This window comes from Equus quagga, chromosome 7, assembly GCF_021613505.1.
Source record: "Equus quagga isolate Etosha38 chromosome 7, UCLA_HA_Equagga_1.0, whole genome shotgun sequence".
In the NCBI taxonomy this organism is placed as follows: Eukaryota; Metazoa; Chordata; class Mammalia; order Perissodactyla; family Equidae; genus Equus; species Equus quagga.
Genome location: NC_060273.1, coordinates 123,510,204 through 123,654,382, shown reverse-complemented (window position 1 = coordinate 123,654,382; position 144,179 = coordinate 123,510,204).

The following is a 144,179-nucleotide window of genomic DNA, read 5'->3' as shown; positions in this document are numbered from 1 at the left end:
ACCTCTATCTCCCTCACTGAGTTATTTGATAGATTCTTTGTTGTGGCAGGACTCATATGTTTTAAATTATAGAAACGTCTTTGGAGTTGGGATGCGGAAGCTTGGATTACAAACAAGTGCTCAGAATCGCCAGGGAAAGCCATGGTCTGATTAGCGCTGCTGGTAATGTTTATTGTACAACCCCGTCTAGACTTTGCTTTCTGGCATAAATTAACTTCCAATCTCCCTCATTAGTGCCTGAACAAAGCGATATTATGTCCATTTGTTTAATTGTGAGGTAATATTATTTTCATAGAAATATGAAAAAATAGTATATTTCAGTTTCAAAAACAGAAGTAGAGATACTATGGAAGCTAATATAATATAGAGAAACAATCAATCTTCAATTCAAAGTAGGGTAAGGAATTTCACATTCCTTTGGAAAACTCCATGTTACAATAATTCTTAGGCTCTAGCTCATTTTCCTGGTACCTTTGAAAGTTTATACCTGTAGGAGTGTTAGAGCTGCTTGACAAGCCCAAGGCTCCTAGACAGAGCTCAGCCATGTCTGTTCAACTTGGTATAAGTCTGGTTCATGAAGGTTAGGAGACTTCTGTCCTTTCAAAAACACCCAGGAACGAGCATTCTAAAGTGAAAGATGAGGACTGAATTACTTCAATATTCTATTTGTAAATAGTGCTCTCCCAGAATGCCTTTGATGCACATGGAGATAGATATACTGTACTATTATATTATAATATATATAAGATAGATCATGTAGAAGTCTATGCTTCATATTAAATTATACTTTGTTGAGTTGCATACTGTGTTCTAAGTCTCAACTGAAAGAGTGCAAGTGATGAGCATGAGAATGATTGGCTTCCTAATAGAATCTACCAGTCCTAGAGCACCTTTCAATCTTACTTTAATATATAAAATATGGATTTTAAGATGAGCTCAAATAGTATTTTGCCCAGAGTCCTCCATGCCTTAGTCCCATTGACTGTCTCGAATGAGAATGTTAGATGCAAAGGCATATCTTTGGAGGGTAGGGGAGAAAGCTATGTTTTTGGTGCCTATTCTGCTTACATGGAGACAGGAATTTCAAAATCTTTTCCTAAAGAGTAAGTAGCTGTTTTATATTCTTCCAAGGTCAATGTAGTATGGTCACAAGGGAAGTCACTGAAGTAGAAATTGGAAAGATGATGAGCACAGAGAAAGGCTGACTTTTTAACCAGTTGAGAGTTCCACTGTATAAACCTAATGGCCACACTGATTAATTGATCAGTGTCTAGAAAAATCAACTTGCCAGTAGTGATTGCAGAAAATTGGTGACTAGAAAGAGGATGCACATATATTTCAAATCACAGTTCACTTTTCTTGGCAAAAATGTGAGATTTAGGGCCCCTAACTGAATTATCTTTCCAGGACTATGAAAATCTCTCATGGGTAACATCAGTTTTAAATTTTTGTTCCTATGTCAAACTATTATGCATTTGAATGCACATGCATTTTTAAAGATTAAAAACATCCATTGAAAAGGCAGATTGTTGGAAAGATTATCAAGATTACCTTGACCTATGGGCACCCTCACGGAATTTTCATGTCCAGGTTTACTCTGATTTAAGACACCTCTCACAGGTAAGGATCTTGCAAATGGGGTTTCTATTTCTTCACAGAACAGCGTCTGTAAATTTCCTGGGAACTCCAGCAAGTTAATCTCTGCTGTTGCTGTTTCGTGGTAGGCCTCTCAAGTCCTAGATAGGTAATCTAGGATGATTCATTCTCCCTCCAGCTCTCACGCATTCTGCTCGTGATGAATGTTCAAGAAATGCATTGATGCTCTGCCCTGATAATAAAGTTTTTGGACTGGCTTTGCAAATCTCTTAGTTTAACCAAAGAAACGCCATAATACTCAAGCGCCAGGCAGCATCACAGTCAAATTAGATTGTCTACAGCTGGAAAGCAATTTTTCCAGTAAGATATAGGCTGACATAAACGAAGTGAAAGACAAATGAAGATCTGCATGGTTTCTGTTTGAGGTGTATGTTAGCAGTTTTGATGTAGTGTTTTCTTTGTACCACTTCAAAATGGACTTTTTTATGGTTTTAATCTAAGTTAAGGTTGGGAGGACCTGAGACAGATAAAAATAAAACATTTGAGTAATTGAGTAATATTCAGACAAGCCCGAGCAATGAATAAGGTAGTGAAATCCAGTCAGATCTATGAAGAAGTGGAATAAATCTTTAAGGCTTTCCTTATAAATATTCATTTACACAGACTACACCAAGCGCTATGTATGTTCATGTGCCTGCATATCTATCAAATGCCAAAAGTCTACTAGCTAGCCTCCATAAAACTAAAACTAGCTAATCTCCATAGCACATAAACCATTAGGCAATTCCTCCGTCAACTTTAAGTTCTGTTCATTAATTTTTAGGTAGCCATTCATGTTAGCTCCCAAGATACATGTGTTTGTGATCCTGGGAAGGTACTAAGTTATGTTTATGTTGCCTTTCTTGTTTTCAAGGTTTGTTTATTAGACATTTATTAAGCGACAGATATGTGAGAATTGGAGGACAAAGATAGCTGAAATGGAAATGGACCCTCAAGTTAAGGGACTGTAGACAAGAAGCGAGTCTGAAACAAGCAACAGAAAAGCAACAATGCAAAGCAGAATCTAAACAAAATAGAGAGAGAGCCATCCAAAAAAAAGTACTATGCAATTTCACAGGAAGGTGAGATTATTTACACCTAGAGAATTAAAATAATTTAAACCATTTAAGTATTATTTGAACATATTAATACTCCCTAATGACTTAAAAACCACTAAAGTGAGAACTATACAATTCTTTAAATGATGCTCTATAAATACTTGCCGATACACCTCAACTGGCATGGCAAATTTTAGATTGTCTTCTAATTTAAGTCTAGAAAGAGGGAGGCGCCATGAGAGGACTGAGCATTCTTAATTTGGGGTTGAACCCATTAGGAAAGATTCCATTGCGCCTTTCTTTATATGGAATTGTATTCTTTTAATGCTAATAACTCTTGTGATTTAAACAATAAAGTATAGGATTTACTGCATATTGGGTCGTCTTATCTCAAAACTTTATTCTTTTTGTTGATAAACTTTGCACTGCTGTCAAGATACCATATAAGATTAATACAAAAGTTAATTCAAAAGATTACCTACTGCTATATTTACTTTCTTCACTAAAAAGAAATTTTTTCTTTCAGGGTAATTCCTACAAAGCATTGTATATATTGCTTGGTAATGGAAAGCTGGGAGAAAGCTGTTTTATTCTGGAGTTTGAAAATAAATTTCAATGTATGGCATTAAAGAGAGGTTATCATTTTAGCTATCATTTCACAACAGTTGATTATTGTAAAATAATTCAAATAGATAAAACTTCTTTTAAACGATTACTCATCAAATGAATATTGCTTAGTTTGAATTATAGACAAACTCTTCAGTGTGTATTTGCATATATACTTGCAAAAATGAGTAAATGAAGAAAATTATATCTATCTTCATTTCAGTTTCATTAATCTCAGCTCATTATATTAATTGATGTCCCTGATATATTTTTGTTATACTTCCACACTATGATTATACCTCAGATTCAAAGGAATAATAAGTGGTTCCTTGATTCAATATAGTTTCATATATATGTGAATATGTTTGATTATATGTGTACACATGTGTATGCACATGTATGTGTGTACATGTTTATATGTATGTATTTGTATGTGCGTACATATACGAAGAGTTTCATATATATGAATAATATATGAATAGATTTTCATACATATAATTACATTTATATTCAAAAGCATATTTTCCTTTTCTCAAAAAGTGCCTACATTATAAAAATAACGCTTTTCTTTTGCACTAGTCAATTGCAAACCCTTACAAAATTATATAGGTTTCACAGCAAGATTAAATTTGGCTTTACTTTTAAGGAGTCTGGTAACGCATCATAACAATAGAAAAAGACATAAAGTCTCCCTTAATCAAATTTCTCATTCCAGCATCCCATATGAAATTTTTAAAGGCTTATGCCTCAGTTTCCCACTCTAGGTGTAGAGAATTCCATAACCCCAGAAAGTTCTCTCATGCTCTTTTGCAGTCAATCCCCATAGCATCCGCTCCCTGGACAATCACTGTTCTGTTTTCTATCAGCATACATTAGTTTTGCTTTTTCTAGAACTTCATATAAATAGAATTGTAAATTGTGTACTTTTTTGTTTCTGGCTTCTTTTGTCAATACAATGTTTTTAATATCCATCCATGTTGTTGTATCAGTTGTTTATTCCTTTTTATTCCTAAGAAGTATTCAATTGTAGGGTAAAACTACAAATTGGTTGATCATTCTCCTGTTACTGGACATTTGGATTATTTCCTGTCTGTGGCTACTATCAATTAAGCTGCTCTGAACTTTCTTGTGTGAATTTTGTTTCCATTTTTCATGGATAAACAATGAGTGTAATTGCAACATAGGTATATGTTGACATTTATAAAAAACCACGAAATCATTTTACAAAATGGAATCTTGAGGTTTTAATTTCCATTTTCTTGTTAACTAATGATGCTGAGAATCTTTCCATGTGACCTTCTTATTGACCATTTCCATCTGTCATTTATTTTGGTAAGGAAGATTGGCCCTAAGCTGACATCTGTTGCCAATCTTCCTCTTTTTGCTTGAGGGAGACTGTCACTGAGCCAATATCTGTGCCAATCCTCCTCCATTCTGTATGTGGGATGCTGCCACAGCATGGCTTGATGAGGAGTGTGTAAGCCCATACCCAGGATCTGAACCCTTGAACTGCAGGCCACGGAAGCAGAGCATGTGAACTTAACCACCATGCCATCAGGCTGGCCCCTGTAAGTGTCATTTTTGAAGTGTCTGTTTACATCTTTTGCCCTCTTTAGTGGATACCATTGATCTTTTTATTAATGATTTGTAAGCATTCTTTATATCTCCTGATGCAACTGGTAAAATGTCAGATATATGTCCTATGGTTATTTTCTTCCATTTGTAGCTTCCGTTTTCATTTTTCTCAGTGGTGGTTTTTACGAACAAAATTTTTTTATTTTAATTAAGCACAATTAATCATTTTTTTTATTTTGCGCTTCCTCTAATACATCTTTCCTAACTCAAAGGTTGTAAAGATATGCTTTCTGTTTCTTTTAGAACCTTTGTAGTTGTCTTGTTCATATTTCTACATATGATCCATCTTAAACTAAAGTGTATGGTGTGAGGTAGGGGTTAAGCTTCATTCTTTTTTGCTTTAGGGATATCCAGATGCAAAAATGAAACAACTTTCCCTAATCTTTAAATTATATTGGCACCTCTGCTGAAAAATCAATTTACCGAATATGCATCAGTCTATTTCTGCACCATTTGTTTCATCCCTGGTCTTATTGTCTATTCTTACAGCAATTTCACACTCTCTTGATTTTTGTAGCTTTATAATAGGTCTTAAAATCAGATACTGTGTCTTCCAACTAATAAATGTACATCCCCCAAGTTTATTGGTTCCAAATCCATTGGCATCATATCATAGAATACATCTCTCAGATCATCATTTTTGGTAGTTATTCTTGAAAAGATGATTACATGAGATAATTTTAAAATGTAAGGAGAATAAAATAGCTCCAAAGATATAGATTGATACATAGATAAGAAAATTTATTAGGTTCATGTGTGGCTGCATTATAGACAAAAGTTTGAATGATCACAATGGACCCAAGGAGAGGCTACTTCATCAGTTAATCATAGCAAAAATAATTATGATGTAAGATGAATAAAAGCATTTCTTACTCCTGTTTTGTTCCTTAAACCTACTGTCCAAGGCAATTCTCTCATTCTGTGTTCTAAAATGATCCCCTTCCTTGGCCCTTACTCCTCCACACGTCTCATTCTTCAAAAACCTGCTACTTTCAGTTTTCTCTTCTCACAGCTTTATCTTTAATGGCCCATTTCAACATCTGTTTCTACTCTTTGTATGGAAATATGTTTAAATCATACATGCCTAAAAATAAAACAAAAAACTAACCTCTTAACATTAATAGAAGCCTCAATCATGTTACAATTTACTGTCTTATCTCTTCTTCTCTACAATTATGTTTCTTGAAGTATCAATTTATATTCATTATACCATCTACATAATCATCTTTCCTCAACCTATTCTAAAACATTGATCAATGTTCTTATAGATAGTCTCTTCCTTTGGCTAGACCACTCCACCTTCTTCTAGGTTTTCTGGTCTCTCTTTCTATTCCTTCTCAGCTTTTTTCCCCCCTTGGTTACTCCATTTGTCACTAAACCAATACTTTGGAAATGAACTGAACATATGAAGTTATTCCTAAGCAGATGGTGAATGAATTGGAAAACTGCATGCCTGGATTTAAAGTAGTAGGTGGAACCCATCAATATATAACAGAGGTTGTTTTAAAAAAGCTATTGAAGGACCAGCCCCATAGCCTAGTGGTTAAGTTGTGCGCACTCTGCTTTGGCAGCCTGGGCTCGGTTCCTGGGTGTGGACATACGCTACTCGTCTGTGGCCATGCTGTGGTGGCAACCCACATGCAAAGTAGAGGAAGACTGGCACAGATGTTAGCTCAGGGCAAATCTTCTTTAGGGGGAAAAAAAAGCTATTGAACAACATTAAATAAATATGAGTTTAAAACAGTATAACAAACTGAACAATCAACAAGTATTTAACTGTGTTGTGAACAGATATTTAATAATATATTTTTCTAACAAGTTAAATTTAAAAAATTAGCATCGTTAAATTAACACAAGAGTCTAAAACATCATTATTAACTTAAAATGCTTGTGCACTCCTGAAAATAGTGTCTAAATTTTAATACCCTACATTTTTGCCTATTTGACCTACTGAACTCACTCACTCCTTTAGCAAACATTGCATGAGAGTGTAGCTGGTCCATGAATTCTGCTCTAATTGCAAATCAAAAATGAATTAAATATGGTCTTGCTGTCAAGATGTTCACATTCTAATGGAGGACAGAGTAATTTAAATATTTAATATTGCATATTTAATTAGCATTACATATTTAATACTACATATTTAATTTACATAATTCACTTGTGACAACGTCACAAGTGCTACCAAATATGCGGAGCACAGTGAAGGTCAACTAAATTTGTCAAATCCAAAAGGAGAAAATGAAGTCTAAATAGATAAACTATTTGATGTGATTCTTGATGGATAATTGGTTTTCTTTCCAGCTGATTAAAAGGTCAACAGCTGTCAAAGAGAAGGACATAAGACAGAGGTATATAAATGTATGTACATAAAAGAGAAAGACAAGCAGAACTATAAAAATATTTGAAAACTTTTGGGACTCTACTAGAGTTTGGTTGGTTATCAATGCATGACACAGACGTGTGTGTGTGTATATTCAGAAGAATCAGGAGATAATGGTAGGCGTATAGATTGTCATCAAACTGTGAAAAGACTTACGTGAATTTCTAAGAATGTAAAAGTATATTATCTTATTTATTGAGGTATTTAAGCAAAGGAAGAACCAGAAAGCTATAAGATCAGAATTTTTTGGTGGGAGGAGGGGATGATGATTCTGGCAGGAATGTAGAAGAGAGACTAAAGTTTTAGGAAACACAAAGCAAGTAGAACATTTGCAAGAGTAACTTCCAAACATCGCTGACAATGAGATTCAGTTAAGGCGCATGTTTAAGAAATGGCTGCTCAGGGGCAGGCCTTTAAGTTTCTGACTCAGTGGTTTGTGGACAGGGCCACAGGATTTGGAGTTTAATAGTTTTTCCTCATGGTCATGCATTTTTGGAAAACACTGAGTTAGGAAGTATTTTTAATAGGTAGGTGAGAAGGTGAGCAAATTAAATTAAATTAAAGCAAATTAAATTAAAACAGTGAAAGTGGACATGCAGAAGGGTGATTCTGTCAAATGTTGGTTCTGAAACATAATTTAAGATTGACATCTGATTTGATGGAACTGATTAGATTTAGGTGATGAAGAAAATAGGGATAGGAGTTGGGAATTCTTACAAAATGTCTCAATCCTTGTATGTTTCTGGCAGGCTCTCTGATCTCATTTCTTAACAATCTCCCCACTCACTCTGTTCTGGCTACACTGGCCCATTGTTTCTCAAACATGCTCCTGTCTCAGGGTCTTTCTATTTCTTCTTGCTTAGAATTCTCTTTCCTGAGTTATGTGGCTCATTCCTCGGTATCATTCAGGCGTCTGCTTATAAGTCACCTCATCTGAGACCTCTGTCACCATTCCATATAAAATAGCACCTCCATGCCTCTCCCAGTGCTCTGCCTCACTTTTCTGCATATTACTTTGTTCAGCCTGGTACAAGGTTGATACTTAATACAAGGTTCATTGATAAAGGAATTCTAATAGAAAGACTTAAAAACAAAGATTGATATAATCTTTAAGACTCAAGGGAATAAATCTCAAATGTTAGCATTTCAGGCTCCTTTATGGGTTGCAAGGGAGATAATTTTGGGGAAGAGGGCCTTTTCTGCTTTTGACAGAAATAATACACACAGACAGAGCCCCCCATGTGAAAGTCCTACTCAAACGAATATTATACATTCTGTTTGAGAAAAAAATGAGCTCCAAATATCAAAAATCTCTGAAAAATCTAGCTTGACTCATAAAAGCAAGTTTGTGTTCATACAGTGTTATTTCTAATGTAATCACTGTAATATAAAATGACCCTTTTACTGAACTGTCCAAGAGTTAAAATTTCAGTTTCAATCTGAGTCTCCCTTAACTTAGTTACATTTTTTTCAAGAAATTTCCTTAAATTAAAATGAGCCCCAGGAATTTTCTGTGAAATATGTACAGATTTGATATCACTTTTTGAAGAACCCTGAGATTTATTCAGTTTTCTAAGTAGGTTTGGTTTGGTTTGTGGAAAACCAGAGACCTCAACAGCACAGTTGCCAAACTGTGTTTTGAATTAAAGATACAATGTGATGATTTATTCCAAGGGGCGATGAGCTAGCATTTCACAATTTCACATTAAACTGTAGGTTGCAACAATGAACCTCTTTTAAGAAATGAAATAAGTAGGACTGATGGAAAATTTTTAGAAAGGAAATCACCCACAACGAATAGGGACAATACGTACAAAATCAATGTTATGTTATGTATTTATATATATATATATATATATATAAAATTTATAGTGCAACTGCTCTCTAAAAAGCCAGTGATATGATTTTGACAACCTAGGTATTCTATCTATCTGGATGTATTTTCAAACATAGGATGAATAAATTGAACCTACTTTTTATATAGTACATTTGAACATATATAGAAAATCTACTTTCTAGAAACACTCAATATGCAAATGATTTTTTATGAATATAGCCCTCAAAGTGAATCTCAGTTTTATAAGATGTAAAAAAAATATCATATAAAGCTACAGCTTTAAGAGAGTAAATTTAAGTAGTATCATTGGAAAAAGAAAAAGAATGTGTGGGGCAAAGCCCCAGTCATTTAAAAAAAATTTTAGGAACTCATTCTAATCAGTACAAAATATTTATTTTCTATAAACGTCCAGAATAAGATGAAATCTTAAAAAACAATAAATCAGCTAGTATACTTTCCACTGAAGAAATGTTTTCAACGAGACAAATCAGCAGTGAATATAATGACAGGTACTTTTTATTAGCTTGAGATGTAATGAATGTAATTATGGGACAGAGAAAATATCAGAAATTAGCAAAATGGGCAGGATAGAAACTTAAATAGTCTTTGTATTAATCCTGAAACATTCATTTACTCTCTTATTCACTTACTTATTAAATATGCAACATATCATCTAAGTATAATGGCTTTATAGTTTTCACAGTCCTGCCAAATACTATTCCTACTCTCTTACAGGGAAATTTAGAAAGGAAGATTATCTATTTGCACATTTCTTCATGGAGAGATTTCCACTTCTGACTATGATGAGGTAATTAGAATTGGGCTTGCCTTTCCACCATAAACAATTAAAAACTGGATGGAATATATTGGGTAAGCATTTTCAGACACTGGATGCTGGGAAGTATATGACTGAAATTGCTGAGTCCAGAAAAGGAGCCCAGAAGTTTGTGTGGTGGTTTCCCACGGGTTCCTGCTTGAGGGCTGGACTACTTGTGCTCAGGATGCCTCTTTGAGCTTTAGAAAAGAGCAGCTGCTTCAAAATTGAGAACAGAATGGAGATACTGGAGGTTCTATAGTGCTGGGAAATTTTGGAGTTCTCCTCCAAGCAGTGTAAAGGAAGCTTATTAATAGTTTATCATTTAATTAAGACACTAATAGGGCCACGGCATAGGAATGACTATGCCCCAGAGTAAGGACTACTGCAGACTTACCTTTGCAAAGCTTAAAACCAATCTTTGACTAAAACAAAAGGAGTCTTCAGTGAAGTTACTGGTTTCCAGAAAAATACTCAAACCTCTTTAAAAGAAGATGATTCCTTTAACATATTGTAAACAAAATGCAGCATACAATAAGACTTGCAAAGAAGAAAATGTTCTCTATAAAGAAAAAAAAAAAGCAATCCATAGGAACAGACCCCAAGACCTCACAGAGGTTAGAGAAAGCAGAAAAGAATTTAAAAATTAAGGATTATAAATATATTCAGTGAGTTAAAAGAGAGATATAGTCTTAATGAGTGAATAGTTAGAAAATCTCAACAGAGAAATGGATACTTATAAAACATAGAAATTCTAGAATGAAAAATAAAATAAGAAGTGAAAAAAATTTACTGTATTGGACTAATAACAGATTGAAGGTCGTGGAAAAACAGTCTAGGAACTGAAGGCCTATTTTCAAAAGTCCAATTTGAGTAACAGAAAAAACAGACAAATGAAAAATGATCATTTCAATGACTGTGTAAGAACCTTAATCAGTCTAATATACACATAATTGGAGTTGCAGAAGCAAAGTAGATAAAGATGTGGAGAAAATAATTGAAGAAATAATGATAATAAATTTCCCATATTTGTGAAAATATCGACCTATAGATCTCAGAATCTCAATTACAACAAAGTGGAATAAATACAAATAGAACAACATCTAAGCACATAACTCTCAAACTGAGGAACAGCATGGACAAAGAGCATCTTGAAAGCAGTCAAAGAAAACAATATAGAATAATGACCAATTTCTCAGCAGATACACTAGTGGCTGAAAATTTAATAACATATATAACACAGTGAAAGGAAAAGAAAAAGTTAATCTAGAATTCCGTAGCCAGTACAAATATCCTTCAAAAATGAAAGTGAAATAAAGATATTTTCATGTTAAAAACACTTAGGGACTATGTTGCCAGCAGAACTTCAATACAAGAATTACTAAAAGAAGGTTGTCAGGTTACCTGAAAAGGGTACCAAACAGAAACTGAGATCAATAACAAGAAATAAAAAATATGATAAATGGTAAATATGTAGTTAAATATAAAACGCTAATCTTTTATTTTTTATTTTCTTAAAAGACAAACAACTGTGAAAATAAATATTATCATCAGGTGGGACTATAGTGTATGTAGGAGTAAAATGTATGGCTGGTGGTCTAGTGGTTAAGATTTGGTGCTTTCATCATCATGGTCTGGGTTCATTTCCCAGCAGAGAACCACCCATGTGTTGGTTGTCATACTGTGGTGACTGTGTGTTGCTGTGATGTGGAAAGCTATGCCACCACTATTTCAAATACCATGAGGGTCACCCATGGTAGACAGGTTTCAGTGTAGCATCCATGCTAAGAAAGACTAGGAAGGAGGATTTGGCCATCCACTTCGAAAAAATTGGCCATGATAACCCTATGAATAGCAATGAAGCATTATCTGATACAGTGCTGGAAGGTGAGAGGATGGCACAAAAAAATCAGGCAGAGTTCCACTCTGCTGTGAAAAGAGTTGCTAGGAGTTGGAATCAACTCAATGTCCCTAACAACAACACATATATATGACACCAGTAGCCCAAAAGTCAGAGGATCATATATCGAAGTATATTGTCGTAAGGTTCTTACATCTCTGAAGGGTGAAGAGTGAAGTATGAAGTACTACATATTAATGCCAAGTAGGCTATACTAAGTTAAAGATGCCTACTGTAATTCCTGGAGCAACCACTATGTAAAATAAAGAAGAATTGTAGCTAAAAGTTCAACAAAGGAAATAAAGTGTTGTAAGAATAGGCACCTGATGAACGGATCAGAATACAGAGTTTAGAAAAAGGCCCATCTATCCACCAAAAAACTATTAGAAATAACAAATACAGTAAAGTTGCAGAGTACAAAATCAACATACAAAAATCAGTTGTGTTTCGATACCCTAATAAAGAAATAGCAGAAAGAGAACTCAAGAATATCGTCTCATTTACAATGGCAACAAAAACAATAAAATACCTAGCAATAAATTTAACCAAGGAGATTAAAGACCTATACACTAGAAACTATAAAACATTGTTGAAAGAAATTGGAGAAGACACAAACGAACGAAAAGATAGTCTATGCTCATGGATTGGAAGAATTAACATAGTTAAAATTGCGTACTACGTAAAGCAATCTAAAGATTCAGTGCAATCTCTATCAAAGACTCAATGACATTTTTCACAAAAATAAACAAAGAATCCTAAAATTTATATGGAAAAACAAAAGACCCTGAACAGCCAAAGCAATTCTGAGAAAAAAAAAGAAAGCTGGAAGTATCACACTCCCTGACTTCAAAGTATACTGCAAAGCTGAAGTAATTGATATGGCATGGTACTGGCAGAAAAACAGACCCACAGACCAATGGAAGAGAATTGAAAGCCCAGAGATAAAACCCCACATCTATGGGCAGCTAATTTTCGACAAAGGAGCCAAGAACCTAAAATGGATACAAGAAAGCCTCTTCAATAAATGGTGTTGGGAAAACTGGACAGCCACATGCAAAAGAATGAAAGTAGACCATAATCTTACACAATACACAAAAATTAACTCAAAGTGGATTAAAGATTTGCATGTAAGACCTGAAACCCTAACTCCTAGAAGAAAATATAGGCAATACATGCTTTGACATAGGTCTCAGCAGTACCTTTATAAATATGTCTCCTCAGGCAAGGAAAACAAAAACAACAAAAATAAACAAACGCAATTACAGCAAACTAAAAAGCTTCTGCACAGCAAAAGAAACCATCAACAAAACAAAAGGACAACCTACCAATTGGGAGATCATATTTGCAAATCATATATCTGATAAGGGGTTAATATCCAAAATATATAAAGATCTCCTACAACTCAACAACAAAAAACCAAACTGATTAAACAATGGGCAGAGGATTTGAACAGACATTTCCCCAAGATATACAGATGGCCAACAGGCACATGAAAATATCACTAATTATTAGGGAAATGCAAATCAAAACTACATCCATCAGAACGGCTATTATTAAAAAGACAAGAAATAGCAAATATTGGAGAGGATGTGGAGAAAAAGGAACCCTCATACACTGCTGGTGGGAATGTAAACTTGTGCAGCCGCTGTGGAAAACAGTATGGAGATTCCTCAAAAAGGAAAATAAAACAACAACAAACAAATACAGAGAACAGAGTGGTGGTTACCAGAGTAGGTAGGGAATCAGGGGAGGGTGAAAATGGTAAAGAGGCACATTTGTATGGTGATGGATGGAAACTAGACTTTTGGTGGTAAACGCAATGTAGTCTACACAGAATTCAAAATATAATATGTACTCCTGAAAGTTATACAATGTTATATACCAATGTTACCTCAATAAGAAAATAAATAAGAAATTTAAAAAGGAAAAAATTAAATTAAAAAAAAGGAAAAGGCTCACATATACAAGTTAATTGACAAAGTTGCCACGTAACCCATCCATTCAATGGGAAAATGAAAATCTTTTCATCAAATGGTGCTGGATTAATTGGGTACACATATGAGAAAAAACAAACCTTTATCTCTACTTCATTCCATCAAAAAGTTAACTTATAAATGATCAAGGGCCAGCCTGGTGTTAGAGTGGTTGAGTTTGTGCTCTCTGCCTTGGCTGCCCACGGTTCACAGGTTCAGATCCTGGGCGCGGACCTAGTACCTCTCATCAAGCCACGCTGTGGAGGCATCTTGCATAAGGTAGAGGAAGATTGTCACAGATGTTAGCTCAGTGACAATCTTCCTCAAGCAGAAAGAGGAAGGTTTGCAAGAGATGTTATCTCAGGGCTAATCTTCCTCACATACACACAAAAAAGGATCATAGACCTAATCATAAAAGCTAAAATTATAATACTAAAGTACATAAGAAAACATCCATGACAGGGGCTGGCCCCGTGGCCGAGTGGTTAAGTTCGCGCGCTCCGCTGCAGGCGGCCCAGTGTTTCGTCGGTTCGAGTCCTGGGCGCGGACATGGCACTGCTCATCAAGCCACGCTGGGGCAGCGTCCCACATGCCACAACTAGAGGGACCCACAACTAAGAATATACAGCTATGTACCGGGGGGCTTTGGGGAGAAAAAGCAAAAAAATAAAATCTTTAAAAAAACAACAACAAAAAAAAGAAAACATCCATGACATTAGGGTAAGATTTCTTTTTTTTTTTAAAGATTTTATTTTTTTCCTTTTTCTCCCCAAAGCCCCCAGGTACATAGTTGTGTATTCTTAGTTGTGAGTCCTTCTAGTTGTGGTATGTGGGATGCCGCCTCAGCGTGGCTCAAGGAGCAGTGCCGTGTCCGCGCCCAGGATTCGAACCAACGAATCCCTGGGCTGCCTGCAGAGGAGCGCACGAACTTAACCACTCAGCCACAGGGCCGGCCCCAGGGTAAGATTTCTTACAGCACCAAAATCTCAAAAGAAAAAAATAATAAATTGATCTTCATTAAATTTAAAAACATTTGGCCTTCAAAAAACACTAGTAAAAAAAGAGAAGTTAATGACATATTGGGAGAAAACATTTGCAATGCATATATCTGACAAAGGACTTTTATGTGGAATATATAAAGAATTCTTACAACTTTGTAATAAGAAAAACCACACAATTAAAAACAAAAAACAAAAAGTTTGGCATTTCACAAAGTAGATATTCAACAGGGCAATAAGTACTTTCAAAGATGCTCCAAGTCATTACTTATTAAGAATTCAAATTAAAACCACAATGATATTCTAATTCAAACTCATTTGAATGGCTAAAATTAAAGATTGAAAATACCAACTGTTGACAAGGATGTGGCAAAAATGAATCCTCATATACTGCTAGCAGGAGTATAAAATTGGTAAAATGGTTTTGAAAACATCTGTTTCTTGCGAAGTTAAACATAACATTTATTGTTTGCAAAGCAAACAAAACATTTAATCTATTACCCCCAAATTCAAATCCTAAGTACTAATCCTAAAATCTAATCCTAAGAATTTGTGGAAAATCTGTCCACAAATATGCCTGTGCATGTATGCTTACAACAGCTTTATTCAAAACAGCCACGATCTGGAAACAATCCATATGGCCATCAACAGGTGAATGGACAAACAAAACTCTTGTCTATCCCTATAATGGACTACTACTGAACAATAAAGTTAAAGAAATTGCTGATATACATAAAATTATGGATAAACTTCAAAAATGTTAGTCTGAATTTAAGAAGCTAGACAAAAGAGTATTTATTATATGACTCCACTTATGTGACGTTAGAGAGTAGGCAAAACTAATCTTAGATGATAGAAATCATGTTAGTGATATGGGGGTAAGCAGTTGGTGGGGATTTACTGCAAAGGATCAAGAAGGAACTTTCTGTGATAACAGAGACTTCTCTATCCTGTGGGTGGTGTATGACAGACAGAATAATTGTTCATCCAAAGATGTCCACATCCTGATGCCCAGAACCTGTGAATATATTACCTTACTTGGCAGAAAGAACTTTGCAGGTGTGATTAGGTCAAGGACCTTTAAATGGGGAGATTATACCGAATTATCCAGGTGGGTCTAGTATAATCACAAGGGTGCAAGGGAGGCAAGGGGGTCAACATCGGAAAAGTAGATGTGATGACAGAAGCAGAGGTTGGAACGATGCGCTTTGAAGCCAGAGAAGGGGCTAGGTAATAAGGAACGCAGACAGTCTAGAAGCTGGAAAAGGTAAGAAAATGGATTCCCTCCTAGAATGTCCAGAAGGAACAACCCTTGCCACATCTTGACTTAACACCATAAGACATATTTCAGGCTTCTGAACTCCAGATTGTAGGTTAATAAATTTATGTTCTGTTAAGCTACTAAGTGTAGCAATATGTTGCAGCAGCAATAGGTAACTAATACAAGGCGGTTTTTACATGGATGGATATGTTTGTCAAAACTCATTGAAGCATACAATTAAAACTTATGTATTTAACTGTTTGTAAATCATACCTCAATAAAGTTGATTTTCAAATACAGTGAAAAAATTCTGCATAGAACATACGTTTTGCGTGAACAGCACTCTCCAAGGTTGGGTGTCCAATACAGTAGGAACTAGCCACATGTGGCTACTGAGCACTTGAAGTGAAGTTAGTCCAATATAGCTAGTCATATATATATATATATACACATGGCTAGTTGTATGCTATATACACATTAGATTTTGAAAACAGTACAAAAATATATTTCACAAATAATCTAAATCATTTTTACTTCTTTGTTTACTTTTCATAATGTATTTTCTAGAAAAGTTAAAATTATGTATGTAACTCGCATGATAGTTCTAACAGCTCTGCCTCACGTACTCTATGAGTTCAAAAAGGGATTAGATCCACACTGAGTTAGAATGAGATCCTGGGAGAGAATTCATCCTTGAAAAATTTTCAAGATAAGAGTTGAAGAAGAGAACATAGCGTTCTAGGCAACTGGGAATGAAAGGTCAGAAATTAGAAGGTGAGAAAGTTTAATGCACGTTTGCAGAATACCAAATAATGGAGGTTGGTTAGAGCACACAGTTAATGATGAGAAGTAATTGGAGATTGATTGAATAACTTCATTATTTTGTTTGAAGCAGCATGAATTCCCAGAATATTAGATAAACTTATATTCAAAAGTAAACATAAATAGTTTGCAATTCCAGATTTAAAGGATGTCGGCATTACTATGGCTAATATTTTATGTTATTTGCAACACCGTTCCATTAGCACAGATAAATTACAAAGATAATGTCTTCCATTAGCACAGATAGAGAGTCAATCGTCTATGGAATTGATTTTTTTGTGTGTGGTTTCATGCTCAGTCTGCTCATTAGGAGAGTGGATAACCTACCAGGTCCCTCTCTAACTCTTTTGTAAGTACTCAGGCTTTAAATTCATGAAACAATTAAAATATGTGGTTACAGTATACAATATTTAAAGGAAAAATGAAAAGGCAATTGTTTAAACGGTCATCTTCAGAATATCACGCGTTAGCTTGTATTATACAGGTTACAATACAAAAGACCAAACTTCTAGATTGTTTGAGAAAACTATACACATCCACAACCATTAACAAGTTCAGATTTTTGCATTACAAGAAGTAGTTGGTATGGGAAAGAATGCTCTGGAATAATGGTGATCACTATACAAGTGTGTATGTATACACACATATATGCACACGTATTAAGGGTAGATCACTTTGTACATAGAAAACGGTTGACATATGTTTTAAAATTTATTCACATGCATCATAAACCCATATCTTTTCAACTTCCACAAAAATCAAGAGAAAAATCTAGAAGCATTCATATTTTGCTGCCATAAAAACTAAGTTCAACACTTTGTTGAAAAAAATTTTTTAAAGCTTATTCTTTGGACCAGTCACTGTCACAATTAGTAAAATGTCAGTTTCTGCACTCGAGAAATTAACAGTCTCTGGAAGGAGAGATGCATAGGTAGATGCCATCCAAAGTGAAGAGGAGTGAGAGAGCGCTCAGGTTGCGGGAAACCTGCCGCTGTGTGTCAAACCTGAACACGTTCGTCCTAACTAGTGCCTTCAAGGCAAGGTTAATTGCTTAACACTTTGAAGACTATTCCTTGGCAGGTCTGGAGCAAAACTTAAAGGCATGTTTCTAAAAAATCTGACTACAACAAGATACTTAACATAGAACATAATTTCTGAAAGAAAAACAAAATGTTGAATTAATTAAAGAACATTTTGCAATTGAACTTCCGGCCTGGGAAATAGAATTACATGCAATAGGTCTTGAAAAAGATGCTACTCTATTTAATTTAGGCATGCATTAACCTGAAGAAATATTGTTTCAAAGGAAAATAAACACTATTGCTAAGTGTTGTTCCAACATAAAGCATTTCAATTGATGTTCCATGCTAATTAGTAATAGACTCATAGACCTTCTCTGCTTTCATTTAAAATAACTTTCTGTTGAAGGCGATGTTGACTTTACAAAATGATACATAAACTTCTTGTTGTGTGTGTTTTGCAAATTGAAAACAAAAAGCTACAGCATTTAATAGGTATTTATGTGGGGCCATTTTGACCAGAATACTTTACTAGTACTGAGAAAAAAGATAAATGAAGTTAATAAGCTAAGGTTAGTATATGGCCCACCTAACATTGCAGTAAGGCCATTTAATTTCTTTCCCTTTTTTTTTTTTGAGGAAGATTAGCCCTGAGCTAACATCTGCTGTCAATCTTCCTCTTTTTGCTGAGGAAGACTGGCCCTGAGCTAACATCTGTGCCCATCTTCTTCTATTTTCTAACACCTGCCACAGCATGGCATGACAAGCGGTGCCATATCCGCACCCGGGATCCGAACCAGCAAACCCCGGGTCGCCAAATCGGAATATGCAGACTTAACCACTGCACTATGGGGCCTGCCCGAAGACCATCTAATTTCTAACTGCCTCATTTAAAAAGAGGGTAGCAGGCGGCACACAAGATGTTGGATGAACGAGGAATTGGGAGGACTTCCAGAACTACCAGTGCAGATGAACAGAAGTGACTTTTAGAATTCTTATTCCTAAAAAGCAGGTTGTATAATGAATGGGGGCCAGCACTGGAGCAGCAGCTACAGTTGACTAAGCTGAGTCAAGGCTCAGCAGTTCCTAGGAACAAATGGTGTGAGGGATTCAGAGCTACCTGGCCTCTGACCTCACTGGGGAACTGGAGGTTTTTACAACCTCAGTGTGCAAGATTCTGTTTTTCCTGTTCAGCCTAAGCAGGAGCTCTGACAATAATGAGAGAGGGAGATCCAATGATGAGGCAAGGAATTTAGCTTGGTCATGGCTGTGTTCACAGCCTTTCTCCAAGTGCTTGCCCACAGAAGGCTTATAATTACTGCTGCCCTCAACAGAATAAAGAATTCCAACAAAATTGCAGCAACAACTTGCTGGATGACCTGAGTAACTACCTCTCAGTTTGTCCTTCTCTAAAACGTGCAACTTTAAAATGTGGGACCATCTTCAAGTGTTGTTTTGAGGATGAAATAAAATGTGAATATAATGTATATTCTAAAGTAATATTTAAATGAAGGAATAAAAATGATAAATATGCCTGTGTGTTGCCACTTCTCATATAAGCAAAGATAATACCATATACGGCTAAAATAATATTGCTGAATGTCTCATTGACATTCTTGTAACGACAAAACAGGCAATTAATTGTAAAGGAAAGTGTATTGTAGTATGGGAATAAAAACATTATTTTCATTTGGGTTGAAAAAAATACAGCAAATGTTCTCCAATTTTTGACATTGGTTGATGATAGATTGTATGAATGCTTCTCAGTGATATATCTTATATTAAAAATACACTTTCAATAAGATTGATAGGATAATCTAATGGTAAAGTTGAGATTCTTCATGATGTCCTTAATTGCATAAAAATACATAATAAGACTAGTTCTATGGATAAATAATGGGATTGAAATATGACTCCACATAGCGAAGTTCTTGATGACTTTTGCGGCTAATTTACCCCGTGAGCTTCATCACTGCAGCCCTACTAATTACATGGAATGTATGTGTATTTATTTGTTTAAGATATTTATTTTTTAGTCAGGAAGATTCGCCCTGAGCTAACATCTCTGCCGATCTTCCTCTACTTTTTATGTGGGATGCCTCCACAGCATGGCTGATGAGTAGACTAGGTCCATGCCCAGGATACAAACATGTGAACCCCCGGCAGCCAAAGCAGAATGTACAGAACTTTAACCACTCGGCAACACGGTCAGCCCCCTGTTTAAGATATATTTAATGAACAAAAATATAAATTCTATTGAGGTCCTTTGCTACCTCTTCTGGACCACATCTTCTCGATAAAAGTTTGTTTATTTTATCTGCTTCTCTAAAATCTACTTTTGGTTTTGTTAATACTCTGTATTACTTCTGTTTACTATCTCATATATTTCTATTTTCAAATATTTATTTGCTGATATTTTAGAATGGATAATACATCCAAATTGGATAGAATTCAAAAGGTACATTGGTGTTCAGTGAAATGTATGCCTCTTTTTCACTCTGTCTCCCGGCTACTGAGTTTCCTTCTCTAGAAGCAATCACTGTTACTGGTTTTATGCTTACAGAGTTATTTAATGCACATGCAAGCATATATGTATTCTTTCTTTAAGAAAAGTCATTATATTTATACACACTGTTCTGTACCTTGATGTTTTTTTCTCTTACCAATTTATTTCTAGCAGAGGTTGGCAAAGTGGAGCCCACAGGTGAAATCTAGCCCATCTCTTGTTTTGCTGGAAGAGAGCCACTCTCATTCATTGCTGTATTGTGTGTGACTGCTTTCATGCCACAGCAGCAGAGTCGAATTGTTACTACAGACATTTTAGAGCTTCAAAAGACTAAAATATTTATTATCTGGCCCTTTACAGAAAAAAGTTTGCTGGTCGTTGATCTAGAAGGTCTCATATACCTATATATAGAGAGGCACCTGATACTTTTCAGTAACTTTATAATAGCAATCACTGGGGAAAAGGGGCATGGAAATCTTGAAGCTAATTTTATAGCAATTCTATTACATGATGCCCTTAATAACATATTTTTGGGCTGTATCTGTTGACTGCTCCCTATGAACAAAAATGAACACAGTGCATCCCCCCCCCCCAACTCCATTTCCTTGCTCTCCCTCCCTCCACCATTCTGTTTTAATTGATTACAACTTTCTCGGAGTTCACCTTCATAACTTTAAATGTATGGGTATCTCACTACTTTGGTTTTCAGCATATAACATTCGACCTCAAGGAATAAATTTCATATATATAAATTATATATATATAAGTTAAAAATAGATAGAACGTTAAAGTTATCTATATACATCTCTGTGTTAAACTAACTTCTACCTTTTTCCCAGTCTCTGTAAATTTTCTACATACATAGCTGATATTGTGTGGATTTATAACACTCATGTTCTCTGGAACCATAATGCCCCATTTGTTGTAGCCTTAGTCTTACAATAAATGAGAATCAGTGCTTATTTGTTAATATGATTGCTACGTTTTCCTTTCTCTGGAGATTCAAGACAAATAAGATTTATATTCTCCGAGATGTGGAATATTTTATTTTTAAAAAGCCAAATGCTTTTTCTACATCAATTAAAATGATCTTGTGGGTTTTTCCCTCTGTTTTATGAATGTAGTGTATAATGTGGAATGATTTTCACATGTTGAAGCACTCTTGCATTCTTGGGATAAATCCCGCTTGGTCGTGCTATATAGTCCGAGTATGCTGCTGGATTCAGGTTGCTATTATTTTGCTAAGGATTTTCTGCATATATTCATAAGAAATATTGGCCTTTAGTTTTCTTGTGAGGTCTTCGTCTGGTTTTAGTATCAGGTTAATAGTGGCTTCACAGGATGAGATAGGAAGTGTTTCCTACTATTTTTTGGAAGATTTCAAGAAAGATTGATTATAGTTATTCTTTAAACATTTGGCAGAATTTGCCAGTGGAGCAATCTGGTCCTGAGCTTTTCATTTTGGAAGTTTTGATTACTGATTCAGTCTCTGCTTGTTATGGGTATATTCAGATTTTCTATTTCTCCTTCAGTCAGTAGTTTTGACGTTTCCAGGAATTTGCCCATTTTATCTAGGTTATCCAATTTACTGTTGTACAATTGTTCATAGTATTCTAACCTTTTTTATTTCTATAATGTCAGTTGTAGTCTCACAATCTTTCTTGGTTTTAGTAATTTGAGTATTCTCTCTTGTTTTTTCAGGCTCAGACTAGCTAATGGTTTGTCATTATATTGTTCTTTTCAAGAGCCAACTTTTGATTTCATTGATTCTATTGTTTTTCTCTTTGCTAGTTGATTTATCTCCCCTCTAATCTTATTATTTTCTTTCTTTCTGTTAACTTTTCTTTTGCTAGTTCCTTAAGGTGTAAGTTAGGTTATTGATTTGATATCTTTCTTCTTTTTTGATGTAGGAATTTATAGCAATAAATTTCCCTCTGAGTACTGTTTTCACAGCATCCCATAAATGTTGGTGTGTTGTATTTTTACTCACTCATCTTGAAGTATTTTCTAATTTACTTTTTGATTTATTCTTTAATCCATTGGTTGTTTAAAAGTATCTTATTTAATTTCCATATTTTTTGTGAATTTTCCAGATTTCCTTCTGTTACTGATTTTTAGTTTCATTCTAGTCAAATTAGAAAAAATACTTTGTATGATTTTATTTTAAAAAATTTATTGAGGCTTTTTTGTGTCCTAAAATACGTTTTATCCTGGAGAATATTCCATGGGCACTTGAGAAAAATGTGTATTCTGCTGTTGTCATGTGGAACATTCGATATACGTCCGTTAGGTCTAATTGGTTTACGGTGTTGTTCAAGTCTTCTGTTCTCGTTTATCTTTTGTCTAGTTGCTATATCCATTATTGAAAGTGCAGTGTTGAAATCTCCAACTATTATTGTTGAACTGTCTATTTCTTCCTTGAATTCTGTCAATTTTCGCATCATATATTTTGGGGATCAGTTTTTAGGTGCATATGTTTATTAATTGTTATATGTTCTTGATAAATTTACCCATGCATCATTATATAATGTCTTGTCTAATAATTTGCATCTTAAAATCAATTTTATGTGATATTAATATAGACCTCCAGTCCTCTTTTGGTCTCTGTTTGCGTGGAATATGTTTTTCAAACCTTTCATTTTCAAACTATGTTTGTCTTTGGCTCTGAAGTGAGTCACCTGTAGACAACATATCATTGGATCTTTTTTATTAAAATCCATTCTGCCAATCTCTGCCTTTAAATTGGAAGATTTAATACATTTGATTTTACTGTAATTACTGATAAGGAAGGAGTGACTTCTGCTATTTATTTTTTATATTTCTTTTTGTTGCTCAATTCCTCCATAACTACCCCTTTTGTGCTAGATATAAATTTTCTAGTGCATCATTTTGATTCCTTTCTCATTTGTTTTACTATGCATTTTTTTAGTTTTTTCTTAGTGGTTGACCTGGGGATTACAATTAACATCTTAATTTAGAAAAATCTAGTTCAGATTAATACCAATTTGCTTTCAATAGGATACAAAAACTTCGTTCCTATATAGCTCCACCACTCTTTATATTATTATTCTCACAAATTACATCCTTATACATTGTGTACCCATCAATAAAAATTTATGGGTTTCTTTAATGCATTTCTTCTTTAAATCACATAGGGGAAAAAAGAGTGGCAAACCTAAAATACATTAATACTGATCTTTACATTTATCGTGGTAGTTACCTTTCACAAAATTCTTTATTTCTTCATGTGAATTCTAGTTACTGTTAGCATCCTTTTATTTCAGGCTGAAAAATTGCCTTTCCTTCCTTTTTCATCTTTCCTTTCCTTTACATTTCCACTGCTTCTTATCCTATTTGTGCCTATTCTCATTTTTTTAATTGAGATATAATTGACTCATATTAGTTTCAGGTGTACAACATGATTCAATATTTGCATGTATTGTGACGCACTCACAAGTCTCAGTAACATCCATTACAACTTCTTTTCCATATGATGAGAACTTTTCAGATCCACTCTAACAACTTTCAAATATACAACACTGTATTATTAACTGTAGTCACCATGCTGTACATTACATCCCCAGGACTTGTCATATCTGGAAGTTTGTACCTTTTGATCACCTTTATCATATCTCACCTGTTCTCTTTGAGCCTCAAATTCCCAATAAAACCTTTTGGTGGATTAATGCTCCTCCAGTACAAGGAATGGAAAGTTCTCTCACTTGATCACTGATATAATAAGTGGGCTGTTTCTTGTCATGAAACTTTGCATCTTTTCTCTTGCCTTTGTGGGTCAGCAGGTTCACATAAGTCTAGCCCCAGCCAAAGGTTTGCAGTAGATTTCTTCAACCTTCTTTCTTAAATCCTAGCCCCTATGTCAATCTTTGTTTCAAGCATCTTCTTGACACTGAACCCTTGCCTTGCATAGAGCAATTTTTATCCACTCTGAGGAAATTCACACTTTTTCTATCTACCTGCGTCCAGACAACCTAAAGGCTGGCAAGTCTATAGTTTCAGCTCCACTCTCAACTCACCAGTTTGCATTTCTGTTCTATTTCTGGTTCACAGAGGAAAGGACTATCTTATAAACCTAGTTATGCTCCCCCATCAAAAAAATATATGTTTATTAGTGCTATGTTTCTGGGAACAGGAGTGTCTAGATGCAAGACCCTAATCAAGACTAGAATTCTACAATACTAGAATTCAACATTGACAAATAGAATTCTAGAATCCATGATATGCTTTGAACTTTTCTTATGGAGAAGAATACTCATTCCGTGGAGGTCAAATCTGCCATCCCTGGATAGCTCTCTGATCTCTCCTTTATCAGTGAAACACATGGACACTTGATTTTAGAACCTTTCCCATTTTATCTGAATGCAGCTCAGATTATTTCGTAAAACAAAAAATACAAATTAAGGTTGACATAAGACACAAAAATTAGTCATCCTGCGTGAGAATTTAATATTTTTATGTAATGCAAAACCCTAATGCCTCTACTTATTTTTTTCTTTAAAAGTTCTCCCTCTTTCTGGCCTAGTGTCTTCCTTTTGCCTGATAATCAGCCAAGACCCCACCTGAGACTGCCCTCCCCAGCCAGTTCTTGTGTTTTCCTACTACAACTCCCGCTGTCCTACCCTATCAAATTTGAGTTACCTCCTATCCTATTTCCCTGGAATTTAGCTTTACTATCTTCTTACATAATAAAGTAATCTATAAACAAAAGAGTACAATACAGAATCATGTGTCATCCTTTCAGGATAATATATGTATGCAGTGAGTAGTTGTTTGTAACTGAGGAACCATTATTTTCTGATAGTTTATCTTTTATTATCTCTAATATTATAATATAGTTATTTTGTTCTTTATGCATATGCATAAATATATAAATATACTCCCAAGTAAATATACAACCCATGTTAGAGAATTTTGTCCTCTAAATTCATAGTAAAACATAAAATATTTTTCAAATAATTAATACAAATATATTATAAAATGATTGTGATTCTTAGAAACCGTGGAGAAGCTTGATTTAAATTTTTAATGTTTCACCATTTATTGCCGATATTAAATGAGCATGAACTTGATAGTAACACGTAGTAGTAGAAATCTGAAGAAAATGTATTTAAATATCTTTCCCATATATTCAGTATTGTTCAGTTCCTTCATAAAATATTGATTCCAGGAGATTAGACTCAGCACTTGACATTTTAATAAGATGCTAGACAGTCTTGCAAAATAATGTGAGTTAGTCTTTATGTGGTACTCTATATAAATAAATAAGAGAAGAGACAAATTTCTGGACTAGCTGCTATTTCCTAGTCCACCAAGTTTGGGAATGAAACTTTAAGCACCACGTTGGAGTTTGCCAGCCCTGTCCCTACAGACCCTTTAGAAACTCTATCCCATGCCAGTTCTTCCCAAATGCGTCTTAGAATCACCTGTGAGTGATTCTCTGAGATACGCTAAGGGAACTCCATCTCTAACTTACAAATATATTACTATCCATTCCTCCTTTCTTAGTCTGGTACTGTCTTTAAACATTGCTGAAATCCAAAGTCTCGGTGAGACTCTGTTCCCAAAGTCCTCCAAAGTTTCCCCTTTTTCTGATATAGAAGGAGATCATGGCTGGTGCCTGTGATGTTGCCAGTAATCACGGCTCCCCACACGGGAGCTGGAACAAGTTGAAATTCCATGATTCATACTGTGTCATCAGCAGCACAATAATTGCTACCTCAAGGTTGTAATGCCTTTTGGTGTCCAAATTTTACAGAAATTTGAGAAAGAGATCTTTTATTTCATAGCACCCTGATTACTGGATTAGACTTGACTCTACTGGACCTATTTGGGAGCAATGCTGAGAGACAGATAATCAACCTCTTCTTCTGCTGCTTCCCTCACTAACTTAAACCAAACTCAAGAAGCTGCTAGGTCCTGCTTCTATATAGATTCCTGCATTACTGTTCCCACTGGCTCATTAGATATGTGCACTACGCGCATTTAGGTCTCAGTCTGGGACCACACAGGCTGGCTATGTGGTCTCATAAGTTTAATAGAGGTTATTTGAAGAAAATTTCGTATTGTTGAACAAATACACAAATGGCTGTGTCTCAAAAGAGCATTTTGCTATTTCATGCTAAAATTCAAAATATAGTTATGTTTCTACAAAGTGATTATTAAACTAATGTTTATTCTGAATTTGGTTTTGTAGACTTTATTCTTTAAATTACTAAAACAGAGATCAGACTGAAACAGATAAATTATTGACCATAAAAGCATGGACAAGGATTTGAAAATGCATAATGCCTATTCTTCAAGCAGTGTAAATGCTAAGTAGAAGTAATTCCCTTTTCTAGTAAATTATAATGATGGTCAGCTAATTTCTTTTCAAAATTTGTATCTACTTGGAACTGAAATACTTTATTGGGAAAGCATCATTGGAGACCACAGCTGCTAAACAGAAAATTATTCAGAAGGTCAGTAAAATGATATCTGCTTTCCAATCTCTGAAAATAAATGACTTGAACGTAAAATGAAGGGTATTATTTTAATTAGAAATTGTTAATATCTCTCCCAGAAAAGGTGCTTCTCCCCAGTGACAGAAGTCACAGTAGAATATAAACTAGGTATTTTTACAGATGCTACTGGGTAGATAACCTAGTCCTGCTTTTCTGCATGATCTCAAAAAGCTCGTTAAATGGCAAGTTTCCCATAGTACACTATGCATGATTTCTGAGATGCTCATCCACCCCATTTGGTACTGTGGTCTTGGCTTGGAGTGGCAGATATAAGTCAGTACCTTGATAGATGAATGCCATTTATTTAATTTAAATGATACTCGGCATGCTGCCTTTTGTTCTAAAGCACTATGGGGTTAATTGAGCAGATATGAAAAATTAGTGAGGCAGAAATTGCCTCTGTTCTAAGTCAGAATTATTAATCCACTGGCCTTAATTTAGAGTTTCTCCATTTTCTATGATAGACTGAATCATCCAGACAGTTTATGGGAGAAACGCTAATGAGAATAACAATTTTGAAATTTTCATGTGACTAGGAATTTCAGTGTAGACAAATTTAACAGATTTCAAATTCTATCCATGGAAATATGGCTTTTATCTCTAACCAATTTATGCCATTATATGGGAGGGAAAATGTGAGAGTAGGTCTTATCAGCTTTTAATTTGCAAGTTGGCTTATGACCTTCAAAACCATTTCACACTAAATATTATCTTAGATTTCATGAATACACAGTGCCTTTCCATTTTATGTAGATAACAAGGCATTGCAGACTTCGTATCTTATAGCAGAGTAATTACAGCCGCATCCATTGTGTTTCCATATAGTAAGTAATTACAGAGGTGATTGGAACGTTTCTGTAGAGGATTAGCTTAATTTATCAAGCAGCGGCTCTTGTGGAATAAATGAACAGAGGCACCCTTCAGCTAAATTGTCTTCCCTCCTCTACCTATAGGATATGAATGGGATGATTTCCTACGGTCCAATGAACTCCATGCCCTGTGGTTAAGAGCGGCTCCCAAAGTGGGGACCACCAGGGAGGACCAGGAGCCTGTGGGGAGGGAGTACTATTTTCTCCTGCATCCCCTCCATACAAATCCACTTATTTCCCTTTTAAACAGTGTATGTCCAGTTTTCACACACAATTAGAGCCTATCTTGTGCATGAATTAGATGTTAAATTTGGACATCTTTCATGGTTAGAATTATACTTTGAAATCCCTTAAATCACTAAGACACAACCTTTGAATGCTCAAAAGGCAAAGATTAGTTTCTTTCATGGTGTTAATAGGGCATCATTTATTTATAGTAATATATTTTTACAGCTGTATTTAATTTTTTCACATGTATTTCACATTTCAAAAATACTTCTGTGTACATATTTTTTCTCGTTAACCAGAAATAATGAATTTCTGGAAGACAAGATCTCCGGCCCTTAATTCATTTGTAACCATAACACAGGTTCCTCCTTCTCTCGCTTCTTTTATTAAGTCCCTAGTCCAACACAGAGTTCAGTTTTAGCCATGGAATTCAGCTGTGAACACAACTAGAGAGTCACACTAATCAAGCCACAGAGACCTTGAGGCTGCAGTCATTATAAGCAAAAGAACATAGTGAACTCTGTTTACAGATGCCGTGTGACATTAGGAGTCATTCATAGGTAATATTCCTATAAGGACAAGTAAGCTTCTTTGAAGCTATTCGAATTCAGAAAGGATTTTTGATTGCATGAGGGTGAAAGAGAGCCCTAGGTAAAGGTGAGGACTTATTTAGAAAATATGTTGTCTGTAAAGATACAATCTCTAGCAATGGTAATTTCTACATGTGTTAGAAGGTAAGACAAAAATAATACAACAAAACAATGTTTGACCCTATCCAGGGACGTACTCTAATTTTGTTAATCATTGTCATGCCTGGAAAGCCAACAATCCCAATAAAACAACTTTTGTTAAATTCTTGTTAAGTTTCTGTTTCCTGATTCATGGTTCAAGTTATATCGAGACAGTATTCCTGTTATCAGAACGTATGGATATTGTCTAGTTGGTAAAAATTGTGAAACTATGGGATATTTTACCTTCTTTTTTGAATATATTTACCTTTTCTTATTTAACAAAGTAAATTCAAGCCAGTAATCCAGTTTTATGTATTATATCAACTTTAGAACTTTATTAAAGATACCAATAAAGATTTTTTTCAGCCTCTTTTCATGGACCTTAAAATCTTCTACTCTAACACATCCAATGGTATATGTGTACCTGTATATTAATATAGGAAAAAACCAAACAATTTTCATATGAATATTTTTTAAAAGTATGCATGCTGAAGAAAGAGAAATTCAATCATATAGAGGAGCTATGATTATCTGTAACTTTGCAGAAATCATTTTATGATCAAATATGAATTGTTTGTGATGAGAGATAATTTGACTTCCTTAAATATTTATATATACAGACAGTAAGCAGTGAGATGATATAATAGAAGAAAAGATTCTACATACATGGAAAAAAATCAACTAGATACAAACATAACAGAAAATATTGGGGAGGGGGAACAAGTAGGGAATTCAATGCAACACTCCTGAAAGGAACAAAGGTAGAGTTGAACAAGAGGAAAGTACTTCAAAGAAAGAAAATGTACGTGAATAGAATGATTCCAAACTCCACAGAACGTCAATGGTCCTCAGTGTCATTACATTAAATTATAAGTATGATTCAATCACAATAAAAATTGCGTTTGTTTCTAAAAGCTACATAAGTTGATTTTAAAATTTATTTGGAAGCATAAATATGCAAGAATAGCATTGGAAACATTGAAGAAGATCACTAGAAGAGAAGTAGCATGTTTTACATATTAAAGTGTAGTATAAGGCTCTATAAATTAAAAACTATGATTATAAATTAAAAATTGGTACCCGGATAGACAAAAAATAGCTTGAAAAAAGATTCAAAAATACATCTAAATGCTTAGGAGAATTTAATTCATGATAAAAGCTTGGGGGGGTGAGTTCATTTTAATAAATGGAGCTGGGACAACTGAATATCCAGATATAAAAATATAAAACTGTATTAAATCCTCTCATCCAATAGTATAAAGATCAAATGCATTTGAAATCTAAAAATAAAATGCACTAAAACTACACAAGCATCATATATTGGTTTCTAGCTAGGGAATGTGGAAAACTTTTCTATGAATTAAAGTTCAGAATCCATAAAGTAAAAGCTTGATAGACTTTACATAAACAACCCAAAAATAAATGCACTCACTAAAAAAAAGTAAAATGAAAAATGACAAAAGGATGTATTTGCAACTTATATTGGCAAGGTTTAATTGTCCTAATATACACAATGTTTCTAAATATTGAGAAGCCCAACAAGGGCATAAAAAATGAGCAGAAAGTATAAAGGTACAGTTCACAGAATAAGAAGTACAAATATCCCCCAAAAAGATGCTCAATCTATCTCATGTCTATAATACAAATACAAATTAAAACTGCATTGATATGCGATTTCTCATCTACCAAATTCAGAACATTGAAAAGTGTGATAACATACTATGCATGTAAGGCTGTTTCATAGGAAAATAGAAACTCACTCACACTATTGTTGAAAATGCAAAATATTACAATCACTACTTCGGTTGCAATACCTAGCTAGATTATGTATGAATCCTACTTCTAGGAATCTACTTAAACACACAATGGCAAAAATATGAAATGTCTTATGCATGTGGCTATTCGTTTTGCATTATTCATAGGAATAAAAGACCAGGATCTATGTTATATCCACTCAATAGAGTATTATGCATCTTTTAAAGGAATATAGAAGGAAGGCATCTATATAGTACCACTGATTTTGTAAAAAGAGGCAGGGAAATATGAATATATGTACAGAAACCAACTTGTTTATATTTCTAAGAAGAAATAATGAAAGAATAAGCCCAAAACTAGTAAGAATAGTCACCTATAGTAACAGAGGAAACAACGTGCAGTAGACAATGAAAAACATAAGACTACCCTGAATTTAGTTTCTTTTATCATTTTGGCATGAGAAACTATATAAATGTTTTACAAACCTCAAAACAAATAAAATTTTAAAATTCTTTAAAATTTCAAAATAAAATTAATCAACCAAACTAAATTGTATGTTAAGTTTGCAGCATAATTGTCCAAGGAATAATTATTCCTGGGCTTATCATAATAATATTTAAGTCTTCAATTATTATAATAACAATATAATAATTATTCCAAGAGCTTTTAAAATACAAAAGCTTGACTATTCAAAGTGAAATAATCCTAAGTAAAAGATATGAGCAAGGAAACAGTAAACTGTACTTAATGACATTGCTGACATTAGTAATCTTGCTATTGCTATTAGAGGGTAAAACAAATAATTACAGAATTAAATAGATGATAAGAACTAAGACTGATGGATAAGAGGAAAGAACCAAGCACTTATTTTGCTATTCTTCTATAAACTATATTTTAGAGTTACTAACTGTAGTGGATCTGGGCAAATTATTCTTTATTTAAAAAATTTTAGTTAATGAATGCAGAGGTAGGGGCTGGCCCTGTGGCATGGTGGTCAAGTTCCTGCGTTCCACTTCTGTGGCTTGGCATTTGCCATTTTAGATCCCAGGTGGGGACCTATACACTGTTCATCAAGCCATGCTATGGTGGTGTCCCACATACAAAATGGAGGAGGATTGGCACAAATGTTAGCTCAGGGCCAATCTCCATCACAAAAACAAATTAAAAAAATTAAATAAATGTGGAGGAAATGAGAGTAAAAAGAAGTATGCAATTCATTGGAATTACAATGATAGATTAGATTCACAACATCTGAATCCACTGACTAATTTTAATATCTCTAAATACAATGAGTACTACACACCACCATTTATGATGTATTTTTGCTAAGAAAAATTTAACCTAAATCCTACCATCAGATATATATACTGATTTATAGGCAATGTAGGGGTTAAGGAAACATGTTAAATGACTCCATGAGGGAGCAGTCAGCCAAATCCAGAATGTGGGAAACTTTACAGGGCAAATGAGCAAGTCTTTAACAAATAAGTGCTATGAAAAAACAAAAGATGACACTACAGATTAAAAGAAACTTGAGTGACATATCAACCAAATACAATACATGAACCTGATGTGGATCTTGATTTGATCAAATAACCTTAAAAATAATTTTTTTGAGACAATCAGGAATATTTGGTTACACACTAGTGCTGAAATAACTTTCTAGCCCCATGATGGAGCCTCTCCTTCCCCAGGGTGACACATCAGCAAACTGAAATTTCGATAACTTTAGCGTTCCTGGAAACGCTCTGCTTGTTGAGAAATGTCCTATATCCCGTCAGTCAACCCCCAAATGCCAAGCCAACTCTGGGCCTTCTCACCCCAAACAAGGTTGACCATGTGGCCCCAGCCCATCAGACATTTCTTTATTTCTTATTTTTCTCTTCCTTGTTCTTTATTCTTTATCCTATAAAAGCTTCATTCCTTCTGCCCTATTTGCAGTTGTCCGAAAGGAGACTGTCTGGTTCATGAAGGGTTAAAGTTTGCTTATATTACCTAAACTGTCTTCTTTAATCATTTTATAACATTAGGTATCAATTAACATTAAAGAATTACTATTAAATTGGTTAAATGTGATAATGTGTAGTGATTAGTTAAAAAAAGCAATCTTTATGTTTTAGAGATACTACATTGTGAAGTATTTATGGGAGAAATGATACAGGGTTTGCTTTAAAATACTGAAGCAAAAAATTGTGGGGAAATAAGTGAAAGATTAGCAAAGGTTGATGTATGTCAAAACCAGCTATTCAGTATATGATGTTTATTCTACTATTCATTTTATATTTTTATATTTGAACAGTTTCATTTTATTATGGAAATGTTCAAAGACACACAACCAAAGCAGTGTGCTTAGTCACAGGTCATCATCTGAGGTCAGTGAAGAAGTGGATGACTAACTGGAAACAATGGAACCCATGCAGTAACAGAATATGCTTTGTTTTGAAAAGCAAAGATAAGCCTACGGTAAAGCACTTTTACTTCCTTCTAGCTGCATGAAGGAGTTAATTAGAAACATGCTAAAGAAAGATTATTCTGAAGAGAAAGCCATGGGGGAGGGAAGGAGGCACCACTGATCAGAGACTGCCTACCTTGGGAAACAGAGAAACAGACCATGTGGATCCAATACATAGCTGCTATCAAGTCTAATGGAGCCAAAGGATATAGGTATGTGAAAACATATAGAGAGCCCTATCTTAATGCCTGTTAGTCCAGCTTCTTTTTTTTTTGGATATGCTTCGCAATGAACAGCATTTTTCCATGTTTTCTAATTGATTCTTAATGAATCACCAGCACATTATCGTTGGATATCATTGTATAATGTGAGATATATATGTATATAGTTATCTATATGATTATAGGATAGGGTAAACATTTTTTCAATACATTTATATATATATTACCTGAAAACTTAAAAAGTTATATATAAGAATGAAACTATTTATACCTTTTAAATAAAACTTCTGACTGATTTTGAAAGATTTAGCTGCTAATAATAACACTGAGAACATTAATGTATTTTAAAACTTCCTCTTCTTTAAAAAAATACAGTTCACACTTGTAGTACATACTATATAATAGGTCAGCTACTTTGCATTTTATTGGTGATGCTTATAGAAACCCCGCAGAATAGGTACCATTTTCTCTGTTCTAAGAAACTTGAGGCTTAGAGATGTTAAATAATATTTTCTATAGGACACGTGTTATAACGTCCCATAGTTATTCTATTTTAGTTTTTGTTCTAATTTATTATCTAACATGATGTAATACAACGTGATAGAAAAGCTTCATATATTCTGTTGTTCCTAAAATAACATTTTTTTTCCTATTGGTGATACATTTCCAAATTATTTAAAGGTCTTAAGATATGTGCCATTTCTACACGGCCTACATATAGAAACGTGGCATAAATATTTGTTCTACAATTTAAGCCAAAAGGCACTAACACTTCATTTGAAGGTGTTTTTGTTTTCATTTACATCTTATATAACTTTAAAAAATGCTTTCCCTTCCATTTTATCGATTCCTCACATAGCATCTAAAGCTTCTTGATTCTCCGTATTCTCACAAGACAAAAACCCTCTACAGGTAAGTGACTACCAGAAAACAGTGAGTCTCTGACCGCAGTCCTGACTATTGTAAAGTTCTGCAGGGCCCCTTTAAAGGCTTCCAAAGGAAGAGCAGAAATAATCAGGTTGCTCTCCAATCCTAAGTCCCCACTCTTATTTCAACCATTGCCGACCTACTTTTACCAATATTTTATATATTTCTTTATGAGATTTAATTTTAATGAGGATTCTAAGACTAAAATCACTTCCAGTAAAATTTTAACAAAGATAACTCCAAAACTATTGTATTCACATCCAGAAACTGTGAACGTTTATTCTACAGCGATCCTTCAAGTACCTATTCTTTGCCAAGCAATTGGGAAAATGAAAAGATAGCTCAGATTCAGCCCTTGACCTTGAGACTGAAGTCTAGTAGAAGAGAGAAGAGCTACGCATAAGAAATTTCAGCAGAGGGAATTGAAGACTCAGAGTGAGAGAGGGCAGGAGGATAACAGAGTTGGACAGAAGGAGGCGGAGTGAGAAAAACATTTAAATAAATAAATGATGATAATATTGCCGGCCTTGCTGCTCAAGGGACTTGCAAGGAAGTGAGAAGAGGTCCTGAGTCTGAGTCTTCAGTTTGTCTCAGGCCTCCTGCTTCTCCTAGGGGCAGGAGCTTGCTATGGAGCAGGTGCTCCAGTGTTTACATACAGCATTTATTTTTTCCAAAACATGGGCCTCTATTATATTAAATATTCAACTAAGAATGAACACTGCATTCTAACTTTAGGAAAAGTTTGCTGTGTTAGGTTGACTGAAATATGGTATATTAATTAATAACCTTAGAACAATTGTGGAGATTTTCAACAATCTATCATCAAATATCATTTTCGCCTTATGTGGTCTCCTTAGAACATAAACTCTGCTGTGTAATATGATGGAAATGGTAGTAAAGTTCCACCGCACAGACTGAGATCAACCCTCAGAGGCGGCTCAGAGGAGAGGGGTTAGTTTGGACCAGTGTGTAATCATAGCAGATTACACGGAGGTAATGGCATGCATGTTAGAAAGGAGAAGGAAAGGGAATTTGCTTTGAGGTGTGTGTGTGTGAGAAATGTACATTTAAGAAAATGAAGTGGCAGAGATAGTACACAGGAACAGTGAAGTAGTTCACTTTTGCTAACAGCACTGTGCTTTAAATGGAGGGAGTCAAGTCTTCCACACTCTCCCTAATTGGCCCCCTCACTTTTTCCTTTTTACTGCTGTCTCCTCTTCCTCCAACAGAAAAGGAAGAGAGCAAAGTAGGTAACGATCCAAAAGGAGCAACTCTCAAGAAGAGGCAAGAGATGGTTTAACTCATTCTAAATCTTTATTCTGCAGCAGTAAGGAGAGTAGTTCCGTAGATGGTCTACCATGAGGTTCAGGAACTAAAGACCCCCATCAACGCACAAAAGGATCAGAGTTCCAGTTCCACTGCACAGATTGGAGAATATGTGAATATTGCCCAGCAGAAACTGAAATCAACTTTCCACATTTACATTTTACAGTAGATAATGCCTTCCGAACCCTTTAAAAATGTCTTAATGTGCGTTGAAGCTCCCTAAATACCGATTCAATATTTCTAATGTAAGACTAGGACCACAATTATGGCTTCTTGCATATAATGTAAAAAATTCCACAGCAAATTTAATAGACACTTCAGTTTCCAAAGTGACACCATCATTTGTGTGTGTGTGCGCCCTGGCTGGCAATACTGTTGAATGTGCATTCCCAATACAGATGTAAATGGTGAACTGAACAAAATATACTGTTAGGTGAGGGAATCTTGACAGTTTAATGCTGTATGTTACAAATTTCTGAAAGAACAATTTCTTCTATTGGAAAAGATATCTTCTTCATATGACTTACAATGTCATGATCAGAGCAGTCCTTTTATTTTTCTTATAAGTCAGAAAATAAACTCCAATAAGACAGAAAATTTAGCAACTGTGTCAAGGGCAGCCCTTCCCTTTAGTTCTACAGCAAAGCGAGGCAAGTGGACAGATCAAGCGAGGAAGTGTAAATCATTCATGGGCCTGATGTGTAGCTTTTCTTGCTAACCAGATTCGTTTTCCTAAATGGTGTTTGGGATTAGATGTATGTGGGTCAGTAATACTCTGTGAGGGGTGCTATACTTGCAGAGTCCGGGGCTAATTAGCTCAGACCATGACTCAGCACGAACATCTCTCTTCTACAATTGCATCCATCTGTGGCTGAAGAGCTGCGCTAATCAGAAAGCTACCCCAACCAGCAAAGATCAGAACAACTGAAAAAAGGGTATTCACAATAAAAAGTCAAAGTTTAATCTAGAAAGTTGGCAGCTGGAGGAGATCAACACAAACAGGTTAGTAAGAGAAAAATCTGAGAGAATGAGAGATGAAGGGCTTTTTCTCTGGATACACACATTTCTTAGGCAAAGGAAAAGCTTATAGAGGGTGTTGAAAGGCTAGGACTCATGCAGTATCATCATAAAGCACATATGTTTTCCCCACACCTGTTGAAATCTGCTCTATGGGGATAGATTTCTTCCACTCCAGAGTAAAATCTCCACCTAGTCCCAAAGCTTATTTGCTCACTCTTAGACCGCAAGAAACCCCCACGCCATTTTGGTAAAAAAAAAAAAGTTTCAGTTCTGTAGTTAATATTTCCAGTCCAGTATAATAATCAAACGTCTGAAGTTATTCAAAGATACTTTCTCCTCTCACTCAAGTCTGGTGCTGTCTGGAAATGGGAAAGCGAGGAGGAAGACAGGCTCAACTTTTCTGATGTTTCCAGCCTCTTAAGGGGAGGGAAAGATCCCATTGTGCTATCACTGGTGTGAGTAGCTACACTGTTTAGTGGGACTGGAATATGTATAAAGCGGATTTTTTTTATTTTGTGGAGCACTCCATCCCTAGGGAGCTGTTCTCAATAGGGCAGAGGTACGAGAGAAGAAACTGCCACCTTTCCTCCATGCTGGCAAGGAAGGTTGAAATTCTCTTTGTCTCCAATACAACTCTTTTATAACCCCAGGTGTCTGGGGCCAAGGGACACAAAAAAGATTTTAGACACCACTTTGCACAGTGTGAATAGAAGGCCTTGCACCTCAATTTGGGCTGTGGGTGTATTTCTCATGTATTGTTATGAGGCAAGCAGCGCCTAAGGAGGACACTGCAGTCATAAATGCCAATTCCAAAATTACTTGTCACCTTACTGTCTGACTTTGCTTATAGATCATTCTTAACATACAGACCCTTTCCCCGTGACTACACAGTGCCATTGATTACATTCATTTCACTTTAGATATTTCTGTTTCTAACCTCTGTTCCAGCACTGCAGTGATGAATTCAAGTTCCCTCTGTGCTCTGCAAAATGCCTGCAGCAAACAGCTCATCAAGAGAATCCTACAGAAATGCCTCTACAGCTGGGGTCAGAGTGGCTTTTGAGACCTTCTTTAACTCAGAGGCAGAGAGCAAAACAAATTCTTTCAAGCTGATTATTACCTGGAAGATTCTCCCACTGTAAGGTTGTTTCTTATCTTCTTCTACCAGACGTCGCCCTTCTGAAAGAGTTGAGTAACATTTCTTTCCGTGTTGCTGGGGTTTTGTTGCTCTTTTACTTATGATTGCTTGCGATTTCCCTTCAGGTATGTAGAGAGTGTATCTCTTGTTTTGAAATTCTCCAAGATAGGAATGTAGACTAGGAAGAAATATCCAATCATCAACCTATGTTGTTATTTATTTAAAAAAAAGAGAAAAAATCCTTATCCCTCATTCACTCCTCACCTTACTGCAATTTCTTTTCTGTTTCTACAAATTCCAGACGCTGTTCTCACCAGCATCACCAGCAGCCCTCCACCTTTCTAAATCTTATCCTTCTCGGCTCCTCTATGCCAGTTGACACGTCGGCCCTTTGACCCTGCCTCAAAATCATTCTTTCGACTTCCATGCCATATTCTTCCTCCTATGATTTTTTTATTCTGACAATTCTCTTCAGTCACATGAATAGGGTCCTTGTCCGCTGTTTACCTCGCAATGTTGCATTCTCTCTTTGGTCCATGAAGAGTAACAAATGAAAATCCTGTTCATTCTTAATGCACATCCGTGCTATCAATGACACATTTACAGCAATAACTCCTGTGCTGCCATTGTGGAGTGTCACTTTTGCATTCATTCAAATTCTATGTTAATAAGCCTTTTTGACTATAGAGATTAAAAAACTAAAAACTACACTTATCAGATTCTCTTGCAGCAAGATATATAAATATGATTTAGGATTTATTGACCAGATATCGACATATAGGATCTAAAAGTGACTGAAAGAAAGTGCATTAGTTTTCCTCAGCTGCCACCACAAATTACTACACACTTAGTGGCTTAACCCTAGAAGAAATGGATAAATTCCCACCATGAATGAGTCAAGAAGAAACAGAAAACCTGAATAGACCGGTAACTAGTAAGGGGATTGAATCAGTAATCAAAAGCCTCCCAATAACTGAAAGTCCAGGACCAGACAGCTTCACTGGTGAATTCTCCCAAACATTCAAGAGAATTAATACCAATCCTTCTCAAACTCTCCCAAAAAACAGAATGGGAGGGAATGCTTCCAAACTCATTTTACGAAGCCAGCATTACCAAAACCAGACAAGGACACCACAAGAAAAGAAAATTGCAGGCTAATATCCTTGATGAACATAGATACAAAAATTTTCAATATTAGCAAACCAAGTTCAACAAACTTAGTGGCTTAAAACAACACCAATTTGCACACTCGTTTCATTGCAGCATTATTCACAATAGCCCAATTGTCCATCAATGGATGAATATATAGACAAAATACAGTATATACACACAATGGAATATTATTCAGCCTAAAAAAGGAAGAAAATTCTGACATACGCTGCAACAGAGATAAACCTTGAACACGTTACACTAAGTGAAATAGACCAGTCACAAAAAGACAAATACTATATGATTCCACTTATATGAGGTATCTAAAGTAGTCAAATTCATAGAGACAGAACGAAGAATGGTGGTTGCCAGTGCTGAGGGGATGGAGGGAGGGAATGAGAGTTGCTGTCGAATGGCTATAGAGCTTCAGTTTGCAAGATGAAAAGAGTTCTGGAGATAGGTTGCACATATACTGTATACTTAACACTAATACTTAACGCTAATGAACTGTACATTTAAAAAATAGTTAAGATGGTAAATTTTACATTATGGATATTTTACTACAATTAAAAATTTAAAAAAATTTAAAAGCGTATTTCAAATAGACACAAACCCCCACAATTTTTTTACCTTTGAGTTCTGCAGGTTGGAAGTCCAGCATGGGTCTCACTGGGCAAAATCAAGGCGTCTGCAGAGCTGTGATCCTTCTGGAGGCTCTGGCGGAGAATCTGTTTCCTCCAGAAGCAGCTTCTTGAGACATTCACATTCTTTGGTTTATGGTCTCCTTCCTCCATCTTCAAAGCCAGCAACAGTGGGTTAGGTCCTTCTCTTGTTGAATCTCTGATTGACTGTAGCTGGAAAATGTTCTCCACTTTTAAGAACCCCTATGATTAGATTGGCGTTGGTTCGAAAACTCCGGAGCTTTCTGGGTGAAATCTGAAACTAGCTGGCCCCCTAACATGGAGGACCAGGAGAAACCAAGGGGAGAGGCGGATCCAGATTGGGAGGTGGCAGTTTTAATAAACCAGGGAACTTACAAACGAAGTTTGTCTTGGGTGGCTGCAAGATGAGTAGATCTCTGCCCTTACCCCCCAGGATCTTAAGTTTTATAGAGGCCTTAACTGGGTTCAGTCATGTATTCAGTCCAGATGGTCCCAACAACATCTTACTCTCTCAAGGCTATGTTCTTGAAACAGCTCCTAGTGTGGGAATGGTGGGCCACACGTACAACCCAAGGACAGGAGAGGGGTGAGGAGGTTCTGATTGCCCTGGGTCCAGCTAGTGGGTCAGCTTGCCGGCTATGACCTCTCTATGACCTCGTCCAACAATTGGGCCCACTTGGATAATCAAGACAAGCTACGCATCTCAAGGTGCATACCCTTAAAGGTAATCTGCAAAGCCCTTTTTCCCATGGTCGGGAACATTCACAGGTTCCTGGGATTAGAGTGTGGGCATATTTGGGAGGTCGTCATTCTGCCTCCCGCAGTAAGTTAGGAGGCAGGCTGCGTAATAAGCGTTAGTTTTGCTGCCATGAGTAGTAGTTACACTAGCGTGATTTTGTAGTCAGTATTCATAGTGGCAGCTCTTTGATTATGGCATAGGTAGTGTAGTTTTGTTATTAGCTGTGGCGAAAGTGGCTTCTTGATTATGGCTGAGTCACTTGTCTCCAGAAGCTCAGCCCAGTTTCTTCCTCTAGACAATTTATCAGTTAGGTATGTCATATAAAATACTGTGTAATAAATATCTTTCTACAAAAATCAGTGAGATTGGATTATATTATCTGAAACCGAACCCTAGTTAAACTCTCAGAGCTATATTACCAGCCCGGGAGCTTCCTGAAAACCATTAAATGTCCATTTACCTGTGAGATACCAACTTCTTGGAAATCCTCAGGGATTTCAAAGGGCAGGATACAAAAAACTAAATTCATAATTTATCCTCATATTTGGACCTCTTTCTTATTCCCTATATCAGTTAAAGCCTTGACCCAAGTTCTCAGTGTAAGCCTTAGAAAGCATCCGAGAATAAACTACCTTTCTTTAAACTCTCATATTCGTTTAAGAATCACATAATATTGAATCCTCTTCTCCGTATCCCTCAAACTCATCCCTGCCTATTTATTCCGACTTCATCATGCTTCATCAATTTATCTAGATTACTATGAACACCCGGTAACCAGCCTCTCAATCACTAACAATGGCTAAAGGCTCTTGCTTTTTTTCTTTCCAGCTTGATTAAGATATAATTGACATACAACACTGTGTAAGTTTAAGATGTGCAACGTGATGATTTGATATACACATATGTTGCAAAATGATTACCACAATAAGATTAGTTAACACATTCATCAATCCATCACCTCACATAGTTACTTTTTTGTGTGTGTAGTGAGAACTTTAAAGATCTATTCTTTTAGCAACTTTCCAGTAGATGATATAGTATTGTTAACTATATCTACCATGCTGTTCATTACACCCCCAGAACTTGCTCATCTTATAACTGGAAGCTTGTACCCGTTGACCACCTTCACCGATTTGACTCACTGTTTTACCCATCCCCACAACCACCAATCTACTCTCTGTTTTTGTAAGTTCATTTTTTTTAGGTTCCACATATAAGTAAGTGCATACACTAATTATCTTTCTCTGACTTTTTTCGCTTAGCATAATGCCCTCAAGATTCATCCATGCTGTGGCGTATGGCAGGATTCCGTTTCCTTACAGCTGAATAGTTCTCCATTGTGTGTGCCTGTTTTCTTTATCTATTCATCCGTCGATGGGCACTTAGGTTGTTTCCATGGCTTGGCCATTATTATGAATACTGCTGCAATGAACATGGAGATGCATATATCTTTTTCAGACAGTGATTTCATTTCCTTTGGATGTATACCTGCAAGTGGAATTGCTGGGTCATATGGTAGTTCTATTTTTAATTTTTTAAGAAAATTCGCTGTTTTCCATAGTGGCTGCACTGATTTACATTCCCATCAATAGCGCACATCCTCTCTAGAATTTGTTATCTCTTGACTTTTTGATAACAGTCACTCTAACAGTTGTGAGGTAACATCTTGTGGTTTTGATTCGCATCTCCCTGATGGTTAGTGATGTTGAGCACATTTTCATATATCTGTTGACCATTTGTATGTCTTCTTTGGAAAAATGTCTATTCAGGTACTTTGCCCATTTTTAAATCAGATTGTTTTTTTGCCATTGAATTATATGGGTTTCTTATATTTTTTTGGATATTAATCTCTTATCAGATATAATAGCTTGCAAATATTTTCTCCCATCCCATAGTTTACCTTTTGATTTTGTTGATGCTTTCCTTTACTGTACAGAAGCTTTTTAGTTTGACGCAGTCTCACTTGTTGATGTTTCCTTTTGTTGCTTTTGCTTTAGGTGTCATATCTAAACAGTTACTGCCAAGGAGTAATTGTCTAGGAGCTTTTTCCCTACGTTTTCTTCAGAGCTCTCATCAAAGGCTCTTTCTGAAATGCATATTAGATTATACCACTCCTTTGATAGAAATCTTGAAGACAAACTTTCTTTTTGTCCATACTAACTTATCCACCTGTAGCTTACTATTTCAAGTAGAAACTGCTTCATTTTTCATCATGATTCCAAACGCAGCCAGTGCTCAAGCCACCTTCAACTACCTTTGGCTTCCTGAAACACCATGCTCTCTCTTTTTCATGACATGCAGTCATTTTAGACAAGCTATCCTCCTTATCTGAAAGTCTGTCTACTCCTCCATCCTCCGCCTACCCGACTCTTTAACTTTCAGGCCTCAAATTGTTAACGCTTGGTGCACATCAGAACCTTTCTTTTCTGTTTTTCTTTTTCTTTTGGAGTAGGGGTGGATTGTTTTAACTGTCTTGAGTCAAGGCATAATCCCAGAATTTTTCACTCAATTGTTTTATGCCCAAGAAATTATTATATGCTTAAGAAATGTTCCAAAAGTGGTTCTGATACACAGTTATGACAGAGAATTAGTGTTATAGTGGTTAAATAGATCAGATCTCAGAGCTGGACAGACGTGGGTTCAAACTAATTTCTGCCACTCCCTAATTGTATGATTTTTGGACAAGTCACTTCACTGTCAAAAGTTCAGTTCAATTTCTTCAGCTGCAAAATGGGAAAGCTGATACCTGTACCACAAGTTTGTCTAAGGATAGAGATCTGAAGCATTGTTATAATTATTACTAATATTGAATACTTTTAAGGATCCTATAGGTTTAAGTATATGACCTTCCTCTGATTTTTCAATATAACCTAGAGTGTATTGCTTAACATTGCATAGTATAAATAATATTTTGACTTCCTAGATTGTGACCTCTTTTAAAAAAATAAATGTTTTATTTAGAACAATTTTAGATTTACAGAAAAATTGAGAAGACAGTATAGAGTGTTCTTATGTACCCTCCACCCAGTTTACCTTATTGTCCACATCTTATACCAGTATGGAATATTTGTTACAATTAATGAGTCACAATTGATGCACTATCTATAGTGTAGATATGGTAAACTATCATAGTTTTTTGAGATTTCCTTAGTTTTTAGCTAATGTCCTTTTACTGTAAAGGATCTCATCCAAGATATCACATTACATTTTATTTTCATGTCTCCTTAGGCTACTCTTGGCTGTGACAGTTTCTCAAACTTTTCTTGTTTTTGGTGACCTTGACAGTTTTGAGGAGCACTGCTGAGGTTTTTTGTAGAATGTTTTCCAATTAGGATTTTTCTGGTGTTTTTGTTATGATTAGACTGGGCTTATGGGTTTTTGGGAGAAAGACCACAGAGATAAAGTGCCATTCTCATCACATCATATGAAGGATACATATTATTATATATATATATTTTATTAGTATATTGTCATGGATATTTGTTTTATATTTAGGCCACAATACAATACTATGTTATTAATTTTGTTTCCCAAATTGTCCCAGTTTTGGCTATTGGGAGCTCTTTTAGCTGACTCCCGTGTCCCTTTGACATACCATCAGCAAAGTAGTTTTGTTTTTTATCACCCCCTTTCTTTCTGGCACTACAAAATGCTCAAAACTCAATTATTATATTTCTTGCCCCAGTTCTGGAATCAGCCATTTCTCCAAGAAGCTCTTGTTTCTTTTATTGGAGAAAGGTATTAAAAGTCAAGGTCTGGGTGCCACTTGTGCTGATTGCTACTGCGTTGACGTTTCTTCTAAGTTCTCTCAGCTGGCAGAGCAAGGGAGTATATATGTGTGTATTATCACATATATGTGTTATGAAGTATATATATTTCAAAATATATTTCTATATGTATTTCCAAACATATTTCTCTATGCATCTATCTGTAGCTATATTAAGCTAAACATGAGTTCATACTGATGTCTTCAACACTAATCTGCTACCTACCGTATAATGATATGGATCATGCTAGACTCCCCCTTGCTTATTTGTAACCTCTCACTCTGAGAATGAGAAACCTGATTCCCACAATTCTTCATTCATTTACTTCTAGTCTACATATATGGGAGCATCAGAATTCTAAGTCTGTACCATCGTGGGAAATATCTTTATCAACTACTGTATAGTGCTTACGTACAGTTTCTACTGCCTTTAGTCTTACTCATTCTGCTAATTTCTAAAGTTATGTAGGTCAGTATCCTCTCCCCCTGCCCATTCAGTGAGATTGTTTCACACATTTATAATATAGTTAGATTAGTTTGTCAGATTCTTCATTCCATCCTTGGATCACCTCAACTATTAAATAAATTTTTTAAAAAAAATTTGCATGTGTTAAGGATCATTCTCTGTGATGGAAAATTCCATGCTTAAGGTCTTGTATCCAATATTACAATATTATACAAAATATAGTTTCGCCACCCTAAAAACTTGCCTATTTTTCATCTATTCAACCATCCTCCCTTAAAAAGCAACACTCAATTTTTTTACAGTCATTATCGCTTTGCATTTTCTGGAATGTAATTGAAATGAAACATTATGTAGCATTTTTAAGACTGGCTTCTTTCACTTAGCATATCAATTAAGATGCTTCTATGATTTTCATGGCTCAATAGCTCATTCCTTTTTTATCACAGAATATACTATAATTGGATGGATGTACTATACTTTTTTTTAATCTCTTCACCTGTTGAAGGACATCTTCATTGCTTCCAGTTTTTAGTGATTGTGAAGAAATATGCAAACACATTCATGAACAGTTTTCTGTGAAGACGTGTTTTCAAATCAGTTGGATAAACACCTATGAGTGTGATTGTTGGAGCATAAAGTGAAACTCTTTAGCTTTGTAAGAAACTGCTAACTTATCTTCCAGGGTGGCTATATCACTTTTATTTCCACCAGCAATGAATGAGAGCTCCTGTTGGTCTGCATCTTCACTAGCAGATGGTATTGTCACATTTTTAGATTTTTACCCATTCTAATATAGAATATTAGAAATATATGAATATCTCATTTCTGTTTTAATTGTAGTTCCCTAATTACAAATGATGTTGAGCATCATTTTTCATATGCTTACTTGTCATCTACATATCTTCTTCTTAAGTTATTTTGTAAGATCTTTTGCCCATTTTTAAATTGGGTTGTTTGTTTTCTTTTTGTTGAGTAGTAAGAGTTCTTTGCAAATGTTGGATATAAGGCCTCTACCATATGTGTGTTTGTAAATATTTTCTTCAGTCTCTGGCTACTGCATTGATTCTCTTAGCAGTATGTTTCATGGAGCAGGAGTTTTTAGTTTAACAAAGTCCAGCTTATCAATTTTTTCTTTCATGGATCATGGTTTTGGTGTTACATATAAAAATTTTCCTCTAAACCCAACGTCACCTATTTTTCTCGTAAGTTTTCTTCCAGAAGTTAGAATTTTATAGTTTTGCCTCTTACATTTGTGTCTACAAATCATTTTGAGTTAATTTTTGTGAAAAGCATAAAGTTTGTATTTAGGTTCTTTTTTTTTTTGCATATGGACATCTGATTTTTTCCAGCATTACTTTTTGAAAAAATTATTGTTTTCCAATGAATTGATTTTGCTTCTTTGTGAAAAATTAGTTGACATATATAGTTTTTCTTTCTCTTTTTCTGGGCTCTCTTTTCTGGTTCGTTGACCAAATGTCTATTATTTTGCCAATACCATACTGACAGGATTACTGTAGCTTTATATTATGTCATGAAATATGGTAGAATTGTCAATATCTACAAAAGAGTATGCTGAAATTTTGACTGGAATTGCAATAATCAATAGGTAAATTCAGAAAGAATTGACAACACTATTGAGTTTTCTCTCTATTAGCACAGAATATCTCTCCATTTATTTGGATCTTCTTTACTTTCATTAAAGTTTTATAGCTTTCACATATAAATTCTGTACATATTTTATTATATTTATACATAAGTAATTCATTTTTCATGGTATTATAATGACTACTTATTGTATTCAAGGTGATAAAAGTCATATTGATAATTTAATCAGATGCCTGGAATTATTAAAAGAAAAATAATCTGCTGAAAATTATAGGAACAAAGAAAAACTATAACTACACAAATACATATAACAGAAGAATAGATACAGCTGAAAAGGGAATTAGTAACCTAGAAGGTAAGTCAGTAGAAAATATATTGAATGAAGACTGAAAAGACTGAAAAATATAGGACACATGATAAGATAGACATGGAGGAAAGTGTGGGAAAATCCACCACAGGTATAATTGGAACACTTGAAAAGAGGAGAAAGAGAAGGAGAGATAATGTGGCAGGCCTATTAATTGAAGAGATAAAGGATGAGAACTGTGTCTGCTAGGGCTGCCATAACTAAATACCACAGATTGGGTGGGTAAAACAAAAAAGTTTTTCTTATAATTCTGGAGGCTAGAAGTCTAAGATCAAGGTGCTGGCAGGGTTGGTCGGTCTCACCTGAGGTCTCTCTCCTTGGATTGCAGATGACCATTTTCTTGCTGTGTCCTTCTCACTATGGCCTTTTCTCTGTGCTCTTGCATCCTTCGGGTCTCTTCCTCTTCTAATAAGGACTCTACCTCTTTGGATTAGGGCCTCACCCTTATGACCTCATTTAGCCTTAATTATTTCCCCCAAACCCTATATCCAAATACAGTCACATTGGGAGTTAGGGGTTCCATATATGAATTTTGCTGAAACACAATACAGTCCATAACAAGAACTTTTCAAATTGGTTTAAAAACACACACACACACATCAAACAACATATTCAAGAAACTATGCATAAGCACTCAACTCAATATGCACAAGCAATTCAAATATATGATAATTAAGTTAAATATAAATGAGGTGAAGCACCCAGTAAAGAGATAAAGATTGTTAGACAATATGTTAAATTGAAATAAAAAATGTGCTATTTATAAGACAGAAAAGACAAGATTACAGAAAATTTAGAGATGTGGAAAATAGTATATTCACAAATACTAACCAAAAGATAGCTGATGAAACTATATTATTATATATCAAAATACAATTCAAAAAGTGAACAAAAATATATCACATATGAAAATGGACACTTCATCTTGATAAAGAATTAAATCCAGAGAAATATAAAACAATTAAAAATATCAATCCAGGGGCTGGCCCCATGGCCCAGTGGTTAAGTTTGTGTACTCTGCTTCGGCGGCCCAGGGTTTCGCCGGTTCAGATCCTAGGCATGGGCATGGCACCAAGCCATGCTGAGGTGGCATCCCACAGGCCACAATTAGAAGTACTTATAACTAAAAAAAAATATATATATATATATATGCAACTATGTACTGGGGGATATGGGGAGAAAAAGCAGAATAAAAAAAGAAGATTGGCAACAGTTGTTAGCTCAGGTACCAATCTAAAAAAAAAAATCAATCCATTTTAAAATACAGTATCAAAATATGTAAAGCAAAATTAACAGGTCTGAAAAGAAAAATAGGCAAACTCAGAACTATAATGGAAGATTGTAGTTACTGATAGAAACAGTAGATATGTATTTGGAAATAATATATAAACTATGAACAGCAACAGTAATAAATTACTTAATTTACATATGTAATTATATATTAATTTGCATATACTATGTTAAGTTGAATATATTATAATTTTTTAATTTACATATGTAAGAATTCTGTGCCCTGTAACAAAATGCACATTCTTTTAAATCTCATATGGGTTTTTTACAGAAATGACCATATTCTAGCATATTTCAGCAAAATTTAAAAGACTGAATTTATACAGAATATATTCCCTAAATACATTGCCATTAAACCTAGAAATAAATTTCCCATGTGTTCAGAAAAAGAGAATATATTTTGCTTAATAAAATAAAAAACGTAGTCAATATACTGGGTCAAAAAAGAAGTCACAGTGGCAATTAGAAAAAGTTTTGAGCTGAATGATAAAGACAATACTATAAATCAGACCACTGAGATACAACTAAAGTAATCCTTAGAGAAAATTTATAGCTCTAATTGGATACTGTAGGAAAGAAGAAAGGATAAAACTAAATGGGCCATCTTAGGAAAATTTATAAAAGAATAATAGGCAAGGAATATAGAGGAGAGAAAATAATAAAAAGCAGAAATTAATGAAGTAGAAAATAAATATACAAGAAAGAAAAGACTGATCAAGAAAAATGAGAGAAGGCATAAATAACAAGATTTAGGAATGAGAGAGGAACATTACTACAGATTCTACAGAATCTGATTTTAAGTATAAGAAAATATCTACAGTTTTTAATCAATAAATTAGAAAATATACATGACATGGGAAAAATCAAAGGACTACTAAATTTTATGGAAACTGGCACAAGAAGGAATAGAAAATCTTCACTGATGTATAACTATCAAAGAAATAAAAGCAGTTATTAATAAAACCATCTCAATGTGATATCCATAAGCTCAGATGGGTTCACTAGCAAACGCAAGCAAAATTTATTTTTCAAAAATTGCAAGTTTTACCAAACTCTTCCAAAAAATAAAATAACAGGATTTTCTTTAAATGAGTCTAGTAAAATCTTGATGTCAATACTTGAAGAGAACATTTCAAGAAAGCAAAATTATAAACCAACATCTTTAATGAAAAAGCTTCCATAGATCTTAAAATATTAAGAAACAAAATCCAGAAAAGATAATACAAAGGTTAATGCATAATGAACAAGTTGGATTTGTTACGGTAATGTAAGCAAGAGGTTAGAACATCACTTAATTTAATTAGCCACATTGGTTGAATATAGAAGGAATTAAATCTAATCATTTTAATAGACGCAGAAAAACTTTTGATAAAATAAACATATATTCATGGTTTTAAAAAACTCTTTGTAAGTTGAGGAATACAAGAGAGCATCATTAGTATGAATAAGGATATCTACAGAAATTTACAAAAAATGATTACAGTTTATGATAAGATCTTGAAAATTTTTTCTTTGGAGTTGAAGAGAAGGCTATCCTGCTCTCTCACCACTTTTATTCATCATTGAAACGGTATCAACAGTCAGTACAGAAGGCAAGAAAAAAATGGTTTAAGGATTAGAGAGGCAGAAATATAAGGTTTATTATTTGCAGATGATGTTACCGTATACACAAAAAAATAAAAAGGATCTGATAAATTATTGAAATGAATAAATAAGATTAACAAGCTTCTCCAGAAAAAGTTCCACATGCCCAAATCACTTTGTGTTACCATGCATTAATAAAAATTGTTAGAGAATAAAATTTTTAACAAAATATCATTTATAATAAAATCAAGTAAAGTGAAATACCTGGGATTAAATCTGGCAAAATGTGTGTAAGACTTCTATGTAAAAAAATAAAAAGTTAATGTAAGAAAGAATAACTAAGTAGGTAGATATACAGCTGTAAAGATCAATTCTCCATGCTTATCTATTCATTTAATGTGATAAAATGAAAATCCCAACAGAGATTCGTAAATAAATTATAGCATTTATAGGGAAAAATAAAGGGTTAGTCAGAGTCAAGACTCTTTTGAAGAACTAGGTCAGAGGATTTGTTCAGTTAGATATTAAAACTTGCTAGAAAACACAGGAAAGCTTAGTGTACTAGAATTGCCAGAGGAGGAGAACCTGACCCATTCATGTACAAGAGCTGTTTTGTAACAAAGTCAGCATTTCAGGACAGTGAAGAAGGACCTGTTCTTTTAATAAATGATGTTAGGAAAATTGGATATTCATATGAAAAAAATGAGACTTCTAACACACAGCATATCCAAATCTCAATATCGGTTACATTGTAGACATTTGTGAAAGGTTAAACGATAAAATTCCTAGAAGATAATATAAGAAAATATCATCATTAGCTACGGAAGAGAAAGAGTTCTTAACTAATGACAATAATACTATAAAAGAAAAGATAGCTTATTTGGACAACATTAAAACTAAGAATTCATTTTAATAAAAAACACCATTGAGAGAAAAAAGCAAGCCAGGAAGTCAGAGAAGATATATGCAAAACATGTAACTAATGAAAAAGATTTTAAAAAACATCTTGTGAATCACAAATGAAAAAATTAGACAACTTTTAATATTCACTTTAACAGACAAGATATGCAGTGGCAATGGCACTGTGAGAAAGAAGATGCCCAATGTGTAGAAAATTACATGAATGCTCAATGTCATTCATAATCTAAAAATATAAATGAAAACCCAAATGAGAATTTACTACACAGATAGCTAAACATAAAAACTATTGATAGCACAAAGTATTGGTGACAATGTAGTACAATGGAAATACACATATACTGCTGATGGGAGTGAAAAGTAGTACAATGAATTTGGAAAACAGTTTGGCATCATCTAGTACAATTGAAGTTCCCCATATCATGTGAGCAAGTAATTGTACTCCTGGAACTTAAGAAAAAATAATTGTCACATCTTTTCTAATTGGCATGACAGAATGTTCATAATGAAATTTTTTGTAACAGCCCCCAAACAGGAAACAATCTAATGTCCAACAAGTATAAAATGTATAAGTAAAATATTATATTCTTACTGTACTACTTTAATTCAGTGAAAATGAAAACATTACAACTAAACACAAGATGGAGGAATGTCACAAACACATTTTTTTCAGTGAAAGAAAATGAATTTGAAGGATTTCACTTATATACTTTCAAAATCCAGCAATATAATTTATACTGATTGTGGTTGTGTGTTTAAGGGTAAAAACAGAAAAAAAGGGAACAGCTGCCGTAAAATTCAAGATTGTAATTACCTCTGCATGTTAGGGAGGAAGTCATAATTCGAAAAAGATATGAGAAGAGGGCTGCTGGAAATATACTATCTTTTAACCTCAGTAAAAATTACGCAAGTGCTCACTCTGTAATAACTTATCAATCTATCTCCACATTTATGTTTTATGCACTTTTCTATATGTGTAGGGTTTTTCACATTAAAGAAATTTTAGGAACTGAAATAAAACTGGGAATTTCCAATATGAGTGAAAGTCCAAAAGGAAGAAGTATAGAAAATAACAAGGTAAACTTGGAAAAAAACAGACCTTGTAGAAACGAAAATGATGATATAATTATAAGTTTAGACATAGCTATAATAATTTAAAAACTGAAAAAGAGATCCTGAAGAACCCATCCAGCAGCGGCGTTAAGATAGAGGCAGAAACTATACAAAAGAGATGAGCATCGTGGAGGATACTGCAGAAAGAAGAGGAGAGACACTAGGAAAGAAAATATTAACTGACAAGTTTTCAGAACTGGTCAGTGAAAGACATTACCCTTCCAATTCTGGAATCCCCAAATGTTAAATAAAAAAGAATCCGTGTGTAGACACATCACCATGAAACCTTAAGACACAAGAAATAAAGAAAAAATGAATTCTAAAAGTGTCCAAAATATAAGGGAGCTTCCTATATCTATATCTGTATCTATATGGAAATAAACTGAAAATCGTAATGTCTTAATAGCTAAAACTGTTTCATAAAGCAAGTTTCAGACATGTATGATAAACTTATCAAGAAATAAAGTATAAGCTATCCTTATTATCCTTATTATATGGCTGTCCTATTTTCTAAGCCTCCAGAAAAAACAATAGCAGAAAAAACAGAAGATGGTTACAATAACTTTGCTGCATTCTTTCTTTGTAGGAAAACTTGTTGAGTTTCCTCTTGAATTGATGTACAATATTTACTTCTGTTGCTGACTCCAGCACTTTGTTCCATCTCATTAATTCAAGGAGTAAGAAACATCAAGGCACATCAGGAGCCTCATTAATCCAAAGACCATTTCTGGCCATGCCTAAGTGAAGCTATTAAAGATATTTCAAGATCTGACTAAAATAGTTATTAAAAAGCCTAACCACTATGTCTCAATTTATTTTCCTAGATAATTGTAACATCTTTGTTTTGGGTCATGGGTTGATACAAGTCTTTGGGTTTCATTTGCAACATTATTTTCAGGGCAAGGTGAAAAGGTGAAAAGAAAATCTAAGTCACAATCAAAAATACTTCAAAAAAATAATTTGAAGCTGGGTTTAAGAATCCTTTCTTATTTCATAATACATCCCTGGTAGGAGGTATGCTTTACTTAGTATCATTAGACAGCCTGGTGTGTCTTTCCTCTGTATTTTACAGTCTATATTAAAGAGCAAATTCGGTTATTTCTCCTGTTTCTACATTGTTGTCTAAGAATCATAATTATATATCACTACTTAAGAAATCCAACAATGCACCAAAGTTACATATACAAGCAAATAACACAATCTTTCCGAATTAATTCTTCTTTAAATGTGTGCTACTTTCTGTTTCAGTATCACTTTTCCTCGAGTTTGTAATTGTACATTAAATGTGTGACTTTTTTCATTATGCTCTGTTTCCACCACAGGACCAACAGCCTCATGAGGGCAGTGATCTTACCCGTTTCTCCACTGTAACCCAAACGAGTCGCCCAATCCCCAGCACACAGTAAATACATGACAAGTGTTTGATAAACAAAGATAAATCGATCAGATACATTGATAGCAAAATAATTAAAATACACATTTTGCTTTATTCTGGAATTTTTTTCTGTCCAGATTAATAATTAAATTTTAAAGATGGCACCTGTACCTAAACACAAAATCATACTTCTATACGTACATATATTTTTTAAATTGTCTGATGTGGAGTTAAAAATAGCTAGGTCTAACATAATGGCTCTTTTTCCCCCAGTTATTAGAGTGCATTGACACAAGAGCAAAGTATATTCATCTTTTACAATTACAATTTCCAATAATCCTTTTTCTATTTTTCTCTAACTTTTCTCATAAGACTTAAAGATTTTAAGTCATATAAGACAAGTTTATATGACTATTAAGGCAAGGATTTGGGGAGGATCACCCAGAACTGTATAGATAAACTAGACAGCATTTTTTAGTTTTTATTTTTGGTTGATACTAGGTCATCAGCCCCATTAAAATGGAATGGATTCTTGTGTTCCTAAACATAGATCCTATACTTTCAGACTGTTTTATCTTGTATTTTAGGAATTCTTATAGTAGCTGTAATTGCCATCTTGTATTTTCCAAAACCTTCATCATAAAAATTTCTGAAGCTCATTTCCCACATTGCATTGTATAGACCCTGCATCTATAATATGGTTCACGGATCCGGGCTGTTCTGCATCAAAGCCATCAAAGGCACTTTGAATCTGGAGGGAGCACGTTACAGAAGAAAGAGAAACATGAGCTGCAGTTGTTGTTAGACCTTGAGTGCATTTCCAGTTCTGACCTTCACAAGCTCTGTAAGCAAGTGTATTCTCCTGACGTTTCTGATCCTGGGATTTTTTATCTGCAAATGGTGATAAATCCAAGTTAAGAAAGTTAGTAACATTCACCTTGTTAATAATTACATGCTACACATATGTAAGTTATTATTCAGAGAAGTCAGTTTCTGGCTACAACGTTAGAATGACTAATTATTAGCTGAGGGTAAGACTTTTAAAATGTCACAAAGCATAGTGTCATCTGGGAAGGAAGCCATTGAAAATAAGATGAGAAATGTTACTAACACAAATTTTACTTGATCAAAATTTTCTAAGGGATTTCTCTGGTTACAAAAATGTCACCACAGCACAACCTTGCATTAGATTCACTTATTTAGCCATAAGACTGGGTGGATATACTATATTTTTCTGGAAGGCAAGAGACTCTCTGTTATTTCCACTCATACAATTCATATTTATATTAACATGAAAACATTTTAATAAAATTACAGACCTGAAGAAAGAGTCTAGAACATCTAATTCCGAACTTGTCATTTTATTGAGGTCATAGTAATTTATAACATTGTGAAATTTCAGTTGTACATTACTATTTGTCAGTCAGTATATAAATATTCCCCTGTACCTCACCCCCACTCCACGTTCCCCTCTGGTAACCATTAATCTATTATCTTTGTCCATGTGATAGTTTATCCTCCAAATATGAGTTACATCAGATGGTGTTTGTCTTTCTCTGTCTGACTTATTTCACTTAATATCATACCCTCAAGGTCCATCCATGGGATGATTTTGCCTTTTTTATGGCTGAGTAATATTCCATTGTGTATGTGTATATATGTACACACACACACCACATCTTTATCCATTCATCAGTCAATGGGCACTTGGGTTGCTTCCATATCTTGGCTATAGTGAACAATGTTATGATGAGCATAGGGGAGCATAAGTCTCTTTGAATTGTTGATTTCAAGTTCTTTGGATAAGTACCAAGTAGTGGGATAGTTCGGTCATATGGTATTTCTATTTGTTATTTTTTTATTGAGTTCATAATAGTTTACATCAATGTGAGATTTCAGTTGTACATTATTTCTTGTCTGTCACCACATAAGTGCTCCCCTCCACCCCCTGTGTCCACCGCCCAGCCCCCCCTTCCCCTAGTAACCACTGAACTGTTTTCTTTGTCCATGTGTTTGTTCATATTCCACAAATGAGTGAAATCATCCGGTGTTTGTCTTTCAAAGTCTGGCTTATTTCATTTAGCATAATTCCTTCCAGGTCCTTCCATGTTGTTGCAAATAGGATGAATTTGTCTTTTTTATGGCTGAGTAGTATTCCACTATATATATATATATACTACGTCTTCTTTATCCAATCACCAGTCGATGGGCACTTGGATTGTTTCCATGTCTTGTATATTGTGAATAGTGCTGCAACAAAACTAGGGGTGCATATGTTACTTTGGATTGTTGATTTCAAGTTGTTTGGGATAGCTGGGTCATATGGTAGTTCTATTTTTAGTTTTTTGAGGAATCTCCATACTGTTTTCCATAGTGACTGCATCAGTTTGCATTCCCACCAGCAGTGTATGAGGGCTCCCTTTTCTCCATACCCTCTCCAACATTTGTTATTTTTAGCCTTAGATATTATACCCATTTTAACAGCCATAGAGTGATATCTTAGCATCGTTTTGATTTACATTTCCCTGATGATTAGTGATGTTGAACATATTTACATGTGTTTATTGGCCATCTGTATATCTCCTTCGGAAAAATGTCCACATCCTCTGCCCATTTGTTGATAAGGCTGTTTGTTTTTTTATTGTTCAGTTGTGTGAGTTCCTTGTATATTATGGAGATTAACATCTTGTCAGATGTATGATTTGCAAATATTTTCTCCTAGTTGGTGGGTTGTCCCTTTGTTTTGATTCTGGTTTCTTTTGCCTTGCAGAAGCTCTTTAGTCTCACAAACTCTCACTTGTTTATTTTTCCTTTTGTTTCCTTTGTCTGAGAAGACATGGTATTTGAAAAGATCCTTTTCAGTTTGATACCAAAGAGTGTACTACCTATATTATCTTCCAGGAGTTTTGGGGTTTGAGCACATATCTTCGAGTTTTTGATGCATTTTTATTTTTGTGTGTGGCATGAGATAATGGTCTGCCTTCATTCTTTTGCATGTGGCTGTCCAGTTTTCCCAACACCATTTATTGAAGAGACTATCTTTTCTCCATTGTATGTTCTTGGTGCCTTTGTTGAAGATTAGCTGTCCATAGATGTGTGGTTTTATTTCTGGGCTTTCAATTCTGTTCCACTGATCTGTGTGCCTGTTTTTGTACCAGTACCGTGCTGTTTTGATCACTATGGCCTTGTATTACATTTTGAAGTCAGAGATTGTGATACCTCCAGCTTTGTTCTTTTTCTTAAGATTGCCTTAGCAATTTGGGGTCTTTGATTGCCCCATATGAATTTTAAGATTCTTTGTTCTATTTCCATGAAGAATGTCATTGGGATTCTGATTCGGATTGCATTGAATCTGTAGATTGCTTGGATAGTATGGACGTTTTAACTATGTTTATTCTTCCAATCAATGCCATGGAGTCTCTTTCCATCTCTTTATGTCATTGTCAATTTCTTTTAGGAATGTCTTATAGTTTTAATTGTATAAGTCCTCCACCTCCTTGGTTAAATTTATTCCTAGGTACTTTATTCTTTTAGTTGTGATTGTAAATGTAATTGTATTCTTGAGTTCTCTTTCTGTAAGTTGGTTACTAGAGTATAGAAAAGCAACTTATTTTTGTAAGTTGATTTTGTACCCTGCAACTTTACTGTAGTTGTCAATTATTTCTATTAGTTTTCTGATGGATTCTTTGAGGTTTTCTACGTATAAGATCATGTTGTAGGCAAACACCAAGAGTTTCACTTCTTCACTCTGTATTTGGATTACTTTCTCTTGCCTAATTGCTCTAGCCAAAACCTCCAGTACTATGTTGAATAAGAGTGGTGATAGTGGGCATCCTTGTCTTGTTCCTGTTCTCAGGGGGATGGCATTCAGTTTTTTCCCATTGAGTATGATGTTGGCTGTGGGTTTGTCATATATGGCCTTTATTATGTTGAGGTAATTTCCTTCTATCTCATTTTGTTAAGAGTTTTTATCATAAATTGCTGTTGGATCTTGTCAAATGTTTTCTCTGCATCTACTGAGATGGTCATGTGGTTTTTATTCCTCAATTTCTTGATGTGGCATATCACATTGATTGATTTGTGGATCTTGAACTGTCCCTGTGTCCCTGGTATAAATCCCACTTGATCATGGTGTATGATTCTTTTCAGGTATTGCTGAATTTGGGTTGCCAAAATTTTGTTGAATTTTTGCATCTATGTTCATCAGTGATATTGGTCTGTAGTTTTCCTTTTTTGTGTTGTACTTGTCAGGCTTTGGTATCAGAGTGATGTTAGCCTCATAGAATGTGTTAGGAAGTGTTCTATCTTCCCTAATTTTTTGGAATAGCTTGAGAAGGATAGGTATTAAATCCTCTCTGAATGTTTGGTAGAATTCCCCATGAAAGCTGTCTGGTCCTGGGGTTCAATTCTTTGGGATGCTTTTCATTACCTTTTCAATCTCTTTCCTTGTGATTGATCTATTTAGATTATCTGTTTCTTCTTGATTCAACTTTGGGAGGTTATAAGAGTCTAAGAATTTCTCCATTTCCTCTAGATTATCCATTTTGTTGGCATATAGTTTTTTGTAGAATCCTCGTATAATCCATTGTATTTCTGTAATGACTTCTTATTTATCCTCTTTCACTTCTAATTTTGTTTATCTGAGCTTTCTGTCACTTTTTCTTTGTAAGTCTGGCTAGGGGTTTGTCGCTTTTATTTCTCTTCTCAAAGAACAAGTTCTTTGTTTCATTGATCCTTTCTACTGCCTTTTATTGCTTCAATAGCATTCATTTCTGCTCTGATTTTTATTATTTCTCTCCTTCTGCTGACTTTGGGCTTTATTCTTTTTCTAATTCAGTTAGGTGTAGTTTGAGATTGCTTTTTGGGGATTTTTCTTGTTTGTTAAGGTATGCCAGTATTGTGATGAATTTCCCTCTTAATAGGGCTTTTACTGCATCCCACATGAGTTGGTATGGTATGTTATCATTTTCATTTGTCTCCGGATATTTTTTGATTTCCCTTTAATTTCTTCTATGTTCCATTGCTTGTTCAATAGCATGTTGTTTAGTCTCCACATCTTTGTCCTTTTCTCAGCTTTTTTCTTGCAATTAATTTCTAGCTTTATAGCATTGTGATCAGAAAAGATGCTTAGTATTATTTCAATTTTTCTTAAATTTGTAGAGGCTTGCCTTGTTTCCCAACATATGGGATATCCTCGAGAATGTTCTGTGTGCACTTGAGGAGAATGTGTATTCTGCTGTTTTTGCATGGAGTGTTCTATATATGTCTATTAATTCCAACTAGTTTAGCTTTTCATGTAATTCCACTGTTTCCTTGTTGATTTTCTCTCTGGATGATCTATCCATTGAAGTGAGTGGAGTGTGAAGTCCCCTACTATTATCACGTTATTATTAATATTTTCTTTTAGGTTTGTTAATAGTTGCTTTATGAACTTTGGTGCTCCTGTGTTGGGTGCATAGACGTTTATAAGTGTTATTTCTTCTTGATGGAGTGTCCCTTTGATCATTATATACTGCCCCTCTTTGTCTCTCTTTACCTGTCTTATCTTGAAGTCTACTTTGTCTGATATAAGTATTGTGACACCTGCTTATTTTCGTTTGCCATTAGCTTGGAGTATCATCTTCCATCCCTTCACTCTGAGCCTGCATTTGTCACTGGAGCTGAGATGTGTTTCCTAGAGGCAGAATATTGTTGGGTCTTGATTTTTAATCCATCTCACCACTCTGTGACTTTTTATTGGAGAATTCAATTCATTTACATTTAGGGTGATTATTGATGAATGAGGGCTTAATGCTGTTATTTTATCACTTGTTTGCTGGTTTTCCTGCACTTCCTTTGTTTCTTGTCCTGTGTGTTTTGGTCTACCCATTGAATTATGTAGTTTCTTTGTTTTCTCCTTATTTATTATTGTGTCTCTGTTCTGCTTTTTTCTTTAGTGGTTACCCTGAGGTTTGCATTCAGAATCTCATGTACAAGATAGTTCATTTTCTCATGGCCTCTTATTTCCTTAATCTAAACCGATTCTGTCTCTTTCCACATTCCCTCCTAAGTTGTTTTTCTCACATATTATTCCAGCTTGTGTTGTGAGTTTGTGGTTAAAATTACAGGATAATCTTATCTTTCTTTTTGGGGGTTTCCTTCCCTTTAGCTTAATGCTATACTTGAGTATTTTCTGTCTTATTCTGATTCTGTCTACATATTTATCTCCTTACTCGATGTTTTATAACACCTTTCTCCCTTTTCTTTTTTCAGGGATGAGTGCCTTCTTGAGGATTTCTTGTAGGAGGGGAGTCTCGTGGCTATGAACTTTCTTAGCTTTTGTTAATGTGGGAAAGTTTTTATTTCTCCATCATATTTGAAGGATATTTTTGCTGGATAGAGTATTCTTGGCTGAAATCTTTTGTCTTTCAAAGGTTTGAATATGTCATTCCATTCTTTCCTAGCTTGTAAGGTTTCTACACAGAAATCCACTGAAAGCCTGATAGGGGTACCTTTGTAGGTTATTCTCTTCTGCCTTGCTGCCCTTAGTATTCTTTCTTTGTCATTTATTTTTGCCAGTTTTGCTACTATATGCCTTGCAGTAGGTCTTTTTACATTGACATATCTAGGAGATCTGGATTCCCCTTCCACACAGATTTCCCTCTCTTCCCCCAGGTTTGGGAATTTCTCTGCCATTATTTCTTTGGGTATGCTTTCTGCTCAATTCTCATTCTCTTCTCCTTCTTTAATACCAATAATTCTTATGTTGCATTTCTTCATTGAGTCAGATATTTCTCAGAGACTTTCTTCATTTATTTTTAGTCTTACTTCTCTCTCCTCCTCTGTCTGGAGCATTTCAACATGTCTGTCTTCGATTATGCGGATAGGCTCCTCTATGGTGTCCACTTGAGTGTTCAGGGAATCCACAATTTGTTTTCTCTCTTCCATTGCATCTTTCATCTCTAATAGTTCTGATTGATTTTTCTTTATAGTTTCAATCTCTTTTGTGAAGTAGCTCCTGAATGCATTCAATTGTTTCTCTATATTCTCTTTTACCTTGTTGAATTTTTTGATGATAGCTGTTTTGAATTCATGTTATTCAGATTACATACTTCTGTGTCCTCAGAACTGAATTCTGGGTACTTGTTTTCTCTCTGGTCCAGAGATTTGATATGGTATTTGATATTGCTAGAGTAGGTGGGTCAGAGCTTACACATGCTGATATTATTTGGTTGCAGTTACCACCCATCACCACTGGATGGGGATCAAGAGCCGTGTATTCTGAGCCCTCTGCCTTCAGCCGAGATCCTAGACAGTGGAGCATTTGTGGTGCAGGTGGGGGGAGGGGTGATTTCTCCTGCATGCTCTCCAAGCTTTCTCCCTTTGCTCTCTCTAATGGTCTCCTGGGGTGTTGGCTTGATGAAGTCACCCCCTGCAAAAGCTCTCGCCCTGTTAGAGGTCTTCCCTCTTGGTTGCACAGGCCTTTGGGGGTCCTTGATGTTCCCGTGAACAAACGTTGCCTCCACTGTTCCTTCCTTCACAGAGCCTTCCCCAGCTGCAGATCAGAGTCTTTAGGGGAGAGAGCGAAGTTCTCTCTTACTTCATTCCAGCTTCTCTGAGGGAGCTCCAGCCTCTCTGCTCTCCATCGTATGGCTGTGTGTCTGTCTGATGTTTTTGTGTTGTGTAGGATGTCCTCTGTTAGAGTATGGGTGCTCCTTTTCATTGTATGTTGGAGGGGAGTGAATCCTGGGCAAGTTCACTCTGCTGTGATGCTGATGTCACTCTCTATTGTCAATTTTTTGAGGAATCTCCATACTGTTTTCCGAAGTGGCTGCAGCAGTTTGCATTCCCACTGCAGTGTATGGGGGTTCCCTTTTCTCCACATCCTCTCCAACATTTGTTATGTTTTTTCTTTTGGTGATTATAGCCATTCTAATGGGTGTAGTTTTGATTTGCATTTCCCTGATGATTAGCGATGTTGAACATCTTTTCATGTGCCCGTTGGTCATCTGTATATCTTCGTAGGAAAAATGTGTGTTCAGATCCTCTGCTTTTTTTTTTTTTTGGTGAGAAATATTGGCCTTGGGCTAACATCTGTTGCCAATCTTCCACTTTTTGCTGAGGAAGATTGGCCCTGAGCCAACATCTGTTCCCATCTTCCTCTATTTTGTATGTGGGATGCTGCCACATTATGGCTTGAAGAGTAGTGTGTAGCTCAGCTCCCAGTATCTGAACCTGCTAACCCTAGGCCCCCACAGCAGACTGTGAATTTAACCACTATACCACCAGACAGTTCCCCCCATTTTTTGATCAGGTTGTTTTGTTGTTGTTGTTGTTGTTGAGGTGTGTGAGTGCTTTATGTATATTTCAGATTAACCCCTTGTCAGATATGTGATTTACAATATTTTCTCCCAGGTGGTCGATTGTCTTTTCATTTACTTCCTGGTTTACTTTGCCTTGCACAAGCTCTTTAGTCTTATGAAGTCCCATTTGTTTACTTTTTCTTGTGTTTCCCTCCCCCATGTAGACATGGTATTCGAAAAGATCCTTGTAAGACTGATGTCAAAGAGTATACTGCCTGTATTTTCTTATAGAAGTTTTATATTTTCATGTCTTACCCTCAAACCCTTGATCCAGTTTGAATTAATTTTTGTGTATGGTGAAAGATAATGGTCTACTTTCATTCTTTTGCATGTGGCTGTCCAGTTTTCCCAACATTTGTTGAACAGACTTTCCTTACTCCATTGTATGTACTTAGCTCCTTTGTCAAAGATTAGCAGTTCATAGATGTGTGATTTTATTTCCAGGCTTTCAATTCTGTTCCACTGATGTGTGCCTGTTTTTGTACCAGTATTATGCTGTCTTGATTACTGTTGCTTTGTAGTATATTTTGAACTCAGGGAGAGTGATGCCTCCTGCTTTGTTCTTTTTTCTCAGGATTGCTTTAGCTATTATGGGTCTTTTGTTGTCCCATATGAATTTTAGGATTCTTTGTTCTATTTCTGTGAAAAATGTCACTGGGATTCTGATTGGGATTCCACTGAATCTGCAGATTGCTTTAGATAGTTTGTACATTTTAACGATGTTTATTCTTCCAATCCAATGGAATATCATTCCATTTCTTTGTGTCATCCTCAATTTCTTTCAATAATGTCTTGCAGTTTTCAGGGTATAGTTCTTTCACCTGCTTGGTTAAATTTATTCCTAGGGACTTTATTCTTTTCATTGCCATTGTAAATGGGATTGTATTCTTGAGTTCTCTTTCTGTTTGTTCATTATTAGTGTATAAAAAAGCAACTCATTTTTGTAAGTTGATTTTGTACCCTGCAACTTTGCTCTAGTTGTTCATTATTTCTAGTAGCTTTCTCATGGATTCTTTAGGGTTTTCTATATATAAAATCATGTCATCTGCAAATAGCGAGAGTTTCACTTCTTCATTGCCAATTTAGATTCCTTTTACTTCTTTTGTTGCCTAATTTCTCTGACCAAAACCTCCAGTACCATGTTGAATAAGAGTGGTAAGAGTGGGTATCATTGTCTTTTTCCTGTTCTCAGAGGGATGGCTTTCATTTTTGCCCCTCTGAGTATAATGTTGGCTGTGGATTTGTCATATATGACCTTTGTTATTTGAGGTACTTTCCTTCTATACCCATTTATTGAGAGTGTTTATCATAAACAGATGTTGGATCTTGTCAAAAGCTTTCTCTGCATCTATTGAGATGATCATGTCGTACTTAGTCCTCATTTTGTTAATGTGGTGTATCATATTGATTGATTTGCAGTTGTTGAAGCATCCCTGCATCCCTGGTATAAATCCCACTTGATCATGGTGTATAATACTTTTAATGTATTGCTGTATTCAGTTTGACAATATTTTGTTGAGGATTTTTGCATCTATGTTCATCAGTGATATTGGCCTGTAGTTTTCCTTCTTTGTGTTGTCATTGTCTGGCTTTGGGATCAGGTTGATGTTGGCCTCATAGATTGTGTTAGAAAGTGTTCCATCTTCTTCAATTTTTTGGAGTGGTTTGAGAAGGATAGGTATTAAATCTTTTTTGAATGTTTGATAGAATTCTACAGGGAAGCCATCTGGCCCTGGACTTTTATTTTTTGGGATGCTTTTCATTTCTGTTACAGTCTCTTTACTTGTGATTAGTCTATTCAGATTCCCTATTTCTCCTTGATTCAGTTTTGGGTGGTTGTATGAATCTAAGAACTTATCCATTATTTCTAGACTGTCCTATTTTTTGGCATATAGTTTTCATAGTATTCTCTTATAGTCTTTTGTATTTCTGTGGTATCCATTGTAACTTCTTGCCTTTCATTTCTGATTTTATTTATTTGAGACTTCTCTCTTTTTTTCTTAGTGATTCTGGCTAAAGTTTGTTAATTTTGTTTATCTTCTCTAAGAACCAGCTCTTAGTTTTGTTGTTGATCTCTCTAGTTTTTTTGGTTTCAATTTCATTTACTTCTGCACTAATCTTTATTATTTTCTGCCTCCTTCTGCTGACTTTGGTCTTTGTTCATTCTTCTTTATCTAGTTCTTTTACATGTGGTTTAAGATTGCTTATTTAAGATTTCTCTTGTTTGTTAAACTGGGCCTGTTTTGCTGTGAATTTCCCTGTTAGGACAACTTTTGCTGCATCCCATATGAGTTAGTAAAGTATATTTTCACTTTCATTTGTCTCCAGACAGTTTTTGATTTCTTCTTTAATTTCGTCATTGATCCATTGGTTCAGTAGCTTATTGTTTAGTCTCCACATTTTTGTCTTTTTCCCAGTTTTTTTCTTGTAGTTCATTTCTAGTTTCACAGCATTATGATGAGAAAAGATGCTTGACATAATTTCAGTCTTCTTAAATTTATTGAGGTTTGCCTTTTTTCCCATCATATTGTTTATCTTTGAGAATGTTCCATGTGCACTTGAGAAGAACGTGTATTGTTCTGTTTTCAGATGGAGTGTACTATATATATCTATTAAGTACATTTGGTCTAGTTTTTTCTTTAATTCCACTATTTCCTTGTTGACTTCTGTCTGGATAATCTACCCAGGGATGCAAGCGAGGTGTTAAGGTTCCCTACTGTTATTGTGTTGCTGTTAATATCTCCTTTTTGGTTTGTTAATAGTTGCTTTACGTACTTTGGTGCTCCTGTGTTGGGTGCATATATATTTACAAGTGTTTTGTTCTCTTGGTGGAGTGTTCCTTTTATCATTATATACTGATCCTCTTGTCTCTCATTGCCTGTTATATCTTGAAGTCTACTTTGTCTGATATAAGTATGGCAATACTTGCTTTCTTTTGTTTGCCATTAGCTTTGAGTATTGTCTTCCATCCCTTCTGAGCCTGTGTTTGTCTTTATTGCTGTGATCTGTTTCCTGGAGGCAGCAAATGAGTTGGGTCTCATTTCTTAATACATCCAACCACTTTGTGTCTTTTGATTGGAGAATTCAATCCATTTACATTTATAGTGATTAGTGATATATGAGGGCTTAAAGTTGCCATTTTATCACTTTTTTTCTGGTTGTTCTGTATTTCCCTTGTTTTTCACCCTACGTATTTTGGAGTTCCAATTCAGTTTGGTAGTTCTTTACATTGGTCTTCCCAGTTTTCTCTATTTATCATTTTTGTCTCTGTTCTGAGTATTTGTTTAGTGGTTACCATAAGGTTTGTGTAAAAAACATCTTGTAGATGAGATGGTCCATTTTCTGATAGCCTCTTATTTCCTTGGTGTAAACAGATTCCATCCCATTCCACTTCCCCTTCTAAATCATCGTTATCACAAATTTTCCATCTTGTGCTGTGAGATTGTGGCTATAATGATGAGATTATGGTTATCTTTTATGTTTTCCTCTCTTTGCCTTTATTGTTATACTTAAATGTTTGGTAACCTCTTCTGATAGAGAGCTGAAATTTTCTGATTTTGCCTGCCTATTTATCTTCTTGCTCAAGACTTTATAAACCCTTTCTTTTTTTTCATATATGAGGACCTGCTTGATCATTTCTTGTAGGGGGAGTCTTGTGGCAATGAACTGCCTCAGCTTTTGTTTATCTGGGAAAATTTTGTTTCTACATAATATCTGAAGGATATTTTCACCTGATAGAGTATTCTTGGCTGAAACTTTTTGTCTTTCAGTATTTTGAATACATCATTCCACTCTCTCCTAGCCTGTAAGGTTGCTGCTGAGAAATTTGCTGAAAGCCTGATAGGGGTTCATTTGTAAGTTATTTTCTTCTGCCTTGCTGCCCTGAACATTCTTTCTTTATCATTGACTTTTGCCAGTTTTACTAATATATGCCTTGGAGGTCTTTTTACATTGCTGTAATTAGGAAGTCTATTAGCTTCTTTTACTTGTAATTCCAGCTCCTTCCCCATGTTTGGGAAGTTCCCAGCTATTATTTCTTTGAACAAGCTTTCTGCTCCTTTCTCCCTTTCTTCTCCCTCTAGAATACCTATAATCCTTATGTTGCATTTCCTAATTAAGTTGAATATTTCTCAGACAATTCCTTCATTTCTTTCTAGTCTTAGTTCTCTCTCCTCCTCCATCTGAAGCATTTCTATATTTCTATCCTCCACACTGCTAATTCTGTTCTCCATAATATCAACTCTTTTATTCAAGGATTCCAGATTTTCCTTCATCTCATTCCTCATGGTTTTCATCTCCAACATTTCTGATTGGTTTTTATTTATAGCTCCAATCTCTTTTGTGAAAAACTGCTTCTATTCATAAATTTTATTCCTGATTTCATTGAATTGCCTTCCTGAATTTTCTTGTAACTCACTGAGTTTTCTTATGATAGCTATTTTGAATTCTCTGTCATTTAGATGGTAAATTTCTGTGGTTTCAGGAGTGATTTCTAGGCACTTGTCATTTTCTTTCTGGTGTGGAGTATTCATATATTTCTTCATTCTATTTGATGGGGTGGATTTGTGCCTTCATGTAGTAGAAGTATCTGGTGGCACAGATGCCACCACTGAGTGGGGACAGAAGCTATGTATTCTGAGCCTGCTGTGATCCCTGGCATCTGTGCCTGTCCTTTGGAATCTGTACTGACAGGGCCCATCTGTTATTGCCTGCTCACCGCTGCTACTTTACAAATGCATGTGCATGCACTCTGGTAGTGGTCCTTTGCTCTGACTGACTGGCCAAGCTGGTACAGCAGGTGGGGGGTGGGGCACTTTCTTTCATGTGTGTGATCCCAGGAGCATTCTCCCTCTGCCCTCATTATCTGCCCTCCTGGGATGCAGGTTTGATGAACACCCCCTCATAATTGCTTAAACTCCTCCATGTGGAGCTTTCCCATGGTGGGTAGGCAACTGGGAGAGTGAAGGCATTCCCACGGAGACCTGCACCTCCCCCCTCTCTTCTCAGAGCCATACATGGTCCCACACCCTATGTTGCCACCAGGGAGGGAGAGGAGATCCCCTTACCTCCTTCTACCTCCTCCTGGAGAGTTCTGCACCTCCACCTTCAGATATATGGCTGTGTGGGTCTCTCAGACATCCATTGTGTTGTGTGAATATCCAATGTTGGTTTATCCATATCCTTTACATTATATCTTAGTGGGAGAGTCTATGGGAAGAGCTCACTCTGCCATGATGCTGACATCACTCTCTCCCAGAACTTTTATTTTTAACTAATGAAATAACTCAGATAGAGGATAGTCATGACTTTCTCAAGGTCTCATAAACAGTCCCATCAGAGAGAATAAATGTCAAAACTCTCCATTCCTTCTAGCATGCTAGCAGTGATCACAGATGTGCCAAGGTCTAGCTCCCTCTCATTCTCAAATCCCTGTTAAAAAACCAAAATCCAATCACCAAAAGATTATCTTACAAGATTACGATGACTGGGCCTTTTCCAAGTTCAGAATCTTCTTGAAATAGAAGTACCTACATTTCTATGTAGTCCTTTGTTTTATGATTAATCATGATATTTGCATACCCCTGCATTTGATCTGCACCATGGGGGAAAGACAGAGAAAGAAAAGTGAGTGTTAATGGCTCCTGGAAGACTTTGCCTGCAGCCTGCAGTATGAAAGGACAGGAGTAGGTTTGAAGTTCTCTGAAAAGAAATAGAAATCCAAAAGTGGTTAGAGACTTCAGAGTTTGCCAGCAGATCCCACTAGTTTAGTTTTTATAACTCAATCTATTGGAGTTTATGAGGCAGAATAGGGAAAAGATGTGACACTCCACTAAGGCCAAAAACAAAAGTATGCCTCATTCTGACTTACAAGCCTTAAAGGCCAATACATCTAATGTGATAAATCTCATCCTTCAAACATGAACACGTGTTCATCTATGAGTTTGATCCCCAGAAATGATCTTGTTTTGAGAAATAGATTTGAAATTTTGGGTCACTTGTGTTTGCTTACATGCTCTACAATAGATTTATTTGGCACCAGGAAGTATAAAATGATCACCAAACTAGTCATTAAATCTAATGGATGTTGGATATTGAAAGGAAACTTCATTTGGCACTGACATGTTACTGAGGAAGTGACTCTAAAAAACAGATACCATGTCACTCCTGAGGGGGACTCTTTATTTATTTATTTATTTTTTGAGAAAGATTAGCCCTGGGATAACTACTGCCAGTCCTCCTCTTTTTTTTGCTGAGGAAGCCTGGCCCTGAGCTAACAACCATACCCATCTTCCTCTACTTTATATGTGGGACGCCTACCACAGCATGGAGTGCCAAGCAGTGCTATGTCTGCACCTGGGATCCGAACTGGTGAACCCCGGGCCGCGGAGAAGCGGCACGTGTGAATTTAACTGCTGTACCACCAGGCCGGCCCCAGAGGGCCACTCTTTAGAAACAGAAAATTTATTTTGTGTATTTTCCAATAAAGTATTCTAAAAATGAGAGTTTTCACCCTTTCTCTTTATATAAAGAATGATCAGGCTTAAGTGAAAAATGAGAATGTGATGACTTGGAAATTTTGCAATCACTTCTCCATTCCTGTTTAAAAAATTCAATTATATGTTCTTACAATTAACAAATTATATTAAAAGCAAAGAAAAATTTTAAAAGTCATTGTTTCCTAATTATTTAACTACATTTTACTATTATATATGCTCTTGAAGTTATTTACATCTGTTGTATCAGTGTAGTGAAAATACTATATAGTGGTGTGTTACTGCATATCTCTTCTCAAACTTACATTCAAGGCTTTCCTGTTGGTTTCATGAAATTGGCATGGTGGGAATGTCTATGACATAGAAATTGTCAAATATTATGAATTTGTGAGGGATTTATTGATTGGTTATTATTTCTTGTTTTTAAAAAATTATGGGGAATGTTTCATAATGAAGATAAACTGATATGCTTTTAGCTGTTGCATTATGAATAGCACAAAAAATTGAAGACATTTACCTCCAGTATTCAAAAACTATCAACTGATTTACTAAAGTCTCTCATGTCATTGACTAATGAGAGAAATTCCAGCATGGTTATGCCTTCATTGTTTCACTTTTGTCTTACTCTAACATAAACAAAAATATCAACCAGCATTCATATCAGAACCATACTTATTTGTCAATGACATGAGTGGCTACTTGGTTGAGTTGGGTAATGATTAAACATCTATTCATAACTTGACTTTGAGACACAATTGTTGGTAATAGAATTATTAAATAGCAGATTTTGAAAGAAATAACAATTCAATTTGAAGTTATAAGTGTCTAGAATTTTCTATAGAGAACATTGTATATTTTATTATTTATAAATTGTTATATGCCCCTTATATCAGCAACTTTATAATAAACTAATATATGAATACATACAAACATACATAATACACTTTTCTTCTAGAAACCCAATTTTTTAAACATTTGTCAGCTCAAATAGCAAGGCTTGATATCAGATAGAGTGATTCCTGCTGAGTTTTGTCTTTTATCTGGGTGAAATGGGAGCTATTAAAAGTTTTGAATAAAGGAATGGCAAGATCTAACTAATAATTTAAAAGAATCATGTCCTGTCGTTGTATTGAGAATAGACTGATGGTTATTACCTAGTATCAGTTACTCCTGAGTTTTGGATAGGCACATATAACTTAAAGTAAAAAACACATTTCCTGGACAATGCTTGTGATAAGCTGTGCCCATGTGATTACATTCTGGCCAGTGAATTGTGGGTGGAAGTAATGGGCACATCACCAAGATTGTGACCTTAAAAATAAGTATATTATGGGCTGTCTTGGGGGTGAAGTGGTTGAGTTCGTGCACTCTGCTTTGGTGGCCTGGGGTTCGCAGGCCTGGATCCTAGGCATGGACCTTTGCACCACTCATCAAGCCATGCTGTGGCAGCGTCCCACATACAAAGTAGTGGAAGATTTGCACTGTTGTTAGCTCAAGGCCAATCTTCCTCAGCAAAATAGGGAAGATTGACAGCAGATGTTAGCTCAGGGCTAATCTTCCTCACCAAAATAAAAAAACGTGTATCATGTTCCTGTTTTACAAATGAGGAAACTGAGACAGATGAGTTTAAGTAACTTGTCAAGTGTTATACAATCAGTAAAATGACACATATGTATTTCAAATTCAGGTGGATTATTTGTGAATCTTTGCTTGAAGCCACTATACTATAGTGCCTTATAGTGTGTGGAGATATTTTTTTTAACACCAATATGTGTGAGATGATGTTCTAAAATATTTGAGGATTTACATTTCCAGTACATATTTTAAGGAGTCAATACATTTTATTGAAAGTCAAGATGGATGGGGCTGATGGACAGATGGATGATTTGTTTTATGTATGAGAGACCGCTGCAAGATACTCAGAATTCTTTTTCTTGTAAAGTACTTTATGTATGTCACCACTTGCATACAATTTCAAGTAAAATAAACTTAATATGTGTGACTGTGGTTGTGTATCTGTACACATACATATACAAAAATATATACACACGTGTATATGTGTAGGTACATGTTTGTATGTGTATACCTACGTATCGGTGATAAACTTGAAAATTTCAAAAATATCTATGCCTAATTGACTATTTTTAGCTTAGCCTACATTTACTTTAAATAATTTTAATTCAGCATTGTGGAAACTGTTATTCTAAGTCTCAAGAATGTTATGATTCAAAATCATGAGAAAATAACTTAGCTGGCTTTATTTCTGGAAAAATACAGAGGCATGTTTGGAACTAAGTAATTTAAAAACTAACCAAAATGCATATTTTCCTCTAAGAGATTAAAAAAAAACAAGATCCAAACATGAATCTTGACTTCTTGGGTGATAAATAAGCGTCTCCGAAGTCTTTTGCATTTGCTCTCTGTAGCCTCAGCATAATCACTGCCAACAATTTCAAAATATGAAGTATTTCAAGAAACTTTATGCAAAACCTGTCAATAATTTAATGTGTAGATAAGATAAAACCAGGAGAACAGCAAAAATTGACATTTCTGAAAGAACACTATATTGTTATAACATTTCAAAGTCTAAAACTTAAAACGCATGGTAGAAGAAAGTTTTAAATTACTCTGACTATCATACTTTAATTTATTTTAATGTGCACTCCTGTTGCCACAAATGATTTGAGTGGGTAGACATTGCTTGCTAAGCCTGTTTTAGTAAAGGAACAGCAATGAAGAATAGGTCAGGTCAAAGAGAAAGTTCTTGAAGGCACCCTCTTTTGTAAAACTTCAAATTGGATGGAGAAATTTGAGGGAAGAAGAGTTCAATATTTCTCTAAAGCACAGAAAATGTTTTTATTGAATCACTGAAAAAGTAGAGTGCAGACCCCATGAAATATAGCGACGGTGAAATGTGTGAATTCCTATGGAAGGCAGAAAGCGATTTTTGCAAGACAGGCCTGTTATGGTGTAGAGTTTAAGAAAGTTGCCTTGCAGTCAGATCTCACTAAAATCCTGGATTAGTCCCTATTGGTCATGAGAAATTGGGCAAATGGCTTAAAATCTCTAAGCTTTATTTAGGCAATTTTAAGAATTAAAACAAATTGCAAGTGAAACACTTAGGTTTTCCAATACATAGTAGAAAAACCTCCTGTAATGAAATAGTGACCTTGGAACTAGTAAAATTTGATGTAGTAGAGTTAAAGTGTTCTTTTGGACTTTATTAAGAAATAAAGAAGTTCTTCAAGAAATAGTAATAGTCAAGGACCTTAAAATACCTAGTAATATAAGGTGCACTTCATTTCAGGATGCTGTTTGGGTTCAAACACAGAACTCCCTAAAGAGTCAAACGCCATTTGCCTTAGTAATCATAGTAGCTGAATCATAAAATGTACTTTCTAGACATTTCTTACCAAATGATCTGAATAAATGCAAGTGACCATGAAACTCTATGTTCTACATATGAATGCATATGAAATGGAAATAAAATTATTTATTAAATAATTTTGAACTCAATTCATACTTCTGCATGTCCTGAGGGTACCGAACCCCAAACCAGAAACACAGGCCATGCTCACAGAGCGATTACCTTCATCCAGGACAGTGTTTTAGATTTCATGAGAGTGCTGGCGTTTTGGATAAGTTGGCTCAGGGCCCACAGAAGTGAGCATGAGGAAAACCTTCAGAGATGTCTTTACAGGTAACTTCAATTTGAATGGACATGTTTCTTTTTATGATTTTACATATAACATTTGCCTATGACTTTCCTCTTTAGAAAGTTTTCACAAAAATATTATAAATGCCAAAACTTTTTTGTTCATTTTTATAATATTTTTCTTAGATAATTACATATATTTATGTAAATATGCATGTATGTGTACACATATATGCACACATATACACACACACATATGGAATTTTGGAAGAATGCTAAAAAAGAATTAATAAAAACCAATAATAGGGGCTGGCTCCATGGCCGAGTGGTTAAGTTCGCACGCTCCACCGCAGGTGGCCCAGTGTTTCGTTGGTTCGAATCCTGGGTGTAGACATGGCACTGCTCATCAAACCACGCTGAGGCAGCGTCCCACATGCCACAACTAGAAGGACCCACAACGAAGAATATACAACTATGCACCGGGGGGCTTTGGAGAGAAAAAGGAAAAAATAAAATCTTAAAAAAAAAGGTTTTTTTTAAAAAAAAAAACCCAAAAATCCAATAACAAGATTTCACTCTAACGTAGGCAAAATAAAACTTAAAATATTACTTAAAAGAAATAAATAATGGATTCATTTATTTCACACCAAAAGAAGACAGATGCAGCACCTAGTGTTAGCACAATGAAGGTCTTGGGATCCAGTTCCTTTCCTTTTCCTTCTCTGCCATCTGCCGTGTGTGACTTTAACTTTTATGGTTTCAAGCTGGCCACTCCCCTTCAAGGGATCAGATCTCTGGTCCAGGCAAGAAGTGAGAAAGGTAAATGGAGAAAAAACCCACAAACTTCCTGCGGATTCCATCTACCTTTCAAGTGATTTCCCGGAGCCCCACTAAGCAATTTCTGTTAATGGTTCATCTTTGAGAACTGGGTCCTTGGCTACCCAGCTACAAGAGTAGAGGAAAGTCAATTCTTTAGCATTTTACAGTGTTATAATAAAGGAAGCTGAGGGAGACTGGAGGAGTGGAGTATCTTCCATAGCCGATCATCATGCCTGCCACGGTAAATGCAGAACTCCACAACTTCAAAATTAGGGAAGTGTTTCACTACTTGTGCCTTGAGAAGTGAGACAACCTGTTTTATATTAGTTTGCCAACACTACTATATTTCAGATGTTGAATAGTAAAATGAAATCTAATGAAAGGAAGAAAATAAAAACATTTCCTTGTATTTAGAGAGATTCTCTCATTGCCAAGGGCATTTGTAACACACATTTAATATTTGTTAAATAAAACAGTTGTAATATGCTTTTTGAAAATTAAAAAGCAGCATTCTTCTTTTCCTTGATTGTTTCGGTAATTCTATAGGCTGGCTAAAGAAGACTCTTAACTCTTATCATTGGACAACTTGAAGGAATTCTCCAATTTCTTTGTTGTTATTGTAACCATGAAATATTTAATAATGGAGAAAACATTAAATGATCCATTTCTTCTGATACAATTCATAGCGAAAGTTCCCACCCATGGAGCTCTCCAACAACAAAGAATTTCCAAATCCCTCTCCCAGCCACTCAGAATAATCACCGAACCCTTGAATTCTCTCTGAGAACCCTGGCTCGCAAATATTCACACCTCCGCTAGCATTTGCTCCTTTGAGCATTACATTCAAAGTCTACAGATTGTAGAAATAGACAGTGTTTTATGGTTTTCTGATCTGCTCTTCTTATTACTAAATTGAATATATTATGTGAAACGTGGTAGAGAAAAGTTTATTCAACATGTTTAATTGTATGGAGCAAAAAAACTTCTAATAAAGTGTGCTAGATTTGATGAAAAAAATAGGCTCTAAACTGCTGTGCAAGAAGCCAGGGGAGAGGTTTGTGTGGCTTCTGAGAAGGCGTGTGGGACGTAGGTGAGAAGAGAATGAAAATAAAAGAAGCTGAGAGACCTTCCATACCTTAGGCCTTGAGGTGGGTGACGGGTCTTCTCAGTTACGACACAAGTTTTGAAATATTTGGTGTAAGCAGAACTCTTAGGAAAATTGGTTGAAGGGGTTGAGCTTTGACACAATAGTTAAGTGTGAGGAAGGGAAAAACTACTAATGGCAGCAGAAGCCAGATGTGCAGGTGAGCCTCAGCTCTCATTTGCACAACAGAGACTTGAGGAAAATTGATTTGGGAAGTCTAAATTGTTTACCTTTAGTAGTAAATAAATTGCATGGTTTTGATCTGAAGATAACACAACTTTTAATAGCAGCAAACGGTTTTTTGTTTAAAGAGTTCCTTCATTAAATGAAGCAAATTAAATAGGCTGAATTGTAGCTCACTGTGGACCCCAGACTTCCAGAGGCTTCAGTATCAGATCTGAAAATTTAGAATCACTGATAGGAAACGTATGCTGGAAAATAAAGAGTGTTCATTTTCTTAGTTAAATTTAAGTTAACATCTTTTCTTACATAGTATGGTAGACTGAATAGTGGCCCCTCCAAAATGTCCATGTCCTAATCCCTGGCACCTGTGAATGTGTTCCTTTATATGATTTTATAAATGTGATCCAGCTAAGGATCTTGTGAGGATGAGATTATCCTGGATTACCCAGGAGGGCCCAACACACTTACATGGGCTCCTATACGAGAGACGTTGGAAAGTCAGAGTCAGACCAGAAGATGTGCAGATGGAAGCAGAGGTTGGAGAGGAGAGACGATGCTATACCGCTGACTTTGAAGATGGAAGAAGAGGCCACAAACCAAGGAATGTGGGTGGTCTCTGGACGTGGAAGAGGCAAGGAAATGGATTCTGCTCTTGAGCCCCCAGAAGGAATGCAGTCTTGCTGACACCTTGACTTTAAGACTTTGACCTCCAGAATTGTAAGACAATAAAGTTTTGTTGTTTCAATCCACTAAGCTTGTGTAATTTGTTACAGCAGCCATGGAAACTAATACACATAGTATTTTGAGACTCTGTAGAAAAGTAAGAATTAATTTCTGTGTGTGGTGCATCTTAGATTCCAAAATTTATTTGTTTGCCTTCCAAGTCACCTGAATTGTGCAACTTTTAAATGAAGGGTTTTCTTACCTCTCTAACATATTCCTCCTCTTCCAAAACAGTATCTCATTGTAAAGGTGTGGCACATCATTAGCATTTTCTTTCAAGAAAAACTGAATCTTTTCCTAATTCCTAATTTTGATTTCTCCCATAACTACCACAGGTGCTTCATCGTTACTGATACTGGGCACAAGTTGGTAGAAAATATTACTCCATTTTTTATGGGCAAGCCAAATACAGGTTTATTGTATTCTAAAGGTCAGTGCACAATTATTGAGGTTACTAATTGACTTTAATTTTTTATGGGACTTTCAGAAACTTGTAGTATATGTTCAGCCTGCATGTGCTATAAAAATGATTTAACAATTGGCAGTATTTCAAAAGTCTTAAAGAAAACACTGCCTGGACAAAAAGCACTGGTGAACTATAAAATGTCTCATCAAGGCTAGGTTTGACCCAGGCTGTGAAGAGGAATTTCTGTATGGTAGAACAACTCTGTGATAGAAATAAATAGAAAGCAAAGGATCAGTGTATGTGGCTGTAGCCTGTGAGAAAAAAACGGTGCTTTGGTGATTTTAGTTCTGCCATTTGTCTGTCTTTAAATAAATTGAAAATGTAACAGAGGAACTATACCACGTTAATTTAATGTACTACACTGTATTGTTTATTGATAGAACATAGAAGTAGCTAAATTATATTACTTCAAAACTTATTCTATAAAATCATTTCAATTTCTGCTCCCCTCTACCAATAATTTTTATTATTTCTGCTCAACAGCTTTTGTTTATTATTTACAGACTTCAGCAGCAGTTCTAGCCAACAAAAATTTTTCTTCAGCACAAGAGATATCTATACTCAGTGGCAATTCAGACAATCCTGAAGACCCTTGGAATGACTCCACTTTTGTTCTTCACGTCTGCTTCCCTGCTACAGTGAATATAAAGATCCAAATTTATAAAAGATTAGTATTTTAGCATCTAAGAAACTGTCAAACTGTTCAAATAGTTAAACTATTTGTATTTCCTATATGTCTCTCTAGTTTTCCCCTCGGTGTTATATTTGATGCTTAATTGCATTTGCCATTTCATTAATGAGGTGAAATTTAATTTCATTTGGGCAACATTTCAATACCGTGCCTTAGTATTTGATCACCAAATCATATATTTATTTTAATATTATATATTGATTATACATATTTTACGTTTACATAAATGTATGTGTATATATGTGTGTATATACATATATATGTTATATACATGTGTGTGCCATTAACATTTTGTGCTCCAAAATTTCTAAATCTAAAGGCGATATATTTCTCTAGGCACACTCACAAATTTACAAGTATATTATTTTCATTAACGCACAGCATGTCTATTAAATACATATGTTGCAATAATTTCTACATAATACTCTCAAATTAATAATTTCTATTATATAAATTAAATTAGATCCTAAGTACCATAGCATTTTTTCAGCTACTCATTCAGTAATTTAGAGATTATAAAATTCAAATATTCCATATCTGTGAGGGCCAGAATCACTTTAGCAATCCACTACAAATTTAGTAAACTCTCAGTAGGAAGAATGAATTCTTTGCCTTTTTGGACAGAAAGCAACCAAAATGGTTGCACTTCTCTACCCTTGGAGAGGTAAACCGGATTAAGCACATGCAGTATTAAGCAATATTATGGTACAAACCAAGGTAAAAGGGTAATGGAATTTATATTAGCAATTACACAAATACAAGTATGTGTATCTGGTCATGAAAAAGAAATTTCTCATGAAAATAAACAAGAATGGAAAAAATGATACTTCTTTGAACTTCATTCTTTGTAATATGAAAATCTTTTTATTTACATCACTACATCTGACATTCAACAACTGCCCTGTGCCATAGATGTCATTATCTACTTCATGGAGAGGTTAAGTGCATTTCCCAGTTCACTGGGTCCATAATTGGAGGAGTCCAGACTCTTATGCTGGTCCCAAGTGCAGTGTTCTTTCTGATGCTATGTTATGCTTTATGGGAAACTGGATTCTTCTTTTACTTGGTCTTTCCTCCATATCAGCCACAGAAAAACAGGAAGTGTCCTTTTTCTTAGGCCTAAAATTAATTAGGGTAGGCCTATTGAAAAGTCAGGGGTCTACATGTTTAGATGCTATCCTTTCTCTTTTCAAAGTCTTTGTTCTCTCTTTCAAAGAATCTCTGCCAATGAATTCACTCCCTCTGTGTCTGTGTATATAACAAAATCAAATGATCCATGACACAGTACTTCTTCTTGGAAGGGTTTGCTGAAGCCTAACTACAGGATCTCTCCAGATGTGCATGGCCAAATGCGTACTCACTTAGATCATCATTAAAATGTCATCAGAAAACTCTCTATTATGTGATGAGTTATTTGCTTGGATCCATGAAGATAAAGGCCTAAAATGCAGATATGAAAAAATTATATGAATTCGAAAAATTGAACAAATTATATGAAATGTAATAAAACAATATAGAGACAAAAAGAAGGAAAACAGTTGGTTTTGGTAAATTTAAGTAAGTGTGAGGGAATCTTGGTGTTTGTTGTAGAAACTAGCTGGCCTCTCAAAATACCAGATTATTTGCCACACATGCTCACAGCTGCCTGGTGTCTCACAGCCTCTCTGGCAGTTATCTGTGGCTACATAACTGAGTTCTGATCAGCGGTATGTGGGTAGAAGTGACGTGCACCACTTCTGGGTTTGGCATGCAAATATTTCCCGCGTTTGATCCTCTCTCTTTCCCCCTTTTTGCCAGCTGATTATTGATGGCCAGGGTGATCTTGGAAGATAATGTTGAAAAAGACAGAACCCTCTTAGCTTTGAGCCCTTAATGACAAATGAGGCAGATTATCTTCCTCCTTTCCACCTACCAAGAAATGGATATATATGTAAACTAGAAATAAACTTTTAGGATGTAAAAGCACCAAGATTTTAAGGTATTTTTATTATAATAGCAAACATCTCTTAATTGCACTTGTATCAAATTGGAATTATTGGACTTTTTCCTTCTTTAAACAACCCTGTCCATTGGATTCTAGAACATCATATCCTCATTTTCCCCCCCATATCTTTAAGCATCACTTCTTGGTTGAATGAAAAATCCTAATACACTTTCTGAATTTTACTATTGGAGTTCCACAGAGTTCAATCCTTGAACAAACTCCCTAAGTAAGTTTATCTAATCCTAAGGCTTTACTTACTAGCTATAGGATTTTGACTCTTGAATTTTTACCTCTAGTCAATCTTTCTACTAAACTCCAGACTCATGCATTCAACCTCTTATTCATCCTATCCACTTGGATGTTTAATAGGCTTCTCAAAATAGTATATTCCAAAAAAAGTAAAAGATAAAACAAGTATAAATATGATATAAAACAAATATGTTTCCCCCCATCACTCCTGCTCACATACTGCTTCCTATGCATTATTCTCTATTTCAGTAAATGACATCACCATTCACCCAGTGACTTGGGGGAAAACCTCAGGAGCACTTCTTGACTTATGTCTTCCCCTCATATCATGTATGAACTCTTAGAAACTTCCAATGCAGGAGCTGTCCCGGTGGCGCAGCTGTTAAGTGGACACATTCTGCTTCGGTGGCCCTGGGTTCGCAGGTTCGGATCCAAGGTGAGGATATGACACTGCTTGGCAAAGCCATGCCGTGGTAGGCGTCCCACATATAAAGTAGAGGAAGATGGGCATAGATGTTAGTTCAGGGCCAGTCTTCCTCAGCAAAAAACAAGGAGGAGAATTGGTGGCAGATGTTAGCTCAGGGCTAATCTTCCTCCAAAAAAAAGAAAAGAAAGAAACTTCTATTGCCTCATCCTTTAAAATTCATACTATAAATGACACACACACCACACATACCAGATAAATATATAGGACATTAGTGGCACTCTAGAAAGCTTCCTTGGGCTCTTTTCTAGTTTATATCCTCTGGAAAAAAATAAGCATTATTTTGATTTTTATCACCTTTTGCCTGTACTTGTTTTTTGTGTATTTTAAATTTTATTGAGGTGTAACTGAAGCGTACTAAACTGCAGATATTTAAATTACACGATCTGATTAGATTTCACATATGTATACACCGTGAAACCATCAACTCAACTAAGATAACAAACATTTGCATCAGATATTTAAATTACAGGATCTGATTAGATTTCACATATGTATACACGGTGAAACCAGCAACTCAACTAAGATAACAAACATTTGCATCAGTTTTGCTTGTATTTGAACTAAAAACAAATAGAATCATGAAGTGTATACTTTTGGGGGAGTGTCTAGTTTCTTTCATTCATCAATACGTCTGTTGGATTCACCCCCATTGCTGTGTCTAAGTGTAGCTTGTTCTTTAAAAAAATTAATTGCTGTGTAGTATTCCACTGTGTGAACAAACCATGATTTATTTATACATTCTACTGTTGAGAGATATTTAGATTGTTTTCCATATTTGGCAATTATGAATAAAGCTGTTACCTATTTTCCTATATATGTCTTTTGGTTGACATGCAAACTCAATTCTCCAGGGAATATTCCTAAAAGAGAAATTGCTGTGTCGTGAGTAGGTATATGTTCAGTTCTAATAGAAACTGACACATAGTTTCCCAAAGTTATTTTAGTAATTTACACATCCACCAGCAATGCAGGAGTATACTGGTTATTGCGCATCTTTGTTAACATTGGATATTGTAATTCTTTTTAACTGTATCTATTCTAAAGGTTGTGTAATAGTATCTCATTTCGGTCTTTGTTTACTTTTTCATGATAGATGATGGTGTGAACACATTTCCATATATCATTAGTCTTTTGAATATCCACTCTTATGAAGTCTCTGTTAAAGTCTTTGGACTGTTTTTACTTGATGTTTTTGTTTATTTGTACAGATTTCTAGTATTAATTTATTTATATATCTTAGATATAGATTATTCCCCTGTTATGTTTATTGCAGATATCTTCATCACAACTGAGAAAGTGAACCAAGAAAGAGGAAGCCTTGCAATTCAGGAGTCTAGGATTTCAATGCAAGAAAGATAAAGGAAATTCCTAACATCATGGTGAGAAGAAATCTTAGGATAACAATTACACAGAGATCCCAGATGGCAATCAATTCAGACTATCCCAGATTATGCTTTGGCCGGGAAATTTTATCAAAAGGTAGATGAAAGTTAATAAACTTAATAACAGATTTGTTAACAGACCTAAAAAACATTTAGGCAAATGAAAAAGAGGAAAAAGAAATGTAGAAAGATAAAAGGTTAGTCTAAAAGGGAAAAGGTGTTAATAATACACTACGTGGTTAAGTATGCAATATTAATTATTAACAATAAAAATATTATTTTATTCTTAATAAATTAGTTTAACCTCATTCGTGACATAATAGTATTGGAAAGATTGAAGAGTGACAGGTGATACGAAAAAAGGCTATCATTATCTACCATAACCAGTAAGTCATGTCTACGATTGATGAAGCCAAGCACACTTACATTATCAATGTGATGACTGAAACTAGAAAGAACGGAAATGTTTGCTTCTGGGAACTGGATGGGATGGTATGAAGGGGTGAAATCGACAATCACGTGTTTGTTTTAAACTTGTAAAGATTATATTAAAATTATATGTTTTTATCTGTTTGAAAAAATACAATTATATAAAAAGTAACAACTAATTATAAGAAAATAAGTAATATTATTCTAGTTTAATGATTTAGAAATATAGCGTGAGGGTCCTCCAAATAAATGTTACTGTCTTAGGGCAGCCCCAGAGGGCAAAGTTTAGTTGGAGGAAAAGCAGCAATGAGTAAAGAGAAAAGAGGAGGGCCACTGGAATGTGCTTTCCTGAGTTCAGGTAGTGAACAAGTTAATAAGAATGTAATCAGTACATCCCAACTGGATTTTATCACTTAGGTTTATTTCTGAAAAGTTTTGGATCTGATTTTATTATTTTTCTTGTTCGTGTTATTATTTTAATTAAAAAGTTCCAATATGAACAGGGTTCCTTCAGTAAGACATTAAACTTAATCATTGGGAAGAGTTCATTTGAGGGTTCAGAGAACTGTTATCAATTATTGTGGATTTAAATTGATGTTTCTTAAAAGACTAAGCTGTTAACCTGAGGAAAAAATAAGATACTTTTCTATTCTTTCTTTTTTATTCATTTAATTTTATTATACAATTATATTTTGTTAAATCATGAAAACTTATTTCCTTGAGATAAATCAGTATGTACGGCTATTTATTCCCCATTTACTTAATATCCTAAGTTTATGGCTAGAAATGCCATATATTTATATGAGAATCCATGTCCTTCTTAAGAACTTAATAACTTGCAAAGAGATTTTTTTCTTCTATAAGCATAAACTTCCCTCATTGTAAATGATTTTATTCTAGGTAATATTTTTTTCAAGTGTCTGGAGGTTACAATTTTACTTTTTGGTGATAATATATTGCTAGGCCATTAATGTCACATAACTGGTAAGGACAACAGAAATCTAATTATACATGTCTATATTGATACTTTACTTTGGTACCATAAATATCACTACTAACTTAGAGTTAACACAAATATCACTAAGCACTCCCCTGAATCCCAATATCTTGCAATCACCTTTTCCATTCCAAAATACATGTTCTCTAATGTGATCTGGATTCTGTTCTAATTTCATTTGGTGATCTCAAAACCTGCTGAGGACACTAAAAAATCTCATCAAACTAATTCTATTAAGACTCAGCTTCTTTCATTGACTAAACTTCCACCAAAGACCTACCACGCAAATGATTAGGTCTCAGAGGGGAGCACTGGCCAAGAATTATTGTGAGGTTGTTGAACACTTATCAACCCAGGGGATGTTCAAATGAGAAAACCCAACCATAAATAGGTTCTTTGCCCATTTGTTTCAAACACCTAACTGAATTTGCCTAGAATTACAGAGTACTCATTTTTGTCTCAAGTGAAGAAACATAGGGATTGTGCTTAACCTCTTGTACAGCCCTCCACTCTATACTGTGCCTACACCAGATGGCAACACCAGCTGATCAGGAGAAACATGAATCCCAATCTGTTATCATTGGGACTCATTTCCAGATAATGGCTCCATAGTTAATGACTAGTAGTCAACACTGACTGTGCATTAGAATTACATGAGGAGTTTTTAAAATGTATCAGATCTTTTGCCCTATACTTGAATAATTAAATAAGTTTTGGGAGGAGGGGTTCTATCCAGTATGCTATTTTTTTAAGCTGCTGTCAAGTGTGAGAACCACTGTAAAACATGTGAATCCTATTAGACTTAAGGGTCTCTCCTCTCCAATAAACTATCAAAACCAAATATATCCTATATTTCATTCCTGTTTTCTTCCTGTCCAGCCAATAAGAAAGCTTCTAGAGTCATTTACTTTCTCGCACACTATCTTCACAATGTGTGCAACTCTGTTCCATTGATCTGAGTCACTATGCTTCCCTTCCTCCCAAATCCTCCTGCTGTAAACTCTGGAATTCCTAGTCTGTGAACAGTAACCTACCCTCTACCTTCAACTTCTTCTTTGAATATACCTTGCTCTAAATGAAACATGGCTGCCCATGTGGACATCACCTAGCCCATGGCCACACTTCATTTGCTGTGCAGTGAGTTCCCCGATCAGAACAACACTGTGTGGAATACTATGATGATGGATAGGGCATTCTGTAGATCCAGGGATAGTAGTTGTGACGAAACCACTGCATGCAGGGAAGGGAATCTGTGTGCAAAGTGTCTATTCCATAAAAACAAAGCACTGCCCATTTTTGATGAAAGTGGTCCATGTAATCAACCTACCATCAAGTAACTGGCTGATCACCCCAGGGAATGGTGCCATATCTGGGATTCAGTGTTCCTCTACTAGCAGATGTGTCACTTAGCAGTGACTGTAGCCAGGTAGGCCTTGGTGAGTGAAGGTCCATGTCGCTGAGCCCATACATTTCTTCTGTCTCTGTCAGCACAGCTATTTTGTTTGTAAACCCATTGGGTAATGACAGGAGTGTCTGGGGAAAGAGTCTGGAAAGAGATAACAAGTAGCTACTCTAGACATATTGGCAAGATATTGACATGTCAGACAGTTAGAAATAAATCTGATAAAAATGCTAGGGCTTTCCACCTTAATGAAATTTCTAATGTCTGATGGTGTGGGGAATATCAAGATATTCCTTTTAAAGTGGATAAGTTGCTACATCTGGCCTGTCCTACAAATAAAAAGGCACAAGACTTAGTGGGCATTTTTGGATTTGGAGACATATTTCTCTTTTGGGTATGCTACTCTGGACAATTTACTGAGTGACCCAAAAAGCTATCCCTTTTGAATAGGACTCAGAGGAAGAAAATTCTCTGCAATAGGTCCAGGCTGCTGTGTAAGGTCCTCTGCTACTTGAAACCACCTGATCCAGAAGATCCAGTGGTGCTTGAAGTGTCAGTGGCAAATAGAGATGTTGTCTGGTGCCTCTGGCAGGCCCCTATAAGTGAACTAGAGTTCAGACTCTCAGGATTTTGGACCAAAGCCCTGTTATCCTTGTAAATGCCTATTCTACTTTTGAGGAATACTTCTCGGCTTGTTCCTGGGCTTCAGTAAATACTGAATTCTTAACCGTGGGCCACCACATTACCTGAACCTCTCATCATGAACTGGAGGTTGTCTGACCTACTAAGTCATTAAATTGAGTGTAGACATCAGCTGCCTATTATCAAATGGAAGTAGAATATGTGATATTGGACTCAAGCAGGCCATGAAGGCACATGTAAGTAACATGAGGTAGTGGTTCAAATGCCCATGGCCCCTATTTTTGCTATCTTATCTTGTCTGGCAGCTATGGTCCTATAAGTTCTCTACAACAAGTTGACTGAGGAAGACAAAACTTGGGTCTGGTTTACAGATGGTTCCGCATGATATGCAGACACCACCTGAGGTGGACAGCTGCAGCACTCCAGCCCTTTTCTGGGACATCCTTGAAGACAGTAGTGAAGGGAGTTCCTTCCGCTGGGCAGAACTTTGAGTAGTGCACTTGGCTATTCATTTTGCTTGGAAAGGGATAGCCAGAGGTATGAGTCTATATTGATTCATGAGCTATGGCCAGTGATTTGGCTGGGTATTTAAGCACTTGGAAGGAATGTCATGAGAAAATAGGTGACAAGGTAAACCTGAAAGAGGTACATGGATAGACCTCTCGGAATGGGAAAAGAACATAAAGCTAGTTGTGTTTTGTATGAATGCGAACCAAAGGGTTTTAATAATCAGGTGGATGGCATATATACATTAAATATTAAAATATATATATGCACACACACACACGCAGAGGGACAGAGATAGAGAGACAGAGAGACAGAGGGAGAGTTTGGCCAGACAAGTCTGCAATCCTTTGGGCAGGCTGTAGGGAAGATAAGCCTGGAAGCTCTTAGGCAGGAGCTGACACTGATGTAGCCGACAAGTGGAATTTCGTCTTCCTCAGGAAAACCTCAGTTATGCTCTTGAGGCCTTTCAACTGATTGGATGAGGCTCACTAAGATTATCAAGGATAATTTCTGCAAGTCAACTGATTGTAGATGTTAATTACAGCTAGAAAATACCTTCACAGGGATACCTAGATTACCTGTTACACCTAGATTAGTGTTTGATTAACTGGAGACAACATTTTCATCAAGTTGACACATAAAACTGGTCACAATTATGGTAAAATAAACTTAAAAAGAGATGATTTTTATAGAATCCATTTTGGTTGAAAATTAAACCTGATACAACATATATAATTTAAAATTCCAGTATAATACAATTTGTGACATTTGTTCAAAAACTATGCATTTTGTTAAGTGTTTTGGAAACTATAATGTGTTTTAGAGAGAGTTCATTTCACTGCTTATGTTAAAAGAGAGGTATTACAACTAGTCAGGGTAACTGGGATCTAAAGACACTGAAATCCAAGACAAACTCTTCCTCCATCTGTGCTGTCTCTGGGATTACATGGTTGTTCATTTCGTTCTCATCGAACATTTGTTCCTCTTTCTATTTCTCCATGCCCACTGTTTCTCTAGGTATGATGGTTCATTTATGTCAATTTAACTGGGCCACAGAGTGCCCATTTCTGGGTGTGCCTGTGAGGGTATTTCCAGATGAGATCAGCATTTGATTTATCTTCTCAATAAACAGATGGCCCTCCCCAATGTGGGTGGACAGCATCCAATCTGTTGTGGGCCTGAATAAAACAAAAAAGGAGGAAAAGAGGATTGGTTCCCTTCCTGTCTACCTGCTTCAGTTGGAACATTGGTCTTCTCTTGTCCTTAGACTGGATTTACACCTTCAGCTCCCCTGGGTTTTAGATCTTCAGGCTTGGACTGATTTCTACCACGGCTCTCCTGGGTCTCCAGCTTGCAGATGGCAGATCGTGGGACTGTTTAGATCTCTCTCTCTCTCTTCTAATGACTGTTCCTGAGTCTTATTTCCAAATTTTTAGCTGAGATTACCATATTGGCCCAACATTAAGATGTGTGTACATCTTAATACAATTTGGTGTGGCCAACCTATGGGGGATATGTCATGGCTCACTGTCCAGTCAATAGTAACTGTGAAAGCAGATTCTTTGAGAAGAGTTGGAATGATATGTAAGATAAAATTACATACAAAAATTATATACAAAATATAAACAAGATATATACTGCCCCCAAGCTCTAAAATATATCAAAGAGAAACTAAATATATCAAAGAGAAATCATGTTAATAAAGTAATATTGTATTCATGAATTATAATTTTCCTGAAAACGATGTTAAACACTTAAGGGAGTTCATAAGGCAAAGAAGGATAAAAACTCCATTTAACAACATGTTCCAGATAGAATACAATATTCAGCTGATAAATGCAGTTATTGCTTTTGACCTTGGACAAGAACCTGAGACGGTGTATACCCATGTTATTAAATTGAAGTAGAGTTGAACATTTCTTTGTTTTTCCCCTTTATTTTGTGGTGGAGTTGTTTGAAGGACAATTTTCCCAGACAGAGTGTAATTAATATCACCTAGATCCTGGAAAAAATTGCAAGGCATGTGTGAGAATTGAGTTTCATTGGGCCATAGTATAACTAAAATAGTCTTTTGAGAATAATTCCTTTCTGCTACTTATGTCAGTTTCATGTTAAAAAATAATATTTCTTCTTCATGGTAGTTTTTATTTATTTATTTATTTATTTATTTTTTTGGTGAGGAAGATTCTCCCTGAGCGAACATCTGTTGCCAATCTTCCTCTCCTCACTTGAGGAAGATTTGCCCCAAGCTAAAATCTGTGCCAGTGCTCCTCTACTTTGCATGTGGGTCACTGACACAGCGTGGCTGACAGGTGCTGTGGGTCAGCACCTAGGATCCAAACCCACAACCCCAGGCTGCTGAAGCGGGGTGCTCTGAACTCAACCACTATGCCACGGGGTGGGCCCCTCATGATAGTTTTTCTATAAAAAGAGTTTTATGTCCAAAGCAAACTCTTGTATCAATGATGATATCTTCCCACACACGATGAACCAAATCCATGTGATAAAATTCACAAATCTTGTTCTTTAACAATTTAAATAGATCATTACAATATCGCATTAATATCATCTTTATGGTTGTGAAACAAATTATTGGGGTTTGTTTAAAATAGACATAGTCTTTTTCTACCACTGAGAGTAACCTTTTTGGACTAATAAAGAAGATGAATCATTTGAAATTATCCTACAGTAATTACTCCTATATTGTACTGTAGCAATTCCACAATAGTGACAAAAAGAAACCATACATTTAAAACATGCCATGAACTTTTATGCATAAAATGTCTACTAATTTTGAAAATTACATAGAAGAAAAGTAAAGTGGACAAAACTTATAGGGTACATTCCAGCATAAGATTAAAATAAATTGTATATCAAACACTATGATTTTCATTGTGCCAAAAAGAAATATGTTTTATCATACAACAAACCACAAAGGCAGTTTGGAGGGAGGATTTATTGTGAGTTCCTTATCAGCCTTTTTTCCTGTCCTGTCCTACTTTATGTTTTTTCTCTTAAAGCAGTATAGCACTAAAAAAAAATAATATTATTAAAAGTTGGTATATTATCCCATAAGCCTAAAGTAGCAACCACTTGACTTCTGTTTGTTATATTCTAGTTTTTTTCTGCTTGCATGTATATTTTATGTAGTTGAAATTTTGCATCCCCTATTTCAATTATACCATAAGGCAAGTAATTAGAACAGCCTATCAGATGACTGGAAGAATGATAACATTCTTTGTTTTGAGTCATTGAAATAAATCACCAGGAAAATGGTGGCAGATTTGTCCTTGCAAGAAATAACGAAGGAAGGTGAATGGAAAGGAGATTTTCATGAACACATTGAAAAAGTTCACGCGGGGGCATTTTGAACTATCTCACTCATCCTCTTAGAACTGGTGCGCAGGGAATTGCTCATCTAACAAGCCTCATTCATTTAAGGTTATTTCCTCATACTATGTCCATTGCACACTGCTAGGAAACTGTTGGAAGAAATAAAACATGTATATGATTCAGTCTTTTTCAGGAGATTACATTCTTCTGCCGAGGAAGCAAAATACATAACTATGTACAGATGAAAATAGCATATATTCGTGACAGTTGTGTTATCTGGATGCTTGTATTCGAATTCTGATGCAAGCACTTACCAAATAAATTATATCAGACAATATGCATTTTCCAGATGGCCAGTTTTATTATCTGAACAATAGAATAAGAATTTCTTATAATAACTTTATTACCTTATCTAAATCTTCTAAAGAACTCCATAGGGGTGGGTCCAATTATTATTCTCATTTTTCACAGATTAGAAAGCCAAGAATCAGAGAAAGGATGAATAATGTGCCTAAAGTTACACAGTTGATAAAGCTGGGGTTTGAAAACTGCCTATTTTTAAGGCCCAAGCTCTTACCTACTATCCCATGTTACCCTCAATTATTTTACACGGTTGGTGGAGGGTCAGATGTAACAAGTGAAATCATTTTATAGATAGTAAATTTTTATAATATTAATTATTATTTTCCACTTTATACAGTCTTAATGAATCTTATTTGAAAGGTTTACATAATACTTTTATTAAACTGGTATTTCAAAATTTAACTAGCCATAACATTACTGGAGTCATTGTTTCATTTCTTTTGTTAGGTTTTTAGATTTTTATTATTAGAGATTGTTTTCTTATTATAGATGTGGATCTATAAAAGCTTTAGTTCATTTTTTTCTTCAGATAAATTATTTCAAATCAATTCCAATATCAAAGAATATGAATATTATAATTTTCCTTCATACATGATGCCAGACTATTTTCCAAAATAACTACAAATATTTATAACATCACCTCCTGTATCTAAGTCTGCTGACTTCATCACATTTTCATCAACATTGCATGTTACATAATTTTAATATGAGCCATATCCTAAGCCTGCTTTGTTTTAATTTCCTTAGTTATTATTTTGTATTTAATTATGTATGTTTATAGTATGTCTTGTCAGGTCATACCTGTACAAAATGTTCTTTATTCATTATAGATATTAACTTTTTCATATTTGAGGTTAACATATTTGATGACATTTGTTTCTCTTAATTTGATTCTTTTTCATTTTGCAAAAAAATAAAATTTCTATTTGACGCTGCCAATATTTTTTGTCTATTTCAGTTAATTGCATCAAGAGTTAGAATGTTATGGAGTGTCTAATCCTTCACCAATATGACAATTATTCCACTATTTTCTATGATTAATCTGTTAATCCCCTTGGACTTGTTTATATCTTATGTTTTATAACTAATTGATGATCTAATTTATCATATATACTTATACTTTTTCAGATTGAGATATGTTATGAGAAACTATGCAAAATCTTTCCTCCCCCTATTTGTGGACATTTTATGCTCTTTCTCTTTATCTTATTATTTTGTGCTATTTATTCTTGCTTGCTTCTTTTTTTGCATTGGCTAAATTATTCTGGCTTCACATCATAATACTTAGTGTGGCTATAATACTTTCTGCTTTTCCTGGTTAAAAGTTGTCCTGGTTCTGATTATTTGTACCCATGCAAAAAATTTTGGGCCTAATCAAACAGGCTGAAAGCCTAAAGAAATGGGACAAGCTGTTTTACTTTCTTTTCCCTTAATGCTTTTGTGGGAGGTTTGTGATTTGTGAATCATTTGATTGTTGGCTGTGACAGAGAAGCTGTTCTCTTGGCTCAGTGAGGTAAAAGATGGCTAACAAGATGGAAAATGGCTGGAAGAAGAGTGTTATATAAATCTGAGCAGGATAAGCTCACATTTGAATGAGAAACCAGAATAGCTGTATACTGACTTAGACAGCTTTAAGGAAAATGATTTTCAACTATTTTTTAATGATGCCAGAGTTTGAGAAATTGGACATTGTTCAAACTAATGATATTTCCTCTTTGACAATTAAGAAAACAAAAAGGCAAGCCACGGAACAGGAGAAAATATTTGAAATGATAAATCAAAAAAGCACTTGCTTCCGGAATATAGAGAAGCTCCTTATAGTTCAATAGTAAGAAAACAAACAACCAAATTAGAAAATGGGCAAAATATTTAGCAGATACTTCACAAAAGAGATATATATATATAATTTGCAATAGGCATTTGGTAAAATAGCCAACATCAGTCATCAAAGAAACGTAGATTAAAAGCACAAACAGATACCATTATACACCCTTGAAAATGGGCAAAAGTAAAGAGGCTGACAATATCAAGTGTTGAGGAGAATTTGGAGGAAGTGGAAATCCCATGCACTGTTTGTGACAATATAAAAGGGTATAATAATTTTAGAAAATTATTTAGCAGTATCTTAAAATGTTAAACGTATACCTACCTTACAGCCCAGGCATTTGTCTCCTAGGTGTTTACCAAAGATGATAAAAACTTCTGTTAATGTGAAGATGTGTACATAAATGCACATAAGTGCTGTAATCACTATAGCTTAAAGTTGGAAACAAATCAAATGTCCACTCATGGATAACTTAGGTGAGATTTATTGCATCTCAATAAATTGGTTTATAAAATGTCCTGGAACACATTCTAGCTTGTTCTGAATTAAAAGAAAGTGGGAGCCAAGCTCTACTCCTATCCCAGCAAAAGAGAGAATGAAGAGGAATATTTTGTTTTTTCTCTGAGTTTCTCCTTTTAAAATGTTTTATAATATACCACCAAAGGGACACGTCCAATAGTCTTCTTGCATATATTCAGACCACATGCAAGCCAAAATAGGTGGAAACTTTTCTAAATGCATTTGTTTGTATGATTCAGTACCTGGACTCAGTTGAACCGTATATCCCAACATATAACTGTGTAAGAAGCGGTAAGACCTCAATCGCATGTGAGATCGTATCCGTGCCAAAGCTACAAAGAGCTGAAATGACTGAAATGTCAATTTACCTACGTCTAAATAACTTGTTTTTATGCACAGTGAGATTCCTATTAAATCCTTTGCCTAAAAGAAGTTGGACTTTGGCTGAACAATTTCCTGCTGCTTTTTCATATGGCTCACTTTCTTCGTCCATTATATTTGAAAGTGCATCCTCGCTGTTGCAGAACATGAACTTATGATATGTGATGATGCTTTGAGGGAGAAGCAGTGCAAATGCGAGTTAAAAGTCATAATACAGCCTTATCCTTGACTTCAGTTTGGGGATTCAATATACTCTTTCTGTTTTGCCCTCCGTTTGTATATGGCTATAAAAGACCTCTGTGTTTTTGGCTTGGATCTTTATTTTTTCCCAACATAATTGGAAATAGTATATTTTCATTTCTATTTCATTTCCAAGGCTTCTCTCTGCTGTAAAAATTCAGGGTTAAATTTTAGGTTGTATACAGAATTTTTTCATAGACAATAGAATAAAATAACATAAGTATTTTACATGACAAATAGTCAGCAATTTCTTTATAGCTTTCCTGAGAGGAAGGAGCATTTCCATAAAGGGAGAAATACTAGAGAAAATTTCAATAAAGGCCATATCAGAAAATAAAATTGATGTCTATGGTAAATCACCTTCAGTACCCTAGTGCCAAACAATGTCTTGACTAAAACTGGAAGGAATATTACCAGAGTGCTCCAGTGTATAACAATTTTGGCATTTTTCCTCCATATATAGCACTAAAACCCTACTAGTACTTGAAGTTGTACTCTATATTTTTCCTTTTGTAAAGGATAATGTAGTCTGAGCTTTTAAAAGTCAAATAAGCAAGACTTTATTTTCTTTGCTCCTACTAAAATAGAACAAAAAGAATAATAGAATTATTAGTTATTTGATTGGCATGAAAACAAATTTCATGACAATTATTTTCTTTTCAAGCTTCCATGTATCAAATTAATCAAAGTACAACATTCTCATCTTATGGCTTGGGGAATGGCTAACGTATATTGAATGCTGACTACAGAAACCTAATTCTAATAAGCAATTAATACTCCCTGGCATTTTTATAATCTAATAGTGAATCAGTTTTTATAGACGAAAGTAATTAAATTTGGACATATGTGAAGGACATTTAGACTGGTTTGTTATCAATTATAATATTATAATCTAAATCAATCTCAAATCATATAATTCCACATTGCTAATAGTAATATCACTTGTAGATGTAGAAATTGAAGCTTAAAGAGACAATTAACTTGGATGAGATCACAGAGCTTGTGAGTGGCAGGCTAGAACTGAAATACTGGTCTATCTGACTCCAGGACTCAGAGAATCTTTTGGTTGCTAATTTTATAGCCAAGGCTTCATTAGTCCCTGGAAATTACATCTATGCTCACAAAGCCTTTACTTTTGTTCTTCATCTTTACCATGGGGTGCTTCATCTTTCAGGTCATGGACTACCCTTGTTATTTAAACAATGTAACAATAACAACAACATTGATATATCCATATCACTACTTATTAGAATTTCTGCTAATTGTTTTAAAGAAGTTATTTTATTTAGCACTAGAAGTAACCTTACTATTTCCATTTTAAAGAAAAGATAAGCTAGATTTAGAGAGGTGGAAGTCCCAGAATAACGTTACACAAGAGGAATTGTTAGAGCTGGGATGCAAATCAAGTTCATGTTATGCAAAGTCCAAATAAGCTTTCAACCACTAAGGCTTCATTGCCTCAGATAGCTATCCATTGCAACGGTTTTGCCCCGCGTCTCCTTCTCAGGTGCTCAGATGGGACTCCCTTCTCAGTCTAATGATGCATGTTCTTATTTCTGCAGTCACAGTATATCCAAATACATGTCTGAAATTCTGTTTATGAGAGGTTGTGTAGCATAGCTGTAAAGAGTATGGGTAAGGTCAGGAGCAGACAGACCTGGACTTGAATGCCATCTCGCCCCTAGCTAGTTATTTACTAGAGGTAGTATAATTGGCTTGTCTACATGCTAGTTTCCTTGTTTGTAAAAGGAATCACAATTATAATCTAACTCTGGGTCTGACCACAAACTAAGACAACGCATACAAAATTCAAGGGTAGTGTCTGGGGCCTAGTAAGATTTGCATCATGATTCTCTATTTCCTTCCACTCCTCCTTTACTTGTCTCCCACATTGTTTCTCACTTTCCTCGAGGACAACGACTTCCAGACCTTTAGACACTTGACCTGGAGCTAATGAAATTACAGTGTCCTAAATATGCATTGGGCTGTTTAGACTATTTGTATGAGTACTGGACACGTATATTTCTTTTGGGAGTCAAACTAGTGCATGTGTTTGTGTATTGTTTTTGTTGCTGCTTTGTAAGAATATTGGTTGATTATATTAATTTCATTTTACCTATAATAATAGCCATCATTTATGGGGTGCTTGCAAGTTGCTGGACTCTGTGCTGAGAGCTTAGTCTTCACTGTTTGCTATTAACATACCAAAACCCTTGATGAGCAGATACAATTATTATTTCCACTTTTCAGATGAAGAAACTTAAGCTTAGAAATGTTATATAACATTAACTAATTTTTCCACGGTCTTCTACATGGTGAATAATTTTTCCAAGTGCCTATGTAGGAGCTTAGATTCAAACTGAGGCCCTCTGAGCCTTCATTTTTAACCACTACAAAATGTACATGCTCAACTTTCTCATTTATACATCATGTTCTGTGAAAGTTTGGTTTTATAGTCTGGGGGTATTTCTATTTATTTTTAGATTCTCTACTTAAGATTTTAGCATACATCTATTCTGGCAGTGTAGCTCTGCTTGAACATTTAGGATGATGCAGAAAAGGCTATTTTACTTATGAGAAGGGTCACAGTGTTTCCAGGTATTTGTCAGCTTTTCCTGAACCTATAAAAGAGGAGTGGCTAATTAAATTAACTATTTTTTACCCTCATCCAGTTTTTTCTCTGTAATTTAGAACTAGCCCATTTTGATAGCAAGATAGGCCACAGCTAAACTGATTTTCAATTAGTATTCTCCTGTTTGGCTAATTGTAACTATTTGATTCCATTAAAAATTAAATATGTAATGTTTATTTCTTGGAGGTTGAAAACATAATTAATATAGATATAGGTAAATAAAAATTATTAAAGACACTAGTGAATTCTGTTCATCTGTCACTTGACTTTTACAAGGGTCAGATAAGTGCACTGATGCTGTCATTTCAATGTTTTTCTAGAATATTACACACAGATTTCGGAAATTGAATTCATAATATTTATAAGGTAACTTTAATAGACATTAAAAAAGAAATTCTTATAGATGCCCTCTTCTTTTAAGGAGTGAGTAATTATTTTATCTCATTAAAAAGTTGTACCTCTGAAAGCATCACCAATATGAAGCAGAGTTAACTCCACTGATATTGTAGGTCACCTACAGACATCCAGTTTTGTGTGTGAAAGCTAAAGATGAGATAACTCATTCAAAGATGTTATTTGGAAAAGAGCCCAAGTGAGATGCCTACAAACTAAACATTTGGCAAAATTCCTTATATAAATGGAAAAGGTCATTTTGAAAATTTGGTTTGGTGGATTTTAACAGCTGCACTATAAACTGTAATTACAGTTTAAACAACCTCTGATGCCACTCTAGAAAGATCTTAACCTGTTTAACCTGCCACCCCTCACTGCTTGCCAGTAAGACACAGATATAATTTTATGAGCTGCTAGAGAAATTTCCCCAATGATTCCTTGACTCCATAGTCATTGTTACACGTAACTGACTTAAAAGTTAAATATGACCCATGATTCTGTAAAAAAAAAAAAAACCCAAAAAACAAAAACGCCCCATAAAACCTCAATATTTGAGTGCACAAGTCTAAATTCCAAATGTGTTTATGGGAGAAAAAATAAATAAACATATGTAATCATTAAAAAGTTAATCTTTTCATGCTAATATTCATTGTTTTTTAGAAAATCTGAGGGTAGCATGTATTTTCATGATCAATTTTGTCTACATGAAAATAGCCTCTTTCAATAGTCTTATATCAGAGTTACAATATTTGGAAAAATGAGCTTTATAGTATTACATTTCTTTTTCATTGGGAAATTCAAAAGCATTCTTTTGGAAAGAACATAAATCACATTAAAAAATGTGAAAACCAAAACAAATATAAACAATGAATGCTTATTTTTAAAATATAGCATTAACAACATTTCAAATGTGTCAAAAGAAAATCATAGAATTATAGAAATTTTGAAACAGCTATTTGATTACTCAGTGGGATAGGAAAATACAGAAGTAGTAGGTCCTTATGCCCTTATATTGCAATTTGGCTGATTTCAAAATTCTAACTATCTTAACAACTTAAATTATACTAGTATGGTCTCTTTTCTCCTTTTCATTTTATTCGAAGTTATCTTTCTCTTTCAAAAAACTTTGGCCATGTATAAATATCAGACATGTACCTGTTGAAAAATATTTTTTTTTCAAAAAAAAGTACTATGGCCATATTTTCCGCATTGAGTTTCCACTAATTTGAGGTATGCTCCATTAAAGTAGATAATTAGCGTGGAACATTAGGCTAAAACTGTCTGAGAAAATACAAATACAATGAATATCAAGGAAATTCAGTTAAAAAAATTTTCTGTCCTAAAGAAATAAATCATAACAAATCAATTCATTATAAAATAAGTGTTTTTGAGCCCGATATTAACACTTGATATGAAGTTGCCTTGTTCAAAAATAAATTACATTTTTAAGTTGAAGCTACATATAATCAATCTAATGTTCAAGGAAACAGTTTTCCCTTCTGATATGAAATTTCTAATATTTAAAGGTAAATAGTGACATGCATATTTTCTTAGGCCTTTATTTATCCTTGTAATGTTTTCTTAGATTAGTATGGACAAATGAGTGAAATTTTAGAAAAGACTCTGCAAATCTGTAGTGTTTCGTTACATACATTCAATAGTTATTTAGTGAGAGCATTTAAAAATATTGATATGCTTTGTTACAAAGACGCCAAACTTGGACATGTTTCACAATAACAATGACTTTCATTTTACCATGATAGCTTGCATTATCCTTTTCATTATTCATTATTTCATAAACACATTTTTTAAAAAATTAACATTTATGCCGAAATTGAGTGTTTTTAAGTTCTTTCACATAAATTATTACTTCATTTACATAATAATAATACTTTCACTAGGGATTCTTATCTTGCTTTAACAGATAAGGAAACTGAGCCTCAAAAAATGTTAAGGGATTGTTCAATTTCATTCAAATATTAGGGAGAAGATCTGGAACTCACATCCTGACCATTCAACCTCAATTCCTTGGTCTCTTTTATTATGCTACTGAAGGGTACCAGAATATGCCACCCCAAAATGTGCCTCTCTGGTATGAGGATCATTTTGACTTAAAGGCACTTGAAAAACAGAGGTGCGAGAAGAGCACTCTGACCTCCCTTTTCTTCCTAAAAGCAGGAGACAAAACTCCCATCTGAGAGGTGCCCCTTCTGTACCTGAAGGGAAGAAATATTCTTATCACAAGAGATAGGGAATGTAGGCCAAGAGAATTCTGTACAAGCATAACTTGTTGAAATGACTTTTATCTTCCGTTAGTCTCCCCATATATTTTAGTTACTTTTCCAGGATTGCTTCTCTTGTTCAGTTTAATACATAAACCCTAGGTTTTGCCATTTCTTTGGGTCTTTATTTCCTTATGAAGATTTCCATGTCACATAAAACTTAAATACCTTTGTTTGCTTTTCTCTTGTTACTCTGTCTTTTGTTACAGAGCCCCAGCTGAGACCTAAGATGGGTAGAGGAAGCATTTTTCCTCCCCTACACCACTCAAGACATCTTTTTAGGAGACGCTTACTCAATTGATTATTCTCCCTGATTAGATCTCTTTAGAAGATCAATAAGACCATAAATGCAGCTTAAATTGAATTAGAAGTAGTTCTGTATATGGAAGGATTTGGTTAATTGAAGTTAATAAATGAGGACAGGCAAAAATAAACACAAGTACATACAATTTCGCTAGTGACACTCAGGACCATATTAGCCATGTGACAAAGGCTACACATGCATGTCACTTATGTAGATGGATAAAATGACAGCACAACATATGAATTGTGTCACTGTAATCCCAAGTCCCATGGATGCAATTATTCCTTAAAGGAAGAAATAATTTTAGTTTAAGAAAGCAGGAAAAAATGACTGGCAGAAAGAGAAAGAAACCCAAATAATCTTCACAGCTCAACGCTCTCAGCTTGTGTAGGGATGCAACCCTGGTACTGAGTCTCTAGTGTCCTCTGAACGGATGAGCCAAACGCTTAGAGATGTTACACTTTTGACATTTCATTAACCACAGATTCTTCCTTTCTTTTCAGTAGAGCTGAGCAAAAGTTACAGATCCCATGACTCTTTTCAAAGCAAGTTAGAGGTCGCACAGGTGCCCTACTCAAATATCTCCTTTGGCAATAGCACAACTTCTAATTAGATATGTCCTAACAATTTCTTATTGGATATAGAAAAGATTGAACTAGGTATTTTTTCCCCAGAATTAGAGGAACATAAAAGGTTTTTGAAGTTCATTTCAAGACAAGAGATTAACCTATTCAGCCCCTCTTGCACGCTCATCTTTGTCTACTGCAGCTTGTTTGGAGGCTTACCTAGTGGTGCCATGGGGAGTTACTCTAACTCTGAAGGTTCTACAAGCTTTTAGACACTCAATGAGATATCTCATTGAGTTCATTTAGAGCTCCGGAGAAGATACAACCACTTTTTTTAGATACTCACCAGTGAGTGTGCAAAACATGGCCCTCAGGGACTAAGAGCCTGCTTGGCCCAATTCCAGTTAATAATGTTCCCCAGTAATTTGCAAGGAAATGAAGAAATGAGAAAATAGAGTTACAAAAATTTTAATATTTTTCATTTACCTAGTTCAACCACATAGCACACAAAATATCACATTACATTTGAGATTCTTCTTCAATGTGAGACTCAGGCCAAATGAACTTTTTGATCTACTCATAAAATTAGCCTTGATATGAAAGTCCTAAAATATTCAGGGATGTGGAAAAGTGTAGCTCCACAAATGAACATTCTTTCAAAGAATATTCAGTTAAATTCAGGGTGCATAGCCAGAACATAACAGCGGAAACTCTGTCACCAGAGTGGCTGGGAGTGAACACTGGCTCTGCTATTTACTAGCTATGTGAACCTGGGTTTTGTTTCCTATTTTTTAGAACGTGAATAATAATATTACTTATTTCATGGGTTGGTTGCGAGGATTAAATGATTTAACATTCACAAAGTGCTTAGGAGAATTCTTGGCATGTATACCTATATATTTTTGTTAAATAAATAAAAAAAAAGGAGGCATTGTATTTTGTGTTCGTTTCTGTAACAAACACCCCCAAAATCTCAGTGCCTGAAATTAATGGGATTTTGTTTATCAAAATCCCATGTTAGTTTGGAGTCTCTACTGAAAAATTCTACTCAAAGTAGTTAAACAGAGATAAGGCTACTTCGGGCCTGTGGCTCTCTCATCTTGACGTAGCTCCCAGGTATCCTCTGCATTCAACTGGCTGACAGATAAATGAAGAGAATGTGTGGGGGCTCACTTAGGATGTTTTATGAGAGGTGCACAATCTCTACCCACATCCCATTGGCCAGACCTCAATGACATGGCCCTGACCAAGTGGAACAAAGGCTGGGAATTAGAGTCTTTCCCTATATCTAGGACAAGGAAACAGGGTTGATTTGCATCTGATGAACCATGAATATACAAGATAAACGTCACATTAGGATTTTATCTACTCCAATAGAGTTTGAAAAACCATAGCACAATGGTACTTAAAATTCACAGAAAATCTCAGGTGAATCTTTGCCTTCCACCTCTTTTTTACTCTAATAATGATGTAGGAGTCAGTCTTATAAAGATGGGCAAGTGAAATTGGCAATATTTATCTTTTAATCCATTGGAAATTATTGTTAGTTTGATCACGTAAATGCAGTACCTCTAGTGTATTTTTGAATCTGTTTTTCCTTTGGACAGACCTAGTTCCTTCTCCTCCATTTTTTGTTTTATGACCCTAACAGCCAATTTTCCCTAAAGATCATTTTACTTTTATTAATTTTTCAAATCTGTTCACTTCCTTCCACCTCTTTGGTATAACTTGAGATCAAATTACCTTTTGTCTTGCACTTGCTATTGCATTCATTTCTAAACTGATCTCCTTGTATCTCCCTTTGCTTGTTTCTGAGTTATTTGCTGCAGCTATTTTATTTTTTTCTCCTAAATCTTTTTAGAATCAGTCTATTTATTTAATTAAGTCTGCTACACAAAACTCTAATCTAACTGACCCACATGTTTCCTTCGGTGTCATTCTCTTGCCTGGTCTCCACCACACAAGTCATCCTTTATTTCCAGGATATACTAGAGTACTTCTTGTCCCAGGGTTTTAGCAAATGCTATTTCTTATGTCCAAAAGTTTCCTTCTGCATACATTGACTAGTTAATTCCTACTTATGTGTCAATTCTCTCTGAGACATTGCTTCTTCAAAGAAGCAGTGACCACCTAGACTACAATTTACTTTCTCATAGCATTCTTCTTGTTCATAGCACCTTTTTACAATTGTAATTAAACAATAAATGATGCAATTAGATATATAATATCTGTATCCTTTACTAAAATGTTATCTATAAGAGTGCGTTGATCAGAACAGTATCTCTAGCACCTTGCAGTATACATTATAAAGAGTAGACACAATATTTGTTGAATAAATATGGCTCATTTTAATTCCACATCACCAAATAATTTCATTCATTTATCAATTTATGTTTGATATCTTACAATATACGAAGGACTATGCTACATGTTACAGATTCAAATTTAGCTGAACATTACTCTGGTCTTTTTGTTGCTGATAATGCAATGGTGGGGGCAGTAACCAAATTAAGGGTAATTAAGGATAATAAAATGTAATAAGCAATATTTGGGTACAAAGTTCTTGAGGAAATGGATGAATATATAAATTTTTTCTTTTTCAGTCAAGGAATTCTCAGGAAGAGGTGATTTTTTTTTCTTTGATTGTCACTGAGGATCTTGATATCTATCAAATCAGGGAGGGCAAGTACGTGGGCAAAGCGTATGAACTTAAATTCCAAAGGCATTACTGATTGATGAAAGCAGTGTCCTTTCTCTGAGCAAAAGAGAGAGTTGTATCTTGATGGAGACTTTACTGATTGCAAGGAAGAGAAACAAATTCAAACTGAGTAAAAGAGAAGTTCATTATAGAGGTACAGAGTGATACCATGGAATTCAGAGCAGTTACTGAGGTAGCTAATAAATATAATGGTAAAAAAATTGTGAGCCCTTATTTTATTCATACATTTAAGTAAGTGCCATGCAAACATCATCTCAAATTAACCATGTTTCAATAAAGGTGACAACCAAAAATTTCTCAAGAAAGCCTATTCTCAACTATAATTTATCCTGTTTGTCTTCATGAACTGCTGTATCTTCTTCTTTTAATATCTAAATCTTTCATCTGGAAAACCTTTTGTCTAATGATTTTCTTTATTCTTTGATATTCTAAATTTATTATGACTGACTCCTCATTGTGAATTCTCTCTCTCAATAATTCTACATTCCCTATTTTATATACTAAACAAGATACAAAAAATCTTATTTGTCATGTTTTGGTTTTGCAGAAGGTTGATTGCTGCTGATTTCAGAGTCTATAGTCATATTTTATTTATTCATTCCATTCATTTTATATCTTCATTTTCTCTTAGTTTTTATTCTTTACATGGTATCTCCTATGAACTAGGCATTGACTTGGTAGAGATATGACAGAGAACATATTGTCTAATGTCTGTGACTCATATAGCTCTCCAGCTGCCAGCACTATTCAATCTAGACCCTAAATGAAAAATATGAAGAAATAAGTTAGAATCACCAACCATTTAAAGTGAAAAAAAACCCGCATGATATATGGAAACCAAACATTTGAAACAGAACTTACCACAGGTAACATAGTAAAGGGAGGAAAGAACAAATCACTGAAGGGAAGATTATAAATATCTTTGAAGTTATTTTGGGGGGATAATACATCCATTACAAACCATGGTACACCCTCCACTTTTGTCATTACAGGAAACCAAATAAGCTGAAAATGCTTTAGATACAAAACCACAAGAATGTCTCTGTAAAACATTAAAAACATGTGGATATACTACAGTTGAGCTATCAGAGCAGTAAGGACAATACATAGGCTTTCTCAAAAAGGGAGAAAACTGCAAAGTCAGAGTGGCTAAGCATGTGCTGAAGCTTTGATAGTGGTGGCGAATGTGCAGCATGTGTGAATGTTGGCGGAGGTTGCTAATCTCTTGAAACAAAGGAACTTTTTACCCTTAACTTTTTATTTTGACGTAATTTCAGAATCACAGAAAAGTTACAAGGATAGTGTGCAGAATTGCTATAGACCCTTCTTTGAGAGTCCCAAAATGTTGAAATTTACTTGCTTATACTTTTTCATTTCTTCAACCATTGTCTTTCTCTCTTTCTTTGCAGCCATTTTAAAGGCACGATTTGAGGATGATTTGCTGAAATAAATGAAAAAGTAATGGGCCACTTGTTAAATTAACAAAAATTCTGGTATAACACAGCCTAAAAAAGATGAAGAAGGAATTAGGAAATTCCCTAAATTCCAATATGAATATCATATATACACAATCCTCAATTAATTTATCTCAAACTTCCTCTTGAAGAGATATATATTTTGAATAATGAGATTGTCACTTTGGAAGCAAGTAGCCAAAGCTTTAAATACCTGGATATCTGATTACACAAAGCATTACTCCATCTCAGAATTGTGAGAAACAATTTCATGATATATTAGAGCTTTATATATGTAGGTGACTGTTAACCAACATAAGTTGTCTTAGTTTGTGCATACCTATAGTGCCATTTCTAACATCTTTGGGGGACAATAAGAGTGAAATGCAATCACTAATGTAATATTAAGAAAGAAATATGCTCTCCACTTAATTATTAACTTATGAAAAAATGATTGAATACACAAGATAAGAAATCTCTGCTCAAATTTTACACTTGATTTCATTATCATCAATGCTTCCACTAGTTTAAGATCATTTATCAGCTTATAAACATCTCTTGGGATCTATCCTGTGGAACAATATGTTTCCTGAAATTGTTCTCTATGATTAGTTGCTTCTTTTGCAGGATTCATGCTGACAAATTCCCTTTTAAAAGTGTCCCCATAAACATACGAATTAGTTTAACAAGAACAGCTATTTGCTTATCTTCACTCGTCTTCCTCATATGAATACATTTCCTATTTTCTTCTATTGTTTACATATACCTAAAAATTTATTAGTTTAAAGTCTTATTGATTCACTTGTTACCCACAAACTAAGTTATCTAGAGGGATCTAGCCACCATTTTATGCTACTTTATATTCATACTTTGACTCCCAATAGGTGATGAGTCTAAAAGTAATTGAAAATATGTTTCTAATACTGTTAGTCTACTTAAAAGAAATCAAAAACAACAAAGTAGGAGGTTAGAATTATAGTTCTAAGAGCAATGCTTCCATATTGGTGTGTTGGAGCTGGGTTCACGCTGGTCATGCTAACAGAAGAGCATAATTAACTATTCAAATGGTTGCCAAAATAGAGTTTAGGTTAAATTATGCAAGTAGGTTTCAATAAAATTTGCATTCATTAGAAAAACATTCAAAAATATTAGTTCACTTCATTTTACCTGGAAATACACTGTCTGAGTTTCAACTTGATGATAATATTACAGTTAGGCCAGTAAATTCTACAAGACATATCTGTAATTTTTCAGGACTAAATTCTATCTGAAGAGCAGACACTAATTATTTTTTGGCTGTCTTGGTCATGAGAAGTGCAGACATCCTTCAGTGGAGCAGAATATCCTAGCTTGAATGAAATATTGTTAAATGCTATATCAAGAGATACTACGTCATAAGTATATATCTTAAGTACAAAAGCAATTTTCAGCAAGCTCCTTGTATTAGTTTCCCATGACTGCTGTAACAAATTACCACAAACTTGGTGGCTTGAAACAAGGTAAATTTATTCTGTCACAGTTCTGGGGGCCAAAAGTCAGAAACCAGTATCACTGGGCCAAAGTCAAGGTGTCAGCAGGGCTGCCCTACCGGAGACTCTGGGAGAGAATCCATCCCTTGCCTCATCTAGCTTTTGGTGGCTGCCATGTTCCTTGGCTTGTGGTCCCGTCTCTCAAATTTCAGCCTCTGTTGTCACATTGCCTTCACTTCTATCAAATTTTTCTCTGCTTCGCTCTCATAAAGATACATGTGATTGTATTTAAGGTCACTTGAGATAATCCAGGATAATCTCTCCATCTTAAGATACTTAACTTAATCATGTCTGCAAAGCACCTGTTTGTCAGTTCAGGTGATAGTCACAGGTTTCAGGCATTAGGATGTGGCTATCTTGGGGGACCAGTTTTCAGCCTACCTCACCCCTTTATAGTAACCTTAAGATTTTCAAGGTCTGCAATTCCTCATAATGATGATTAAAATAATTCTTTTCTCAAAACTTCTTAGTAAATTTTGAGTCACAATATAATTTTCCAGGATCTAGAGCTGTGCTCATTGATGCTCTTACAGGGGTCTTAAAGAAAGTTTAAGATACAGTACGTAATTTTTCTTCGGGGATCTCTGTGTCTGAGAATGATCTCTTCTCGCACCTCTGTCGGAGAATAGTTTCATGTCTTCTCCTAAACCAGACACCTAAGACACATCGCTCTCCTTCGCCGTCCTCCCCCTACGGCCCTACCCCAAGATCTAATTCACCATGTGTCCTTGATGGCTTTGACTCTAAATCTCTTTTAAATTTTCCTCCATTTCTGGTTTTGCTACCCTGGCCCGTCCCATCAATAACACATGCCTTAGGTATTGCAGTAACTTCTGTGTGTGTCTCAACGTGTTATCTCTTCCCTTCAAATCCACTCTCAGCTCGGCAGTCAGAACTGCCTTTTCAATGCACAAGGATGATATCTGCATCAAGTATAAATCTCTTCTCTGATTTTTGGATGAAGGCCAAAATTCTCAACATGTTCCAAAAGACCACTTCCCAAGTTTGGGTAGCACCACTCTCCCTTTAGTTTTGCACAACTCAGCCCGTACTCTGTGCTTGGGGACCTTCTCCTACTCACAGCTCAGTGACCACTGAGCACCCTCATTGTAATGGTTGGACTAGGAAGGCAAAGCCCCAGGGCACCTATGCGTTCAGCTACAACTTTTAACGTGAACAGAATGGACTTACCATCACTCTGATTTTAGAAACACCATGATCTAAATTTGTGAGTTGAACTGAGGAAACAGAGAAGACAAACAGTCGCAGAAGGAAGTGGAGGTGCTGGAAAAGAGTAATACTGATGGATTCCTGAGTTAGGAGGTGAGGAGACTCACCACGTGTTCCCGACTTTGCTCTTCCCAAATGGCAAGCTCTGCTCCTCCTTTGGTTCTTGGATTCTATGAGGTCTTGCTAACCTTAAAATAAAGTTTCTCTCTATTTTTACCTTCTTTTTTCACATATTCTGAAACTTAAAATGGGTCTTTGCTTTGTAAAATCCAAATAGTAGTGAGTAGGCCAAAAGATTAAAGTTAGAAAAGACAGGAAATCTGTGGTACAGTCCATGGATTTATTGAGAACAAAATCTTTTTCATAAGGTAAATAGAGCCCAATTTCCCATTATACATGTCCAAATAATGCTAACCTAAGAAACATTAAGATAAAGCAGGTGGGGCTGACCTGGTGGCTTAGCGGTTAAGTGTGCACACTCCGCGTCATTGGCCTAGGGTCCACCAGTTAGGATCCCAGGCTCGGACCTATGCACCACCTATGAAGCCATGCTGTGGCAGGCATCCCACATATAAAATAGAGAAGGATGGGCACAGATGTTAGCTCAGGGCCAATCTTCCTCAAAAATAAATAAATAAATAAAAGACAAAGCAGGTTAGAGGCCATTTTACAGGTAAAGTAATTGCAAGAGTGATTTGCAAATATTTAAACTGATTTTTTTTGGTAGATGTGTACTATCTGAGATAACCATGGAAACATTCAGTAAACATTAACTGTTTTTGTTAACATGTTGGTGAGGCTGATAATTACATCTCTCCTGAATTTAGTTAATTTAATTGATTGGGGCAGGATTCTAACAAGGTTATGGTTACAGATCTTCTAGTTAGCTGAGTTCCATTTAAGCGACCACAGTTTGACTTCTCACCTCAATAAGTCACCACCACTGTGTGTCATTAACTGCAATAGGGACTAAATTAAAGTGTGAGATTGCATCTGTAAAAGGATGACTGCTTTGGAAAAATAATTCAAACCTTGTGCTGTACGTATTATGGGTCACTAGTTTCATCTTTGTGTATGAAAACTAGGGTACTTTGTATCTTTGATGATGAGACAGAGCTAAACAGCCCTTTTCCTTTTTTTTTTTCTGTCCCTGTGCATATTCATATAAAGGACTCTTTCAAAAATTATCTTGGAACATAAATTAATCCTTACTTAAAATTCAGGAGACTAATTTCTATTCTTCAACAATTACATGAACCATTTTAATTGTTTTGAATATCTGAAAACAGCTTTTCCATATAATTGCGCCAAGAAGAGACACCAACTAACAATTAAATTTGCTCATACAATTAGAATAATTATCTTAATGTTGTAAACTTATAGTAGACACGGTGGAAATTATTAATGGCAGCAGTCAAACATTATGTAAGTAAAAGTAGATTTTTACTTCCACTGATTGGATTTGTGTTAATTTTGTGTATTAAAGTGAAGGAAAGTAATAGAAAAGAACAGAAATTATAACGAATTATAGAATCAGAATCTAGTAAACAGAGAACTGTTGATTGCATGAGGAAATTGGAAGCTTATATTCTTCAAAAATAAAAATTTAATGAATGGCTCATCTCAGGACAGTTTCTCGATTCTTCATGAGATAGCTGTGCTTGGCCCATCAGGCTTTACCTGAAGCTGGTCTTCGAGGACTTCAGCATAATTTTGTGTCCAATTGAACATTTGATGCATAGATGAAATTCTCAGATGTCCACCTGCAGCTAATTACATGAATTAGTCCTCTTTTTCTATTTCATGAGTTTTAAAAGATGCCCAAATTGTGATAATGTTTTTTAAATGTGAAGAGGGGATTTAGATCAATGGAGGCATCACGTTAAATCAACTTGCTGACACAATTCAATCCTCATATCTAGGCATAAAAAATACGTATGTTTCAGACATAGAATTCAATAAACACCTTATTACTATATTTAAATAATGAGCTTCAGGCAATATCACAATTAACACAATTCTTCCCATTTCTTCTCTGTAAACTAATGCACCTTCAATCTGGAGACTCATTTCATGAATGCATTTTGCACCTCCTAGAATATTTTTTCTCCTTTAAACCTAGTTTCTTGTAATAAATATATAAATACATATACACATAATATAATTTTATGTTTGTTTGATTTTAGGATAATAGAACCATATCATAGCTCATACTGCTCTTTTTTCCTTGATGATATATAGTGCAAATCCCTACAGGCTAATAAAAAAAGACTTTTTAAGAATTTAATTTATATAGGTCCACAAAGTGCACACATATAGGTATATTATTTGATATAAATTGGATTATCTCATACATGCTGGATGAGTTTTTCTTAGGGCTGGCACAGAGTTGCCAGATTTAGCACTAGCAATTTAGAAAGCAAATACAGGATGCCTAGTTAAATCTAAATTTCAGAAAAACAAAAATACATTTTTAGTATATGTATGTCCCAAATATTGCATAGGGCATAGTTATGCTAAATTACTAGGGCTTGTTTATCTGAAATTCCATGTTAACTGGGTGTCCCGTAGTTTATGTGTGACCTAGGTGGATAGGGCTTTTATCTTTCTCTACTTTCTTTTTGTCTACCTCCAACTTCCTTGCCCACCCTTTATTCAGCACTCCACTGTCCTATACAAAACAACCTATGGTAAAATATCCAAAGTCCTTTGAGGCTCTTCTCTATGTGCTGGTGCTTTACAATAATAGTAATAATAATAATAACAAGAATAATACCACCATTATCAAGTGATCACTATAATCAAGGCAGTTAAGTTTGTTACCTACATACTTAATTCTATAATTCTATAATTCTCTTAATTCTATAATTAAGTATATCATTAGCCTCAATTTATAGATTTGGACAATGAGGGCACAGAGGTCAAGCAACATGCTCAAAGTGACATAGTTAACAAATCATGTTCAGAACTAGGATTTAGACCTTGGATACTGACTCCTGAACCCATATTTTAACTACACACTGTTTTTTATATATACATTTTTATAGTTGTATTTTACAAATATTAAACCTAGATATCATCTAGGAAGTTCCATAAGATTGAAAACTCTATCATATCCAAAAAGTTTAGATAATTCAATTTTCAGTATACCAACTCTAGCATTATTACTAAAATGGTATTTTAAAACACAGCAAATTAGAGGTTGGCCCTGTAGCCAGGAGGTTCAGTTCGCGCGCTCCGCTTTGGTGTCCTGGGTTTAGCTGGTTCGGATCCTGGGCACGGACATGGCACCACTCCTCAGGTCGTGGTGAGGCAGCGCCCCACATGCCACAACTAGAAGGACCCACAACGAAAATATACAACTAGGTACTCGGGGGCTTAGGGGAGGAGAAGAAGAAGAAGAAAAAAAAAAGAAGACTGGCAACAGTTGTTAGCTCAGGTGCCAAACCTTTAAAAAATATATATATAGCAAATTAGCTTACTATTACAATAAAGTTTACCTCAAAGCTTTGTCTGGCATAAATTATGACTTCATAAAACCGTTTAATTTGTTCAAACTTTAATTATTTCCCTTACGATTTTTTATCTTTTTCTGTCTTTTATATATATATAAACAGGTATAGATATTGTATATTATATACATTATTTATTATAAAATATAGATATAAATGTAGACAATATCTACTAAGACTTTATTAAGCATGTATACTTACTCTGAAGAGATATTTCTCTAGCTTAGTGGGCCAATGTAAGTTTTCTAAAATAAAAATTCTGCACTGACGTGTCAAGTCGTTTTGAAACACATTTAACTGTGATTATCTGAGTCCCAGCCACTGCCACATTCGAATCTTAGTGAGCCGGGCTTGAAAGCAGGGAACATTTTACAGCTCTTCTTTGATATTTGAACTAACACATTTTTTCAAAACTTGGGTAATAAATTTAGCAGTATTTAGACAGGAAATAAAAAAGATATTTCTAAAGTAATTACCCTCAACTGAAATCTAAGTCAGAAATTGAACAAATTCATCCAACCAGGAGCTAGCATTTTTAAATCCCAGTTTTCCATGCAAGCACATCTGTGTTGTAACTCTACATTATTAGTAGCACAAATGTGAATGCCTTATATTCTCTCCATAAGAACCGACGATGCCAGTACTTAATATCATCAAATAGGTCAGATCAGAGCTGTACAAAGCAGTGTTTGACTAAAATAAATTGATTAATTATTGGAAAATATCTATATTTTAGTAACTATTTTAAGTATCTAGTAATTCTAGAGACAAAGATCCCCAAGTCCTAATGGTGGATATGAAGAACAAACAGTGACCATGATAATGACACCTTTTAGACAGCATTTTGGAGATATATCACTAATAAACTTGAAATAAATAAAATTAATTGTAACAATATTAATAATTATATTAAAAACTTTTATGGAATGACTGCTATGGGTCAAGGCTGTTTTAAGGGTGATAGATATATCACATTATTTATTTAATCATCACACAACCATACTGAGATGGATACTGTCTTAGTCCCTTCAGTTGGCTATGATAAAATACCCCTGACTGAGTGCCTTATAAACAGCAGACATTTAGTGCTCTCTGTTCTGCAGGCTGGAAGTCTGAGATCAGGGTGCCAGCATGGTGAGGCGAGGGCCCTCTCCTGGACCACAGACTTCCAGTGTGTCCTCACAGGGTGGATGGGCTAGGGAGCTTTCTGGGGCCTCTTTTATAAGGGCACTAGTACCAGGCGTGAGGGTTCCACTCTCACGACTTAAGTACCTCCCAAAGGCCCCACCTATCCACACCACCACCTTGGGGGTTAGGATTTCAGCATATGAATTTTGAGGGGACACAAACAGTCATATCATAGCAGGCCCTATTATTTTCAGGTGGATAAATTGGGGGATAGCAAGATGAGACAAGAGGCACAGCGTTCCACAGTGTGTGCTCTTTAAACACCAGTGGGCTTGCTACAGAGTCTGGCCTCTTAAAAGATACTTGTGCAAGTTCCTCCTGATGTTGAGGCATAAAGATGTAGCTTCAAGGAAGATTGTGGCCTTTTAAGAAAAAGTTTGCATAAATTAAGTAGATATTTAAAAATATTGCTAAGCAATACATGTTTGATGTAAAAAGTAATCCATTGATCAGAAATATTAGCAGTCTCTCTGTGCATTCTCTGACTCTAATAGCACGATTCTACATCTCAGATCCAATTATTTAAAAAAGTGGGAAAAATTTACTTTCCCTTATGACGTAATGTTAAAAAGTTTTTGCTTTGAATAATTTCTCAAAATAAGGTGTAGTTTTCTTGATTATGCTTTAATTTTAATTTTTTGATGGCCTCATTCTATCGCTTTCGTACTTTACTTCTGTCCATCACATTGTCCAAAGCAAACTTGTTCATTTTTTATTATTTCCAGCCTCTACGTAAAAGTCTTGAACATTTGATTCACTGATGTAGTTCACAAGCTCACCTCAGAAACCATCGCTGTGCCCAACAGGATAGCAGTTACAGCATTGACTAATCAGCCTACGCAGTGATGTGTCCACCACCGGCCCAATCATAACAGCATGGGGATTGGTATCAATGCCATCTTGAACTGAGGGAGAGGCCAACCCCACCCAAATTTCCTGACTTCTTCAAAATGGAGAACATTTCATGGGAAATAATGTTTACTCAACTCTTTGGATGAACCTATTTATTTCTCATACTCAGAGGGCAAGATGAAGTGAGTCTGGTTTTCTTTTTCCTTTGTAAGAGACCTATGCAGACACTTGTACAGGTTATTTTACTTATCCACAAAATTTTCCTTTTATTCACTGGATATGACTAAATCCCCATTTTTTTTAAATGATGTTCAAGGAAGTGATCTTTTAATGGTAGGATAAAGTCTGTGTATATTTCAGGGAGGTTTTATTATAAATTTGAATACTTTTTATTGTTCTAATTGTTTTATCTCTTATGAAAGAGTTAAAAGATGTGTACCTGCACGCATAGATAGATAGAAAAATAGATAGAATCTTCTAATGGCTGTTCACTCTTCATCCTTTTTCCTTTCATTAGTATGACCTTTTATTGCTTTGTGGTAATTATGTACCTTCTAAAATAATATCAACCCACTAGGTACTCAATCGATTACAGTCTAGTGCAATATTATGATAAATTCCACAATTCCATAATCATGTCTGTATGTCATTGTCAAAAGTTAATGAACATTCTTAATTAAATTGATATACAATTTATATTTTCATGTAGATGTCTATATTTTCCCATGCACTTAGATAGGAAACACACACATAGGCATTCGTATACATGCCAATTCATTGAACTTTGAGAACAATAAATTATTCTTTAAATTTGAAGAGTTTATTCCTTTAAATATTTTGTTATTCTGACAAATGGATGTTTTCTTGTACAAGTAGTTTTAAATTTCAAAAGAAAAGAATGATTTTAAATAAAAGTTTGAGAGATTTATAAACAAGAATTTCAACAATCTTCCTACCAAATTGTCTAGTTAAACGCTGATTTATGAGAAAGATCTTCCTCAGATGAGAAAAGGGAAAGAAGAACTCAGCTAATACGATCCATAAAACGCAGTGTGGAGTCTACTAGGGTGGGAAGACTTTTTACTGGTTTGGAAAGTGAAGCAGATGTTTCCGTGAACAGGAGACAATAAAGAGAATACTAAAAATATGCGGCAGCACAGCTGCATCTGTGTCAATTTTTCTGACCTAGTATTTTTGAGAAAATTAAGTCAAGTTTTATATTCCACTTGCTTTAATTATATGCTCTGAAATTCTAACACTGAATTCAAATTTGTGAGTCATAAACATGGGACTTATGTGCTGATCTGAAATAGAAGAGATACCTTAGGTTTTATACCCTAATTGATTAGCCAAACATACAAAACAGGCAAAACAAGTTTGAAGATGACAATTTTCTTGTTTCTAAAGATAAAATAATCAATCAAGCTACATATTTCTGGAAAGTGATACAACGATCTTCTTCCTTAAAGAGGGTCTCTGAACTTGAATTGTTTAAGTTACTGCACTTTAGTTTTCCAGATGTAATCCATGACTTAAAAATTTCCCTGGAAATGAGAACATTCTGAATTGTTATATACATGTACCTGGTTAACCATTCCTTTTAAAATTTCTAGTGAATTATTACACTGAATTCACAACAAAGGAGTACAAGTTGGTTGCTCTTATATAAACTCATTTCCATAATAATGAATAGTCACCATAATTTTATGCTTATAGACCTCTATGTTGTGCATGAGGAATGTTCCTAAGATATTCAAATAAGCATATGCAAATACATATATTTTCTCATTGTGGTTAAAACGACTAGTACAAGAGAGTTTTCAAATATATCTTGTGATTAAAATTATTTAGAATTAGATAATGATTTCAGCGTAATCTTTTCATTTGGGTACATGATTTTAGAGATAAAGAAAAAAATTTCAACTTATTAGATTAACCTAGAGGAGCTTGCAATTCAATTGGTGGGAGGAAACCAAAAGATTGCATTGAAAATTTACTATATGAATAAATATTAATCAAGATATTTTATTTATGATTTAATTTGATTCAATTACTTGAAATCAAAATAAACATATGTTAAGGAATATAAATCAGGTGACTTAAAATAGCTTATGAAATACTATCAGGCCTCTATATGTATTTCAAAACTGGGATTTTGTTTGAATTTTTAAAGGTAACATTTAGCACATAGCTTGTATTACGTAGTGCCCCATGGGGTCTGGGACAGCACCTCCTAATCAAACATGTTAATACTTCAAAAATATATAAATAATATGAACATTTAATTTAAATAAGAAAAAAACAACAAATAATCACACATCAGGATAGGTGTAGTTTTGTCATTACATGAAAAAGCCTTCTGGTTGTCAGAGCTCTTTGGATGCTGGAACTGCAGATGAGGGATTTTTGGAAACTTATGACAACACACGCTAATTTCCCTGTGCATGGCTTCCCTCTGCCTTCCTTCCTAGGCTCTGAACCATGTGAAGGTTCCTGGGTCCCAGCCATTTGACTCCAGACGTGAGCACTTAACAATGTTTGATGATCAAGGTGGTATCTGGACTATTCCAAGCTCTCAACTAATACTAAACATAGGAACTTCATTCAACAGTTCTGAGAATATGAAGAATATTGTGAGGTGAAAGAAAATATTCTTTACTACGCTAGGGACAGACAAACCCAGGTAGAACTCGATCAGATGTATTTACATTTATTTACATTTCTATCATCTTATAATTATTAAATTTCTTACTTGGAGCTCTTTTTCTATATTTTCAATTATTTTATTGAAGTTGTTGGCATTATCTCTCTTATCTTTATGACTACATGTTTCTGTGAACATATCTATGTAGCCTGCACCCAAATGTTTCTCAATCTTTGATTGAATAAAATGCTTTCCATTTTCTTTTCTTTTTCTCCGTTACATAGTCAGTCTTGTATCATTCCGTAAATGAGCAGGTCTGGTTAGAAAATCACTTTCTTTTTGTGTCTGGCTTTTTCTCAGAGGAGTGTGAAACATCCAAAGTACTCTCATTTAGGTGAATACAATTCAATAGAAAAAAAATGTGTTGTATAGATTAATCTCAGTATTATCAACTTGGGACAGCAAAGGATATAACAAAATATGTGATAGTCACTCACCCCAGGATATGATACACCTGGAGCAATATTTTGTGATTATGGAATTCAGGAAGAATAGAAGGATAAGAGGCGTCACCAAGACAATCTACTTACGGCCAGCTAGCCTAAGAAGTTGACCAGGACATTTCCAAGAAGACAAGAGGTTATTGAATTTAGAGGACTGAGGTCTTAGTGAAACTCCTTGAAGAGATTATGGGCCTGAGAAGTTTCGGTCCCTTATTCCCTTCTGCAGATTCGTGGAGCTCTATGACCATTCAGGCCAGAAAGCTATCCTTGCACTTACTTTCAGACCCCGGTATCCTCCAAGCACATGTGACCAAATCTGCATCTTTCTGAAGATCCTGCATCCTGCCTGGGCCTGGATGGTCATCTTTCAGAGTCAAAGTCAGTCAACCCTGAAGCATATACTTCTGTATTTGCAACACATTTATGATGCAGCAATGATAACAGCTGGCACTCCTTTTCTTCAGGGCTCATGCAACCTATGCACATTCTCATTTTATAGATGAGAAAACATAAGTTTAGAGAAGTTAAGTAACTCTCTCTGGATTACACATATTTGTAAATGGTGGAGTAGGAACTCGAAGCCAAGTTCTCTGATGCCAAATATACAACTCTCACTTTCTGTAATTCCAATGGATATTTCAAAGGCGCATTTTGGTGAGTGGAGTCTTTTATTATCTCAAAATAAATTTCTTTTCATGAACTGTAGAATTTTATTTGTCTAAATCTGGTACATGTCTTAGATATGATTTTGCTCCATCTCTGTTGGACAATAAATAAATAATCAGGAAAATTAAATGGCTGGATTGCAATTATGCACCTAAACCAAAATGACGTAGGAATAATCTCTGTACTCAGTTGCAGGAGCTTTCCTGGAAGCTGCACTTCCCCACACTCACATGGGTCCATAAACTGTACCAAGGCTTGGGCTTAAAGGAATACCTTCCAACCTGATAAATTTTAGAATCCTGCTACTAACTGTTAAGAAAGGAACCGACTGTACGTCTTAAGATCGCTATTTCACTTGGAAAAGATGGGCTTCCTCTGTGCTGTGAAAAGGGAGAGAGTGACTCAAGAGACATAATTTAACTCTCAATAAGGGGAAAGGGAATCAAAGAAAAAGAAAACTCGTTTGAAAATTGCTTGACTTACTTAAGCTTTTTATTACTTTCATAACTAAAGTGTATCCTCCATGAGAAAAACAGTAGGTATAACTGAATTGCTTTTTTGTTTTTTTTTGTGAGGAAGATTGACCCTGAGCTAACATCTGTTGACAATCTTCCTCTGTTTTGCTTGAGGAAGATTGGCCCTGAGCTAATGTCTTTGCTAATCTTCCTCTATTTTATGTGGGATGCCACCTCAGTGTGGCTTGATGAGCGGTGTATAGGTCTGTGCCTGGGATCTGAACTTGCAAACTCTGGGCTGCCGAAGCAGAGTGTGCAAACTTAACCACTATGCCAACGGGCCAGGCCTCTGAAGTGCTTTTAAGTGATTTTCAATCATTTCTTTTTGAGATGAAGCATTAGAATAATTTCATAAAATTTTATTTTCCTTTGTTTTGTCTGCCTGTCAAACGAGATGACTGATGAAAAGAATGTGTAAAACAGGATAATTTTTGCTATTGAAAATTAGCTAGGCTTCTGTAGATAGAACTCTGATCTCTTTTTTTAAAGTTTAAAAACATTTCTTAAAATAACAAGACTTGAAGTCTATGATATTTCTATTAGACAATAAGATGGTGAATTCATCAGAGGTCAAAGGTTTTAAATAGGTAATAGGAAATGTTCTGGAAAAATTTTACAAGGAAAGATTTCCTAAATTATGTTAAATTTCATAATAAATGGAGTGAAATTCGAAATAGGGAAAATTAAAAAAAGAATTATTGTTTTAAAGCTTAAAAATAATTCCATAATGTCAAGGACACTATTAAATAAACTGCACATTTATTTGTATTGATTGTTTCATTTAGATTCACAGCTGATGTCAGTTGTATTGGATTGTGTTCAGAGAATTTCTCAGAATGGCTTTTATTGAAAATGAAATTGCCGAAAGGAAAAAAGTGCCTAAGTCATCTAAAATCTAGTCAATTTTTTGCTTGAGGCAGAATCTACTGTTTCCCAAAAGTCATATTTGGTAAGATTGCTACTACTTCAGAATAAGATACATATCAACTGAAGACCCCTCTTCCGTGTACATTTGAGATTTGCATGCTTCCTGTGATCTCCATGGTTTGGGGTCTAAGGTAAGGGGTTAGCTTTACTTCCTTCTTGTCACTTCTGGCTTCTATGGCTTTATGGATCATCTTACTATTTCCAATAGTCTGCTTCTGTTTTGGGTCACACTGTCCCAGATGTGAAACGTGGCCCACTTTATTTGATTTATATACCATCATCAAAATAACAAGCAAACAACAAAAAAGGAAACAAAAGCAACTTTCATAATTGACTCATAATAGATCTGGAAAACTCAGTATGGGCACTTCCACAAGAACACCAAAGCATCCATTTTAAGTATTGAAAAGCTTGGTTTTTCCAAGTTCATTGGCCACTATTCACGAGTTCTTGGATGCTATCATATTTGTTGGTTTTATCTATAGTGTTTCCCATTCTCTTTTTCTTCTCTGCTTTTCTCCATCACCATATATATATATATCTTTAAATTAAAGCTACTGATTGTTTCTCTATCTGCTTCCAACCTCTCTTCTCAGAGTCTCACATATACTTTAGAGGATTTTCTCAGTGTATTACTGAAAAAATTTTTTCCCAAATGTAACTATAGTGCTAGCTAATTAAATAATACTTTTAATAATTATATTTTACAATAATTATAAAAATATAACACAATAGTTATTAAAATTAAGTATTTTTTTTAACCAGCTCCTCTTTTCCTCTGATAAAAGTTTGGGAACTTTGCAAAAGCTGTCTCTGTTTGGTCCCAAAGTATGATGTACTCATGACCAAATAGATTCATTATGTAGTTGAAACATTATGTCGTTGAAAGATGTTCTCCTCAACCAGATTTCTGAGGATGGTTGATGCTGTATATCAAATAGTGGCATTTCTATTTCTAAACATCCAGGGTTCATCCCCATAAGCACTCCTGACCCAGTGTTGGTGCATTTCCAGTGGTCAATGGAAAAATTCCATATGTCACTGAGTCCTTGGTAGCCCAGGGGTACATTTTGTCTAGAAAATCTTGCTTCCTGGTAACCATAATAAAAAGCTGAGCATTTCTGATTTTTTCCACTCTTGGATTCTGCTGCAACAATCATTCCTCACCCAGGGCTGGTACCATTTCCAGAGAACAGTGGTAGAATTCATTGTGTCATGCAGTGTTGTGGGATCACATCCCATTATAGTCCTACACATTCTTGGATACCCTCCCTACTACATACACACACACTCACTATTCTTCCAACACTTTACATGCTCCAAGGAGAGATCTGTCAGCAGATTATAGAAGGTTATGTTTTGTTAGTGAGCCAACTGCTTACACCAGTAGCAACTAGAGGTTTAATAATTGTCAAGTATCCTATGACAGAAGAAGGGGGTCTCTCATGCATGTCCACAATAACTCTGATTCCTCAAGTTTGTAGCCCCAGAAGTAAAACATGGTCCCTCCTTTCCTTGATTTCTTCAAAGGAGATTCAGACAGCATTTGCGTGTGTGTGGCCAACTTTACTGAAGATTTGAGAAGATAGAGGGCAAACATCAAAATGTAAGAAACAACTCAAACTGAATATTCTCCATTCTTATCCTTAGCAACATTTCCTTGGAGACAGGCTCGAGTCTACCCTAAGCTGCTTTTCTTCTGTCTTCTCTGCTCTCTTTCACGCCGTTATTCCTATTTCTTTCTTGCTTAGAGAAGTTTCACGATCTCCTCTCTGTTTCCTCAACTTATATATTTATCCATCAAAGGGCTCAAGGAGGTAGAAAATATTCAATTAGAAATCCAGATAGCCATATATGCCATGGCCTCTATCGTTCTCAAAGGATTCATGGAAGGTTTAGGCTTGAACTGGAATTTTAAATACAGAGAAAAATGAGGAGAGTTAGGAAGAAATTGTAGGCAGGAAGTCAGAAGAAGTAACAGAAGCATGAGAGAGAGTTCTGCCTCACTTCTTTGGGGAAGTTAGCTCTCTATAATTAGCTTTCACCAGTCAGACTTATAGCATAAGCCCTTCTGCTTCACTCTGACACTCTTGCTTCTGCCATCAGTCCTTCATGGTAAAGCAGATGCTCACTAAAATCAACTCATGGGCCAGGCTGCATTAGGCAGCATCTTTTTTAGCTCTGATTTCCTAAACCCCACCTCCAGAGGTTCATATTAATAGCTTCTGGGGTGATGCTGTGAATACATAATAATTTTATTCACTTTAAAGTTTCTGGTTGACTTTAGTGATCATCCAGACTAGTAAAGTACTACATTAAACGTGATTTAATTTAATTACATGATCTAATAATTAAAGCAGTCATTCTGGGGAAGAAAAGATGGTTTTCAAGGAGGATTAAGTAACAGTGCAAGAGTACAGTTCTGAAAGGGCCAGCCAAAAGGAGGCACAGCAATGTGCATGCTTGGAGATGCTGAATTTAGCATGAACGTAAAGGGCACTTACAGGAGAGAGGCAAATAAAATTTAGGACGTAGAAGTTGTTCCAAAGGAAAAGAACTGGGAGAATAGCAAAATAAAACTTCTCGTGTCTGCTATTTTGTTTAGGTCCCTCATGGAAATTGCAAACATTTGCATACATCTGAATATCATCTCATTGCCATTGTTTATTATCAGTGAGGCTGGGGGTAGGGGTGGGTGGGAGGAAACTTGGTTAGAGCTTGTCTGTTGCTTGCGCTTGTGCGAAGCCTATAAACCTTTAGAAGGAAATAAAGCATCTTCTCTGATGGAATTAAATCATGCATACTTCTGCAAAAGATTTCTAGTTCTCCTTGGTTTTCTGTCCAAGATCCTGTTTGCAGGAACTGCATCCTAATATGTTTTAACTGTAGTCTCTCTCTTTTAAGTACTTTCGTTTCACTGGTATTCAAAAGTGCTTGACACATGGTGTATAATAAATATATTTGGAATGTGAGAATGATTGAATAAATGATTGAATGTAAATCAAGCACATCCTGAAGAAGGAAGGAAGGAAAGAAAGAAGAGTTTTACTTTCCCATTAAGGTCTCCAGAGTTCGTGGAATGATCAAAATCAAATTTGTCATATGTTATCTTGGTGTCTCACTTGATTCATAAATTAAGTAAAATATCTAACTTTCCCATATGTTTCTTGCACATATGGAGATCTTTTCCATTTTTATAGCACATCAACAGTGGTAGTTTTAGTTACATCTAATGTTTGTATATTACTATATTTCAGAGATTTGCAATAGCAAAAACCTGCCTCCTACTCTAGCCTTGTGATCTTCCAGAGAAAATACCTTTGTACTAAGAGAATGCTTGCAGAGGGTTCTATGCTCTCCTCTGCACAGCCCTCTTAGACGAACCGAGGGCCAATCTTGATGAGCTAGTGTTCCTGTAGGGTATTGAGCATTTCCTAGGAATTTAAAACAGGAATTTTTTCCAGAATGAAACTTCCCACCTGCGTTTTCCTTTTGCTTAACCACAATTTGGTTATATTCTCTATGGAGAACTCAATCTTATCTCTGGAAATAGCCTAGTTTTCAGATAACATCATACCTGTTATCTTGTATTTGATTCCATTCCCTCTAGTCATGATAAATGGTTTTCTCTTTGTATCTGTGAACATAATATATAGTGTTCAAAAGACTGGAATTTGTGAGAGTTATTTAGCATTCATGTATGTACCTTATAATTTTTCTTAGCAGGTAGTGGGTTTATTTTATGTCCTAGATTTCCCAGCAATGATTCCTTATATTATAACTAGAAGTAGTGTGGCTGGACATTCAGAGAAAATAATTGCCAAAACTTAACTCTATTCATAAATCAATAAATGCACATGTCTAAAGTACATTTTATTTCTTCCTTAATTTTTTTCTGCTTATTTTTTTGTTGTCTATATTTCTGATTATACACAAAAGAATAATTTCAAGGCCAAAGTATAAGGACTTGAGTTGGAGCAATGGTCTCCTCAATTCTAAAACCTTACATAGACCAAAGAAGTAATTTTACTCTTCAACTGGTTTTAGGGGAGACATTTCTGCTAACTTCCTGGGCCAAACAACACATGCTAAACAGGGTTAGGCCATCATGGCAATCCATGATTTCCATTTAAATGGTTAACTCATGTGCCCTATCAGGTCATAATTGCAACTACTCTGAGCAGCTCAGCAACTTGACTGCAGAAAGTCCAGTATTTAATATCTCTCTTCCTTAACATTTCCAGTAATTTCCAGGAGGTTCTTATACCTGCTCCAAATCAGGCATGGTTGGTCTGTGATGGCATCAAGACTCAGGAACTTTTTTACATATCACAAAATATTTATGTTCTTGTGATTATACTATAATTGATCTTACCTATCATCTATTCTGGAATATTTGGGGTTATTTTACATTTTTTATATTATAAATTGAGCAAATCATTAGACCAAATACCAAGCATCCAGGATGGAGGTCTTTGGAAAGTTCGTTTTACCAATTTGTTCCTTCCCATCTGCCAAGTGGCAGAGTCTCAGTCTTCATCCTTCCTATGTCCTAAGTAGACAATCCCAAGTTGTCAGTTATTCCCCCCTTTTTTTGCCTTGCCATCTACTATGCTTTGACTTGGCTGCTAAAGACCCACCTGTGCAACCTCAGCGACGATACCATCAATCTTGAGGCTCCAGGGCATCTGTATTCTTTTTGCTGCTGCGTTTTGGAATTCTTCATCAAATTGACTGCTGATATCAGGTTCATTTCCTCCCTGAATTCAAGACACGTATATCACACTGTCTCATCTACATTTCTACTTGGATGTTGAAAAGGCATCTTAGTTGTTAATGTAGAATCCTGATTTCGTTCCCCTACAACTTTCTCCCATAGCATTTTCTAAAACAGTGAATGGCAGGTCTATCCTTGAAATTGCCTGGGTCATAAACTTTGTAGCTATTCTTGACTCTCTCATGTACCTCACATCCAATTGATCAACATATCCTCCTACATCGATTTTCTAAAATTTATACAAAATTTATTCATTTCTCACCTTTTCACAGATCCCTGGTCCTAGCTACCAGTATTCCTCACTTGGATTATTACAATATCTAAGGAATTGATTTCCCTTCCTCAATGCTTGCTCCCTCTACACTCTATTCTCAATACATCCTTCAGAGGGATTCTGCAAAATTATTAGCCCACCATTTTATGACTCTTCTCAAAAACCTTCACCATACTTCTCACATCCAAAGCAATAAAAATCAACATCCCAACAGAGGCTTATTGACCTCACATGGGTGAGCCCTTTTACTGTTTCCCTCATCCCTGCCACTCTGGTCCTCTCCTGAGCTGCATTGGCATCTCCTTTCTCGTTGTTCTTTGTACATGCCAAGCAATGCTCCACTTGGGGCTTTTACATTTACTGTTTAATCCAACTCAGATATTCTTCTCCATTACTTCCAAATATCTCAGTCCCATGCTACATTTATAACTGTATCCATGGAAAGAAACTCTGACCAAACAATGTAGATTGAAATCCCATACCAACTCACTCCTCCTGCACAATTATCGTCTTTGCCCTGCTTTCATTTTCTCAATAGCTGCTATCATCATCTGTCACACACACACACCCTTAAAATTTATTTCCCTATTATTTATCTTACTAACAAGCATATAAGCCCCATGAAGGCTGGATCTCATTTTCTTTCCACTGCTATATCTTCATCACCTAGGAAAATGCTTGGTACAATGTGAGAGTAAATTAAATACTTGCTAAATAAATTGAGAACAACGTTAGGGCATTATAGATTCTTAGATTAGGGACTAGGGCTGGGAGAATAGAAGAATGTGATGGAAATATTTACCTTTATCTGTTCACATCATAAAAATAAACACAAATATCTCTTTTCTCCTTGGTTAAATGTGCATGTGGGCATGTAAAGGTGTAAAGGTTTAAATGGTCTCTGCATAAATTCACTAAGCTAGTCCATGAACCTTAGACAGTGGCAGGATATCAGATGGAACTGTCATCAAAGAAACGTGTATAGAGGTCCCATATAGGAATAAACCCCATAAACCTCATATTTTACAAACTGACATGGAATTATATTAGGATCGTCAATGCCCATTATATCAAAGGCAAACAACAAGGAAAAATGTGTCTCCTTATATCTCCCCTAACAAAAGTTGTATAATTTATTTAAATCAGAGGATGATATTATATAAATATTCCCTTAGAGCTAATGTAGTTATTAAATTCAGGAATCATTTTTACTCTAGATTTCTGGCTTGATTATTACTTCCTATTCACCAACATGATTTCTGATTTTCTATCCTTATTTTAACAATTTGTTTGTTTGTTTGTTTGTTTTTGGTGAGGAAGATTGGCCCTGAGCTGACATCTGTTGCCAACCTTCCTCTTTTTGCTTGAGGAAGATTCAAGCAAAATCTTCTAACATCTGTGTTAAGATGTTAACACGTCTGTACCAATGTTCCTGTAGGGTACAGGCACTGAGCTAATGTCTGTGCCAATATTCCTCTATTTTGTATGTGGGACACTGCCACAGCGTGGCTTGATGAGCGGTGTGTAGGTCTGCTCCTGTGATCTGAACCTGGGAACCCCGGTCCTCCAAAACACAGCTAGCAAGCTTAACCACTACACCACTGGGCCAGACCCCTGTTTGTTTTGGTGTTCCTTTTCAAACCTCAAATCTGTAGCATGGAGTGGGCTTTTATAATAATCCTCTTTTTTAAGGATGTGGACCATCGTGTTTCTCCCTATAGTAGAAAAGTATTGGATTAATTAACATTGACCTCTCCATCCTTAGTAAATCATCCATAAAGATAGAGGAATAGGTTAGCTCAACGGACAGAGTTTAACATACTCTGGGCCATATTTCGCTAATGTTTGGAGTTTGATTATCTTCTCTATAAGCTGCCTATACCTAACTATAGGAAATGGTGCATATTGTCTCTTTCCAATAAAGAGATGAAGAATAGATGCTGCTGTGTCTGGCTCACCTGACTGTCAGGGAATAGAAGCTTAGATCAGCTATTTGGTGTAGCCATGGTTGACTTTAGTCATCACAGATTTTGGCTTCAGATCCATGCCTCATTCTCCAATCCAGTTTTCAGAGCAAGCCTTATACTTTGGCTATCTGGAACCAAAGAAAATAGAGAAAATGGATGAGAGAAAAAAAAGTCAAATAAATACTTAAAAGGGCACAACAACAGGCCAGCACAATGAATGAAAATGTATCCATACCAACACACACAGCACTGTGACATTTTATGTTTCTGGGGACAAAGATTCTGCAAGCTTCTGAGAGGAGAGAATAGATAGATCACATACAAAATGTCAGGAATAATAATGGTTTCAAATTCTTAACACATTGCTGCAAGTTAACACAATGGAAAAATATTGAAAACATTTTATAGAAAACGATATCTAATAACTAAAACTCATCACTTAGCTTAACATCAATTATAATTAGAAATAGAATGAAGATATTTTCAGGTATGCAAAAAGTGAAAAAATTATTTCCCATTATCTTTTCCAAGAAGCTATTTGATATGCTTCAACCAAAACAAGGTAGTAAACCTAGACAGAAAAAAATCTACATAAAACAGGATTCCATTTCAGGAGAGAATAAACCAAGGAGTACCTGAGAAGTTGGTAAAGGGAAAATGATTAATGACGAATGCACATCAGATTTAGAGGCTATGTAGTTTGGTCTAGAGAAAGTCAGAAGCCTCTGGGAGTTCTTTGAGAATTCTTGAGTTCTTCAAAAAAATTAAATTGACAAATTTTTGATGCACTGGAGTATAAAGAGGGGATTTAGACAATTGGAAGAAAGTTGGGAGTTGAATTAGTGCCACATTCATAGAAAAATCAGCAAAAGGTTAAAAATGTTAATTAATTCCAGGTAAAATTATTCAGGAAATGAAAATCAACTATAATATATATATTCAAGACAGAAAAGTAATTACAGAATCAAAATAATATTAACAGATACTGTTGGTAGAATCAAAATCATGAGAACGTCTTATTGAGAATCGATGGGAGGGTAGGGAAGATTGGAAATAACACTTACCTTTTTTATAATATATCTTGTAGAACTTTTGACTCCTTAAACTCTATTTATCTAACTAAGGTACACATTCTTCCTGTTGGCCCAGGACTGTCCGTGTTCGTGTCTGTAGTCTTGGTATAATTATCAATAGCACCCCATTCATTCTCGAAGGAGTCCTAGTCTGGATGATAAATTATAGTGTCACCATGGCTTAGAGCAAAAGGGTTTATTTCTTGCTCATGTTAAATGTAGAGGTCATTGGTGGTGGCACTCTGCTCCTTTTGTTTTCTTTAGTCCAGGATCTAGGTTGAGGGAACAGCTCCCAGTGCGATATGCTGTTCTTTTGACAGAGGAGAAAGAGCAAGAAGGCAACAAAAGAATATAATGGCTCTTAGAGCTTCTGCTGGAAAAGGGGACACCGTCACTTTTGCTCACATTCATTGGCCAACACAAGTCAAGTCACGTGCCCAAACCTTTTATCAGAGGTGAGGGTGACAAGGAAGGCACTGCTTGCTACATGACAATGAGTGGAGATGTATAACCCTCCTACAAGGAAGGGGGTTCAAACAGTGGGGAACAAGAAAAACATCTGTCACAGTATATAATGAAGGTTAAACCTGGAAAAAACACAAAATCAGTAAATAATATATGAATAATATCTAAATAACTGCTGGGAGAATTTGGTGTGAAATAATAAGAGATAGTATTTGTATTTTGCTTTTTACTTTGTCCTAGGCTTAATATATGTAATCACATTTGATACCTCTGTCTTAAGATGGAGACTTTTTTGTATCATTTTCCAGGTGTTGAAATTGACATTAAAAGGTTAAACAACTTAATCAAGTAAACGACTTGATATAAATAATACGGTAATCTTGTTATATATTTGGTTGTTTTGATATTTATATTACTTATATTACGGTCTAGCTACTTCGTTCTATTATGCTACACACATCTCTGTGAAACAAAAGAAGCGTAGAATCATGAGCTGCTATAAGATTCGTAAATTTGAAGTGGTTTGTAATGAGGTTATATTTCTTTTTCACTGGCCATGGTGTTGCACTTTATACATGCAATAATAAATCTAGATTCCTTGATTCCTTATTTTGTAAAAATGAAATCTGATCCTACTTCAAAGTTGTGTTGGATGGTAAGTGAATGATTATGGAATGAAAAATATGACAGGACTATGTGATTGCTGTTCCATATACAGACTCAAAATATCGGTTTAAGACTCAATGATGAAAGTATCTGAATGTAAGTGTTGACTAAAATCCATCTTCTACAGGGATAAAATATGCGATTTACATAACACATACATGGTAGCATACAGAAAGTAATGGCATAATCACCTTTATAAATTTTTATCCTCAAACTGAATTTCTATCCTTATTCATTCACTTGAGCATTCATTTATTTATTCATTCATTCATTTAACAGTGTTTTAACAAGTACTTGTGCCAGTGAGAAAAATTTCCTGTGCTTTAAGAGCTCGAAAGAATGTGGAGCAGGCAGAAATAGACGCAAGTAATTGCTGAAGAGTGAGGTAAGTGCTAATACTCGTCTATGCAAAAGGCTAAAATAACACTTAGTATGTGCCTGCGGGTTTGACATTTTGGTCAAGCAGAGTTAGAAAAGAGTGTGAATCTGCCAGGTTGTTCTAGAGAGAAAGAGGCAGGAATGGGGGTGGAGAGGAGAGGTGAGAGACCATTCTTCTTCATAGTGGAAGAAGGAACAAAACCCAAACATATGGATCCTCTTTGCAGTTTTCTCTGAGTTGAACCTTACCAAGTTGAAATTGTGTGCCAGCAAATCTTACTTTTCATTATTGATTCTGCTTTATTCCTTTCAAATGCTGGATATAAAAGTCTATGCTTAAGGAATCTCTAACTAGAAGTAGCAGGGAAAATAGGCATGATAGCTTCAATGCACAGTGGAAAGAGGACACAGAGGAATCTGAGTGCCTTGAGCAAGAAAGTTAAAACACACAGTAGGAGTAGTAGCAGCAAAAGTAGGGAGGGCCAGAAGCTCTGGTGACAGTAAAGGCTTTGGAAAGATAGGTGGGGTCAATAACATCAGGGCTTCCAATGGGGAAGGGTAAGATTTCCATTTAAGTCAGGGAAGCTTTTGATAGTGGAAGAACCCAGAATAACCAAGATCCACATCTGCTGTGTAAGATCAATGCTATTTTTAAAGCAACGGGATAAACTGGGCTGAGTTGGATCTCCTGCTGTGATTCTAACACTCCCACTGCTCAGCTCTTCCCAAGTGAAGCCTCAGCAGTTTTACGGAAGCTTTTCTTTGCATGGTAGTATCTAAAGAAGGCTCTCTGCTTTTGGCTGCCAATTGAAACAACCAAAATAACTTAGCTCTTGCCCTGTCTCAGATTTATGTTCATTGATTTACTGGGGATTTTTCTACTGCCGGAAATATTAAACTGTGAAATTCTTGACTTTTGTTAATAATCCGTTGATGATATAAACCGTCATCCAAAACTAAATGGCATTTGCTCTCAGATGAAACTTTCTTTCTAAATCTAAGCAAACAATAGGCATGTTTGAGTAAGAGAGATATATGAATATATATGTATATATTTTATGTCATTTGGGTTACATTTGTGACGGTAATTATCTTGTAGCCAAAAACTAAAACAAAACAAACGCCAAAGCACAAGAAAAAAATCAGAGAACCCAGCTGAAGATATACATATATATAGATTAAGAAATGTTTCATAATTTTTGCACCTAATGCTATATACTAAAAAAGGAAACTGTTTGAGTCTTAACTTTGATCACATATGCACTGAATTTTTTTCTTCCCTGAATTATTATCTTTGATTTTGTTTATTGATATGCACTCCAAACACATTGATTTTCACAATTCTGCAAAATGACTTAAAAAAGGAATCAAAGCATAATTTCATGACGACTAAATAATTATGCAGCAATTTATCAAGTCAGCTAATTATTATAGACTTGGTTCAAGGTTTCCATTTATTTTGCTCATTATTAGTATCAGGTCTAAATAACAATTCTGACATACTTGGAAAGTATTTACTCTTTACAATTATTTACTTTCTATACTCTTTTTGTAAACTAATTAAAACAAAAATCTATCATGCTAAAATAAGTTTTGTTTCATGCTTTCTTCATTATTAATTGGCAACTAAAATGCCTCGATTGAACTTTGATGTAAATTTTAGCTTTATTTAATGAATAATTATGGGGATAGAATTTAAATGTTATAAAAAGCTGGTCAGATAACCTATGATATACCAAATTTCGATAAATGATGTAACATATAGAAGAAGGATATGCATTGTATTTGATTAACTAACTGTAATAGTTACTATATCAACGTAACAAACCATAGGCCAGAATTCAATATCAATTGAATTCTCCGTTAAGCAAGATTTTGTTATTATAATATACAGATATTTACTTTATTTCCTTGAAAGGATTTTGATGACCTGAAATGGAGTTAAGTAGAAGGCATACCTCTTAGTTATTTTAGTAACTGTCTCTTGGATTAATTGGTTAAATACCATAATAAAGTGTGGCTGGTGTATGGAAATTACATATTTCAATTTATACAGGGAAAAATCTATATCTCTTAATGGGAAATAAATTAAAACATTTGATTATATTAATTCAAGCTATGTATGTGCACATTATTTCCTGAACATTTAAAATATAAAATATTTGCATACTTAAAAATTTTAGCACAGATAGTTTAAATGCTTAATATAGTTCTTCTAACAAATATTAATAAATTAATTTAAACCAAAAATATTCCCACTAAATTACCTATATGACTTCATATTGTACTGATTTTATTTTGAACATTTGTCTTTTTCATAATTGTCTAAAGTTAAAAAAAAATCTACATATTAAAATGTGGAATTTAGAGAATTAAGTGAATAAGCGATGAATTTCATCAAGGTTTCTCCTAAACTTTCCCCCTAGACAGGTAAAATAATTAGTATTTTCACATAAATTACATAGCTAACTGCCTCAATTGTCCATTTTATCTTGCATAGTCAATTAAATGTTAAATTCTGTTTGATAGTTACTGTAAATATGAAAAATCATAAATACAAATTTTGAATGTGAATATTTCTCATTTTTTTGGTTAAAGTATGCACAAAAATATGCACAAAATTTTATGGTTTAACAACAACAAAACGCTTCCAGCGTCTGTATGAGATGGAAATCCAGAATAGATGGGAAAGAGCCATTCATTTTATGGAGGTGGGGCCCTGTGACTGTGTTCCTCCGTGAGTGTCACTTACATTATGAAGGTGGGGAACGGGGGGGGGGGGTAAGAAAAGGAGGAGGGGAGGGAAGGGAAAATTCACAGCAATAAAGTGTGAAGCACTCGGGAGTCAGAGAACCTAGGCTCTGATTGCAGTTTTACCTAAAGTGTGTGTGGGCTTTATGAAGTTGTTTAGCCTCTGTGAATGTTGATTTTCTGATTTGTAAAATGCAGAAACTAATGCTATCTTCACATGGCTATTATGTGGATAGAACGAAACAATTTCGATAAATAACCAACTCTGATGCCGGGCATATTTCATTAAGCGGTTCTTTCTTTTCCTTCTTCTCTCGCGTTTTCCTCCCTTCTCCTTCCTCCCCGTTCCCTACCCCATTCTCCGCCGCTGTCACCTTCTCCGCTCCATCAGCACTACTGCAAAGATGCGAAAGGGAAAGGCAACAGCAGCTGCTGAGGTTTGGAGTCTGAGGAAAAGTGAGATGTTAGGGGGCCACTTGGTTTGTGCCAGGATGACTTAGCATTTTGAAATTTTTGGGGGGCAGGTTAAAAATATGATAAATAACAGCACTTAGATCTGTGCTCAATAATGCTACCTAAGACAAAGCAGATAGCATAAGGGTTAATAAGGAAACTGATCAGGACTTCCCAGATGTTAAAAAATTAGCAAGTTACTTATAAAGAATGTACAATTCAGAATATATCAAACATACTCAAAAATGTTACTAAGAAAAAGCACTGGTCTTGTTCTCTATGGGACATTTTATGGCTTCATGTGGTAAATGAAGGTAATGAATCTGTGTTAGCTATTATTCTTTTAAATTATATTATTTTTTTAAGCAGCATTTGTTATTAAGAAGTTATCTCCCTACTTTTCTTAGTTTCATATATCTGAGATAAATCCAAACACTTGTCCATTGCTGTGCTTTTGAAATGCTACTAATCGCTTGATTAGGTCCTAGGTTGAAGGTGGAATATAAAGGAGACATGAAAATATATCAATGACTTCTGCCAAATCCAGAAAATGTTCATATTACCAACACACAGTAATATATTATACCATTTGGAAAATATGGCCAAAATACAAGTTATAAAACTGTTTATTTGATTATCGTGATAACAATTATAATTGGCTTGAATTTTTCTCTTTCTGATTCTTTAGAATATTAAAATTATTTATGCATGTGTATGCATATGTTTATTGAATAAAATTTAAAATAAAACAAAAATTGTGAAATGTAAAATAAAAATTTGTAGGTGGCAAGCCAGATGCAAAGAACAAATGCTTGGTGTACCTGGTGTGTACCTATCCAAAGTACTCACATGTGAATCTACGAACATATATTTATCTATTTATTTATTTGTGTATGTTTGTGTGTGTGATGCAGTTTGGCCCTGAGCTAACATCATCTGTTGCCAATCTTCTTCTTTTTGCTGAGGAAGATTGGCCCTGAGCTAACATATGTGCCAATCTTCCTCTGTCTTTATGTGGGATGCCTCCACAGTGTGGCTTGACGAACAGTGCTAGGTCCACAACCCGGATCTGAACCTGTGGCCATTGAAACTGAGCATGGGAAACTAGCCACTATGCCACCAGCTGGCCTCATAAACACATATTTACAATTGGGATCATAGTGTCTGTACAATTTTGTACCCTGACTTTCACATCACATTGTGTCATGTGATTCCCCAATGCTAGTGAATTGACTTAAATGAAAACAATAACATTCGCATAGTATTCCTTTATGAACACTTAGGCCAGTCATTACAGTTTTCCACATTGATCAACATTTGTCCCCTGTTTATTTGGAAATATGACTATATGAAAGAATGACATTAATATAGATAGATAGATAGATGATACACATATGTATATAATATCGATCTATCTATATTCTAAAATTGAGAGAAGGTTCTTTCCAGAGACCTCTACATTTGTGGGTTAAGTTTAATTGTTCTTGAATATCTAAGAGTATGTTTTCAAACAATGTCCATCATGCAGCAGCAACTGAGTACAATCTTCCCAGAAGTTTCCTCATTATGATGTTAAACAAATATTTCATATTCCACAGCTTTAGCAGAGTTCTTATTTTATCAAAAAATCTAATCATTCTCATGATCTTATTTTCATTGCTTAAAAGAGAAATATTTCTAAAAACTTGAGTGTGCTTTCTAAATTATTAACATCAAAGTGTACTGTAGGAATGCAACCACAATAATAGATCCAGACAGCACGTCTCTGGGTACTAACAGAGTGCTTTCCTTTCAGGTAAAGAAAATGAAAAATATTGATTCTTCAAAGCCATGTTAGTGTAGAAAAGGTCAAATATTGACCCTTCGTGGTTTGAAGCTTTTTATGTTTTGGGTCTGCAGATGGCCTATTCCTGTAAACATCTATTAATAGGAAATAATCCATTTACAAATTTTCTACTTCAGTTTTAGACTCCCACTTAAAATAAACCTGGGCTTCAATAAGCTTCACATGATGCTATTAAGATCGTCTGCTTGACCTTAACCATATCAGCCAAAAGAGTTAAGATATCAAAAATTGGCACAATAAAATAGAGAGTGACTAAACTGTCAAGATTCACCATTAAATCACTGCCAAATAATACCAACAAATTCTATACTAATATGTTTGTATCTGATTAAAAGAGCGACATTCTTTTGACTTTGCTGTTGTTATATCAATATTTCGGAGGGCTTGTTTTGGTCAGTTTCAGATAAAAATTCTCCAAGTAAACATTTTATTTCAATGGTTGAGCGGTCCTTTTCTTTGATGGGTAATTCTTCTCTTAGATTGGCTCCGTTTTTTGGTATCCTCTGAATCTAACTGTGCATCTCTAGCTCCGTATGCTGAAGTTGATTAACCCAGGAAGAAAAGCATCTTGTGTTATGGTTCTTTTCAAAATGTGCTAGTCAGACTTCCTCCCAGGGTCCATGTGTTGCCCGTGGGAAAACACATATATTTTTGTCATACTCTCACTATTCTGTTCCCATGGTCCACTCTAGCAAGTCTCTTGGCTGTGTACTTTTCAGAGGTGAATTAGATATCAGCCAAGGATGTTTCTTGAACTGTAATGAACACATGTTAAGCTTTCCAAGTGGTTTCTCCATTGGCTTGGGTTATCCACTGGCAGAAGAAAAGGATATTGCCACAGCATTCCCGCAACATTTCCAAAACAAATTGCATCTTTCTTCGGCCAGTTCAACGCATAATACCTTGAGACAGGTATGGGGCTAATGTTTACAAAGGTGCCAGATATGAAATATTTCTAAAAGCCATTTAATTTGTAGTTTCTTCATAGATAATCTAGTTCCTTACTTTTATACTGTAGAAGTACTTGCCTCCTATTATCTTGTTCTAGAATCCTAATTTTAACTGTTAAGCAGCAAAGCTTGCTCCCTGTTTGGGATGCAGCTTCAAATTTGATTGAATAGACAAGGTGGAGAAGTCCAGACCCTTGAATGATCAGGTCACATCCAGCCAGGCAGGGAGCATGTACCCAGCACACTCGCTTTCTGACCAGGGCTCCCACTCTGCAATCCCTCCTCCTGAGGGTAGGACCTCTCTTCCAAAGCTCCTACATTTGAAGAGGGGCTGACATTCATTGGTTCTTTTGCTCTGAAGATAAAGCTGAGTATCATTATTATTCTGAACTCTATTGCTTTATTTCTTAGGAAGACAAAGATCAGTAATGCTGCAGATCAAAATACTTCAGTGGCTGGGTCATGGTGACCAGTACAAAATTGTCTCTAAATTGCTTAGGCAAAAACTACATCCAAATATATTTAGTTTGGCTCAGTTTATCAAGGTGTGATAGGAGGAAAAATACTTTAGAAATTCTCCACATTATTTAGTCTAATAATAGGTACGTCTACATCTTTTATCTCTTCTCTGCTATTTCATATTGGCTCAAATCTCACTCAGAATTCTTAGGGGTTAAGAAATGGAACTTGGAGGGGCCATCCCAGTGGCGTAGTGGTTAAGTCCTTGTGTTCCACTTCAGCGGCCTGGGGTTCACAGGTTCAGATCCCTGGCACAGATCTATACACTGCTCATGAAGCCATGCTCTGGAGGCATCCCACATAAAACAGAGGAAGGTTGGCACAGATGTTAGCACAGTGACAATCTTCCTCAAGCAAAAAGGGGAAGATTGGCAACAGATGTTAGCTCAGGGCCAATCTTCCTCACACACGCAAATTGGAGCTTGGAAATAAAACAAAGAGTATATTTAAGCTTTTTAATATAAAATATAATACATTAATTGCTTAGTCATGGTTCTATCTACAGAGCCAAAACTTGTTAATATGGGACAGTCAATAAATTGGGGTTCCAGATTCCACCTGAATATCTATATATGCTATAGTATTTACTGTCCATGTATCTCAGTTAATGCTTTTCTAATTTATGACTGCATCACAAATTACCTGGGAATGTTACTGTTTAAAACAATGAATATTTATGATCTTATAGTTTCTGTGTGTCAGCGATTCAGGCATAGCTGAGCTGGGTCTTCTGGTGTAGGCTTCCTCATGAGGCTGGAATCAAGGAGTTGGCTGGGACTACAGTCATCTCAAGACTGGGAGAGGATCCACTTCCAATCTCATTCACGTGCTTTTTGGGCAGCCCTCAGGTTCTCATTGGCTTTGGCCAGAGACATTGGTTCCTTGCCACTTGGACCTCTCCATGGGGCTGCTGACAATACGATAGCTGGCTTGCCACTGAGCAAGAAAGGTGGATGGCAAGAGAAGTGATAGCCCATCACTTTTGCTATATTTTGTTCATTAGAAGTGAGTTACTAGGTCTAGCTTTCACATAAAGAGGGAAGATTACTGAAGCTCATGAAAACCAGGAGGTAGGGCAGACGGGGGGCCATTTTGGATGCTCTCTACCATGGCTAATCATTTATCGTTCATCAGACTTCAAACAGTATATATATATATATTTTATACACATTATGCCCCATTTTTGGAGCACCACAAACTGTGTTAGTCCCAGGGGAGACAAAGTGGTATAGTATATGCCTCAAAATTCTATCTAGAATTTAGATATTGAATGATTCCTCCTGTCCATGAGGATAAGGGTATGTGAGGTGACTGAGGGCAAAGTGGACAGGCTTTCCCTTCACAGATTTAAATGAATGAAACAGCCCATCATTTGTGATGTAGAAATTTTATTAAAGAATTCAATACTCTCAACACTTTGAAATCGTTTGCTGATTTGTCATATTTCAGTTGTCCAATAAAAGGATTAAACAAAACAAAAAAAATAGAAAGAAAATTTTAAAAATGGAAAAAAATACAAACAAATGGAATGTTCTATGTAGTAATTTCCCATGGCCGCTATAACAAATTACTGCAAACTTAGCGACTTAAAGAACCACACATTTATTATCTTAGTCCTGGAGGTCAGAAGTTCAAAATTGGTCTCACTGGGCTAAAATCAAGGGTTTGGTAAGGCTGTATTCATTTCTAGAGGTTCTAGGCTAGAGTCTGGCATTGTTTTCAGGGTTTATTTTGCTTTTTCCCCTTTTCAGCTCATTCCTGCATTCCTTGACTTGTGGCCCCCTTCCGTCTTAAAAGCCAGCAGTGCCTGGTGGAGTCTTTCCGACACTGCATCAGTCTGGCAATGACTCTCCTACTGCCCTCTTTCACTTATAAGATACCTTGAGATTTTATTGGGCCTGCTTGGATAACCCAAGATAATATCCTCATCTCAGGGTCTGTGAATAGCAAACTTAATTCCATCAGCAACTTCAATCCCCCCATGCCATGTAACATAATACGCTCATGAGTTCTGGGAATTAGGATGTAAACAACTTGGGAGGGGTGTTATTCTGCCTACCACATTTAGCAATGGAGGATTTCACTGACATAAGCTTGGTTTGCATTTACACATTTCAATATACATAGTACACTGTGCAATTCTTTCAGCAACTACAGAGCAGATTATGTTTATTTATTTGTTATTGAGTACGTTGGTACATTTCATTGGCTGGAGTTGTGATATCTGCTACACAGTCAAAGAAGGCTGAGTCTCCTATGCTAAGAGGAGAGAGGTCAAAGGGGACCTGACACTTCCTATTGAAAGCCTCCCTGACTTGGATTGTCTTCTGAATGCATTTTCTTAGTTGATTGCCATGTTTCCAAAATTATATTGTCTTTGCTCTTTACTCTTAAAGTAAAATGACAATAGATGTCATGTGACAAGATATGAAGAAAAGAAAATGAGTCACACAGATAAACTGAGTCTCCATCATGGAAGAGTATTAGTGTAGTGAATCAAGTACACCATTTACCTCCTTTATGACCAGGTCGCCATCTCTCCTTTTCTCTGTGGGTCCTAATGCTGTGGTTTCTGTTGTTTATTCCTTCAAGTTCTCCTATTATCTGAGGTTGTCTGAGTATGTTTCAATGCAATCTGACAAAGTCTAATAAATTAACTCCTTATTTTCCTCACCATTCCTAAATCTGTTATCTATTTTAGTGAATAGCTTCACACACAGTTACTAGAAACCTGAACTCATCTTTGGTTCTTTATCTTTCCTCATCTTCCAACCCAATAAGTTCAAGTCCTGTCAGTTCCACCCCTTTGCCTCCATCCTCCCTTCCAGAGCATACTCAGGCCTCCTCAACCTGTATGTCCTTCATCCCTGCCTTTCCTGCTTCCCATTTATCTTTTGTCAGAAATAAATTTTCAAGATTCATATATGATTGTAATACTCTTCTATTTAAATTTTATCAATGACACTCCATTTATTATAAAGTCCTGAGCCTAGTATTTAGAGCTTTATCAAATTGACTTGAAGCTATTGTTTCAGACTCATTTGCAATTGCTCCTCTGCATATATCCAGTATTCTAATCCCCTGACTCATTTGTAGTCTACACAACATGCACACAGACTTGTGTCTTTATTCAAGGCTGCTATTAGGTATGCCGTTCCTCTCTTCTACTCCTTAGGTTCCTATAATTACCCAGGAAAGCTGACTTCTCCCCAGCTTCTCTTACCAGCCCTCAACCCAACGTAAGTGAGATCAATCCCCATCTTGCTATTTCTTCCCCATTTATTTTTAAATCTGTATTATAACAATGGTCTGTCTTTCTTTCTTTTTTTATCTTTTACCCCAATTTGGCCAAAAGAGTTTAGTTGGTACTTACCCATCTTGCATTGAGAACCCTGATTGGCACTCAGATGGTGTCCTAGGTATGTGTATACATAGTGTGTGTGTAGAAATCTAAAATGACACTCAGTTTGGGAGAAAAGGACACTCAGTAGTGAAAAAAAGTCCTCACCCAGGGACATTATAGTGATATAGACAGCAAAGTCTGGACAACCTTGCCTGCTTTCAAGCTTTTTCATTTGTTTGTCACTCTCCCCCAGTAGACCCTCAGGACATCCCTTGTCTGGGACAGATGCTCCCTTGAGGGCCTGGAAACTCTAATCCTCAGTGTGAGGTGGCCACTCAATGCAGATTTAATAAATGTGCAGATAAATGATATTAAATGAAAAATAAAACACTTCAATCTGACTGTTCTTTTATGCTTTTCTCCCAGATGCGCACTGACCCATTACTTACATCAAACTTAGACTATAAATCCTTACATTTGCATATCCTTGGAGTTTTGAGAGTCATACTTCACCTGAATAATTTTAAGAGGCTCCTGGGGGCAAAAGAAATAGAAAATTACCTGTTCATCCAGAGACTAGATTACATCAATTATTATTATTGAGCTTGAATCTCTTGCTACCAGTCTCCCCTCTGTGACCATTTTTATTACATACGTTTTTTATTATTATTATTTCTTAATTTGCTGAGTACTAAGTGTGCACTATGGTGTGGTACAAGATGCAAAGAAGTCATCCTGCTCGTTCGGGGTTTTGCAATGTGAGTACTCAAGTTCAACACTTACTCTTTAGTGTTATTTTATATAAACACACACAAACACAGACACCACACGTACACACACTTCACACACGTATGTGCACAACACGCATAAATGTCAGTAAATGAAGTGATCACAAACCAGTATGCTGCTGTCGAGTGATTCATAGCCGCCTAATAAGAATAATTTAAAAGGAAACATATATGACAAGTTGCTATTTTAAATCACACTAATTTTTTTCTATTTCTAATTTTCACATAGAATTCAAAATAATGAAAGAAAGTCATGGCTCTCTCTTTCTATGGCTTCGGCACCACAACCGCATATTTCTGAAGTGCCCCGCGGATTACACAGTTCCCTCTGATAGCTCGAAACTGGAAAACACCGCAGGCTCTAACAGAAAGTTGAAAAGGAGTAGTAAACTGGTGTGCCTGGGTTTCATGAGATCTGGATCTGGGTTGACTGCTTATCAGGGCTGTGAGAAGAGTACCTTTATAAGTAGTTAGTAGGCCAAGAAAATATACCATCCGGCATAACTTTTACACATTAATAGGCTAGTGCAGGAGCTCATGATTAGTGTGTCTGTCCAACGACAAGCTTTATTTTCACAGGGGTTAATAAATTAAAATGGACTACGTTTCAGCTGGTTTCAATGTGAGGCAAAAACGGAGAAGGAGAGGCCGTGTTGACTTTAGAGCAGCTGGAGACAGAAAGGAGCCGAATCACCAGACTGGCAGTCACCAAAGCCAAACCCCTGGTTTTAACTGCTGTGGTTTCCTGAACTAAAAGCCAGTCCTGCCTGAGGCCGGGCTTTGTGACGACTGAGACATTGTGCTTTGCTGACCTACTTTCCCCAGAAATTAGTATCACATGCCCTCAAGACTTAATGTAATCTGAATATGCCTCTATTGTTTACAACATGAAGAAGCTGAAGGCAGGAAAGGTGAGAGTTACAGAGAGAAGAAAAAGAAAGAGAAAGAGGAAAGGACGGAGGGAGAGAGAGAGAAAAGGAGGCTATAAAGCTGGCAGGCTTGGATACTGGAGGTTTGAGAGGGTCCATTAAAGGAAACGAAGATGTAGTTATAACTTGGGTGGTATTGATTTATTTTAATTACATAAATAATCTTCAACATATTTTTTATGTTTTGAAAATAACAAAAAATTGTCTCCAAATTATTTTTTAATAGATTCATTTTTAGAGAAACTTTAAGTTCACAGCAAACTTGAACAGAGTTCCTTTATCCCCCGTCCCCAAACATGCCCAGCCTCCCCAACTAAGGACATTCACACCACAGCGGTACATTTGTTACAATCTACACACCTACACCGGCACATTGTTATCACCTAAAGTCTATAGTTTAAATGAAGTTTCACTCTTGGCGTTCTCTCGATGTTGTACAATCTGTGGTTCTTGACAAATGTATAATGACATGTATCTACCATTACAATATTATACAGAATAGTTTTGCTCTTCTAAAAATCCTCTGTGCTCTGCCTGTTGATCACTGATCTTTATGTTGTCTCCAAAGCTTTGCCTTTCCAGAATGTTATACGTTGAGAATCATACAGGATGCAGCCTTTTCAGATTGGCTTCTTTTAATTAATAAAATTCATTTAAGCTTCCTCCATGTCTTTTCATGATTTGATAGCTCATTTCTGTTTCAGCACTGAATAATATTCCATTATCTGGATGTACTACAATTTAGTTTTCCATTTACTCACTGAAAGACATCTTTGTTACTTCCATTTTTTTAAGTTATGAATAAAGTTGTTATAAATAACAGTTTGCAGTGTTTTGTGTGGACATAAGATTTCAACTCATTTGTGTAAATACCACAGTGCATAATTGCTGAAGCACATGGTAATAGTACATTTAGTTTCGTAAGAAATCACAAAACTGTCTTCCAAGGGGTCTGTATCACTTTGCATTCCCAGTATCTATGATAAAGGGTTACTTTGCTCCGTATGATTTGAATTTTAGCCATTCTAACAGGTATGTAGGGGTATGTCATTGTTGTTTTCATTTGTATTTTCCTAATGACATAAGATATGGGGCATCTTTTCATATGCTTCCTAGACATCTGTACATCTTTGGTGAAGTGTCCAGGTCTTTTGCCCATTTATAATCAGGCTGTTTGTTTTCTTATTGTTGAGTTTTAAGATATCTTTGTATATTTCTGATAACGGTCTTTTATCAGACATCTATTTTTCAAATATTTTTCCCCAGTCTATTACTTGTGTTACCGTTATTTTGACAGAAGTTTAAAATTTCAGAGAAGTCTAGCGTATCAGTTATTTCTTTCATGGCTCATGGCTTTGCTGTCATATCTAAAAAAATCATCACCCAACTCAAGGCTATATAGATTTTCTCCTATGTTACCTTCTAGGAGTTTTACAGTTTTGTGTTTGCACGTAGATGTACCGTATTTCTAGCATCATTGGTTGAAAAGTCTCTTTTTCTCCATTGTACTGCCTTTGCTCGATTGTCATCTATCGGTTGACTCTATTTGTGTGGGTTTATTTCTGGGTTCTCTGTTCTGTTCCATTGATCTATTTTTATATTCTTTCACTAATTCCATACTGTCTTGACTACAATAGTGTTATAGTAAGTCTTGAGGTCAGGTAGTTGCAGTCCTCCAACTTTATTCTTTTCATTCAATATTTTAGTGGCTATTCTGGGTCTTTTGCCTTTCCATATACACTTTAGAATCACTTTGTTGATATCCATAAAATAACTTTCTGGGATTTTGACTGGAATGGAATCGAATCTGTAGATCAGGTTAGGAGGAACTGCTATCTTGACAATATTGAGTCTTCCTATCCATGAACAGAGCATCCTTCCATTTCCTTAGATCTTCATTGACTTCTTTCATCAAAGTTTTACATTTTTCCTTATGTAGATCTTGACAAATTTGTTAGATCTATATCTATTTCACTTTTTTAGTGCTAATGTAAATGCTATTGTGTTTTCAATTTCAAATCCCACTTGTTCATTGCTGGTATATAAGAAAGAGATTATTTGCGTATTGACCGTGTATCCTGCAACCTTTATATAATCACTTCTTGGTTCCAGGAGATTTTTGTTTTGTTTTTTTTTTTTGTATTTTCTACATAGTCAATCATGTCATCTGTGAAGAAAGACAATCTATATACCTTTTATTTCTTTTTCTTGTATTATTGCATTAACCAGAACTTCCAGTACTATGTTGAAAAGGAGTTGTGAAGGGGACATCCTTACCTCGTTCCTGATCATAGTGAGAAAGAGTCTAGTTTCTCACTATTAAGTATGATATTAACTGTGGGTTTTTTATAGATATTCTTTATCAAGTTGAGGAATTTCCCCCCAATCATAGTTTGCTGAACATTTTTATCATGAATGGGTGTGGAATTTTGTCAAATTTCTGTTTTCTGCATCGTTTGTTGTGACTCTGTGATTTTTCTTATTTAGCTTGTTCATGTGAAGGATTAATTGACCTTTGAATGTTGATCCAGCCTTACATGCCTAGATTAGATGCCACTTGGTTGTGATATATAAGTCTTTTTATATGTTGTTAGATTCATTTGCTAATATTTTCTTGAGGAGTTTTGCATCTATGTACATGAGAGATATTATTCTGTAGTTTTCTTTTCTTATAACGCCTTTGTTGGGTTTTGTTATTAGGTTAATTCTGGCCTCATAAAATGAGTTAGAAAGTATTCGCTCTGCTTCTATCTTCTGGGAAAGATTGTAGAGAATTAGTATTAGTATATTAGAGAATTAGTATAATTTTTTTCCATAGATGTTTGGTAGAATTTGCCAGTGCATTCAACTTGGCCCAGTACTTTCTGTTTGGGAAATTTATTAATTATTGATGCATTTTATTTAATAGATATTGGATGTTCAGATTTCTCCTTGTTTGAGTTTTGGCAAATTGTGTCTTTCAAGGAATTGATCCATTTCATCTAGGTTATCAAATTTGTGGCTACAGAGTTGTTCATATTATTCCTTTATTGTCCTTTTAATGCCCATGGGATCTGTAGTGATGTCCACCCTTTCATTTCTGATATCCAAGTTATCTTTAAATTTAAAAAGTAATATAGGAATATATTGGTCAAAGACACAAACTGTCAGTTATAAGATTAATAAGTTCTGGAATCTAATGTACATCATGGTGACTATGGTTAATAATACTGTACCGTGTACTAAGAGAGTAGATCTTGAGAGTTCTTCTTATGTAGAATAAAAAAGGTAACTGTGTGAGGTGATGGATGTGTGAATTAACTTGATTGTGTAATCATTTCATAATGTATACGTATATCAAACCACCATGTTGTATACTTTAAATGCATACAATATTTATTTGTCAGTTATATTCAATAAAGCTAAAAAATACAAAACAAGAAACAAATTAAAGCAATATGTAAGACACTGTGTACAATTTCTTGGAGTAAAAACACCTATCATCTATCTATTTATCTATGCTTTTAAGCTCATAGATTTCTATCATTGAGACAGTCTTAATTTTTATCTGCTGTTTGAATTCCTATCATTTGAAGTTATTTTCTCTTCCATAAGTTCATTTTTTAAAGATATTCGAAATTTAGTAAATAAAAGCAGGTTTTTTCTTTATGTAGAACTAATCAGATTGGGCTAGATTATTTAAACGCAGGCTCTATAAAACCCATGAAAATCTTCTATCTTTTCAAATTGTACTAACATCTAAGTTTTTAAAAAGTGTTAGAGTCAGGAAGACTCATAAAATGTCTTACAAAATATAAACTATATGTACTTTAGTCAATAGTTTCAAACATGTATTTAGATGAATATCATAGCCCTTTTTCCTACAACAAATCTTATATGAAAATCCAATATGCAAATCAAGTGAAAGTGGAGTTTTTTTTTTATTAAAGATTGGCACCTGAGCTAACAACTGTTGCCAATCTTCTTTTTTTTTTTTTCTGCTTTATCTCCCCAAACCCTCTGTACATAGTTGTATATCTTGGTTGCACGTCCTTCTAGTTGCGGGATGTGGGACACAGCCTCAACGTGGCCTGATGAGCGGTGCCATGTCCGCGCCCAGGATCCGAACCCTGGGCCGCCACAGCAGAGCGCACGAACTTAACCACTCACCCACGGAGCCGGCCCTGAAAGTGGAGTTTTTCTGATGAAGATTTTTTTCAAAGCCTGAAAGACACGCTGTTTCCTTCTCACATAACTTGGCTGACTCCTCTGCAGAATGTCAGGGTCCCATAGAATAGGCTAAAAACCACTGTCCTACTCTCCTCTCTGAAACGTCTCTGAACCTTATAGTTTGATATTGGGTCCTTTGTTATTGAATGAAAAGAACACACAAGAAAGGGTTGCATGCAACTTCTATTTGAACTTTCATTTTAATGTAGTTGAATTTCTACTGGAAACCATCAATCTGATTTTCCTTTTCTCTTTGCTAAACTACATCACCTAGGCTTTAACCCATATAGAGTTTTGTTAGGGTTCAGAGTCAAGTCAGAATTGATATTTTCTTCTTTCTCAACTATTATAGAGAGGGCTTAAGGAGATGGCTCTTTGATGTCCAGTTTTCACCTGGTACCCATTTCTCTCTCAACAATTCAGTGTTGCTGAAATAGACACATCTTATGATTAATTCTACTCTTAGGTAGAATATCTCTATTTTTTAAAGAAATTCTAAAATTTAAAAAATAGCTTAACATAAATCAATGTGGTTGCCATAGAGATCTAAAATACTCAAATATTTTATTGTTCCCAGGATTGTTTCAGCATTGCTTTTTTTGTTTAATAAAATGATACATAAATTAATAAGGCTCAAAAAACCAATTCTTTCTTTCTCCTTGGAGATAGCCTCCTTCTTAAGTTGGTGTGATACATTTCCATTCATATTTTTTATACATTTGTGAATACGTGTATATTCTTCAAATACATATGATTGGTTTATATGAGGAAAATGCATGTAAATTACATGTGTCCTTCGGAACAATTTTTTATCTGAGCTTAATTCTTACAAAATTTTATCCATTGTGATATGTGTAGATCTGTTTCATTCATTTTAACTCCTGAAAGAATTTTAAGTATTACCTGTAGGTTGACCCAGGTACTATGAGGGATGGTTCATAAATGTCAGTATCTATGAATCTTTTCTCTTGAATGTGTGAACATACTCGTAGAGCAATCTACCACGTTCTTTCTGAGGGGTACAAGACTGTTGCCGTCCTTGTAGGAACCAAGTGGGAAGAGATAACTAGTATGGTCTATTCACTTAGTACAAAGAATTTCTCTTCTTAATTTCTCTGATTTCTGTATGTTACTCAGTTGTGCCCAGTGTCTTAGAGATCACTTCTTCTAGGACAGGAGTAGTTTTCCAGGATAGAAACCTCCAGTCATCTGACTTTAGAGGGGTAGTTACCTGGCAGTATAAGATCAAGAAAAGATGTAGACGATTCTAGTTTCTTCAATCATTCTTTCTATTTTCATCACCTTCCCAAGGCACCTCTTTAGACAGAACTTTCTGCTAGGGGAACCACATGAGTTGTCTGTGCTGTAGGCATTTAGTCCGCAGCTTTCTCACTTTTTAATCCACAAATGTTAGTTCCAAAATGTAGCAATCTCTCAGCTGCTAATTTTTCTTCTGTTTTCTTTGTCCATATGGGTTTGTATTTTTATTATTATTGTTGCTATTATGATTACTATTGCTATTATTGTGATTATTATTCATTTTCTTTCAGTTAGGTGCAGGCTTTGGGAGAGTTTGAAATAAATATGTTAAAGTTACTGTATTCCGCTGGTACTATTTTTAATAGGGGATCATAAAGACATTTTAGTTTTTCTATAATGACATTGACCTGTTCAATTTTTCTACTATTTATAACAAATATTAAAATATAGCTTTTCTAAAGCATTTATTTCATGAAGATCTGAAAATTTTGTCAGAATAAGGCCATATTTCATTCAAGCATTCATTTAACCAATATTTATTGTGTATATATTGTATGCCATGCTCTGTTCTAGATATTTAGGATACGTCAGTGAGCAATGCACATGAAGATCTTTGGCTTCATGGAATTACATTCTAGTGGAGAAGGAATGAATAATAAACAATAAAAATAATGAATAAATCAACTATATAGTTCCTCAGAATGTAACGTGTTATGAAAAAAATGTAGAATAGTGCATGATGAGAAGGTAGCATTACTATTTTATAAAGAAATACAGATGAAGAAATTACTATCACAACACACATACTGACCATTTCTTTTTATAATTATTTTTTATGGAGCACCCATTATGTGCTGTGTAATACATGTAGTGACCTCATCACCCAAACTGATTAAAACTAATTTCAGTAAAATCGAACTTTATAAATACCTGTTTTTATTATAAAGTGAACCCATTAAAAATAACCATAGAGGGTCGCTTTGGCAGCCTGGGTTCATGGACCTACTCCACTCACCAACCTCTTTGTGGCAGTGTCCCATATACAAAAAAAAAAAAAAAAGTAGAGGAAGATGGGCACAGATGTTAGCTCAGGACTAATCTTCCCCAAGCAAAAAAACCAAAAAAGAAATAGATTGACCCTAGTTTCTAAGTACACTTATTAAAGAGTAACTTAAAGCCTTTGCTGAAAAGCAAAAAACTATGTGAGTGAATCATAAACTATGCATTTTGTAGTTTTGATTTGGAATAAATTAAATTAAAAAATTGCTTCTTTATAATGTAGGCATTTTATAACTAACTGATTTGAATGAGTTAAATGGTATTTAGTTACTTCATGTTTGATATAACTCAAATCACTTCAATACTTCTTTCTAACAAGAAATTTCCAATGTTTTTTAGGGGATAAAGACATACAAAGTGGAGTACAATTTCACCTATTTAAAATGAATGGAAAGTTACCTTTATCAATTGTTTTGATATATTTGGTGAAAGTACACGTTACTATCACCATAGCAGCACCCCTAGAGGAAGTCATATCACTGAATATTCGTATATTTAAATTAAAAATATTCTAATAAGATTACACTAACACTAATAGTCAGTTTAAAACATTTGTTACCAAAGAGCTTCCTTTGCCACCAGTCGCCGTCCCAAATATCAGTCACAGTACCAAATATCATAGGGTAGAATGATAAAAAGAGATTGCTGAGTGTAGCTGTGTGTGATATGACCTCCATTTGATGCAACTGGTAATTTCTCTAACGGAAAGTGCTTAGAACTGCACAGCACCTGATGTTGTTTCTTTTCTGTAGTGTGCAATGTGTTCCTACTTTGATTACTGTTACAATCTTAAAGACATATTCAAAACTCCTGAGAAAACAATGCCAATTACTAGAATCACAGTTTATCTTTTACAACAGCAAGTTGCATATTCTACTTGAGAACAATTAACATAATTAAAACAAAATTTATATTTTACTTTGAAAACTGGCCCAACATCACTTTCTTTATCCAAGAATTTCAGGTGAATTCTCCATGGAAACTTACTTTTTCTTCTTTCAATTTAATGCTTTATAAATGGCAACAGAATTCTAGAAGACATATATTCCATTCCAAATAAATATTTAAAAAGTTGTAAATGCATATTTCATATGCCTTGATGACTACATGAAGACATTTCTTTTAGCAGGATTTGGCGTTCGCATCGTATAGCTGCGCTCCATATATTATTTAAACATTTTAAAACTACAGTTAGTTGATTCCTGTTCTAAGATATTTTGTTCTATATAAGTGCTGAGAGTATTCCAAATTCAAGAAATGTTGCCGAAAATCCATTTTTATAATAAGGAAGGATGAGATAAATCACTGATATGATAATGATGTTTATGTATATATTCATATATATAGATATATCTGGATAACTATTAATGGAATACAAGATTGCCCATAATTTTTAGACAATTATCTTTGTGTTTTTTATACAGGGTGTTCCTGGAAGTACGAGGAACACACACACACACACAAACATAAAGGATACATTTCAGATAAACAAAAATAGATTATTTTGCAGCTACTTTGGGTTAAAACTGAAATTTTGGAAAACAGTATCCAAATGCTTATTTTCTGCTTCCAATAAATTCATCTATTCATAAAGCAGTGTTAAAGAAAATGTAGAGATTCTTAATCAAATTGGCGTGAATACATTAATCAAGAAAGTACTTTATTAAATCAGTGGTTATGACAGTAGAATGAAAATGAACTTTCCAGATGTGATAACTTTAATGAAATTGTTAGAGGTAACGCTATCATCACATCAATCTACAAAATTTCTTAACATGTAAAAAATGTTTCTTTTCAAAAATGCAAAAAAAAATACAAAGTTTTCCTACTTTCTAGAGATTTTAATACATAAATATTTAAAAGTATAAGACAGTGCCAGCCTTTTACTTCTCTTTGTATTTTTATTGATCCAACATTGAATGCAAAGAAAGTTTGTATTTGTTATCAGATATTGGTTCTGGAAGATTTCCACTGCAGCTTTACGTGATTTGCTTCTGAATGATGATGTAATAAAAATAATAACCACAAACATATGGAAAGCCCTCTGTCCCCAGGCTAAATATTTGTATATAATATTTAATCAATTTGACAACTGTGTTAGGCAGATATTATTATTAGATCCATTTTACACAAGTGCAAACTAAGATATATTTATGTTAAATAACTATCCAGTGTTTCAAACCTAACAAATGAAGTAAGGAAATTTGAACTCAAATTTATTGGGCTGCATCAACTATTTTCTTAAATATTTCTTAAATATTTCAAATCTACCTTTATATAAACATATACAAACAATTCCAAACAAACCACTGAATATCTACGATGTGCAAAGTCATCCATTTTATACAAATGCTACGTAGCTAGGAAAATTGTATACTGGTAGATAATATTAGAGCTTAAATTAGAATCGAAATTGTCTGCAGCACATTTAAAAAATATTTAGTAAATAATTCAAAACACAAATCACATTTGTTGTTATTAATAGAAAGTTGCTTGAATATTTTTGTAAGCTTAACTAGCCAGGGAGAAAAAAAAATCATAAAAAGACAAACTATCCTAAAAAGGTTTATCAATTTTGATGAACAAGTATTCATCTGTCAAAACACGTCTTATGCATGTCAAAACTGCTTAAC